This window comes from Coloeus monedula (assembly GCF_965178545.1).
Source record: "Coloeus monedula genome assembly, chromosome: 3".
NCBI classification, from domain to species: Eukaryota; Metazoa; Chordata; class Aves; order Passeriformes; family Corvidae; genus Coloeus; species Coloeus monedula.
Window position 1 is genome coordinate 46,388,452 of NC_138783.1, and position 118,289 is coordinate 46,506,740.

The 118,289-nt window shown below is 37.0% G+C and overlaps 1 protein-coding gene across 7 annotated transcripts; it reads left to right on the forward strand.

Annotated features, from left to right (window-relative positions):
• The first annotated feature begins 4,288 nt into the window (after window positions 1-4,288).
• On the forward strand, window positions 4,289-117,223 carry SGCG (sarcoglycan gamma). Of its 7 annotated transcripts, none has more exons than XM_082278598.1 (10): window positions 4,289-4,486; window positions 36,193-36,284; window positions 38,050-38,233; window positions 58,147-58,344; window positions 70,801-70,902; window positions 75,111-75,198; window positions 86,572-86,691; window positions 92,062-92,134; window positions 109,972-110,095; window positions 111,579-117,223. In XM_082278598.1, the coding sequence occupies exons 4-10, from the start codon at window positions 58,150-58,152 to the stop codon at window positions 111,750-111,752; spliced, it is 876 nt and encodes a 291-aa protein (XP_082134724.1). In that variant the 5' UTR covers window positions 4,289-4,486; window positions 36,193-36,284; window positions 38,050-38,233; window positions 58,147-58,149; the 3' UTR covers window positions 111,753-117,223. The 7 variants fall into 7 exon arrangements, with proteins under 7 accessions (XP_082134724.1, XP_082134727.1, XP_082134726.1 ...); XM_082278601.1 differs by having other exon boundaries at window positions 58,150-58,344; XM_082278600.1 differs by having other exon boundaries at window positions 38,105-38,233.
• Window positions 117,224-118,289: the final 1,066 nt, after the last annotated feature.

A 118,289-nucleotide genomic window follows, 5' to 3' on the forward strand; every position in this document is an offset into this window, starting at 1 on the left:
CCTTGGACTGAACCAATACCTACACTCTGGGGCCCCTCAATGGAGAAGGTGCCAGAAAAGGCTGCAGACCTCAGTTTACAAATGAATCCTGAAATCATTGTCCGAGTGCCTGTAGAGTCAACAGGAGTAGCCAGAAATCTTCAAAAGCAGTCTTCAGAATGCTCAGGATGCACTTAGCTTTTTTGTTGGCTGTATAAAGAGCGTAAACAACTTGGAGAGATAATCATGGATTCCAGATGCAGTGGGAGAAATAAAATGGGCAACAGAAAAACTGAAGAGGAGAATGTATGAATTTCTCAGGAGCTTGGGGTTATAAGCACAGTGTAATTCCCAACTAAAGGTTGCCCATGGGCTCCAGTCCTCTGGAGCTTATACCTAGCCTGGGCTCTTTCCATGGGCTCTAGGTCTGAATGTGAAGAAACACCTTGTCACTCTATCCTTAGATTTCAAGAGGGGAGCTATTACTGATACCTGACCTTGGAGCTCAGATAAAGCCCTGTCTTTCTTGAAGGAGATAATATGCTGTCAGAAGCTTGCTTTATGTTTTGTATAGGTCCTCACAGAAAAAGCAGGTCATATGGCACATAGCCACAGAACAGTTGTTGCATCCTTTAGCCCTGAGACAGATCAGCTTGCGTTTTTCAGACTTGAACTTACACAGTGTCCAAGGAGATGGCCTTATAGAACCACCTAAGACTTTTTTCTCAGAAGGAAGCTGATCACTGGGGCATAATCCTTGTAATCCTTGAAAACATTAAGAATTCTAGAGCATTATTTCGGTTTTGTTGTTAGGAGGTTTTTTGTTTGGTTGGGTTTTTGGTTTTTTTTTTTTGGGGGGGGGGTCATTGCTATTTTTTAAGTGCTCAAGGAACAGTATTGGATTTGTAGCATGAACCACAGATTTCCCAGAGACAACCTGGCTATTTCACAGTCCAGTATACAAATTTTGAAGGGTTGGCCCATGCTGGCAGATTAACAGTTACATGGCACACAACAGCACAGTGAGAAGTCATAGCACAACCCAAAGGCTACAACTTTGGAGAATGATGAGCAAGCTGCTATGATCCAGCTGAGTACAGGTGGATCTATGCTGTCAGTATGAGCTATTCCCAACTCTGACCTTGAGTTTCTTTATCAGGAAAGCTATTCAGCTTCTGTCACAGCTGAGTAGGAATCCAGAAAAAGACATAAGCAACATGGCCAATGAGGGGTGGATGGGTGGTGGGGACAGGTGAGGGAGGAGAAGGTGAACACAACTGTTTACATGATGGTATAGATGCCAAAAACCCAACCTGATCAACATGTTAGACAGTTCATTACAAATCCAAATATTTTTACATTTATCTCTCACTCCCTGTTTATTCCACTGTATATGCAATCTGTCTTCAAAAAGAAAATACAGAGTGACTCAGAATAAATGTGTTTTCTTCAGGGAGTTTATAGTTGGTATCCATAATACAATATTTCATTTTATATGGAACAGATTCTTATGCACAAGTTATTAATACCATTGAATCTAGGTGATCAACATATCAAATTCTAATGCTGTCCCAGTGACTAAAGCATGCTGTGAGCATTTTACCCATACCAAGAATTTTTAAAACATATTTTGGATTTACAAATCCATGTACATTATGGATTATGTTAACAAGTATAGATCATGTTAACAAGTACATATTTTTAAGAAAATGATTGAATTTTCCACTGATTTTGATTAAACCTGCTAGTGCATCCAGGACAATAATTTGCAGTTCATTATCTCAAATTCAGACACATAACAATTCAAGGAACCAAAAGAGGTTTGTTACACACAATACAAACTGGTAGCAAACAGCACCTCAGAGAGTGGCCTTTCACAATAGATTTTCTGGTGAGCTACAGATCTTCGTAACGATCACCAAAAAAATCAGGGATGACAAAGCTCAGAAATTACTTGAAAATGCTGATCTCACCTTGCTTCATATATACAAGATTTTCACCAGTCCTGAGCAGCAGCTCCACAGGTAACTGCCAGAGAACTTCCAATTCCTATGAACAACCAGCTAAACATTTATTTTTAACCATCATTATTTTCCCCAATACTACAACAGCAACTGGAAGTCCAGGCTGGCACATCATTTTTATGCAAGAGATTTTTATGCAAGTGTCATCCTCTATATCTCTGGCAACAACTCCTATACAAATTTCTATATACATACAAAATATGTAAAATTAGTTTTAGACATTAGAACAGTGGTGGATTGATGAGCCACAAGAAGAAGGAAGATTCTGCACAATAAAGGGCAGGAAGGAAAACACAGAGAGAAAACCAAAGGGAAAGATACAGATTACATAGCTCTACCCCAAAGCAGGCAAGGATACCTTTTTTTCTTTTTTCTTTTTTTTTTTTTTCCCCCCAATCCAATCTATACCCTGGCTAGCCTGTGCCTACAATACTCCATTTATTGTACATCACTCATACAGCACAAGCCTTGTGCCAGACACAAATTTACTACAGTTCATTACACCTGTCTCACAATAGCTGAGATGCAAGAGGTTAGAACAGACCAGAATAAAACTCTGACTTTAAAAAAAAAAAAAAAAAGAACAAAAAAACCCCATTTCAGAGTGTTGTAGGTCAAAAAGTTGCAGGAGGTCAATGGAGGAAGGGGTTATTCCAACAATAAATTATCATCTGGATGAAGAGATTAATTTGATGTTCAGCATTTTTCCCTCTCACTTCTGCAGTAAATACTTCAATTACACATTTCAGTGTAAACACAGTAATTTCCACTTCAGTTCCATGTATCCCAGTTTTTATGCCATCATATCTCAAGTCATTTTCCACATGAGGGATGGTAGACATTCCTGCGTAGTTCAATTCAGCAGCATGAACTTCGAATCAGTTAACGCTAAAAGCAATCAATCTACATGCCCATACATTCTTCAAACCGGGTTGGCTAAAAGCTAAAGCTCAATTCAGTTCTCCAGGGACTAGGATGATAGCAAGTCTGTAGTAAATACTGCTTTTACTGCTAGTCCTGGATGGTCAGGGTCCACTTTGCTACACTGGTTGTAAACGTGAGTTTAGTTTGGAGAGGTTGAATCCAACTCTCCACTACCCACATGGGAAGGCACAATTTGCCAGAAAATGGTAAGATATACTGCACAATTCTTACAGAAGAAGTTTCTGGATAGGGTGATTTCTATTCCATATAGAAGCAACACTTCCACTCCTTCCAACCAAGAACTTAGTGTGTTCTGCTCAGATGCACTAGCTCTTTCAAGCTGGGAGTTGTTCTTTTGATCTCAGAGCTCCTTCTTGTCCAGCAATTCCTGCAGTGCTTATCTCCTACTTTTCCAATGCTTCCACTTGTGCATATTTCCCCTGATTAAAATCCCCTCTAAGTTAAAATCACTTTCTCAGTGACTCATTTTTCTAACCTCTAAACTACTAGCTAAACTTCTTCTCCATGCCCATCACCTAAGTTTCACATGTATTTCCTGCCAAGCCCAGTAAAATTTTGGCTTCCTCCGAACCCTTATCCCCTTAGTCTCTTCCCCTTCCCTTTGCCGACTTTTACAGGATACATTTTCCCCTTTGCTGCCCGACAATCCTTTCCTACTCCTTTCTCCTCTTCAGTTATCCCATTGGTATTCACTCTTGCCTGCCTTTCTGACCACCCTTCCCGCAAAACTTATCAGGAAAAAAATGCATTTATCATTCATCTGCACGTCACCCTTCTCCTCTGTCTCGGTCAGTTTCCCTCTTCCCCTCCCCGATCCCTTTTTCTTCTTCTAAACTGCGCAAAGCCGTATTCTCACAATCTCCTCCGGCATCTGCCCTCTAGCTCCTTTTGTGCTCTCTACCACATCGGTCCTGCCCCGGCTCCTACCACACATCCCGAAGCCTCCACAGGCCGTCCCTCCCACCCTGAGGCCGGCCCCAAACTCCATCCCCGGCAGCGGGCGAGGCGCGGCGGTGCCAGCCCAGCCCGGCCCAGCCCGGCCCGGCCCGGCCGCCGGCGCTGGAGCCGGGGCGCTCCGCCAAAGCGCCGAGCTTTGGGATCGGGGCGCCCTCCAGAGGCGCCGCCGAGCCCTGCCCTGCCCTGCCCGCCAGAGCCGGGAACACCCGGGAGAGACTCGGTGCAGCCGCGGCCGGGGGAGCCCCTGCGCTCCCCGTGGCCGAGGAGCGGAGCCCGTCCGCAGCCGCTCTGTGTCCGCTCGGCGGCTGGGGCGGAGAGAGGGAAGGCGCAGCTCGTCTCCCGCCCCCTGCTCGGCTTCTCCGCCTCCTCCTCCTCCTGGCGCTCGTCCTCTGTTCCTCCTTCCCTCCCTGCCGCGCCGGCGAGACCGCGAGAGCGGCGCCTGCCCCGCCAGGGCGAGGGAAGGCGGCGCAGCCCGCGGGCAGGAAGCTGGATGAGGACGTGTGTGCGGGCAAGGCAGCCCCTCGGGCATGAAGGGGACCGCGGGGACGCTGCCCTGCCCTGCAGCCGAGCGGGGACATCAGGTAAGCGCCCCACACGCCTGCCCGGCCCGGCCCGACCCGGTCCGACCCGACCCGACCCGATCCGCCTCTAGTGCCGGGAGAGGGCAAGCCTCCCCTGGAAAGTTACCCTGCGGCCGCCGGCCGAGGGGCGAAAGGCAGGGGAGGCGGGCGGGAGGCGGCCCGCGGTGTAGGGTGGCACATCGGTGTGTTCGGCAGGACCCGCCTGGTGCTCCGGTACCTCAGTGCGGTGCCCGAGGCTGTGCCTCCCTCGCCGGGGCGAGGCGTGCGGTGCCGGCATCCCGCGGCCCCAGCGGCTCGGCACTGGTGCCAGCGGCCGTGCCGCGCCCCGCAGAAAGTTTCCAGCGGGGTGAGGGGCAGAGAGAAGCGGCAGAGAGAAGCGGCAGAGGATCACCGCGGGACGGGAGCGTGGCGAGGGAGAAGCAGCCTTTCTGTGTTGCCGTGGGCAGTGGGTGCCGCGGCTTCCCCCCGGGTGCCGGGAGCGGTGCTGCCAGCAGTTCGCTCAACTTGTTTCACTCCGGCGTTGTTTTCACTCTGGTTTGTTGCAGCGGAATAGGATCAAGTATCCCTAGAAGTGTAAGGTCGGCATCTTTAATGGCTACACCTTACTCTTCTGTGAAATTTACCTGTTTCCTTGTGTCGATTTAGTTATGTTTAGGAAAAACAAACTGCAGTCCTACGAGAAAGAGATGCACAGCAGTACGCCTGAGACTTCAGTGGGTTTGTTATGTTGTATGACGTAACAGTCAATGCAACTGCTGCTCTTTTTGAGTCACACTTCGTTGGGGCTTTTTAACTGAACATTTGTGGATTAAGCAGAAACTTTTAATAAAATGTGTGAATCATTATAACGCTGCTGGAGGTCAAATCCCAGTTTAAATGTTTTGCAATTATTTTCTTCCCCCTTTGCTCATAATTTATATAAAGGACAGACTCAAACAGTTTGCTTAGTTCTTCTGAAGTAACTTAAGGAATCAAAAGTGAACAGAGCTCCACACAGATCTTCTAGGTACCTCTGCTACAAAGCAAAACAACATTGAACCACTTTAAAAAATAACTAATCAAAAAATCTGTACCTTGGGAAACCTCCTTCTTTCCAAGACTGAACAAAGACATGTACATTGCAAACTGCACTGAAGGTGGAAAGATTCTGGTCATTTCAAATAAGGCAATTTCCCCTTACAGAGAATGTTCTGCACTAACTCGCTTGCTTAACTGGAGATGGTCTACCTTAACTATCAGCTGCAGTTCTGTTTTACTTACAAATTTTCAAATACCAAGGTAAACTCACAATATTTGTTGAAAAATCCAAAGGAAAAACTTAAATGCAATGAACCTAATTTCAATAGATCAAAAAAGTATGAGTAGGTTTTTGGTTTGGGGGTTTATTGTCTTGGTGTTGGGGGGTTTTTTGGTTGGTTGTTTTTTAATAGAACAAATTTGAACCAAATTTAGGGGAGCATTCAAAAGCAGACTTCATTTAGCTATGTACATCTGTTGCTGCAGGTAACACCTGGTTGTCAGACATTGATAAGGCACCGTACTTAAAGTGATTTTCAGGTTGGGACTTTTCTTAATAAGCACATGGATATATTCCTTAAGAGGGTCTATCACAGTTAATGACCCAATGCAGCTCTAAGACTGCTTTACATATGCTCGGGCTTTTAATAATGGACTTTTATATTGCATTAAGCTGAGAGAGGGCTGAGGAAATAGAAGGATAGGTATGTATAAAACTTGAAATGCTTCCCACTTTTGTGCGTTTTGTTCACTGGTTGGGTTTTTTTATTTTTTTTCTTTTTCATTGTCAGCTTCAAATACAACATCTCTCTGGGCTTTCATGCAAGCGGCAGGTTTTATTAAACATATGATACAATTTTCTATTGTAAAATGTTCTGTAGTTCTTACTTCCTTGAAAAGATAAGATATGACTAGGGAATTATCATTTTCCTTGACAGCATGACAGTTAGAACTTGGATTGCATAGGAGCGAGCATGTGTAATGTGTTAAAAGGAGATGTCATTCTGAACTGTCTGACTAACTTTTCAATGTGGTTTTTTTTAATGAAAGTGAATATATTGCTTGTAAAAGCACTGCTAGGATGTAACTAAGAGGTAAGGATGAATTAATGTAGTGATGCTGGGTCTAACTTAAGATTTTTTGTATAGTTTTAATATTTAGAAGCCTATGGATTTAGTGCCCAGTTCTGTAACCAGATATTTGAGTTAATTTTATTCATATCAGCATCTTAGTTAAATTCACAGTACTGGTACTTTAGCTATGCAGAGGTGGCATATGTTTTTTTCCTATTTAGAATGTACTGAAGCAAAATGCTTTGTTTGCTAATAAGGTAGCTGTTCTGATAATGTGTCCAAATTGTATATAGAGATTGCTATCAAAAGCTGATAGAAGCTCATGTTAGAAGTGAGAAGCTTAAATGTAGCTGTGTGTCCAACAAATATTCTTTTAGAACATGCAAAATCTTAGGCAATGAAAATGGCCAGGTGAAGCAATTGATGCATATAAAGTGCCATTAAGGTATGAAACTGTGAGAAGTTAGGCAAAGGGGAAAAGAAAGAGGAGGAATTTAGGAATGGAGGGTTTGGTGGTTTGTTTGGGGTTTTATTTGCTGTGGTGGTTTTTTGTTTGGTTGAGGGGGGCTTGTTTGGTTGGTTTTTGAACATGAACATTTGTTCTAAAACCAAAGTTGCCTGCTTTTGTAGGTAATGCAGACCTTGAGGATTTTGGGTAAAGGTGTATGTGAAGAAACAGGTGAGGTATTTGCTTTTACCTGAAAACTGTGGTTGCTTATACAGCTTTTTTTCTTATAGTTCTGTTTGCAGACCTTGTACTGCTATATTTAAAGACTTCTCTTAAATCATGATAGAAAACTTTTTACTTCATTGTTAAACCCATCTGGTGTAGTTGGAGTAGATAAAATCATTGTGGAACTAGTTAACTGTGTGTAGTGTTTTTACAGAAGCAAGAAACTGATATAAAGTGGAATATACTGGCTAAAGGAAATTGCATGTCAGTTACAAGTTCAGTTCCCAGACACTGAGAAGTACGTATGATAAATCTGTGAAAAGACAGGCCTAGATTTAGGGAAAGGATTCCTTCTGGTCACCACAAACAAGTAATATTCCTGCAGAATGAGCTTTCACTTTGCATGCACATTCTGGGTGTTTTTCCCTGTCATCTGTTACATTTCTACTTGTTTCTTCTCAACTGAAAGACTCCTCATTATTTAATTTTTGCTTTCTTAGTAACCTTTTTTAGACCTCTCATAGTTAATATTTCCTGCTGAATTCCTTTAATTTCTTCCTTTATTCCTTAGGTAGAGAATATTCTATAAGGAAATTACAGCTGTAGCCTTACCAACAAGTAAACTGTAAAGATTAGTTTCAGTTCAAGGTAGTGTGTTGTCTTTTATGCAAGAGTATTGTATTGCTGATCACTTTTACTCATGGTAACTCTAACCACCAAAATACCAGTGTAGCTACATGCTATGTGTCCTCATCTGGTATTTTCTCAGATGATTATTCTTAGTTAAACTATTTACCTTCTTTAATTGCATCTTAATTTTCTCCCAGATCATGTTTTCAGTTTAACATCGTTATTCTGAGTTGTAGTCCTGTATACCAAGATTTCTAGTTCTAGCTTCTAGATCTCCTTAGCCTTATGTCATGCTCAGATGTAAAAACTATACTCTGTCACTTCTCTTATTAATAAAGGAATAATATCTGTCAGGAAAGACTAGGGGAGCCTTCTCTTAATATGGCGATGTAACCTATTTTCTTAATTAACCGATGTAATGGGTTTCAGTCCATAGAGTGTATAAATATGGGTATTATTGTCTTTTAGAAACTACTATGAAGTCCAAAGCGGGAGTAGTATGTATTTGTTCAAGAAATGTTTTGTTGCAAAACATCACAGCTTTAAAGGAAAGAAAGTGTCTTTTAATTTAGAAACCCTTTTTAATACAAATAGTTTTACTGAGCAACCGAATACCTTTTCCTGAATTTCAGGTCAAAATACTCCTGGGCAGTGTCCCTTGCAATCATATCATGTGTACTATTTGTAATTAAAATGCTGTACACAAAACCTCATTAAAATTAACAAGGTAATATAAGTGCTAGTTTTACTTTTTCGTTTCTGACAATTATTTGTAGTAAGTGACTTTAGTCACCAAATAATGGGGAATAATATGTCAAATTATTGAGCAGTTTGGTTAACTGCTATGCTTTAGATAATTTCTAAGGCTCATTCAAGTTTCACATTTGTACGCATTTGCAAAAACATTAGAGGAAAACTACAAATAGTGTTAAGAAAACTGATTCTCTGTTAGAGGTGTATGGCATTGAAATCCTTAACAATCTATAGTCTTTTCTGAAATTGCCATTATATTAAATTTGATGTTATATTTACCTGTTTTCTACTAACATGTAGACTCTTAGATTTAATGGAGTGATTCTGAACATCTAATTATTTTTTTTTCCACTTCACTGAATTGACTCACTGTGATGTTCCAAATTAATATATTTGTCAATATTGCTGTCAAGTCACATTACATGTATCAGCCTCTGTAATTGAAGAATTGCTTTTGGAAACTACAACATATGTGAGTCATACAAAAGTACCCAAATAAATTCCTTACTTGTGGTTGTGCATTAAGCATTCAATACTTCTGAGGATGTATTTATTATAGATAATTCTGAAAACTTTGTAATATCATGTCTGTGTAAACCTGGAGAGATAGCTTCTATTTGTTTTATAAAAATTGCACTATGGAATTTGGATTTTGTATGTTGAACACCCTTGCTGTCTATTATCATCAAAAATATTGTAAAAACATTGGTTTTCCAAGTTGTAGAAAAGTAGATAGCTTTTAGAAGTTTTGAGAAAAAGGTTCCAAGATTCAAGAAATTGTATGGCGTACACTGAAAACCCCATTCATTAATCTAAAAATGACAAAATAACGTATAGAAGTTGATTCTAAACCAGCAATTCATTTGATTTCAGAAACAAGGAATTTTTGTCTGTAACTGTCAGTTTTCCCAAATTATTTATTTGCTAATGAGGAATTGTAAACGAATATGCAACATTATGTGAGAAAAATGCTGTATGTGAAAAATCATAGCATAATACTGGTTCCCTGACTTGATTTTCTTGGACGCAGCACTTCTTCAGGCTGTGAAGATTTTTGCTTGGAGTTTTGAAGACAGACCTAGTTTTTTACATACAGAGGTGCATATGCACATAAATAAAAAGGACTTTTCCTGGTGCTGATTTCAAAACTTGGAAGTACTTAAATCAAACAACCAAGGAAAGAGAAACAAAATGGAAAGATCTGGCTGATAAAATAAATTTCACTGGAATCTCTCAATCCGTTCTCAAAAACAAACTTCCCCAAATCATTTCAGAAAGAAGTCTGTAACCAGTCTTAAAGAGACTGCAATAGCAACCATTGTGGAAGTCCACAGACATCCTGCCTCCTCCTCCTCGTTATTGGAACCAACACTGAGTTCTGAAGCCTTCTATTCTTTAGAAAGAAGGTTCAGTTTTTAGTATACCATTTGCTGTGTCTTGGCAGTGGTCAGAGTTATTTATTTGGCTGAAGTGCAAGGTCATATTACTTCTCTCAGGACATTTCATTGTTGGATGAGCTGTGTTCTTCATGGATCTAGAAAGAAGTCAAGAGGTCTTCTCAGGATCTTTTAAGGAATGTGATGAGCTTAGTAAGCCTTTATACAATGGGATCTTCTTCCCTTAGTTCACTGGCTGGCTAATGCAAGGTCCTCTCAGAAGTCATAGAATCATAGAATGGCTTGGGTGGAAAGGGATCTCAAAGATCATCCAGTTCCAAACCCCGTGCCATGGGGAGGAACACCTCTTACTACACCAGGTTGTACAAAGCCCCCTCCAAGCAAATACCAGAATGTCCCAAAAGAGTTAGGGATCATACAGTAGTCTCTGTATTACTGGAGGTAATCATACTCGTAGTTAGGGATTGCGATCTGTGTGGGGGAACGCTCAGGAATGTACGCAGGAGTCTGAGTTTCAGCACCTAATGTGGAAATGGCTGTGACTGTGCTGCCAGTGTAATTGTCAGGTGCAGCAAGCACAGTGCTGCAGGAAGATGTGTATGCTGTCTTTACCTACTGTAAACAAATAGTTTTAGTGAGTGACACCAGGACAGATAGCCTTCAGAGAGCCTTGTACTGTAGTCTGATTAAATCATCTTGTCAATTATGGCATTTTAATTCAAGAACATTTAATGCTTTCTTCTTGTTCAGCCTGTGTAGAGAAAGCTGCAATATTAAATGTTGATGGTCTGAATCACTTACTACACCTTTGAACTTAATAGTCATGTTAAGCTGTGGTACTGCTTGGTTTAAATACCACCTAAAAAGGCAAAAAAGTAGCTGTGCTTTGGGGGTTAAGTACACTCACTCATCATGGCTTTTTTAAGGATGACATTTCAGTCAAGTTTTGCAACAATTTACCCAAGGTATCACTAAGGACTTCTCCGTTCCAAAAGATTTTCAGGTTAAGCATTGTAGACATTCTGCAGTTCTTGGTGCAACTGAATGTAGCTTTGAAAGCTACAGCAATATTACAGTGTTGCACAGGTCTTTATGCATTCTCTTACAAGGGTATACATTAAGAAATTGAAAATGCAACTAAAAATACTGCATTTTAAGGAGTACAGTTGGTTTCATGTTACTTTTGAGCATTGCGTTTGCACCAGACTTGAGGCTACTGAAATCTTGAATTCTAAATTCTCAAAGGAAAAGCGAAGTCAACTTTACTTAGATCAGCAGTGAAAATTGTGCCTGTCCTCCAACCAAATTAACAGGGCTTCAAGAAAACCATATGCATTTATGGGAAAAGGTATTTTTTTGTCTTCTTCAATAGTACCCTTTTGTTAGCATATGCTGTCTTCTTAACAGCACATTTGACTGATGGCTGAGAGCAATATAGCAGTCTCATCAGGCCTGCCTTTTTAGGGGAAGTTATTATGGTACTTCTGAAGTGTCTGAAGTAACCCATCAACATGGGTTATTGGGTTCTTAATACTGTATAAATAGGATATATGTATGATTCTGCTCTTTGTCCAGCTTGTATCTTTCCTTCCTAATCCCTATTTAGAGATTTTCCAAGAATAGAGATCGCTTTTATCTTTTTAAACACTAGCATTTGAGCAGTAAAGGAAGTATGCCTAGATTGTAAAGAAATTTTCACTGTCATTGCTTTCTTATTCCCATAAGTGAAGGTTAATCATTTCATTAGACAAATGAAATATCTGTGCTAAAAGGAAGCATCCCTCCCTCTCTTTAAGTATGGTGCTTTTATCTACTACTTTTATCTACTAATGATTGCCAAACTGTTCTCAGTTTTGGGAGTATTTTGTTGCAATCTCTCCAAGACGCGTCTTAATATTTTTTCTTGGGATTTTTAGTGTCGTACAACGTCTCGTACACTACACATACTGAATTCTTTGGAATATTTTGAAGTTATGTGTTAATTATGCAGTTTATGTCAGGAGCCATATTCAGATATTTTTGTGTTGTTTGTTTTTGTTTGCTTGGTGTCTAAAGGGTAGGTTAACTTGCAGCCAGTTGAATCAGTAACCCAAACTAAGCATCCATTGTTACTGTTTGCTCAGCTGAGTCCAAAAATATGCTAATAACAAATCCATTCAGTCCTCCGTTCCAACAAAAAATGCAAGCGTGCCCAAGCATGCCAGTGAATTCTTGTCTCAGGTTTCCAGTAGAGTTGGCACCTATATCTGCATGTATGTCTTTGAGCATGCCAGACCTTTCTCTGTGATGGATGCAAAACTGATTGAAGACATTACACTGACAGATAATAATTTTTGGACATGCATGCTGATTCATGTATTCTCTTTAGTCCTATCATTAAGCTGGTGAGTAAGTGCAGAAAATTTTGCCATTTTCCCAGCCCACATTTCCAGCAGATATTTACTGCATCCACTCTTGGCTGACAGGCTTACTTCAAGGTCCATGCCTATCAAGAAATCAGCACCTCATGCAAATATCCAAGAGTTGAGGCCATCTGTGAAATCTGCTCCTCATCTATCCATCATTAGGGTTTATTGATTGTACTGTTATTTTCAGGTATAATCTCTGATCAGGGTCAGTCTCTTTCCCATGAGTACTGCAGCTTTCAGCCCACTGTGTAAATGATGAGCATGGACTCGAGGCTTTTTGCAGAGTGTGCAAAAAGTCATAATTAACAGCAAAAGTGACTAGATGAAAATAATTTTTATGGCTGCCTGTAAAATCCTGTTTTTGTTTTAATTGCTGCTCCATAAGGTTTTGGAAAATTTTGTTGAGCTATGGGAATACTCTTTTGGTTGAGTTCTCTACAAGCTTACCTTACAGCTATGTCTGCAAGTCACTTATTTTTGCAGGCAATTTTTTTTAATTCATGTGGCAAAATATTCTAAAAAAGTTAATGTAGGTTTACCAGTTAGCACAAGATTACTTCTTGGCACTTGAATTTGTCTTGGCAGGTTGAACTATGTGATTTTTCCATCTCTTACTAATGAGTTGTGGCAGTATTCTCCAAATACAATGCCTTCATGAAAGCAGTAAGTTAACTAAAACAATCAGCAATCATATTTTTTCTACTTTATTGGCAATTGTGAAAAAAGAAGAAAATGCATACCTGACAATAAGTAGCTTGACTGAGGTTGGTTGTAGTCAACAAGCTGTCTCTGCAATTAGCTGCAACAGACATCATCTAGAAGTAGCCCAGTCCTGATACAAATCTCCTGATAGTTGACTTTGAGTAACTGGTAAATGAATTCATTCTTTCTGTTCATCCTTTTGAATAGCTTATTATTGCAGACCTTATTCTAAAGGAGATGCTGGCATGTCTTTTCTTCCTGTTAGTTTTAGATGTAAATTCGTTTGGTATTAAGTACATGAATTACGCTTTTTCCCAATCTAGGTCTTTGATGGGGCAAAAAAAAATCATGAGATAAAATTGACATGCTCCAGGCCTTTGTCACAAGAAACCAGTTGGTACTGCATGAAGAACAGGGCCAACTGGTGATATCTTCCACAGTTACAACAGATGGCAGCAACAGGGTGATTTGAATGGAAAACAAATACTATCTCCTTTTTCCCCCCTGTAAAACAGCCTTACCCTAGAACATTATTCTTTAGAATCAGTTGACAGGAACAAATGAGAATCTTTCACTGGAACTATGTGTCGATAATAGCATGAAAACAAATGTAAAGATGTCTGAAAGGTACTCGAAGCAGTTTCATTTATCTACTTATGATGGGTATTAAAATCATAATAATTTTCTGATAACAGTTCTGGGAAATGGTATACTCTTAAAGTATGTGAAGTAAGTCTCCTGCAACATGGAAGGAATGTCTTTATATCATAGAATAGAATCACAGAATGGTTTGGGTTGGAAGGGATCTTAAAGATTATCCAGTTCCAACCCCCTGCCACAGGCAGGGACACATTCTACTACATGACATTGCTCAAAGTCCCATCCAGCCTGGCTTTGGACACCAGTACATCCCAAAAGAGTTAGGGATCATACAGTAGTCTATTGCAGGTAATCATACTGTAGTTAGGGGTTGCTATCTACATAGGGATATGTGCAGATATAGGCAGTAATCTGAGTTTCAGTAACTAATGTGGAAATGGCTGTGACTGTGCTGCCCATGTAATCGTTAGAAGCAGCAAGCACAGTGCTGTGGGAAGACATGTGCACTGTCTTTACCTGTTACTAACATGGTTTTAGTGAGTGACACCAGAACACTTAACTCACATGACTTTACTTGAAGAGGAATCTTCAAAGAGTTTATGAAATCACAAGAACTTAACAACTGATACAAAATTCTCTATTTCAGAACATATTTATTTGGAAATATACTTTAAACTTTCATCTGATGTGTTCTCTATGCTGATAATTTATGTTCAAGAACTCCTTTGGGCTTAGAAATGCTTGCCTTATTGTGAAAAGTTTAGTAAGAGGTATTGAAACTAGATTTTGAATTGTTAGTAGAGCAGCTAAAAATGGAAAACTTTAATTTTCTTTTTCCTGCATTGTTTAGTATTTCATTTTAAGTAATATTTTAAAAAAAATCTATGAGGATCAAATGTTTAATTGAATTATTATGATTCTGTATGAAAATTACATTTATGATACTTATGAACATTACAATGCTCTCAGATGCTAATCCAACCGAAAATATTAAAGTAGGCATAGTTAAAATGCTTTTGTGTCCAGGGAATAGCAGGATTCCATTTCCTGTAGGTAGACACAAGTGAGTTCACTGCTACAAACTCAGCAAAATAATAACTTTTTTTTCACAGTAGTTGAATCTTAAAATATTCAGTATTCAGTTGAAAAATTAAGTAATTTTGGTGATACTGCAGGTTAACACTTAAGTGCTAAGTCTGACTTGTTATAAGCAAGACAATTTTCATTACTTTCCAGTTTTAAGTAGTACTATTGAGTTTTGCTAAGCAGTGTTGAAATTTCAGCAGCTGTGTCTACTCATCTTAAAATCATGTAAATGAGCTAGCTTCTGTTCCAAACCCCTTCAGTTCTTAAGGAAAGTGGAGACTTCTCTAAGCTTACAACCATTGGTAATAGCAAGTACTTTCAATCTATCCTCTGAAATATTGGACATCAGGCTATATTGTGATGGGACACTCCTGTTGCTCTCTGTTCTGTGCTTAACTCCTGCAGATTGTTTTCACTGTCTCCACTCTTTCTCAGTCCCTTTTTCTTGTTTGCTTCTGTCATCTTTTTCCTTGGTTTCTTTTTTGCATGTTGTTCCTATGTCTTCATGTCTCTTACCTCCTATAAAGCAATCTTATCACTTCTCTTTAGTATAGATGACACTTCCTTTCTTCCTGAGCATAATCCAGTTGAATTTTGAAAGTCCGGTGAAAAGCTGTCTGGCCTCATTTCATAGCAAAATTCCGTAGTGAGCTCCAGGAACTGGAAGGAGAAAGTACAGAGGAAGTTTTGATTAACTTAGCAAAAGATTTCTCATTAGGCAGTTCCAGGAGGTCATCACAGGTTAGTTTTAGGTAAAATACAGGGAAAACATCATTATTATTATGTGAGTTTTCTTGAGCTTCACCTTACTGATGAGTCTTTAGTGGTTTTAGTGTCTATAGGCTTTCTCATCACATTTGTCATAAGAAACCATGAGGTTCATTCTAATGAGTTTGATAGTTCTAATTTTTTTGTAAGTGTTCTCCATTGTCATTATTGAATGATTGTCTTTCCCACTAAAAGATCTTTGGACTTTTACCAGTACAGAAGTGTCTGTTCAAACGAGAGAACATTTTCCTCACTTGTGCTTCTTCACAGAATTAAACCAATATAATTAAAGCTGTGCTACTGGTGACTTTGTGTTCTTGAATAGCTCAGCTTTGTCTCTGGAAGTAGCAATGCGATTTTGTGCTATTAGGAATGCCTCTGGATATTTGCCTTACATTCTCATAGCAAATTTAATACATATTTTATGTAACTAGAGTAATGTCTTAGTGAGAAGTGGTACTCCAGTTATTCATCTAATTTTATAATAAAACCGTAATTATGGTTTTATACTTATTCTGTAAATAACAGACTAAATAGGGCCTAACTTTCCAAGTTAATAAATCTCATAGCTTCTTTAGTGACAGGAGACACATCCCATGCCAGGTAACCTTTTGTTCAGAGGCAGAAAGTATAGCCTTACTTAGACGTGTCAGACTATATTGCAATCATGTAAGAATCCAATTATCTTTTTTTAACTATTCCTACTTTTTTTTATTTTTTTTATGACCAGCCATGCTGAAATTGTAATGAGAATTCTCAGGCTTACCTCAGCAGATAGATGGCAGAATGAACATTTTTATAACGGGAATAAAAGCTGTTGTGTTTTATCACAAGGCCTTCCTATGATCTTATTTCACTTTTGTAAGGTAAGTAAACATTACCTCAGAAGAAACTTCAAGGAACACCCCTATTTTTGTTATGTGTGTACATAAAAATCCATATGTATAGCCTTTTTTTGTATTACATTTGCATATTTACTTCTCAGCTAGACTTGCTGATACATTCTGATTATGTAATATTTCCTGGCTACACAAATCGCTTTTTCACATTTTCATTAAACCTGAGTTCATAGCAATGTTGAGGTCATCATGTTTTTGTAACATAACCATGGGAGCACCTTATCAAAACTCCTTGTTGCTAAAGCAGCTTGACCTTGCATTTAATTTACTAATCAAAAATACCATATCTTTGTTTTCCTTTTTAAGTAACAAACAAGGTCACAGTAACTGGACAAGGGGAGCACACTTACCAAACTGCTTGGGCCTAAACTTCCCCCTAAGATTGCTGAAAATAAAATCTTTAGAGTAATTCTTAAAAACTCTTTTCTCCCACCCTAGAAATATTAGGCTTACTCTGTGTTCATTATAGACTTTCTACAGTGAATACAAAGTAATTTGGACTGTGCTACTCCAAATAGTTTGAAGTGAGCTGCTGCTCTCAAAAACAATTGATTAGCCCTACTCCTGAACTCTTCCTAAAGGTCTTCGTGGGCCAGTAGGGAAAGGCTGTGGATCATTCTGTGATGGCTGCCCAGTGCCAGTCACTATTTTTTTCTAAAGATTTATGGATTCTGCTTTGGCATGAGATTGTATTTGCCACTGTGACAGGAAGTAAGCTATCTGGTGCTTTGGAAATCAGCTCACTGAAAATGTGCCACCACCAGAAGGGCTTCATCCTGTATAGTCCTTGTTCCTTGGTTTCTGTCCCAAGGATCCTGAGAAATAAAGTACCAGAAGTGGATTGGCCTGCTATTGCTGTTAAAGTTAGTTAATCCTGGCCCTGAAAATTCTCTGCAAAAGGTGGTAGCTGAGAGAAGGCTAAATCTGAAGTGAATTGTTATGTGCTGCTAATGCACTCCACAAGAAATTTTAAAAGCAGGTATCTAACACGTGTTGCATAGGCAAAAAGACAAATTCTGTTTTGAAGTTCACTGAAAGTCAATCTTAGAACAAATCCTATGGATTTGTAAGTATTGGATGTTTGGATTATTACAATTCTTAAAATGTCACACCTATTTAAAGTACTGTGAGTACTTTACATAGGATACATATATAGGTAATAACGGAGATCATAAACATTAGCAGGTGTCAAGGACACGTTAAATGCTATGGAAGTTGTCCTTCTAAGAGGGGAATTTGTGATCACATGCCCAAGCTGTCATCCTGAAAAATTATAGACCACAACTAAATGAATGTAAATTTTTTCATACCTGATGTGTTTTGACAGACTGTGTTCAGGATTTTACGTTGAGAATTTACATTGTATGTCTGGGCTGTGTTTCTTAAAGTTCTTGAAAGATTTAAAAAGAATTACAATTTACCTGCTGCAAACTGAGTAAAAACAAGCTAAGTAAAATCTAATTCTTCTTAAATTATAAAGTAGGAAATATTCTTTGTAACATTGAACCTTATGTATACAAACTTATAAAATGCATAAGACCAAATACAGTCTACCTTTTCACAACAACTAGCAAGGTATCCCTTTTCTGAAGTGTACTTCTTATTGGGAATATTTTGGGAGGTGTTTACCTGTACTAAATATGACCTACTATGCAATAGGTCTTTAAAATAATTTATGACTTGCTGTATAGTGCATATACAGTTAATGTAAAATAGTGCAGTGGCTATAAATTTAACAAGTCCAAAATTCTTTCCCCAGAGCAGAAGCAAAGGAGTTGTCTTACACAGGAGAGTACTGAATTTTATTTAATGTAACTTGGAAAAAGCTATAGATGACCTAGCCACATTTTTGATTATAGACTAAAGAAAGGGACAGGGAAGTGGGAAACCAAATTCAGAAAGTTACTAGCTATGGAAGCATACTACTTCACCTTACAAGAGAATGCCTAAACAGCCAGACTGTAGATTAATATTAAATAGGTTCAGTCTCAAGCCAGTCTGTTCATGCTGGATTGTTGTGTAGCAAAGAATATTAGATTCAGATATAAGATGGAATACTAACAAAGGACATTGTAGTATAATCAGAAAAAGACTTCAGAGAGAAATATGTCCACTGACTATGTCTGTTCCTTGAGATGATTAGTGGGTACTGGCTCACGTCTGCTTTTCCCAAGCCTGATACTCTTCAGAAAGGTAAGTTGCATCCCAGCTGCATATAAGCAGGAGTATAGATGGTGTGGCAGCTACTTCAGAAGAGTTTAGATTTTCACAGCATAGTCTTCTTTATTCTTGAACTGCTTTATCTCTTGAATGTGTTGTGCTGTTTATACAAGCCATTGGTTTGTGGTAATTCCCTAGATGTGATGTTGCTGTAACTTCACCATTGGTGAAGCAGTGATCCCGGAGTGTTTATATAAGGTTATCCTGGTTTATGGAATACAACTTCATGAGCTAACATGAAATGTTGTAATTTGGCATCTGTGATCATATTATAGTACAAAGTTTGAAAGAAACTGCTGTCTTGTGAAGGATGATTCTCTCTGCGTGTTTGCTTTCATCAAGTGTTAGGCCTCACTACACAGAACGTTGGCTCAGAAAATTGAACTCAGTTGTCCTATTGAGTTCAGAAAAGGATTGAGTCTAGAATTTTTCTGATTAGCGCCTGGGATATCTGACGCCTGCTCTTCCATTTTCTGGGCACTTGTCCTTATTGAATAGGAGAATGATACTTCTCTTTAAAGTGTGCAAAGCCCCAGCTTATACCTGAGGAATGACTTCAGCCTGAGCAAAATCTGAGTCTTTTCATACTTGCAGAAAATGTAACTGAAAATCATCCATATTGAAAATAACCAAGTTTATAGGGAATATGTTCAAGGGGAGGTCCCATTTATCTTGGTGTAGTTTATGGGCTCTGTTTATATTGCTTTCCTCTACGTAATGTTTATAACTGGCAATTGCAGTGCATAACTGTCTACAGAGATTTGTGGACAGCCAAGGAACATTTTTGGATTCCTTGACTAGTTCTACCAGCTGAATGTATACTGTGTAGGTCAGACAGGTTCTGATGATGTCTGTAGTGTTCTTAACCTATCCTGAGATGCCATCTGTATCAGTCCCAGAGAGTTAGTCTGCACTGCGATGGTTCCACTCAAACCCTGCTCCCTACTACAAGTAACAACTATTCTTTTATAACAGAACCCAGTACGGGAACAACAGCTCAGTCTTGAACTCTTAGGTAGAAGAGGCAGGTAGAAATGAATTATGTGTTTGCTCCCCTTAACATAAAAAAGAAGACTCAGAGAGGTGTTTGAGGTGCTGATATCTCCAGTGCTGTATTTATGATAAATTTTGGAAATACCTCAGCTCCATCTTGCCTAAAAGTCTGTCTTGGACAGTAGCTCACAACAAATGCCTAGGAAAGAATGTAAGGACAGGAAACATCATCTTTTAGTGATATTTCCCAGAATATTCTCCTACTCTCTGCGTATTTCAAGAATTATCAGAGTCACTTGCCATGCCTTTGTATATGAGTTTTAGACAGATTTCCAGGAATCTATCTGCTTTACTTTTCCAATCTGGCAAAGTTCTTAGCATGTGGACTGTCTAGAGGCATCATTCCACTTGATCTGTTTACTCTTTGCCCTGAAATAATTCTGTACTGTGACATGTTTTTAGTAATTTTGTATTTTAGGAAGTCCTTATGGAAACAGTGAAGGAAGTCAGGGCCAGTCCTTTTCTCCCTCCTTCCCCTGGGCCTAGAATTAAGTCAAAGAATCCTTAGGCCTGGTAAATTTCCTACCATCCCTTGGAAGTCAAGCTGTAATTCAGTCTGAAGTCATTTACCAAGTATCTTCCTGTTAGATGGACTAGCATATGGACACTGGACACTGTCCAGCCATGGTCTGAAATGTGATCAGAATCGGTGGAGGCAATAATACCAAATATTTTGGTAGCTGGACTGTTTCCCAGGCTTGACATCTTGAAGCACATGTAGTGAAAGAAAAATGCTGCAGTTTTCTGTGTGGATATTTAGGCTGGAGTCTTTCCGTTGCAGATCGCGCATAAAAATAAGATAACCTGCATACCAACTGGTGGTAAATGATTGTCTCTATTCCTGATAGTGATGGCAGGAGCCAGATTTGGGTGGTTGGGAGGAGAGGGTTTGGGATTGGGTTTTTGTTTTCATTGGATTTTTTTGTTGGTTTTTTCCCTGAAACTCTGCGTGTGAAGGAAGAAAAGAGAATTAAAGAATTGGCTGCTGTCTTCTGCGTAAGAGGTACTGGTCTAAAAGCTGTTTTCGTTGTTTACTTTGAGTAAATCAAAAATTTTGTTGTTGTAGATGGTGGATCTAGAAGGTACCTAAAAGAAAGAAATGGAGAGAACACCTCTATATGTATGTATTACTTAAATGGATATAATGGATATTCACTAGTCTTTTCTTTACTTCTGCTAAAGAATTGCTTCTTATAGAAGATGTGTGGGTTTAGAAGGAATTGAGAATATGATGAAAATCACTGTCTCTTTTTTCCCCCCTTTTTTTTGGTGCCTAAATCACCATGCATAGGTTGCCAGAACAGATTTCAGAATTCCTTGCACTGGTTCATTAAATAGGTAAATTAACCTTACCTGAATTAAGTAGCATGCTCCTTTACATTAATAATTCTAATTACATGTTTTTTCAATTCTATGAAATTTTGTTTGGTCTGGCAGCCTCTTCTACCTTTCTGTAAGCTGCAAGCTGCTTTTTCTTTGTATACTCTCTTTGTATTTTAGTGTGCATCTATCGCATGTAAACCTGAACATTTAAGCTCTTATTTGACTTAGAAATATCTGACTAGTTTCTAACGCTTTAAAAGTAATCTTTCTATCAAAAGTTGACAGTTTTCAACTTCCATTTTAATACTGCTACCCCTTTGATAGTTGTACTTTAATTTTTAGAAGATTGGATGCTAAACTAAAAGCTTCTTTGCATTCTGTCAGTCTTTAGCATTGTGGCTTGTAATTTTGGTTCTTTGATGCATCTGAAAGTTTTAGATGCAGCTTTTTTGACATTGATTTTGTTGTTCTTGTTTCTGAGAAGTTAAAAAATTAGATGAATTTTTAAGCTTCCGAAGTATGTGTCACGAAGGCAAAGCACGTGTGAAAAGAACCGGGTAAAGCAAATTATGGTATACTTTTGACTTGGAATATGGCTAGATATTTTTGTTTTCAAACTTTAGATCGGTCTTTTGAGCAATTCCAGTTTTAAATTTCATTCTATCTGCATGACATCATGTGTTCCTGCACATGGAGAATTACATCAGTAAAATTCTCTCATTGATTCCTCAGATATCCTCAGGATGCTTTCAAGATATTCCCTAACCAGAAATTTAAGAAACTAAGCAGCTGTGGCACAAGCAGTAGGGTTGTGAAGGGATAAACAGATGGCTAAAACTTGGAAAACAGAGAGTAAAAATACGTGCTAAATTTTTGCAGTGGAGAAACATTGTCTCTGTAGATCTGCAACAGTTCTGTGCTGAGACCCATCCACATAACACGGATCTTGCACAATGCATATCACGTGTCTTTTCTGTGATAGCACGTGTCAAAAGGGCTGTGTTTGGGTTTGGAGCTTTGATATTTGAAAAGAAGTTAGAAATAGGATCAATTGAAAAGCTTCAGAAGGACCTTCTGATTCTGAGTGATGAGACAGTAGAATGGCAAATCCAGGTCATGGAAATGTAAGGTATGTCAGAATAGACTAGAACAGAATACTTCAGTCAGAAGGGACCTTCTTCGATCATCTAGTCCACCTGCCATGTTGTCCTGTTGAAAGATGGAAAGTCCCTCAGTGTGTTTCCTTGTTGCTTTCCTTATTGCATCAAAATACCATTAAAGTTACTCTAGGGAGAGTCACCCCTTGGTGTTCTTTGTTGGCCTTAAGCTTCTGAAGCTAGCTCTGTATTGTTATGTGCTCAACATAAAAAAAGGATGTTCTTTCTTTGCCTTTGCATGTGTAAGCCTTACAAAAAGTGTCCCAAACTCTTCATTTTCACAGTGGCAAGTGGGTTCTGTTGTAGTAATTTGTCCTCACCTGTCATATGTGGTGGTACTTTTAGAACCAGTTCTGATACTAGCATATGGTACCAGCCCATGGCGGGAACTAGATGATCGTTAAGGTCCTTTCCAACCCAAGCCAACCCTTTGTAGGATTTTACTGGTACTTAGTGACCTGAATACCTTTAACATCTCACCTCAGTCATCTTGCTGTAAAGCCACATATCAAGCACAGCACCATTTTCAAAGTCTACAGCTGTGTTTTCAGTTCACCATTGTTTATTTGGAGGTTGGGTGGTGCCATGCCATCAGCTGTTGTTAGAATACTTATGTGAGCCCATCAAAGAGTGTGGGATAGAAAAGGCAAGTTTTTTCTATGCATTCTCTGCATCTAAGGAACTGATCGAAAGTGTCAGTGGTACAAAAATGGCAAGTGGGTATGTTCTGTCTTGTGCAATGTTAGTGGGGCAGGGATTGGAGCATTTCTCCTATGGACACTGGAAGGGAAAACTTCATTTTTTTGTCATTAGGATAAATTCGCACTTTGTTAAAGTGTACTTGTGAATTATCCAAGGAAGGAGCACCATTGCTGGTTAGGATAATTTTCCCCCTTGGTTTTGAAAGCTGCATTCAGGAAAAGGGGCTTCAAAATGCAGCTAAGCAAGAATATCAGGATAAATAAGGGATTGGAGATAAAACAGCTCTTTCAGTTGAGAAGCTATGGAAGATGTTGGATGGCGTTAACAACAACATCAGAGGCAAGCTTTGTTTCTCTTCCTAGCTACAATGTGTGGTGTTTATGATTGCTGATAGGAGAATTCCCATATGTAATCTGAATTAGAGTTTCGCAGACAGGAGCTTGATGAAAAGAGAGTTTATTTTTGTGGCTTGAATTAAGTCCCGTGGTAAAAAGCTGTACAGTCATCCACTTTAGTGACAGGTGCAGAGTAGATAGTGAATATTTTGGTTTTATGCAACACTTTTTGCATTTTTTTGTAAATTAGTTGAAGCAGCTGGAGAGTAAATAGACATGAGAAAATTTTATCTCAAATGGAGTTCAACAGCTACTCATCAAATCAAGTTCTAACATGGAAAGTAAAATATTTATAGACAGTGGAAGACAACTTATTATTTATAATCTGGGAAATTTTGATGCACTCACTTTTTAGAAAAAGCTTTTCTAGGAAATTAAATACCTTCCCAAGGGGACTGTTTGTTTTCTGGTTATTAAAAAAAATAATGTCATATTGTAGCTGTGTATGGTCCTCATGTTTCTTTAATTGTTCTTATATTGGGACTTAGATTCTAGCCCCGTGCTGAGTGGCTGTTAAGGCAGTAAGAGAACTCCGGCAAGGGGATTGATACGATACACCAGGACTTCATTTTTTTTCCCTTAAGCTTTTCTGGAACTTCTAGAGATACCTTCTTCTACTTTATAGGTTGACTGCAGTTTGTTTTTCCAGGCACATTCACAGTTTTCTCTGTTTGGGGCCTCTTTAAGTATGTGGGTGTGAGATTCTATGATTGTCTCACAGCCATAAAATCCTTTTCTGCTTTCACCTTGATTTCATATTGCTAAAGAAAACGGAAAATGCAGCAAATATTCTATAGCTGCTGAATTCTCTGCATTGCTATAGTTTTAGTTATTTATGAAAAAATTTAGTTTTTGTAAATGTTTCAAAGCATCTAATTTGTAAAACTTACTTTTGGAGACTATTTTAGTGTAAATTTTCAGTGTCTCTATAAACATACCTCTTTATAAAATCAATATCCTCCTTTTAAATACTATGTAATTTATTAAGCAAAACACTGAGATTTTCATGTAGTTTATACAAAAAAATCTATTATTCCTGATCATTAGCCCAGATTAACACAAATACACCAGGCAGACTTTTGTTAATTTCATTCTCAAAATTATACTTTACATTTTCGTTATTAGAGTTACTCTTGATAAGAATTATTGCAACAGTTCTGTAGAAGTCAGGATTTTCTAATGACTGCAAGCATTGTTCCTTAAATTCTATCTGCCTTTCCTCTTAAGATTGAATCTTTGTTTCACAGTGCTTAAAAAGAAGCAAGACAAAGGCATCCATCTTCAATCGAAGTTACAGCTATCTCCAAAGGCACATCACTGGGTCTAGCTGGGGTGGAGTCAACTCCCTGAAAAAGTTACACTATTCATACTCTGAAAAGCATTGGTTTGTGGAATTGTATGTTTTCTCACAAGGATGCTTGCTGTTTATGGATCCTTGCTAAAGCAGGTGAAATCAAGAGCTGTAATGAATTGCATGGGATTGGCTTAGGAATGAGGAGTGAGAATTGTTAGTACTTGACATCATTACAGATGCTGCATTGCAATCTGCTGAAAACTGGGAAGCATCCTTCAGAGATAGCCAGTTATCAATAGTGCTGCTTCTGCACCAAGCACATTAAATACGTATCTCAAAGTTTGAAACTGTTAGTGGTTCTGAGAGAGTGACACAGAACCTTCACTGCATTGCTAATTGATAATTACTCTTTCAATAAGAAAAAAAAATAAAACCTCATATCTCGTTTATGCTTAGTTATCTTTTGGGAATGCAAAGTACATATAAGGTCACTTTAGTTGATAAGAAATTGACACTCCATTAGTTACCATGGATCCATCTGTTTGGCTTGCTATTTTTTACCTTATCTTGCTAATTGGGGCCTTTGCCCTCCTCTGGATCTGCTCCCTGGGCCTACACAGAACAAACAGTTGATTTTATGTGGTATTTCTAGTAAAAACTTTTGAAAAAAGATACTTTAAGGTATTTATGTTTTTCATAGAGGAATATAAGTAAGCATGTAAATTTTACTGTTTACTAAGCATGGAAGAGGGACTATGAATCTGTCTTTTCTTGTCATACTTAATTTCGTAATTTCGGAATATGCCATTTAAAATTTATATAGCCCAAAATATTTTCAATTAGTGATGTTGGGGATTTTTTAATTATAAATGAGTGTACAACACTCATATAAATATGAATTAGGTTGACATATTTTCTCCATTTTTTTGTAACCATAAAATAATTAACAAATGCAAATTACCTGATTATCTGTACTGCTGTAAGAAGATTTAAAGTGGAGGTATTGGACAGTATATAGACCATGTACAAGTTGTTGTTTCAAATGTTGATGATTGCTGGAAAAGAAAGCAAGCTACCTAAGGTATAGACTTACTACAAGAATATGCTTCAGGTAGAAATAATGGTACAAAACAAAGCCCAATCTATTCTTTTGCAGTGAAAGACAAGTGAAGACTTCTCTTGCAGTGAAGACAAGAGACTTGCAATACATGAGGCTATAAAATGCTACTTGAGCAAAGAGATAGAATTTAATGTAGAAGAATCTCTTCATCTCTTGGCTTGTTCTGCAGACGTTACATTGTATGATTAGAAGGGTGTACTAATTTCCTATCATCTTGGGGAGGGTGCTGCTGGAAAATGTTCAGTGAGTACAGTTTTGTTGCTCACAGAGGTAGTCTTTTATATTTTAAGGGCCATTCTCCTTAACCTGTATGTAGCTTGCACATTAAGCATCAAGAGCAGAAATGGTATCTTCCTACAGCAGATTGACTACTAAACCAGCAGCCTGGAAATGCTCCTTCTTTGTTCAGGGTCTGTCCTTTGTGGGTTTTCCTCCATTAGTTTCTCCCAGAGTAAGGTCACACTTTCCTACAGTACTTCACGAGCTGCTCATCCTGGTCTCTCAATGCATGGCCTTTACATGAAGCATTGTTACAATCTGCCTGTAGGATTGAACAACTTCCCTAGCAACAGTGCAAACGCATTTTCATTCATCTCCTTCCAGTTTCTGAATGTGTAACCTGAAGGTGAGTCATTGTCTTTTTCACAGTCACTTGGGTATCCATATCACTGCAGGAGGAGTATTTCTATGTGCTGTTGGATGCTAAATATCACAAATGCAACACTCAGTGTCTATCTTCCCTGACTTTCCAGTCTTCAGCTAACAAGATACCCAGGAAAGCTGTCATGAAAATCAGTATGGCTAGAGGCAACTTCTCTTCTAGCCTCAGGTGTCAAAAGTGCCAATCCCTCCTTGATTCAGTCTTAAAAATGTAAGGAGAACACAAATATCCAAAAATATCGCTTCTCTTCCTGTGCCATTCTCAGGAGAAAATCTGAATATAGTCTTGACCAGACCTTTACTCCCCAGACTATTTCAGTAGCAAACAAAACTGCCATCCTTTTCCACTTGCTCGGTCCTGTGGCAAGCAGTAGAGAATTGTGGGGGAATTCACATGCACCCGCAAATGTATTGGACTATATGTCTGTTTTTAAAATGCAGCTTCATTAATTTTTTTCATCTTTTGGGGATATGTTATAGGAGACAGACAAGGAGTATTAAATGGTATAAGAAATAAGAACTACTAGCTATTGATAGCAAAGCAAGATGCCCTTGACTTAAGAAAAATCTTAAAATCTAAGCATGTCAAGCAAAGTTAATGAGGAAAGAGAAGTACATCAAGTGTCTACTAGAACTTGCTTGAGAATATAAAAATAAAGTGGTCTGGTATTGATGGCTTTGCCAAGCCCAGAATCAGATTTTAAGGTTCCAATGAGGCAGGTAAAATCAGTTAATTATAAAGTCTAACAATGACGATTAAAGAGAAAGAGCCCCAAAGATACGTGCACATTCTGAGAATCTGAAAGGCTTGGCACTGACTACTTGTATGTTGCTGGTTATTCTTTAAGGCCTCTTCCTATCGATATTCTTGGAAATATCAAGGATGCTTCCGTAGAAAATGCTAGAAAAAGTACAGATAGCTCTAAGTCATGGTTAAACTGGATATGCAGCTAGTTATACTGTGCATAAAAGGGTCCATTCAGTTTTGTGCAATAGCTGACTAGAGCAATGCACTTTTAGCCTGGTTTTGGTGCTTATCTGCTGGATTAATGCACCGTAACAGAGTAGGTGTGATGACCCACCCTTAAGGGGAAGTGTGGGTCATCACAGTAGGTTGGAGATGGTCAGACACCTCTTCCTTAGGAAATGGACAGTGAATTTCTGGAAGTTGTTTTCTGCTGGAGGGGCTGATCTGTGCCTTGGCTTTGTGTTTAGCCCTGCAGCCGTTTTCTAGCAGTCGATGGACTGGGTGTTTGACTGCACAGCTGAAAATTGTGTAGTTTATTCAGACAGTAAATTAGGTGATCATACCAACTAGGATGCAGCTGTTGTCACTTCAGCTGATGCAAAGCCAATGGAGTGTGAGAAGTAAAGATGTGACATTAAATGTTGTGAGTAAATAACAGGGAAAAAGGCTTTTAACCATACCTTCTGGTTATGGTTAAAATGAACGTATTCCCTACTAGTCAATTACTTTGACTAGTAATTACGAAACTACTATGAATCACAAGTTCACTAGAGGGAAAACTTGGGCATTTGTTGATAATGTTTCTTACTAAAATCAAACAAGTTGTCTCCTATTTTGCACAACTAGAGCAGCTGAGTAGAGCCTACTTCAGTTTGTTGTCCATTTCCATACTACTTGGTTATTCTTTGTTATTTTTCATATTTGTCAGAATGGGATGTCAAATTATAATAAACATTGCTCCAGATAGCACTACTATTATTTCTTGTTTAAACTGATACAATTATTTATTTTACAAGTTATAGTCAAACTTTGCTTAATAAGTTGGAATGTCATATTCTTAAAGACTGCCAAAATTTATCAATTTACATCTGTCGATTTTAAGTCAACACTTTTACTGTGGTTACTCTGCTTGCTGTGGTTGCCTACAGCTCAGCCTCGAGGATAACCCTTCAAAATACTAGATAATACACTATTCCCATAGTTAATTTGCTCATTTCAATCTAACAGGAAATAGCTTATAGTCTGTTCCCTGGTTGATTATTGTTTCTTCTGTATTGAAAGGGCGCCACTTAACATTTGCCAGCCTATGCCAGATGGCAAGTTCCTAATTAAATTCACTTCTCATGTGCCTAATTTTTCTACTTGCATTTTGGCAAAGCAAAAATCTCAGTAGGGTCAACAAATAGTTGGGGTATACTAACAATATTATTATTGTTATTTTTCAGTCTTTCTTATTAATAGTAGTTCAAAAAAGATCTTACGGATCAAGAGCTGTGACTTCACCTTTGGTGCCAAGGCTCTGCTTCAGTACAAGTTCAGAATGTCAAACCAGATTCTTAAAAACTATTTTCTCTACACTTGTACTGTTGCTCTTTAGAGGCTGTTTGATTTTTTCTACAGAAAGCAGGAGTACAAATGGCTGTTTCGTTATTGTGGTTGATAAGAAAAATAACTTGTCCTTTTTTTTCCTTCCTTTCCACTGGCCTTCTTTTTGTCTTCTTAAAACATTAGAAGAGGTAAAATCTCCTGAGCTGAATGTTAAGCTTGCTTTTTCTGCCCGATGAGGACAATCACCTTGATCCAGAAAAGTGACTGAATTAAGTACTTCAGTCTTGCACTCTGAAATATGGTTCAGTACAGATTCTTCATGGAGAGATCTTGGGAAATCATCAATTGAATTGTATTTTTTAATGTGTAGAGGGTTCACGCTGGCTGGATGCCCAGCACCTACAAGACGCACTCTATCACTCCTCTTCCCAGCTGGACAGAGGAGAGGAAATACGGTGAAGGTTTCGTGGGTTGAGATAAGGACCAAGAAAGATCACTCACCAAGTATTGTCATGGGGAAAACAGACTTGATTTGGGGATATTAATTGAATTTATTACTAACAAAATCAGAGCAGGATAATGAGAAGTAAAAACAAATTTTAAAAACACCTTCCCCTACCTCTCCCTCTTCCTCATCTCTGCCTCCTCCTCCCTAGCAGTGCAGGGAGATGGGAATGAGGGTTACAGTCATTTCATCACACATTGTTATTGTTATTATTCTCAGCCAGAAGAGTCTCTCCTGCTCCAGTGTGGGGTCCCTCCCACAGGAGATGGTTCTCCCTGAACTTCTCCAGCATGAGTCCATCCCATGGGCAACAGTTCTTCGCAAGCTGCTGTAATGTGGGTCGCTCTTCCACAGGGTGCAGCCCTTCAGGCACAGCCTGCTCCAGCAAGGGTCCCCCACAGAGTCACAAGTCCTACCAGGAAACCTGCTCCAGTGTGGGCTCATTCACTCCATGGGTCTGCAGGTCCCTGCCAGGAGCCTGCTCAAGCATGGGCTTCCCATGGGGTCACAGCCTCCTCTCAGGCCTCCACCTGCTCCAGTGTGGGCTCCTCCATGGGCTGCAGGTGGATCTCTGCACCCCTGTGGATCTCCTGGGGCTGCAGGGGCACAGCTGCTTCATCGGTCTGCACCAGGGGCTGCAGAGGAATCTCAGCTCTGGCGCCTGGAGCACCTCCTCTGCCACCTTCTCCATTAACCTTGGGATCTGCAGCGCTGTCCGTCTCACATGTTCTCACCCTGCTCTTCTCTGGCTGCAATTATATCTTTTAAAAATTCTTCTTAAATATGTTATCTCAGAGGCATTACCACCATTTCTGATCAGCCCAGCCTTGACCAGCGGTGTGTCCACCTTTGGAACTGACAGGGATTGGCTCTGCTGGACATGGGGGAAGCTTCTGGAAGCTTCTCACAGAAGCCACCCCTGTAGCCCCCTACTATCAAAATGTGGCCATGTAAACCCAATATGTAACTGTGTTTCATTAACCAAAGATTACTCATGGCTTCAAGGTGAGAAGTTCTCTCTGTGAGCTGTTTTGCAGGGTTGACTCTGTACCTGTCAATGTGTTAACTATTTCTTGGGAATTTAAAAGTGAGGGACTCAGTTCCACAGTCAAAAATAGAAATCCTATAAAATACTGTATACTTCTAGTTTCTAGAATAATAGCTAATATATCTATAGTCCAGGCTGTTTTACTCTGTAGCACTAAAAATGCTTTTTATTGTGCCTTTTCTCATCCTCCACCCCATTTTTGGCATTTTAAAATGCTAGGGTGCTTTTTTCCCTGGCATTCTTTTAGTGAGTCATAGGGTGTAGTATGATTTTGATTGCAAAATTAATAGTAATCTACTTCAGAACAGCTTTACAATGGGAACTTGTAAAAGGAAAAATCATCAATCATTCAGCGATTTGTAGCATAGTTTTAAAGGAAAAGTAAAGTACTTTGGGAGCGTTGCCTTTCCTTGGCTACCAAAAAAACCACAGGAGATAATCAGTATTGGATAAAAGCTTTTCCTATACTGACTACAAGACATTAATTCATTCAGCTGATTTCAGAGAGCACGTAATGGTTGTATTATGTTGTATTATGGTGTATGTGCAAATTATGGAAGAACAGTGTTTCCCTTTGTCCATTAGCAAGTTCATTCTACAACATAGGAGGGTATGGCCTAACCTGGGGGCTCTTAGTTCTTCCTACTTGATGTGTTCTATTTATAAGACTGACTGTATCAGGTAAGACCTCTGAAGGAATTAAAGAAGATTGTCATTCCTTAGAGGCATATAAAAATACTCTAAAAAAGACAATTTTAGAAACCACAAAATTATCAAGGAGTAAAAAAGCAGGAAGAAGCACAATGAGGGTCTAAGAGCCTGCAGCTCCAGAGGAACAGTTAAGAGGAGAAATTGCTCCTTTGACTTGCAGAGCTGCAAGTCAAATTTCACAGGCGATAAAATGGCAACCTCCTTGATACTGGAGGGAACTTCAGAGTTTTTGAAATAAAATTACTGAGGAGGGAACAGACATCAGGTCTGAAAGAAAGGGTTTTTTGAGCAAAGAAAAACGGACAGGCAATTACTTGTTCATAAGCTTTCTTCTATTTACATTCTGTCTTACCTGTCTGCTTCTAGGTTCTCTATTTAATTTTTTTTTTTTTTTTTTTAAATTATATTATAATCTTGAGACTTATTGTGAGGAGCTCACCGTAAAGGAAACTTTTAAGCAAATTCACTTCAAAGTTCTGTTTTATATGTGTAAATATAAACATAAATTGTCTAGAAATAGATCATGTAAATTCATAACTTTCTTATACAGCTGAAGCCTTCATTATTCCTGATTCCTTTTTACATTGACTATTCATCAGAATGTGTGAACAGAAGTCATGTAAAATGAAAAAAATTCCAACTTATTTTGTCTAGATTAGTGCTAAATAAAATTTAGGATATAAATTATGCATATACTAGTTTTGCTCATACACTGATTTATACTAACACCCTCATTTCACTTGTATCAAGATTTAATTAGGTAAATGACTGCATATTAGCTAAAACATACCTTTGAATTAACTCCCTTTTCAATGTATTTTCTTCTGTTAGCTTTCAAGTGTTAGTTTTATAGGGTTGTTTTTTGCAAGTACTTTTGGTATTTTGTAAGCTGAACCTATGCAACAAAAGAATTTAAAGAAGTTCTCTTCAGGTCTCATAACAAATTGTTAAGAATGTATTCACTTACTTATACTTAACAGCCAGTCTTAGTTAATCTCTTTGAGCATAAATGCTGGTCTGTAGTATGACCATCCTACAATAACTTTCCCCTCTTGTTTAACAGGGAAGAAGCACTGTTTTAATACTGTAGCTTTACATTATTAAATAGTTTTCCATCTTTTTATCACTTTTATTGAAGATTGGAGTTTTAAGAAAATTAAACTAATGCATATTCCCTCTATGGAATTAATTTAATAGTCAGTTGCTCCAAATAGAAAATTATGATCCAGTAAATTCTGGGGATTGGGTCTGTCAGGGCATGAGTTCTGGGACAATGGTTCCTGTTATAGTGTCCAGGCCAGAGCACTGTAATTTTCATATTTTCACTTCTCTTCTTCTAAATCTTTTGAAACTGGAAATATTTTTCTTGTGTGCCTTAACTTTCTTTTTTTTCTTTCAGGAAAGGTGCATGGTGGTACTGAATGAGAAAACTATTCTAGCTAATTAAGTAGACACGGAATAACTGGATTTAAACAGAATTTTATATGCTTTATATGCTTTTGTTTCAAATGCAAATTAGATAAATGCTTAATTTCTCAGAATTAAATATATACTATATTACTGAAATACAGCATTTAATAATAAAATAGAATGGTGGACTTTTATATCTCTCGATCACCAGTACTTCTGCTCTGTCAGTGAGTAGGGAAGGAAGCAAGAAGAATGAAAGTAGATAAAAGAAATAGGAAGAAAGCAAAGGAGAGTGTTAAGCTCATCGTACTCTTTAGGGTTTGTCTCCGTACAAGCCATTATGCAATATGAGAATATGGGTACAGAGGCAGTGCTTTCAAGATCTAATGAACCTGTTCTACCATGGAGGGACAGTCATTGAGTTTTATGTTTCATACAGCCACCCGTACTGGGTGACACCCATGTGTTTGCTTGAATCCTCAGAATTCAGATATCCCAAGGCATAATAGACCATCGTGCTCTGGACATTTAATGCATTTGAGGTTTTGCTTTTGTTTTTAGTAAAGGCCAGATGATGTAAGAGGAGATGTTATGACCAGAGAACATGAAATGTGGTTCTCTGTTGATTGTCAGTACTGTTGGCACGTGTTGTAGAAGTGATAGAGTAAATACTCTATTCTGCCTGTCACAGAGGGCTTGCAGATGGAGCTCTGAGTAGGTCCACAATGAATCATATCCTAAAATAAAAATCTCAATGCGCAAAATAGCACACCTATTAAAAAGTGCTTTGCTCCACCCTCCTGTCCAGAATATTAGAGAATTTCATATAAACAAAAGTATGGATTTCTGTATGCTTTGTTAAGTATACCAAAGAAAAAAACTTTTATGGTACTCTTCTTGAGAAAAAACTAATAATTAACTTCCTCAAGCTAACAGTATTTGCATTTCATGCCTAGGAGAATGCTTGAATTATACCAACAATGCAACAGGACAAGATCATTACAAATCTGCTTGGACATTTAGTGTTTGGTGGGGTTTTTTGCTCCTTCATACTAAGTTAGGCAACATTTTCTGCTTTTAAGGTAGTGCTATATAGCAAGGTCCCTCCCTTGTGTCTTCCAGTCTGCATAAGCTGCAGACTCCAAATTAATCTTTTCAGCTGGACTCGTTGAAAGGGTCTACAAACATAAGCTTTCCTGTTTGCTCTTAGAAGATAAATTTCTCCTGACTTACCTATATTCCAGGGCAGCTGTCAGGCTCATCTTTGCACAGAGTGCAGTGTTGAGCACAGAGTACACATGCAGCTTGTCACTTGTTTCACTTCTTAATTTCTTTAAAGGTTCATGCAGAATTAAACTCACAGAAATTAAATTGTTTTAAATCAGATTGTGTGAAGATGCAATCCAAGCAGAAGATATAATTTAACACATCCTCCCCCCCCTAAAAAACCTTAGCTAGCCCTCTGTGAAACAGTTGTTTCAACTCTGTGAACAGTTTGAAACTGTTCTATGTAAATTAATTTTGTGTCTACATTAACTAGAAAAGAGATTGAGTAGAGCTGGTGAACAATAAGTGAAAAAGATTCCTTTTCTGGAGCCACTGAGTGTGTTGGGGAGGAAAGGTGACAGAATGTGTCAAAAAGTGGGATAGAGAAAAGGCGTGTGGCAGCAAGGAACAAAAGCCTAGCAGCTGAAGCAGGGATTGAGATACTGTTAGGATGATCAGGCAATAGACCCACAGCCAGCTGTTCGTGCTCACAGGTGAAAAAGTTCCTAGAAACCAGACCTGCTGTGCACTGACACACAGGGCAGTTGGATACTTACAAGTTCCTTTGTTTTTGTATTGTCTCGCATAGTAATTTTCAGGTTTTTCTCTTTTGGTTTATTATTTTTCCTTCTCTAACAAAACATAAATATTCTGAGTTTCAAAGCTGTTTTGAGCCTCCTTATAGATCTCATGTAATTAAATGGTCTAAGCAGATCTCCCTAAAAGCCTTATGTTTGTGAGTCACGTGTTTATTTTAAAAGGTTCCTATTGGAGCCTTTTCCACTTTGTAACTCCTTAAAACACCTGCATATTTATAGCTTTAACTGGTGTAAGAGTAACTTTCAAATGTTTCTCTCTATTTATATGGGAAAGTTATAACCCTCTTTTGGCTCACTGTTTTGCTCAGGTTTAGAAGATTACATCCCATTTTAATATTCACCACAGCCCTATTCTTAGGAAGAGGTAAGGTCTCAATCTATCAATAAATGACCAGCTGTCCTATCTCTTACAAATTTAAAAAGCACATCAAACATAGCCAATTCAAAATGCTCTGGAGGGAAATACTAAAAAAATTATTTTCACCAGTTCTTGCTTAATATCACATTGGAACCTCTAACACGGTGGGAAGTCAAGAGAACTGGAAAAATCGGTTTTGAAAAGCTGATTTTTCTGTGGCATCTTTATTCAAGCTCATGGGTAACTAAAATGCCCAAGAACAAGAACAGAGGATACTTGGACATTTCCCCTCTGTTATTGGGAGTCCAGAGATGTCTAGTAAATAATTACTTTTTATATTTTCTAACCATTTTTAAAAGTATCCTGCACTGTAGTTGTTTTGAGAATTTGGTTACTTTCTGATTTTGCATTCATACTTTATTCCCCGAAGTTTCTGCCATTTTATACTTAAATTTGCTTTTGCTACACTACTCCACCTTTCTGAACCTTTACCAAGGTATCTTTTAATATTTCATATGTCAAAATTCCTGTTTCATAGAATCTTTTAGGTTTAAAAAGATCTCTGATATCATCTGGAGTTACACATCTGTACAACCTACTTTTAGTTATTTTTACTGTTTTCCACATAATCACAGTATTTCAGATAAATTCCACTTCCTATACAGGCTAGAATATTCTTGCTTCCTAAATACCCTTCGCTTACCAAATCCTTATCACCACTTAAATAGCCTTTGCTTTCTGCTGCTTATCACAGTGTTTAAGCATCTCACAGACTTGAAAAATAACTGACATGACAAAACGTCTTCTATGTCCTTTCTATTTAGATGAATTACGTAAACTGATACCTGATAGTGTCTTCTCCAAAACTGTGTTGGTTTGTACTTTGAGGAATACACATTTTTGAAATCTTATAGGGATACAGCAAACTTCTGTTAAAAAAAGTAGAATTGGTTAAAATAGCAGAATATTAAAACCATAATTTCTGTATTTTTTACCATTGTTTTTTCCTGATGTAAGTTTGCAAGTGCTTCTAGTTAGGTGCTGGAATGGGTGGACTCTGAAAATGCAAAAGATAAATATGTTTGCTCAGTTACCTTTTCAGGACTAAGTCTTCAGCCACTGACTTCCAAAATCCACTTGAAAAGGAGGTTGGCAGTTTTGGGGTGAGGAATGGATATCAGCATTCTTGAACTGTGAAGAAAATTACTTGAGGGAAAGAAAGATTAAGATTTTGTACAAATGCAGTGTAAGCCCATAATTGAAGTTATTGTTAATTATACTAATGGATTCTAATCTTATAGTTGCAACAGAAGTATTTTTATTATTTTGCATGTAGATTTTTGACTGATGTTTATTTCTCATGTACTGTAAACTCTGCTGTCATGAGCATTTGCAGTCCAAACAGCTGTTGGGTGTCCAGTGTTTCCATTGTGTTCTGCAGTCTTAAGCTCAGTGAATTTTGGTCTGTCACTTGTACAATGTTGTCAGTTAAAGTAGGGAAGGCTATTCATGAATATATCTTATTTTTTCTCCATGCTCAAGGAAAATTTTGCTTTCTCTTTCCCTTCTTTGCATTTAAATAGGAGGACAGCTGCCTTCAGATGGTACAGAACTCACTGACAGTTGCTCTTGCTTCAGTCCTACTTCATGAGAACTTCAGAAGTTACTAACTGAGGTATTTATTTGTTCTTTTCGTTTTTTCAAGTTTTTATTTTGCAGAAATCAGTTATGTAGAAGAGCAAGACCAAGCATATCATGCATGTAGAGCAGTGAAGAGAAATCGTATATGGAAAATAGTGCAAAGTTCTGTCATAAGGAGAGATACTGGGTGATAGGATCTAATCTTTCAGTAGCTAGGCACTATGTTAGTCAGTCTTTTCTATCTGTTGAGAAATCAAATAACTACAAATATGTCAAAAGAAAACCTGTTAAAATACAGTTAAAAACATTGGGGTTTTGAAGGTCATGTACCCAGTTTTATCTGATCCTCTGACTTTCTCCAAGAATGGGGAAAAGATTTTCCAGAAACTCCCTAGGCACGAATACCCAATTACCTAAATAATGACTAAATAATGAACCTTTCAAAACTGTCCATCATTTATAGATTTCTTCCTCTAATACTTAAAAGGAATTTCAATTGAGGAAAAGCTTTGGTCTTAACACAACATACAAATGCTTTCCTCACACTTTATCTTTCATACAACCCTGAGATTAAATATAAAATCTGTTTTAAAGGTATTGATAAATATTTTGTTATTGGACATATTTGTCATTTTTGGCAGATACCAGTGAATTAATTTCTTTGCATAGAAAAGAACTCCGTTTGTATAAGTAAACAGAATCTGATGATCGAAGGATTAATGGCCACAGAATTCATGAAGGGAAAAAAGCGTCTTGTAAGCCTGTGATCAGCTGGATTTGTGTCAGTCCTAAATTTATGATCTGCAGCTGTTAAATGTCTGATAGGCGCTTCGTCTTCTAAAGCGTGATGACAGTGTGAGCACATGGCTGAAAACAAGGAAACGTGCTTTGAGAAATGAAATTGTCCAAACAAGGATGATGATTGCAGTGCTTCACATAGCACAAACTTTTGTTCTGGAAATCTTGCAAATGTATGCTGTAATGCTTTTTAAATTGTGGAAAGCTACTAGCACAGATTCTCACATATCTCAGGTTGAACAGGAAGTCTGCTGGTCGATGTTTGTGCAGGCAGTCTAATGTATGGAGTTCCAGGCTGGAATTCTTTTTCTGCATTTGAGAACTCAAAGCTTTAATGGTACTGGGGGGAAAAAAAAAAAAAAAAAAAAAAAAAAAAAAGATGTCTTATAACTTCTACAATGTCATCTGAAAGTATGTAATACATGCAATTTTTTTTTTTTTATATAGCTCTTAGTATTTACATGCATCTATGCATATATATGCATCTGTGTTTTAAATACAAGGATAGGCTTAGCTTTTTGGAAAGATTGGTAATTGTTAGTATAGTTCTTGTATAAAATTTTTATGTGCTATTATAGGTATATTACAATATCTGTATTTCCTTGTTTAAAGAGACTTTTTATATGCAACCCAGTATAGCTAGAATAATGTTAGCATTAAAATGAAAAGTTTTCAGAAAATGGACTCTTAAAATTCAGTCGGGATGTTACATATGGATTCAGAAAAGAAAGCAGAAGGCTTTTTGTTTCTAATTTTGCATTTCATGCTGCTAGCAGCTAACTCTGGTAATAGTTTATGTGCAGGTTCTATGGAGTGCTCACATTCTCAGATTTTAATAAAGGACTTGGCATTATGTGACATGTTGGATGTTTTAGTGCACGTTATGGACTGGTTGTGTCTTACAGTGGGGCAGTTCATTTCTGGAGTCAGTGCACAACCATTTTAGCAGTAGAATTAACCGCTTATGTCACAGATTATAATTAGCTGTGTCTGTGTGCCAGAGCAACAGGATGGAATGCAAAGCACAGCCAAACATGTGAACGAATTTTCTTCCAGTGATATTTGGCCAGGCCTAAAATATCTTCCACTCCAGATCTGAAAGTAGTGGAAAAGTTAGACAATTCTCTCTTGGAAAGAGACTGGTTGTAGTTTATTCAGAAGTCCACATTGTTTCAAATCTCCAAGGTGAGTAACAATTTTTAAAATTTATTTTTATATCTTTATTAAAACGTTAGCGTGTTAACAATTGAGTTCTTTTTGTTTGTTCTTTACTTAATACATGGTTGTATTGAGCTTCTCCCCTGTCTAAGTTTCTGTGCAACATTTCAGACTGATTTTGTCCTTATTTAAGGATCGTTTTGATGCTTGTGTGATTTGTTTTAGGGCCTAAATTATGTGTTCATTTTTAATTGCAAGTTTAATTTTAGATTCAGATAGTTTATTTATACTTGTTTTTACAATTAAATGTAGTATTAAGTTACATAGTTTAAACCTGCACTTCTGTAGTATTAAGAAGCTAACTTGGTAATTTTTAAGTCTTTTACAGTATCATCTTACTGTTCTTGCATAAATATCTGATTTGGAGTAGTAAACCTCTGATGCTTGTAGCTATAGATTTCTCTCAGTTTACTTATCACATACCAACTTTTAACAAAAGTTAAATTTAGTCAAGAATGGATCCACAGTTCTGCTGAACACTTCTCTTTGGCTTGATTGTGTGATAAAAACCTCCCACCTGAGGAATTGTCACCAAAATTGTTTCTAACTTCTGTGAAGCATACTTGAATTAATACGGGGCATATAATTATGTGTGTACAGAGCTCCTTTTGAAAGTTTGTAACCCCCTTGAATTCAAATACATTTTCTCTTGGATAATTTCACTTCCTGAAAGAAAATTACAAACTAGGTATCAGTGGATTACTGACTCATTATCAAATGACTTATTGGATGATACTTGGTGTCTCGCCACCAGCGGGGGCTTGCACTGCATACTTAATCACGGATCTGAATGAGCACATAAGTGCCTAAAACAGGATATTGCCAAAGTGTAGGAATGTGATTTTAGTGCATCGACACCAGTCAACTGGGCTCCTTTTACAGAGATATGGGTGTTTTTACTATATCTGTCTTAAATCTCCTCCTGCTTGAGGAGGAGGTGAATCATATCCTAGAAGTGTCTGTCTATCTCTATTTTCTGTGGAGGGGGCCTAGGTAAGTATGGCTGATGTTATCTGTGTTTGGAGAGATGAATTTTGCCCTGCACAGCCACTTCCAAATGAGTAATCCATTTGTGTGAACTGCAGGAACTTTGTGCCATAATGTTCTGAAAGTTAGCTGTAAGTTAAGATTTTGGAAGTTTTGTCTGTGATACAGAGTCACAAATGATGCCACTTTGGCTGAGATGGACTGCTATTTATCTTCTAAACAAATGTGCTGTTAGATACACCCCTCCTTTCCATTATGTAATGAAGAAAAATGGTCCTAGAATACCACCAAAGGATAAGAACAACTGCGTGGAGTTAAATTAAATATAAAAGAGTCTAAATTAAGCCTACTGTTAGAGGGAACCACTTAAAATCTCTTTTCTAAATCTCTATACTTTTGCTGACAGCATGCAGCTCTTTCCTGGTTGAAAGCTCAGTGGTTTAAAGCATGTTATATTTTGAGTTTTATTCATAAACATAAGGCTTCAGTAACAATATGAAGATACAATATTCATGCTTACTGTAATAGGTTTGTAATTATACATATAATATATGTAATAGATAAGTGTGATTATATTTAGTATTGAGAAGGCGGATGCAGAATGTTTTAAGTGAAGGAGTTGTGAAGGAACAGCTGAAGGAATGATACACCATAGCCATTTCTTACAAACCCAAGCCTCTGTCAACAGGCACATAAAGCTGGGTGTACAGAGGTCCTCTTGCTTGAATAGCCTTGTGAGATTTTTTTCCTTCCTGTGGAAAGTAATGCCTTGTACATGAGATACAAATCCCAGGTCCTAACCTCTTGCTGTTTTTAATTATTTTCATGACTTGGAATTAAGTAAGCTGGATTTCCTGTGGACTCATTTCTCAGAGTTGATTGTCTTACATGTTCAACAAGCAGTGACTGAAGGATTTTTGTAGCAGAGACATTTACAAGGTCTTTCTCTCACATCAGTCTTCTGATATTTAATAAGGTCTTCATGCCCATTGGGGTCCTGTAGTAAAGACATAAATGGTTCTTATTTTCTCTGTTATTTTCAGAAAGTTTGTAGGAATGTAGTATTGGAGGCCTCTGCTTGTCTGCTGAATTTGCTTGAAATTGGCAAAGAAACTCAAAAGCTATTGAAGGAGGTAGGCAAAATGAATGGGAGACAGATGTTTTAGACATTGACATACAGTTTGGTTGCTTTTTTATTTATTAAACAAGGCTAAAAGCATCATGCCAGTTTGGATAACAGGTTAATTCAATATCCTGGTCAAATTTTCAGCTTGGGTAATAGTATTCTCACTATTTAATTCATCTTAGCTTTGGCTACCTGGGCCAGTCTTCTCATTAAACCTTTCTGTATATCTGCCAAAAGCTGTCAAACAGCTGCTGCATTTCATGCCATGGTTGGTTATATTTCTATGGTGGATGAAGTCTGTATAAGACTGTGAAGAGAAATATAAACTAAAATACATACATTTTTTTTAAAATGGAGTGTGGTATGTACTGGAGTGTTGGATAATGCTGGTGGCAGCCATAAAACACGCAGTTTTCAATAAGATAGATGTTTATTTGTGTTTGTGGATATGTATATCCTGAAGGTTGCTTGTAAGAATCACGTCTATATGTATTTTCAATAAAGGGATGTAGAGATGGAATCATGTAGTAATGACTGTTAAGTTCCTCCTTGTTTATTTGCTGTGCTGTCAGTGCTCTGAGGAACAGAAGTTTAGTACCTTTGCTTCACCTTACCTTTTCCCAGTCTTGCAAGTGCCAGATAGTAAATTTTATGCAGACTTTTTGCATCATTGCCTTATTAGTTGTGGATACTAGCAGCTTTCAGAAAAGGCTGACTCTGTAGAGTATAACAGCCTCTGTTTCATGGTACTGTTTCACATAGGTCCTACTTTGAATTTCCAAGCTGTTAGACCTTTCTGTGAGAAGCATACAGGTTCCTGATGGAAGCAGACGTGTCTGCAAAGTTCCACTGCACCCAATTTCCTCGGTTTTAAGGAAAAGGATTTTAAGTGAGAGGCAGTAATAATAAATTTTCTGGTAAGTCCAGACTGCTGAAAGCAGAATAAAATGGAAGAGTTTCTTAAAAATTAAATGCTCTGGAATGAAGCTGAGTCAGCAGAGCACTGCTATGGTAATGGACTGTAACCAGAGACTAGGCCACATTAGCAACGCTGGAGAGATCAAGCTCCTTCCAAAGGCCTGTTCCAGTCCAGCTTTGAACCTGAAATAGATGGTCTTCATTGAAGCCTAATTTTTCCTAGGATTCTCAGAATTTGTTCAGATTTTCCTGACTATTCCCTTTATTGTTATTATTAATTACCTACTAGTTCTGCTTTAGTCACCTGGTTGTCTTACTAGCTGGTCCAATCTGCAGTGTTTCATAGTTCACGGAAGAGGAAGGCATTAGATAGAGTTTAATAAACATGTGAGATTGGTAGCCAGCAGTATTCTCAAGCCACATAAAATTCCTGTAAATCAAAGAGAATTAACTGTAATATTTGACTTTAATTTTACTTGGAAATACAAGGAAGGAAATAGATGGATTCAGAACTTAAAGCTAAAAAACTAACAGTGGTATTACTTTAATATCAGCATTTCCTATGAGCTGAAAAGTCACGGGAGGATATTTGTGTAACTGGCAGAAAAGGTTGCTGTTATTGGTTGCCTGAGTGAAAGTTTTCACAGTAGGGATAATAAAATAATAAGACAGATTTCAGTATGTGACAGAAGAAGAGGTTGATTTGAGTTTGGCCTGGGTGCCAAACAAGAAAGTGAGCATGGTGAACAATCCCAAAAGCCAGCATGGTTGGGGCAGAGAAAGAACTGTCAGGTTTGGTTCCCTCCACACTCGTGTAACAGTGTCCTGATACACATTGTGCCTTTGTAGTACACCCCAAAGACTTCTGGCATATAAAAGACAGTCGTATTTGAGGGCTGAAGTGGTCAAATTATGTAGTATGGATGGGTGTGGCATAGAATTTTATGGAGGTGGAGCCAAACTTTTTGTAGAATGGGCAGCAAGACCAAGGTAAGAGCTGGTAGCCAGTCCTGTGCTGCCCATGCTGCTTTTCAGGCTATTTTTCTAGTTTCAGATGCTCAAACAGACCAGATGAAGGGCCTGTACACCAAAAAACTTGCCTAATTTTTAGCCCTACTGTGTAGTATAAGAAAAGAGTTTTCTTTTAGCCCCAACTCTTTTCTTCCCTTCTTTACTTCTAGTTTCATTCTGTTATGGTAGGTATTTCTCATTTAATGAAAATACTGATGACATCTGCTGAAAACTGTTATCTTGCTTAAACACGGAACTGCAGTACAAAATATTTTATTTAATTTTGAATGATTTGATGAGTCATTTAATAATTATGTTCAATGCATGTATGTAGATAATGCTTCCAAAAACAGAAATGCAGTTCTTATATTCACAAAGTTGTATAAGACTATTAATGTATTGTCATAACAGAGAAAAAAGCATTTCTAAGCTATATTTGATAAAACCACTGTATTTATCTGAGTACCCTCTGTTCTTTCTGAATTGAATATTTTGTTGAAATTCTGTTAGTAACAACTTTCACAATCTGTTCAGACTTTCACAGACTTGCTTTGTAAATATATATTCTTACTCTATTAATTTTGCTTTTAGTTAAACATCTATTGCTGGTAGTATTGTGATTCACACCTGGTGATTTGTTTTAACTGATTGTAATCACATTTCTGGAAGAAAAAAGCTGTATCCCTTTAGTCATATTGAAAACATCTAAAATACTATTTAAATTAAAAACATTACTATGACTGTCTTCCTGTATCAGAAATCCTAAGGTACCTAGTAACAAATGGCTTTAACTCAAGAAAAAATTCAAAGCTAGCATTCAAAAAATTATGTAGAAATGAGGTTTGATTTAGGATTGTTTAGTAAGTAAAGCATATAAACGGCTTGAATGCAAAATGAGAAAAACAAAGGCAGCAGAAGGCAAAATTCATCTATATTCCTTTGCATTATCAAAAGATTCCATCTTCTGGTACCATTTTTGTTCTCCTTTTTTTTTTTTTTTTTTTACTTTCTTCAGCATCCCTAGGTACTTCCTCTTTCTCCTCATATTTTGCAATTTCCACTTTTACATCTCATGTTCATTTCCTGAGTGTACTCACTACTTAACCTTTTTCTCTTATCCCCAAGTGTCTAGTCACAGTATTTATTTTACTGTAAGTAAATGAAAACGTGGATTTTTTTTTTTTTTGCATGTCTGATTTCATGTTAATTTACAGCTAAAAAGAAATAAAAACATTCATAAGACAATTTTCCTCTACCAAAAGAGTTACGAACCTTGTGGTAGATGATTTTAAATTTCAGCTGAATTTAACAAGCATTTTCTTTAAATTGAAATAATAGATTCTAAAGCTTTGAGGACACCCTGCTTTTGTACACCAGAGGCTGACAAAAATCTCTCTGTTGTCTTTATGCTGAACTTTTATGTAAAGCTTTTCTGAAAAGTGATTACCTTCCAGAAATGTGTGTGACATTGTTCTTCTACTGCCAGGTAGGGAATCAAAATCTATCCTAGGCAAAGTTTAGTTGCCCAGATGGTAGAGAACAGTCCAAATCACCTGCAAACCTGGACTAGGTGAACCCGCAGACACTAAGATATGGCATCATTTATCTTTATTTTGCCATTAGAAATTTGCATACTTTTCCAGAATTTGAGTTTAAGAAAGCCTAATTTGCAGCTCTTGGTTCTCTGATAATATATCAGGCTCCAAAAACTGATTGATGGGTCAGGCACTACTGTCTAAATATGAGGAATAAACAACATTTAATTGAAGTTTAAAAAGACAAGTTATACTTGTGCTCTGTGGATCTTCTCCTATGTATGCCTAAAGAGTAACTTTAGAAACTGTGGATATACTTTCTGGAGAAGGTAATATGTTTGTTATTTGATCCAAAAAGGGTTTGTTTTCCAATTACTCAAAAAAGAATCTTTAAAATTTAAGGGTATCTTTAAAATCTTTAAAATAAAAGGGTATGCCAAAAAATTATTCCTACATTTCAGATTACATTATTTGATTTACATCAGTAAATCAACTTTCAACTAAAGTTAAGGATTTTAGTAATATCTGCTGTTTTCCATTTTGGAGTAAATACTTTGTATGAAAAATTCTTCTTTGAAATACAAGGAGTATATATGTTATGTCAAATAAGATATTTTCCTTTTAGTTTATCTTGGAATGCACACATACTTAACGTGTAGTTTGGATTTTGTTGATGCTTCATTTGTTTTCACATCTAACTGAAAGATCAGCTATGTCTTTCTTATAGGTTTTAATCCAAGAAGTGGTATACTGATCAAAACCAGTATTTATACATTTTTCCATGTTCTTCATACTCTCTGTTTCTAGCACTGCATTATTGCTTTGTCACCGTTGCTTAGAAAGAAACTTAGAGATGGTTGCTGCCTAAACAGTTGGAGTCAACATCACCAAAAAAGGCTTCTGCAGTACAAGTCTTTTGATGATTTCCTTATGTGTCTAATATGCATTTAAATTAATTGGGTTTTCCCCTGTGTCTGTAAAAATGTGAGTAATAAAGTTGTTATGACCAGGACTGCAAAGCAACAGGAGCACATCATTTTGAAGTCATTGACATTTACAATTCCTCAGAAAAGGGCAGAGGTTTAAAGTATGAAATGAGTCACAGTATACATAGAAAAGCATTTTGCTTCCCCTGTTACTGAAAACTGAATTTTGAATCTTTAGTTTAGCTACATGTGACTTGTCAAAAAGGGTACAGTTGTTACTTTCCAGATGCAAGGTCAAATGATTCTATCATATTTTTTAAAGTATATATGTGATGAGTTGCTTGAATTAGGGAGGGAACACTCGAGGGTTAGTTTTCACCTCCAGGCTCTATATCTAGTTCTGTTCCTTGTTTCATGTATTTTTATTTCACTATTCCCAAAAAAACCCAAACAAAACAAAACCAAAAAAAAAGCTTCACAGAATAGCAGTATAACTCCATTCACTATGTGAAATCATTTATCAAGGCTAAATAAGCTGCTTTTCAAAGTCCACAACCAACACAGGAAAGCACCACAAAAGGGAGTTATTTTGTAATTGTGCTGAAGTCTACTATGTGAACTGGAAGTATACCTCTCAAGAGGTAACAGCATTCTACCTGGAAGCAGCACTTTCATAAAAGCAGTAGCAAGGCAAGGAAAAAGAGGGAAAAGTTATGCTGATGTGTATGTCTTTATGCACTTATATAGAGCTATTTCTTTTTGCTCTCACTTCTTCCCAGCTCTGATGACATGAAATATTTTTCCTGCAAACAACATTGAGGATAATGTTAAAGGGCTTTTACTAAAAGCTCTCTCAAAGCAGGACTTGCTTTAGGAACACTATTTCTACAAGATACACTTTGGCCTTGCTGCTGGTAATCATTGTGGTATGATAGGAAATCTCTTCTATCACACACATAGAAAATAAAAATAATTTTTTTTTTTTTTAAGTATTTTTTGACAGAAAAATGTGCAATTGCCTTTTAAAAAAGTATCTAAATTTATTCTTTGTCTGGTAAGCATACATGCAAGATTATGACAGCAGAGATTCTTTCATGACTTGCCTCCATCAGAGAAATTGCTTTAATTTTCTTCACATTTATAAGGAATTTCAAGTCTTTTGATGTGTTTTCAGTGACCCCAATGAAGATTATTTTCCCATTCCTTCCCCTGAGTCAGCTCTGCAATTCTGGTCTCTGTGTCACACTTCTAAGTGCAACAAATAACCAGAAAAAGCATCACAAATGACAACAAAATTTTAAAAAATTTATGCATACAAGTGTTTTGAGATTTCTGGTGTTATATCCAGTGAAGGAAAATTGAAGGCCCCAAAACAATTCTTATTTGTATTTAATGAAATGAAGAATTTATGAAATGAAAGAAATGAAATTTTGTACACAGAAGTCTTAATTTTTGCTGCAACTCAAGCCGACTAGCTGCCAGATCCTGTCTGCAAAGTTCAGCTTCAGTGTGTGTTAAAGTAAAACTTTGTGGTTCTTTCTTTTATTATGGTACTGTACACTGATAATAAAGGAGGAATTAAAAGTAATTGAGAGCATCCAAGTTGTACAGTAACAATAAAGAGCAGAAAAACCTAATTGAGAGCAACAATTTGAATGGTAATACAAAGAACATGGGATGTATCCATTTTGTCAGATACTCAAATAAACTTCTTCTCTTAATGTCCACAACACCCAGAGACATAAAAAACACTTTAAAGTAGCCAGAATTCTGTTTAATCACCCAGGTTAAGAGTAGTACTGCTGACATGATATAATAAAAGATTGAATGTCATGACTTACAGGGAATTCTTAGATGTTATTTCCAAATAAGTCATATGCTAAATTAGTACTATTTATTTTTGCAGGATTTTTTTTTTTTTGTTTTAAAATAGGATCTGTTTGTAAAAGCTATGTAAAATATTACTCTACAAATTGTTGCTGTTGGTTGATATTTCGTTCTGGTTGAGTTTTCTTTTTTTTTTTAATTAAACACAGAATTCAACTTACTCTTGTTCACCTCCAAGTAACTGCCCATCCCACTCTCCCGTCTGTCTTTTTTGACTTTGCAGTCAAATTTGAGTATGATAAAATAAAGGCATAGAGGTTTTCAAGGTTATGAAGTTTTTTCAAGTTTAGTGAAAGTTTGTTGTGAGATAATGCCCTCATTAGAGTAAAACTCTGTCCTGGTGTACATTCTGTTGGCATGTGAATAATATCTACTGGGTCAGAATACGCAGCTGAAGCTAGCTAATACTGATGGGTGTTATATTTGGCTGAGGAAATTTTTATAGAGCACATGGATAGAGCAAAAGTAACAAGATTACTGCGTTGATATGGGTACTTGACCAAACATACAAATCTGTACAGAACTAGGTCTCATCACTACTTCTGGTTATAGTGCAAATTATTAATTAAGCTTTCACTGTTTCTTTGCTTTTTTTAAAGGATTTTTTAGAGACAATTGAAAGCAACAGCAAACATACACAGGCCCTGTACCCTGGTCTCTTCTTATTCTGTACTGTATTGCTAATTTTAGTTTCATCTTTGCTGCTGATTTAAGTGATGAGCATAAACTGGGCTTTGAGTTTGCTCTTTCTCAGCACTCCTCCCGTATGAAACACCTCCCAACACAAATCCTGAATTTGTTTCAGAATATTATTACTGTGTTCATAAAAGATGTCCTATATGTTCAAGTACCATGTCTGACCTGCTCCTTGGTCAGAGGTAGTGAGGACCAATCCCTCATGTCTTGTGGCTTTTTGTAACATCTAAGAATTCCTGGGACACTCTGAGGAATCACAAGTCAGCTCTGGTAGGTTAGTATTTAGACCATGGAGACAGAAGCTCTGCTTTGTGTATACTTCCTGAATGACTTTGTATGTACCTAGACATACCTGAATCACTGTCTTGATAGTGATTCTACTTTCTTTTTTCTCCATGCATTTTAGCAAAATGGCTAGAGAAGGTGGACATGAGTATCTTCCTCAGCAGATGTGCAGAGTTGGATGACTTCTAACAATCATTTACAATTTGTGTTAAAAATTATTAAGTACTGCAAACAATATTTTTGGTGATTGATGCTGCAAGTATCTACCATGGTACTTTATAAGAGTATTGGGAGGTGTGTTCATCCAGTCAACAGTATTCATTCAGTTCCTTTGTGGGTTACGGGGTTTTTTTATTGACTTGTATTTGCTTTTGAGTATTAATACTGTACATTTAAGTACTGGATATATATTGAAGATTTATATTTTGTGTGCCTGAACAGAGATACCAAAAAGAAAATACTAATGGAATTAACATCAGTTCCCCAATGAGGAGGTCTGGGATATTTCTCTATGTGCCCTTTCATTCTGGAGGCTGGCTCTGAAGAAATGACCCAAGTTAAAAAAAAAAAAAACCAAACCAGTAGAAGATATTTTGGGACAAATCAATAAAATTGATAATAATGATTTCTGTCATCAGGACCAGATGTTACTGACTCATGTTCAGAAGGCAAGAAGTTCTTTGTGTGCCTTTCTGGTAAAAAAAAGCAAGATAGCACTAAACATGGCTTCATCCTGATTTTCTGCCCCAAGAATTTCTGATATATTTAGTATTACTAACTGCATGATTTTCACTTTACAATATATCCCCACTGTCCCTTCTTCCAAGAGCTTGAGTACAGAGTAGAATAGTGATGAGAAACACACATAAATCTTCAAATATTATGCAATTCCTATCAATTTTTATATGCAAGCAGGAAGAATTTTCTCATTGTCAGAGAATACCCCCAGGCAGATTTTCCCTATCTTGATAATTTGAATAAACAAAAGAGCAGTAATGTCATTTTAAGCCAAAATGTAACCTTTGTTGTGTTTAGAAATAGCTATAAAGGGATTTTAAAGGAAGAGTCTCTTATGAACAAGTAAAATGTAGAGTAAGCAAACAGAGACTATCAGATGTTTGCAAGCAATTGGGGAAGAATGTTTTAAGTTACAGCCATTGAACAGAATAATTTCTGATAAGCTTGGAACTTCCAAAGGTGGACATCTTCCTAGTCCATTGTAATGCAATGTGAAAAACAGTTTTTCTTAAAGAACAAAGGCCGTGTCTTAAAGATACATGTTTTCTGTAGCTGTCTCCAGTGCTGTAATTTTCTGGACTTGCCAATGATACTGTAAATCTAAGTGAAAGAGTTTTTCACTGAAGGAGAGTAGAAAGTTTAATGTACAATTGAGAATACAGGAGTACTTCTGTAGAGCAGTCCTGGAAATGAACAGCAGACTCGCATGTCATTTTCTATCCAGCACTTTCTAACCAGTCTGGTTGTATTGGTTTTGCAGGCACAACAGCTTGTGGTGTAAAAATATGGTATCAAGAGTAAAAATTTTGATTTCATTAAGTGTCTGAAATGTCAAATTATTTGCCAGTCTCCAACTTTCTAATACAAAACAGAAATATATTTCTAAAGAGCCCAGTATGTTTTATCTTTGCTAGAAATTTCAGAAAATTTACCATTTGGAGTTGTTATTGAAAAGGCTGTAGCAGGGAATTAAGAATTATTTATAAAGGTCAGAGCATATGCCAGATTTTTTTTTCGGTTAGAATGACATCTTTTGTGCCCTACATGCAAATCTAAGTAAAAACATAAATTTTAGTTATGTAGCCCTATGGAGCTACCATGTGATGCAAAACAGTTCACTTCTTTTGTACAAGTTGATGAAATAGTTTACACTTCAAATGAGGAATTATTCCCTTTTATAAAAGCAATAACATTTTTCTTAGAAGAAGATTTGAAATTGTGTAACACACGACATTCTTGTTCGCCACACAGGGATTTTGTAATCTTGGTAATTTCCTAAGTATTACTGACTTACTTGGGTAGCTAGATACACAGCAAGATGTTGCTAAGTCTTGGTCTGACTAAATATGTGGTTTTAATTGTCATGTTTAACTTCTGATTTCAACTGACTTTTGTCTTGCCTGTTGTAATTAAATTTTTGTTATAAAACCATAAAATTGGGTGTCTGGGATCGATCACATAAAATAACACGATTTATATACTGTAGTCTGTAGCTACACATCCTTGTTTGGTATTGGATTTTGCGTATCTGAAATTTTACAAAATTCTGTAGTGTGATGTTTCATTGAGAATTTTGGTCATCAAGTTACTTGCTGATGACCTTAAGAATTCGATGCCAGACTTTTGCTGTAAATAACTATAATAAGGACTGAACAGAAAGGCTTTATCTGCATACAGTGTAATGTGCAGGTCTCTTCTGAATAAGGAAATCATTTAGCTGTCACTGAATGAAAGAACTAAAATGCTACTGAACAAAAACTACCTCTGATAGATTATAGCAAAAGTTCTGTAAATTTGACAGCCACCTTCTCTTCATTTCTCTCCTTGAAATGTCAGATAATACGTGGATTGCTTTGTAAACCTTTATTTCTTGCAAGGAATGACAACCCCAAGGGAAACTTTCCACATTCACCTGAAGAAAAGCCCTTTGACACCTGGAAGAATCAGATGATCAGAATAAGAGAGGATGTGGTGTTAAGTAAATTTATAATTATTTTCAAACTATCATTTTATAAATTAGCGTTGGAAAACTTATTAAATCCTCAAGATGTCCCTGTGTGTTTAATTTTATTTTGTCCTTCTTAATGAGAAAGCCCTTTATACAGGAGACTAAATGCACACTGTTCTTACTTTTCATAAAGACAGGATTTTTATTAAACTATAAGGAGACAAAGGGTGATTCTCCTAGCCTTTCCAAAAGAACAAGATGGCTCTCAGCATTCCTTGCACATTAATATTTTCCTTTCTTTCACCTGTTCGAGACAGGGGCTGCAGGTCTCATGCTAGTTGTTTTAAGACTTGCCCATACAAACACAGGCAGTTAAAGTTCATACTTAGCTTAATTATAAACACTTTCTTAAATGCACAATTAAAGAAAAAGAGGGATCTAGAGGAATTAGTCTGCTCTGGCTTCTGTTTCAGAGAGAGAAACCTCACAGTCAGAAGACTACAACAATTTCTGTTCTGATGTTCACTGCAGTACCTTATGTATCTGGTGTACTTGCAGTCCTTCAAGGAAAAAAATAAATCATGTTGAAGGGCAACTACGGTGGGGGGAAAATGTATTGGACTTTAGAGGGCAAAATTTATTTCACAATTAGGTTCATTAAAGCGAATTGTTCACTATCACATTTTTGTCATCTACTCAAGGCCCATGAGATATCTTCTTCTCAAAGGGATTGGAGAATAATAACTCTACTAGAAGAAAGATTAGTTACCTGTTGCAGGTTTAATGTTTTAAAATGCCTTTGTAGTAATAAACCCTGTTGAAAAATACCGAAAAACATTTAACAGGACAAGACAATATTTTGCAGATGGAAAATGTGGAAATTCATTACACAAAGAACTGTAAGTAAGGAAACACTTAAATAATCTTGACACCATTAATGGATCTCAGTCTTTAATTGTTAAGTGAAAACAATGGTTGTACCGACTTCTCTTTTCTCCTTCTTAAAGGATTATTTCTAAAATCTGTGATAGTAATGAGAGCTCCATGGGGGTTAAACAGTAACCTCACCTGCATCACCATTCAATCATTTCTACACCAGTTATTCTAAGTTCTTTGTGGTTTTGTTTGTCTACCAAGACAGAGTAACATATATGTTGAAAAACTCAGAAAAGTAGTAATTGTGAGATTTTAATTTTCCTTTCACATTATGGTACTCAAGGTCACTTAACTGTAATGGTGACTGAATTTCAGAGAGAAAAGGTTCACTTTTTTTTTTTTTTTTAATTTAAAACACTTTCAGGCATTTCACCTAAAAAGACATAGGATTTCTCATACCACAGATAAGCTACTTCTTCAGATGCTCATAAAGTATGCAAAAATTTAAAATAATTTACGAAAAGTCTATGTAATAATTCTGCTTGGTCTTTTAATTCTGGTGGGAGTACCATGAAATTTTTTTTAAAGGAGGAAAATAAATCAAATTGAAAGATAGAAAACAGAGTTTAAAAAAAATTTTTACTGTGAGATTCAAGAGTAGATGTATATTAGACATATCTTATATAGCATATTATATTAATATTATTAATATTATATTCTAATAGCAATACGACATCTATTTTTATAGTATTAATTATCATGTTATTAATTTTATATAATCCTGTGCTGTCAATGACTGCCTTTCAGCTCTACTTAAAATGTGCAAAGCTGTTAATTGTGACCATGTCATAGTTATTATGCAAATGTGCACTGCAGGGTATGCAAACAGTTAACTAGGCCCTATGAATTTCTTCACTGGTTTCCACAAATTACACTGCAGGGATCCAGCTCCTTTCAGCTGATGGCACTAGTTTACAATTCAAACTGTAATGTGCTATACAACAAAAATTTCAACAAAGCAAGGCTGGGCAAGATTAAAAACAATATGATGGAAGGGTTGAAAGTAACTATAAAATTTTCATCTAATCATGAGAGTTTGATTTTTCCCTGCCTTTCTGGTTTTGTCTTGAAAGCTTTTCCATATGGATTCCAAAGGTTTCCCATCTTTTTCTCTGAACAACAGGATTGCCTTAAATGTTTTTCATCTTTCAGGAAAATACTCCAACTGCACCCCTTTCCTGTTGGTTAATCAGTGGACTGCTTCTGTTTTTACAAAGACAAAAGTGTGCGTGCCTGAATGCACTAGAGTGTGAAGTGTTGGTGTACTTCTGATGTTCACATTATATAATAATACCCATCTAGCCCAATGCAACATACATTAAGAAAATTAATGAGTATAATATTCCATGAAGATACCGTATGCAGATCGTAAAAGTAGTTCTCACTTGCCTCAGCTGACAGGTTAATTTCAGTTCACAGTTTGCATACAATGGCACAAGAATTTCGTTTAGGAGGTTAAAATGGGCTTTTCACTGTACTGTTTTCATTTAGCACTATCACCTCTTTTCATCCCCACACATACTGTGAAGTAGTTTGCACGTGAATTAATATATTTCATGTAAAGAGGTGTCATGGTTTAGGAATGCTGTTCTCCAGTTCAATACTCCAGCTAAAACCATGCTGCCACTTGCTCCCCCTCCCCTCCAACTGGAAGCACAAAAGGTAAGGGTTGTGGGTTGAGATAAGAGCAGTTTGCTGGAAACAGCAATGAGATAAGAAAATGAACAGTAACAGCAACAATATTAATAAGAGAAGGTATAGCACAAAGAAATTATTTGCACGGAAAACCTGCAAGAGTAAGCAAATACCGACTGCTTCTTCCCAACCATGTTTTCTTACACTGAAAGGAATGCCCTTTTCCTCAGAAGGCAGACTCCCTTCTCCCCCACCCCTGCCAATGACCTGCTGGGGTATAGAAAAACATCAGGGTCCTGGACACACCCCCTCAACCATGTTCCCTTCCATCTGCTGCAAAAAATTAACCTTGCCTAGCCAAAAGCAGAACAAGAGGGAAGAGTAGATGCACTAATGGCTGTTCATGAAGAAGAACGTGTATAGTACAAACACCAGTGGTGCAAATTTCATCATGAAACCTCACAGCTCTTCTTAACTCAGATTTGAAGGGGTTTTGTTGAGTGCTAAGCTTTTGGTCTCTTTGCTGAGAATATAAAATGCTAATAATTACATAATTATTAATGGAATTACAGCTGGTTGTTAGTATTAACCAACTAAGCAGTTCTATATTTAAATTATGTTTTCCAATTGTATGTTATTATCAGTTGCTTTATGACAACATGACAAAGTACTTGAGTAACACAGTTCTGAACTGTGCATTAAGGGGAATTTTATTTACGTGAAAATAATGGCCATTTATGAACAAAAACAATGAAAACATTTTTACAGTTGAAGTACACTGAAATTACTTATTTTAATGGAAATAGTAGTATTTCCTACAGATAAGTCATTCCAATAATATGATTAACAAGCTTTTACTCAGGCTTGCTTTCCTAAGCAGGCTAACAGATAAGTTTACAAATTCCTTTTTAAAAACACGGCTGTCTTAAATGAATATTTCAGAGCTGTCAGAATAGCTTTTTTTACTCGATGCCCAAACCAACCTCAGTCCAAAAGTAACATTACTGATAGAGAGTCTTTCAGTGTCTTTCATTAATCAATATTAATATAAAAATCTTCTGGACCTCAGAATCACTCGAATGACAGAGACCAGTTTCTAAGTTTTGTGTGGAAAAAGGTGGACTAGAGCTAGAGAAATGTTCTGTCATGGCTATATATTTTTAGAGGGCAGCTATAGTAACACAGTGTGAAGAACATACAGCTCTTTCATGGGCAGCTCATATGTATTACTACAGGCATGAATTTCATGCCTTACATGCAACACATACAATGCCTCAACGCATGGGAAATCTCACAATGTCAAAAATCTGCAGTGTTACTGATTGTTCACAAGTTTCATCTATCACTTAAAATCTGTGAAAAATCTTTTGGCAGCTGGTTAGCATTCAGTATCTGGTTTAAATCAGCAAAGAGGCAGGAATTAATTGGATTTAAATGAATCCCAGTAAAATAGATGATGACAATTAGAAAATACTTCTAAATAACAAGCTATCATGATGGAGCTCAATCCCGTGAATTATGGCCAAATCTACAAAAATCCATAAGAAATGTGCTGATTGTGTTGGTCTTTGAATAGGAACACCAAGAAATTCCACTTCCAATTAAATAGTTTATTTGTAGTAATTTATTTTATGGTACTGCTGACCTGATGCAAGTAAGATTTTTTCATGGCCCATTTGAAAGATATAAGAATTTTCATTCTGAAGCTCAATTGCTATTTTATCTGTGCTGTAAGTTGCCAGTACTTCTTAGTCAGTATGTGCTGCTTCGTTGTAAAATAATACAAAGATAACATTTACCACAGTCATTGTGCATTCCGCACATTTCTTGCTTCTCCAACTAACTTGTGTACATCCAAGTGTCTATGTCACCACTTCCTTCTTGGTGCCTGTTTAGTATGCTCCTATACAACCAGTTTCATGGTTTTTCCATTTACAAATCACATTTTTCATCACAGTACTAAATATGTGTTGTTTTTCTTCTAACCATCTACCTTGATTCTTGGCAGACTTCACAACAGAACTATGAGGTCTGCCTATCCAAGGTTTTCCTTTCCAACCCTCTTTCTAAAGCATCCTAAACTTATAAAAAGATTTCTCTCTGACTTCTCCAGAGAGGTCTAAGGTTATTTTCCTGTGTGATTTCATCTCACGAACATATAAGTCAGTAATATGGAAAGTTGATTCTCCCAAAAGAAACAGCCCAACAGTATCAGTTCTGAAAGGATTTGCACTGTAATTACTTGGTACTAGGACACTAATTCTCTTAAAAATCATGAAATATTATGTTAGGGAGAAAAACTTAATCCTTCTCAAAGCATTCAGTTGTCTAGGCCAGCACTGCCTGTTTACTATGACCAAAGCAATTTTTGGCAGTATTAATAATGCTCAGGAACAACAGAACTGTTTTCTGTCAGGAAAAAATAATTCATGCAGGGAACGATGCTGTGCTGGGAGATGTCCCCTGTGGAATTTCTGAAGGGCTGAAAACAATCACAAAACTTAAAGGCTTTTTGCTGAAATGCATAATGGATTTTGACCTCACCTCATTAAACAGCAGTACATAATACATAATGTATAAAACCCTCAACTCACACAATAAACATTTTACAACAGGGTATAAATGGAACAGAGAAGAATAGGAATCAGAAAAAGCCTATCTTATTGTTAAATTCACATGCTTTTGGAAATAATTCTGGTTGAAATGTCTAAAACATACAGGCATACACATATGAGAAAGTCATCCCAGGCTCTCTTTCTTTCTCTTTTGATGGAGAGAAGTCAAACACATCTAAGGCGCAGTTCATTGGATGGCTAAAATTCTCATCTAACTTAAGTCAGATAAATAATTCTCAGCAGGGAGTCCTATCTCCATTAACCATAAAGGGAGTCCAGGTTGACTGGCTCAGATATTCAGGGCTAAATTGTTCATATCTAACATTGCGAGATGAATTCCAGCCTCAGAGACCACTGTAATGAGGCTGCATAAGGACTCGAAGATGGGAGAATTAATTAACTCTTTGACAAATGATCTTTCTACTGCAAAATTTACCTTGCAGACCTAGGGAACAGCACAAGGAACAGGCAAAGCAGTCTGCCTTGTGAAGGGGGCGTAGAAGAGATTGCAAGCAAATTCAGGCGCGAGTGCTCACCACACGGAAACCGGCAGCACCCTGACCACTCACCCGTGTCCAGCGGGACCGGAAGGGATCCCTTCTCCCCCACCAGCCCCTGCACATGGCCACACAAGGCTGGGTAGGATAACCTTGGAGTCCTAGCCATGCCCCTCCTGGCTACTGCAAATATTAACCGTGTCTTGGCCAGAACCAGGACATAGTTGCACTACACATCAGCAAGAACTGCACAGCTTATTTCTCAAAGTGTATTTCTGGGCGTTACCAGATAAGAGGTACTGCATCCTGTAAGTTATGTGTTGAGAAGAAATCTGTGTGGCAGTCAGGGTAAAGGTTTGTCTAAGCATCTTCCGGAACCCATTGTATGTATAATATCCCAACGGCATGACAGAGCACAGTAACAGAGATTTCAGATTAGGGGCAACTTCTGTGTGAGTAATATGGTTTACTATACAAGAATTAGGTAGAAAACAGAAAAAAAATGAGTATTGACTCATATATAAACAGTATTCTGTAACCAGTACAATGTGCTTGAGTAATTCACTGAACTGAAATGCATAATCTGATATTTTTAAACAAACATAGTTCATGTGGTGAATATTTAATAACATCTTGTAAATCTACAATGTTTTGCACTAATATTAAGGCAAGTTATTTCAGAGTCTATAATTCTTAAGGAATAAATTGTTATACTATTTTCAGCTATGAAAAGATTTACATACATAGTCTATGAGCAACTGAGACTGATAGCAGAAAAAATAATAAATATAATATTATACCATAATGTCTGTAGCAAAATTAATCTTATGAACTGCTGATAATTTGGTCTAATTTTTGAATATAAATAAACAACAAATAAGGGTTTTTTGTGGATGTGCAGAAATAAGATGACCACTGCACATATACAAAGGGATAATGCATAGACTTCTGTTCAGCTGTAAACTTATATTTCATTCTCTGTCTTGCTAGGAAGCCACAGGAACAAAAGATGGCATCCTTCTAAAGATGAGGGTTAGAAGTGAGAGCCACAAGTGTGTTACAGACACAGGATGGCTCTGCAGGAAACTTGAACAGAGGCAAGGATGTCACTTGATCATGTTTTGAAAGCTGTGTGAGCAGAGCATGGTGATCTCACTGATAGGAGGAAATTGAGAATTGAGAGCAGACCTTGTGTGAAACCTTTCTGAAGGCACTTTCATTTGGGAGCATCGTACTGTTAGGAAAGTGGAGCATTTTTTGGATGTGAGATGCCTGTGGACATACCTGGCTCATGGAAGGGCTTGAACTTAAAATACCTTTTTTGTTTCTGACATCCATGATTGGATTGGGGGTTTTTTTGCTTTATCTCAGTGTAAATGAGACAGATTTTGCCCACTGTTATTCTTGATAAGTAGCTTCAGCTGCTGAGTTTTTATTATTTTGGCCAAAACTGTAAGCTTTAATGAATGGTTTGAAGTGTTGATGGTCACTGTGCTGTGAAAGTGGAAGTTAGTGAATATTCTCATGTTTTAAGGAAGTGCAACCTTGTAAGATTCCTTTAAATTCAAACAATGTTTCTTTAAGAACTATAGTATAAAGTGAAGTTGTTTAAACCCAGTAGGCAATGTTTTTAATGCTGATATATCTTTAAATATGAATATCTGAGATGAATTGAGAAATCATTATTTCCTGTACATCATAAAGAATAATATATTTTCTTTAAATACATATTCTGAAACCTAAAATATATTAGAAAATATATTTTTTTTTCCAACTGATATGCAGTTGTGAGCTGTAGATTATTATATGATCCCATGAAATATTTTATGATGGGAGAATTAGAATATTATGACAAATAGGAGGAAAGTGTTGCCATTCTTTATAGGATAAAATAAATTTAAGCCTCCTGAAAACAGCAGTTAATGCAGTTCATATATTAAAACATCACGTTGCATGTATCAAAATCTAAGATGTAAGTTGAACAGGGCACGATGAAAATGTTTTCCAGGTAAAACTTCATAAGAGTTTCTGGTTTCTAGCTATTACAAATATATCTTCATCTTTTCTTTGGAGTTTTGTATAAATATTGTCACTTAAATTAAGCAACTAAGCAGTTCCCTTTCTTTTTTCCTTTACATAGCAGATGGTACGTGAACAATACACGACAACAACACCAGGCACAAGCCTAGAGAGGCCGAAGAATGAATATATCTACAAAATTGGAATTTATGGCTGGAGAAAGCGTTGCCTCTACCTGTTTGTTCTCCTTCTGCTTATCATCCTAGTTGTGAATTTTTCTTTGACAATTTGGATTCTTAAAGTGATGTGGTTTTCCCCAGTAAGTGTCCTCTTTAATTTACATTCTTGTCTTCTCTTTCCTGCCTCACCACTTCACTTATTTTGTATGTACACCAGCTTCTCTGTAGGTAACGGATGGTTCTATTTTCTTTCTTCTCAATTGTGATTTGTATTTTGGTTGATAGTATGTTAGAAAAATCTATCTTTGAACATACTTCCTCGTATGTAATTTCTATATTGGCAATAATTTTTGGAAGACTGAGGTTGTTGATGCTTTACATTGCAGTGAATTCTAACCATTCTATGAGAACGTATTTTACTGTTGTCTCATAGTCTCTGTTCGGCTGATATTTTTTAAATGTGTTTGCTGTAATTTTATCTCATACAGAATTCCTTAGTTAAAATATTGCTGACCTTTGCTGTGGTTTTTTAGCTTCCTTCTTCTATTTATCAGCATCTAAAATTTAACAATTTATTTGCCCAATTAATTACAGCTCGGAGGTAATTATCACTACTTCATGCTTGAGGCTAAGCAGCTATATCATTCAGAAATAAATTTAATAAGTTTCCACTGTCATATATATTTTAATATTTATAATGTAATTTTGCATGTAGTAGATTAAAGGGTAAGTTTCAGAAGTCTGCAAGATATGATTTTAGTCAGAATGCAATAAAATGTATCAGTGAATATCTAAGCTAAGCTAATTTGCTCCTAACATGCAGTTGTGATACACAGATGATTTGAATAGACTTGTTACAAGAAAAACAATAATAATAAATTTCTACAGCTCTGCCCTGGCTACTGAAGAAAGTCTTTGTTATTAAACCTCTGTCACTAAGTGAAGACCACTTTATCTTATTATAAATATTTCTATACTTGCTAAAACGAAAGTATGTTAACTTTAAGTCCTACTTACTAATACAGTTTTTAGTGCTTGAATTCCCATGAAGGGTTTTCCCCCAGATAAATTCTTTGCAGTACTGTTACTGTCATACAGATTACAGTGCTGAACATCTTAGATCACATAATTTTTCTCTTATGCAGCTCACATGGAAGATGTGCTTTTAGTGCCTGCATGTCATAAATCACAGAGAACATGAGAAACTTGTAATTGTTTTCTGTGTGGCTCAGGGTTCTATTTTTAAGGAGTTTTAAAAATTACTTTATGTTGGTTTGATTTCTACGTATGAGCCTGGGCATTTCTCTTCTGATACCAGTGAGGACTTAGAAAAAATAGCATTAGAGAGTCTACTTCTAGGAATGCCAATCTCCTCATAGTTGCCTGTGAGGAAGGCACCAAATGCCGTGATCTGCTGAGGGACAGTGTCCTTCTGCTTTTGCAACAAGAGCAGTGGAGTAACAGCTGTAGCAAAGCAGGTTTACATTCTTGCACAGAGTGGGCTATGAATGCCTTGATTACAAGGAATTTCCTAATTCTGTGTTAAAGAATCTGTATGCCTGACACACCCAACTGGGTAGTGATTTAACCATAATGCCTTCATTAATTTGGGATAGTTTTAGGGAAATACTGCAATTCAGCTAAATATCAATTGTAAATACACTTGTGCAAAGTGCACATGTATGTCACAGTCCTCACAAAAGTACATGTGGCGTTGTTAAGAATGGAGAACGTTTTTTACTGGGTATGGTTTTAATAGACTACATCTCTCGAGACAAGAAGTAACTCTGAGGATAACCAGAAATACCACCCAGAGAATCACAAGAGAAGCACTGATAGCCACTGAGTGTAAAAAAGATGTTTACTGCTTATTCAAAGTCTACAAGTATAATTGGAAGCATCACAGTCCTTTCCTGTGTCTAAGGAAACACCGTGAAGAATTTGTGTAACAGTCACAGAAATTGCCAATACTACCATAAAACCCTTTTCCTGATGCAACTAAGCATTTATGGCTCCAAGTTTTTTGTTACTGTTTGAAAAGTGAGGTATCAATATAGAGTCAGAATTAGATTTTTATGATTCTTGAGTTCCAAGCTTGACAAATATTTGCTGTTTAGGAAATGAGTTGATTCATGTATATCACACTTATTAAGCATTCCCATGATGGGAAGAGTTTAAAAGTAATTGTGAAATATTATCCTATGCAATCATCAGTTATTTGGGAAATATTAATCTGTCAACTGTGATAACACATTTATTAATTATGTTTTAGGTCTATTGTGTAGAGATTATAGGACTTATTATGCTTAATAGTCACAGTAAATATTGTCTTTTTAGCTAATACTTTAAAAACATTTGGTCCTAGTTTTAAAAAAATACATTAAGATCACTCTTAACAATATCACTCTTAACAATATTGAAATATTGATAGCTAATAAGATATTAACAGCTTTTTTGTCTGTGAAATAATACAAAAAACAAGTTGTATCCTCACTAAGGTTGATAAACATATTTAGAAAAAACACAACAAACATTTTTAAATACATTTTTTAATAGTAGAGTCCTGAAGAGAGTTTATGCTCAAAGAAAACTTTAAACATACCATGACTGCAGTATGTAATTTTATTAGGAAAACAGTTTTTCAGTAATAGGGGCGTTGGTGCTTTAGTGGTTGATCGACATGGTTCTGTAGCACAGCCCGTTCATAAGCCCACTCAGAGCTGACAAACGTGTTATTTAGACATCAGAGTTTGTTTTGTTGTATAAAAAGTGTTCTCTTTTTCTATAAAGCATCCCTGACTCTTTCATTAAGTAATAACTTGCAGTATACAAAAATCACATGCTATGTCTATTCAGAGATCCAGATTAAAATAATTATGAAATTATGAACAGAGCTTGAAGAAGCTCTGGCACTGAATTAATCCATGCACAGATGTCCTGCCTTAACCCCCATAAAACCAGACAGTGTGATAAATACCAGCAAAGAAGCTAAGCTGATAAAGGAGAACATGAACCAGACATAGATATACTGCAGGATGAATAGATTTTGACCTCCTTGTGAGAATTTGGAATGATGAAAGACAGAAACTTTTCTAAGCTCTATTGTTTGAGTGGCTTTCAGCATTAAATGTAGATGGCTAAATTGAACAGAATTTCATTGTTTCATTTCATTTCATTTCATTTCATTTCATTTCATTTCATAAAAGCTAGACTAAAAGAGAACAACCTGAACAGAGAATATATTCCTGTTCTCATGCTGCCCCAATTAAAAAACATACGAGCATCTCCAAATTGTGCACATCTCCAAATTGTGCACATTAATTCACAGGTATCAGATGTGTCTCATTCATTTTTTCCTTTTCTCTCTTGGAGTTCAGAGGGACAGGGTCTCAAGTTTTTTTGTGGGGATGAGAGAAGAAACCTGTGAATTCATTATATTCAGCTGTTTCAGAGAAGACATTCAAATAATTATACCTCGAGCTTGTTGGATAAGGTGAAATAGAGTAATTTAAAAACTAGCATTATTTTTGCACGAAAATCAGTTTGAAAAAAGATTGGTTTTTTCCCCCTGGGTGACATATCACCTTTTGCATATAATGGAAATTTCAGATTCTGTTTTTAACATAATGAGACTTTCTGAGCACTAAAGGGGACTGCTAATTTTAAGAGTTTAGAAACTAAGAATCTTAAGGGTTTTAGGGCTGCAAGGATGTTAGATGTCCTGTGGACAATTCTGAAGGATCCAGTAGGTCTGAAGGAGGGGAACTTCAATGTCTCTGATATCTGCTGAAAGACATGCGTGGCAGGATAGAAGCAATGAAGATTTCTAGAGGGTGTCAGCAATAACTTCTGGATAGGACAATTAAAGGTGGCACACAGCTGGATCTGCTACTCAAAGGATCCCATGGAAGCCAGATCTGAAAAGTAAAGTTACCCCAAAAAGCTTGATCAAGTTTAAGGACTGTATCCTCCAAATGTAGGAATGATCAGTCCTGATACTCAGAAAGATAAATATTCTGGCTTAGCTAGGCAGGTTACTTGTGATGGAGCTTCAATGCAAAAAGCAGTATAGAAGAGTTGGAAGCGGACACAGGCTACAAAGAAGAAATTTGGAAACGTTGTCTGGGCCAGGAAATGTGTCAGGCTTTCTGTGTCAGGAGTGCCAAAGCTCAGCTTCAGTTAAGAATTACAAAGGGCAAATGGCAACAAGATGGTCTGCATCCATTGGTGCAGAGAGAACTGATTCTCTTGCAAAGCCACCCTCTGCAATGTTTGAACAGTTTTGGAGACTGGGCAGATCCTCGCTGACTGGGGGAATGTAAGTATTGCACTTGTCTTTAAAAAAAGAGGCCATGGGTTTACCAAGGGTGAGTGATGCCTGACCAATCTGATTGCCATTTTATGATAAAATGTCTGGAATTACAGATGTTGGGAGGACACAAAATAGCATTTGCCTTGACTTTAGCAAGGCTTTTGACTCCCTCTCAAAATATTCCTGTACCCTAGTTGGAACATTACAGCCATGAGGAGTGGACAAACGAGTAAGTATAAAAAAAACGAACTGCCTGGGTAGTTGGGCTTGGAAGGTAGATGCTAATGTGTTGTGGTCTGCATGGAGGGCAGTAGTAAGCATTGCAGTTGTCTTGTCCTTTTCAAAAACTTTATCAGCGACTTGAAAGAGGTGACAGAATGCTTGCACACTAAATTAGCAGGTTATACCAGTTTGGGGGTACCCATTCAATCCTTCCAAGGCTCAGGCTGGAGGTCATGCTAGCCCTAGTCCAGGATTGTCATGCTAGTGCTCTAAAACTCAGGTGTGAAAGATGTGCCTGATCAGATGATTACCATTCCTGATGATCTAGCAAATCTTCTTCAGAAACCCCTCATTAATTCAGTTACTGTGTTGTTTAGGTTCTGCTACATTATCATAACACCAGGAAGAGTTGTGTGCCAAAGATTATTTCTAACTTTTTTTAGCCTCTGATGGAGAAACCCATGTTTTCCATGGATTTTAGTGGATGCCCCAGCTATCGTGGTCTCCTGGAATAAGAAAGGAAATTGCACTGTATTTCATGTTGATATAGACAGATAGTAATGCAACTACAGTGTTCACCAGAATAACTAGTTGCCTTTCTTCAGTGTGGAGTTTCCTCTGACAAAAATTTTAAGCACAGTGTAAGAGGAGTAGACAGGTCTTTATAGTTTTAGATGCACTGTTAGTCAAGCATAATTCAAATCTGCACTCAATCTCAAGTTCTCCTGCCATCCGTATCAAGTTCTCCTGCCATCCATAATCAAACCTTACTTGGGTTTGAGTCTAACAAGAAGAAAGTCAAGTCCTAATACTAAGCCTTAGAATAACCCCTGAGTCACAGGGAGTAACTTGCTCTGTGGAGGGCCAAGCACACAATGTCCAGTCCAACAATGCATATCCTAAGCACGGTTATTCCTAAGAACAGGACAAATATTTAGCCTGCACTTCATCTGGACATAGAGACAAAGGCAATGAGAACTGGGAGGGTTTCTGTGCATTTAAGGTAGATTGTGGGCTTTTAGTTTCTCTGTTATGCACATAAATTTCTGGCACTGGAATAAATAGGGCGATTGCCACAGTTATACAAAAAACATACAGGGTTTTCCAAATATTGACATTTGGCTTAATTAGTGAGTACTCTACCTGTGTAGCCGTTCCCAGAAACTTCTATCACAGACATAACACCTTTCTAAACTTTTAGGGTTCTCATTAAAAATCAATATTGACAAAGTAATAAAAATTCTTTTTAAATTATTTTTTGAAGTTTTCTGTATGACAATAGTAATTTGTTGGTAGTTCATTTAATAAGACATGTTGAAAAGCAAACTATAGTTAATCTTACTATATATACATATTAGTTGGCTGATAATGATACTGGTCTAAATCTATAAATGCTACATGTATTTTGAAATTAAAAAACCTGATTTTGCAATAAAATACTTGTGTAAACAACTATTTAAGCACTTGGTAAATTCAGGCACTGAAGATGGAGGGAATTACTTAAGGAAATATAAAAATTTGAAACTAGGAATGTGACGAATTGAGAAAGCAAAATTTTAACTGAAAATCAGGTAACACTTTCTGACAGCGAGACTCAGTAGACTGTGTAATAGTATGTCTTACTAAATTGTAGATGCTCAATCATTTGGAACACCTAAAACTAGACCAGACAACGATGAAAATGTACAGTAAAGAACACTTACAGCAGGAGTTCTTCTTCACTAAAGACATACATTAGTGGACTTGTACAGCCTTTCCGTGCATTTTATGATTAACAGTGGGTGCTCCATAGAGTTAGTTGCCATTTTGAGGAGGTTGCATTACCTTAATACTCAAATGAAATAAATTATTTAATTTTTCAGAAATTCTCATCCAAATTTTCATGTCAGAACATGAACATTCCATAGTTTCTATTCTGAATAACCCTCAACAGCTGTATTTTGCTACTTTTGTATTAAGCTAAATACAACTCGCCTCCAATCAGGCTACAGTCATTCCCATTGTCTCTATCAGACAGTGAATATTTAAATATTTTATCCAAAGAGTAATAGTTGAATAGAAAGATATTGAGATGCTGCAGAAGCTGTTGCCAAAGAAAGTAAGACTTTTCAGTAGTGTTACATATTTTCATATAAATTTAATGTATTTTCTTAAAGCATTTGGTTAATCTGAATTATATTATGAATCAAATCGTATGTTAAATGGTGTGGAGGAACACTTGTTTAAAGTGTACTGTTGGAATAATTTATGATACTGATCAAGAGTTACAAAAACTCTGAGTAGTGAGATTAGAGTGTACATGCAAGTTTAAGAACTGGATTTAAGAAAATCCTTTTGCCAACCTTTACAAATCAAAGGAAACTATTCAATTTCTTTAGCTAAGTTGCATAATTACAAATGTTAATATAATAAAATTATTTACCCAACTTATAAAAACTTAATTCCTGAATAAGTACATGTAGCAGTGGGAGTAGCAGTCTTTTTTTCTAACACAGAAGATGTAATGCCAGATGTAATGGTGTTTTTAAATATCTGTGCAGATATTTAAATTATTTAATTAAATTTATTTATTTATTTATTTATTTATTGATAAATTATTTATTATTTATTTAATTATTTTATACAGAACCAAAGACAGAATTTGGTCCTTGCTGAACAAGGAAATGAAGCTAGAACTGAATCTGTTTTAAGAATATATTTTTTCCTCTTGAGTAACACCTGTTTTAATTAATACTTTAAGTAAGGAAGTTTGTTATTCTGTATATCAGGATAAAGATAAAAGAGGATCTGAAAATATCTTGAAAGTATGCATCTTAAATATGAATCCTATTTTATGAAAGAAATGTTATAAAAATAGGCAAACATCAGTGGTTTGATAATTTGCATAATTCATAGCTGTTTTCTTAAAAATCTGTTGAATTCAAAGTGGCCATCTACTTTTCTAAATCATGAAATATTACCTACCCACTTTTTAGTCTTGTCAGCAAATGGTGTTTTAGTTTGTATCTAGCCCTAAGCCAGGTGAGACTTAACTTCTATACCAGGAGTGCTTGCTGTTGCCAAGGGCTCTGATTTGACAAATGTCTTTCAGTGAAATGACTCCACTGTCATCGAAGCAGATGAGTCAGATAACCTCTGTCTGAGCCCAGCAAATAGAGTCCTCACAACTGAAAATGAGATGAGGCATCAGTAATGTTATTATACCAAGCACGTACTTAGCTCCAAAATTGATATTGTAAGTCAAACAGAGAGTTTCATCAGATTCATTACCAATCCTGTTTTGCTGATTGCTCTTTAACAATCTCTACCCACAGTCCCATTATCTCAATGAAACAGTACACTCTTGTTTGCAAAGCAAGTTCTCTAAATAAGTAATTGCTACAAGAAGTACTGCAGTGCAAGCTGGATCTACAAAGCCATTAATTGAACTAGCTTTGGGGCACAACAAGCAATGTCTTGGCCTGAACTTGCCAAGGTCTTTCACTGAACTGGCCCAGAAGGAGGATGTAAGGATCCTACAAGAAAGAAAAGAATTTAACTGGATGGAAATGCTGCATCCTCTCTGTTCTGAAGTTAATGTCATTAGCAGTTTCATTCAGCCACTACAGCGTATGTGGGCTTTTAATATATGGAGAAGTTGAATATTCAGGGTGCAGATACTGCAAGTCAAACATGCTTTTACCTTCTGAGCCAAAAGCTACTTGATTTGAATTTAATGTGTGTTAAAACTAACATTTGAATCAACTTTGAGAGTTTTATTGGTGTAACCGTGCCAATATATGGGTCGGCCTGTCTTTCCAGTATTTGGTCTCTCCCCAAAAGGAGAAAATATGCATCCCATGCTGCTGTTAGCTGATACACAGACCAGAAGTTCAATTTCTCTTATTCAGAGAAGTCTGAGGACTGCATTTGAGTCTAATGCTGAGAAGGTGCAGAAACAGTCATGATGTGATGTGATATGGTATGATATATGATATGACGAGTGATTGACCAAATATAGTGAGCCCACATGTGTATCAGTTTCAATGTTGGTAGGAAAGTACAAGCTATAGTTATTGATTGAGTTTAGGTGACTAGACATACTCATTGTAAACTGAATGAATGTTCCCCATGCCTCATGCTTGTTTCTAAGGGCCACATGCCTACAGAATCAGTCCTGCATTGTCATATTATTGGGAGATAAATCCCAAATAAATCACCTGATGCTCCTTTGGTTCCATATGCCATAGGCAACATGAGGCTCAGCTACCTGAAAGCAAGTCACTGTGAGTGCAAGAGCCCTAGAGCTACTTCTGCTTGTTTTCCACTCCTAGTCATCTACAATCTGTGTTTAGAGTCCAAGAGAATGATAACACATCCAATATGGTCCTCCCATCCAGATACTCCACAACACAGTGCATCTTACCTAGGGTTCTGCAGTGGTGGCTACTCATTTCAGCTGGTTTGGAGTATCCCTGGGTAGATAATTCACTGAGAAGCTAGATGTCAAATGTCTTTTAGACTAGGACATCTCAATCAAGGAGTCTTTTGTTGAGCTTTTATGAGGATTCAGAGATGGAATTTTTTTGTAGAAGGCCTTGTCTCTGTTTCTTCAAGCACTTACCTGCTTGGGGGCATTCTCAAATGATGAAAAAATGCTTCTGCAGTTGAAGACATCCTGTTGCTCCAGTTAGAATCAGTCAAGCAGTTCTGAAATGAAAACTGGTCACACCTTTGTGAACCCTAAAGCTAAGCTGTGTCTTTGGTGCATAAGGGTTTGGCAGCTGCCAGCAGTTTCCATGCTAGTCAACTCCTTGCAGCAATAAAACCTGATTGCTGTCTACAGAGATGCCATTTCATCCTTGCCTTCTGTACAGCTGCATCCCTGCCTCGCTGAGGGCTTTGAGTAATTACAAAATGTGAGTCTCAGCTATATCTGTATGTGCAACAATGTGTTACAGCTCAGGGCCAGCAAATGCAAGCAGTGACAGTCACCAGCATTAGAATAACCAGAATCCAGACCTGCCATACATCTCCTATGTTTAATGAAGCACTCTTTTTACCCCCACCCTAAGCAATAGCTTGTTGTATAACTGCATCAAAGCCCACACCTAACTGATACTTGGTCCCTTTCCTCAAGTCAATAGAAATATTTTTATTCAATTATTTGAATAGGAACAGAATCAAATCCCTGAAACAGAAAGCATCAAGTTTGTTCATCACTGAGGAAGTTGCAATACTCAGTAAATAGTAATTGGTAACGTAAGAAGTCGAGTGGTTTTTGAGAGAATGTTATGTGTATTATGCTCTGCCTTTTGATGGAACTTAGCATTGGATCTCAGTGCATTAGAGTAGTTGTTTATTCTAAATCTCTCTCTTTTATATTCCATGTATATTCCATATTCCATTTGCCAGTTATAAAAGGGGCTTAATAGAATTCCACTATCTCACAATACTGCATAACTCAGTACTTTTACAATCTTAAGATGCTCAAATATTGTGGTACTAAGAACATAATAATTGTTTACAGTCACAAAGGTAATAGAAGTGAGAATCATTATATGAAATCCACATTTTTATTGTTTGCATGCATTTTACAAAGTTTGTGTTAGTCCTCACAGATAGTCATTTATGCACATAACCCAAATCTAAATTTCTCTGGGTTTGCACTTCCCAAGTGGTCAATGAGAGTGGGTAATGAGGCAGTTAGGCAAATATGTGAGAATGTGAGCTTTGTGTCAATGCTTAAATTAAATATCTGATGAAAAAAATAGGGCATACTGGAGGACATACTTGCACGAAGTAATCCTGAGTGATATGATTGGATTTACTGAAAAAATAAGAACTTTTAGATAAGTTAAAAGTGCTAAGTTTTGTCATATGACATATTATTCTTTATGTCAAAGCCATTTCTTTGTCTATATAGCATTTTCACAATAATCATTGCTGGGAAACCTGAATCGACTAGAAAGAGTGTGCTGAGTAAATTGCGTGATTTTTTTTTTTTTTTTTTTTTTTTTTTTTTTTTTTTTTTTTTTTTGTCTGTACTAAAAATTTTCCACTCAGGAGTTTGTTAATTTTCCCCAGTCTGCTTCAGAGCAAGAATTAATTGCTACTTCTTGCTCTGCCTTCTTAGATTTCAAATTTGTCGATGTCATATTTTTGTACTTATTCTATAATATACTGCTTATTTAGTTCTTTATATTCCATAAAAATATGCAAACTCTGTTTAAACCTGATAGCTAATATAACCTACTTTCACCTGATGGGAAAAGGCATGAGGTCAGAGCAAATAACCAAACTCTAAATTTGGTTAATAAAAGAGGAGATACTTCCTGGTGATATTTCTCTAGAATATCCTGGTATTTCACATCATACTTTTCAAAAGTGTTTGTCTTAAAACCTGTGTGTCTTTATAACATTGGAGTGTTGCAGGTTAGAAAAAGCTGTCCATAGTGTTCACTAGAAAGACATATTTCTAAATCAGTCAGTGCTGGCTAGGAATTGTCATTATAAAAGCTCGTCATAGGTATTATTTTAGTTTTGTCTTATGGGATGTCTCAGTATATACTGGGTACTTTTTAAAAGCTTTGCAATGATCTAGAATTTGGAAACTGTATCTGTTTCCACTGAGAAAAGTCAGTACATTATATATTTCAAAACAGTAAAATATTTGGCACTGAAAAACCCTGATTCCATAAATAGCTGTTCTAAAAGCCTCTTTCCTGAAGCAAATCTTGCTGAGGAAGAATCATAGTTGTACTCTGCAGTGGAGTGAATGAATATTCCTTACCTTATGGAATTTAAGCAAAACTTGTTTCTCTCCTTGTCTCCTTTCAGGCCTGCTAAAAAAATAGCTGTGATTTTCCATTGAAGGCTGGTTTGATATGTTACATAGCATTGCATGTATACATATATAATCTGATTAGTCAGAACATATATTTGAAAGCAATTACCATCTCTTCAGTTATAACTTTTATCAGCGCTAAGCATAATTCATTAGATGAACAATTTATTGGTGTATAGTCAGAGGCCTGTTATGTATCTTTTCTGCTTACATGGAGAACAACCTGAAAACTATTTGGAGTGGAAATATTTTTGGGGGTTTATTGGTTTTTATTTAGCCCTTCCACCTCCTCCTTGTAGTTTGCAGCAGTTGTCCTGAAATATTTGCACGTGGCTAAGCTGGAAGACTGGTATTTTTGGTTTGGGGGGGTTTTTTTGCAAGTTTTCTGTCACTCTTTGTGTCAGGGGAGGGGTGAATCCTTTACAAATTAGCTCAATACCTATGAAATACCTTGCAGCTGAAGCCTGCAAGCCTTCAGATGTACTTACTAAAGTAATTCCTCACTCATTTTTCAATTATAAATTCTATGATAATGATGAAAGAAAGTAAAAAGAAAGAAAGAAGGTATCAGCTGGAAGGAATAATTGGCCTAAAAGCAGGAGGAAATGATGAAGAAAGGATGAGGAAATTAAAAAAACTGAGAAGCAGGTAATAGAAAAAAAAGGTAATGATGAGATATAGAGCCTTGACCTACAATTAGAGGAGAAAAAAACTAAACCAATTAATTAAAACCTAATTTAAAAGAAGTAATTGCTGAAAATGGAAGCAAATAAAAATCCTTCTTTGCCTGTTCTGTAGGCTTATATTACTGATAGTATGAACCCTGAGATGTTAATATAAGGTCTGTTTTATGTGAGTACTCGTATGTGAGAGTTTATTGTTCATTACATTTTTAGAAGGCAAGTACAAAAGCGATTTCAGCACAGCCAATACAAATGCACTTCTTTTTAATTTAATGCCTGTAATACTGTATTTCCACTCCACTCCCCCCCCCCAAAAAAAAAAAAAAAACAACCAAGCACCAAGTTTAATAACTTTATGAAACTTGCAACTTCTTACAGAAAACTACTCCTGGAAAAAATAAGGAATTCTCAAAATTTTAAATGCATTACTATTTGTATATTTATCAGTAGACTCAAGGCAGGCAGCTCTGAAAATGTTCAATTCATGAAAAGAACACAAAATAAATACAGCAACAATAATAAAATGTGCATAATTCTCACATCTTCTCCTCAGACTGGAATGGGACACCTGCGTGTTACAAAGGAAGGCCTTCGACTGGAAGGGGAATCTGAATTCTTATTCCCTCTTTATGCCAAAGAAATCCATTCAAGAGTGGTAAGTGGGTAATCTTCCAATAATGCTAAATAAAATCAATGCACTTCTGAAAAATTGAACTTAAGCAAAGTCTGGGCATCTGTCATGGAACCGTAAAGATATATGGGTGTTACTATATTGGTATACACACATATTTCTGTGCACTTTACAAGGTCAGTGTTATGATGCTTTTTCAGAATTAACATTTATCTCTTAGACATGTGATAAGCAGCTCAAACAGGAATTATAAATGTTATCATATATAATTCATGCTAAAACTTCAAGAGTGTATAGAAAGCTTTTCATTATTTTTACTGAGATTATTTTTTAGTATAGGCTTCCCTGGGAAACTGCTTGTTTTGTTTATTAATGCACTACAGAATAGTTTCAATATCTCTAAAATTAGAGGATCCCAATGGAAAAATTATGATTTCTCTAAAATATATTGGTTTTGTTATTTCAAGGACAGTGCAATATATGGTATGTTTATATATTTATGTATATAATATCTAGAAGTCTAAATGGAAGGACTTAGTATTTAATCTAGTTTACCTAGACAAAAAAGTTTGTTGTTGTTACTACTAGTGAGGTAAAAAAGGAATACCATACTTGATAAAATATTTATCAAAATTATTAACTTTAAAATGTCCCTGGGAATGGGAATGGTATGGAAGTAGTGGGTTTAGAAAAAGGAAGAGAGAATCTGATTTGAATTTTAATTATCCAGAGGAACTCTGAAACTTATTCCAGTGAATTTTTATAGAGAGATATCTGCTTCTGGCCAATAAAAGAAATATTTTTCAGAACTATTGTCCATAGTCTAACGTCTCACAAAATAAAGTTGTAAACATTATCATCAACGAGAAGAAATAGCCAGCTGTGAGACTTTTCTGAACCTAGGGAAAAAGTTAGTGTTTTATTGCTGTAGCAAGAGAAAATATAAGTAAATTTATCAGAATGATGTTAACATGCTTGATTACTAAAATTTAAGCAATGCCAACATATTTTACTTATATTAAGCTTTTCTTTTTCTCTCTTTCTGCAACAAGTATTTCCAGTTTCGGGAACAGCTCTTAATTAAGACAGTGAAATTCCATTACTATATCTGTACTTTCATTTAGTTTCTTATGCTGTATTCTTTTCTGCCTCACAGGCAGTGGGAAAACGATTTATGTGCTTAGATGTATTTCTCCTGAGGTTGTTTATCCAGTAAGACATGTAACTTTTTAAGACCAGCACAGCTAATACTAAAGAACTCCCTCTGCTCCCGATGATCATTATGCAGTGTTAAGCTACCATTTGTGCTCTCTTAATATTCTTTTCAGCTCTTAATGCATTTAGTACAATATAGGAAAAAGAGGTGTGGCAGCATCTAATATAAGCTTAGCTGTCTAATGACCCGTCATGATCATTAGTTGCATGCATTAATTATAGCCTTCAGGCTACTGCTTCTCTCTCCCTACTGACAATTCATCAGAGGTTTTTTTGTTTGTATCCTTGCTTTTTTAAATATTTGAACTCTCTAAAGGCTTAATTGCCTGTAGCTCGATCTCCTGAGTTGTCATTTATGTGTTTATTCTCATAATGTTACTTATTTGTTATGCTTTCTTTTTCTAAGTTTGTCTTGGAGAACTGGGCCTCTCCCAGCTATCAAAGCAGCTTTCTCCCTTGCCTTAATAGTTTTCCCCTTGCAGTCTCCTAACAGATTTTCTCACCTAATGAGGTCTCCAAAGTGCTAAGAAAATATGTAGCAGAAAATCTACTTGCTGTGCATTGTCTCTCTGGAGCCTATTGCAAGTTTATGCCTTCATTATGAGTCCAACACAGAGCTGTGGGCAAGACCATTGCATCTTTGCTAATACATTTTCATGGAAAGATAAAAGATAAGCGTTTTAAAATATGTTTCTAGATTTTAATTAGTCTAAACCATGTATGTGGCAGCAGCAGGTCTAGAGTACAGTTTATTCACGCTTTCATTTGATATCACAAATTACTAACTTATTTTTTAAATCAACCAATGGCAGTCAAATAAATGTAATAAGGATGCCCAGATTTGGGACATTGGGGGCATTTAGCACATTTACTTAAATGTACTATATTTACCCAATCCCCAATCTTTGTTGGCATTCCTATACCACTTCATACTAACTTACTACCATTAATGTTCATTCTAATACATGGTTTACTTTTTTCCTAAGACTTTTCATTATTTGTGTTAATTCTGTGAGCTTTCATATTTTCCTGCTAAAATTTACAAAATGAGATTCATTTATTTTGCTCACTTAATTACTTCGTTTGAGATAGCCTCTCTACCTGCTTGTAAGGTACCATTTGTTGTCTTTAAAAAAAACAGTGTAAGTTTGACTCCAAATTGTGTGTTATTTCTATGTATTTTACTACTTTTTAATCAGGTTGCAGTGGTTTGAGGTTCTGTTACTAAATAAGTGTTTGTAGTAAAATTCATCATGTAAAAAGTGTTTAAAATTCCCAGGTTATCTCATACTCTAAGCATTAAATTGAGATGAGAATATGCCTTGGGGTTATTTTCAGAGTTTAGTCCTTCAAGGTACTGCATATTCTCTGTCGAGTTCTGAAAAAGTACCAGAAGCCATAGCTGTGAAAGAGACTGATCTTTTAACAATATTCCAGTAGTTGGAAACTCATTTATCTAGGAATGAGTATCTCCACTGAGGTCACAAGCAGGCGGCTTGCTAATACCCTCTTAATATCATGTTACCTGATACTTTGGCAACTGAGATCTGCTTAGGCACTTCTTATCACTTACTAAGTTCTTGTCCTTTAGACACAAAGTATGCTTTAGTATGAAAGCACTTGTACTGCAAAAAACTTCCTCCCCTTTTTTTAAGTCTGCCAGTGTATTTACAGTTTGCTGATGCAAATGAGCATGGTAAGATTTTGTGTCCCCAGATAATTTTCTGATACTTAATGTCAAGTAAAGACAGTGGCCACTATGATATCCCTGAAAATCAGCCACGTTTAAAGACAATTCAGGTGGTAAGCTAACTAAAAACATTAGAAGAAACCACTCTGCCTTCCTCACAAATTTTTAGGACACTTCCAAATGCCCCCTTCCAGGTCTCTTGCCATTTATTACCAGATTCATTACTGTCTGTATATGTAGTCTGATGGGGCACAGTGAACAGCTGGGTCTATCAACACATCTTCTCTTCAAGACAAGGAGTAGCTTGTGGAGGGTCCAATAGACCTAAAGTAGAGAGTTCAGTGCAGGTCTAGAAATAAGTAATGGAAATGGTGCATCACTGGGGAGCATGCTTGGTCGACAAGCCCAACAAGAAGCCATGAGTTAACACAATGGGATGTTTTGGTGTTGGTGAAGTAATTCCATGCAGGCTGCAGTCTAAAAATAACATGAAATTTTGAATTGCCTGTTGTAGCTAGTCTAGATTGTGGTGAGGTGTGATTGGGATGAACAAAGATACCAATTACACCTGCTTGGCGTGCCCTGAAGTAGCACAGAATGGTGGGTAGGCGTGAGGCTCTGATTGCTCAGCAAGTATCCCAGCTCAAGTCATGATTCAGGGATGTGGACAAGCAGGTGCTGCTTGTTCATTCCACTGATACACGTCTTTCTGTCATCCTTCAGAGCAGCAGGCTGGGAGACAATTTGATTTAGACTAACATACTTATTTGTACTGTCATCTGTTAAAGTCAGCATTGCTCTATCAGCCTGCCACTTTCTCCATCACTCACTGTTGCAGCTTCCTTGCCAGGAGAGTCAGTGCCAAGTGCCAAAACTAAGCCACAGACTGTGAGGACCATTGGGGAAGCAGAATGCACATGCATGTTTCTCACCAAGTTAATACAATAGTACGAATTCTCAAAGTGGAGTGCTCACACTCAATTAAATGACTCTCTTCTAGGAGTCTCAGTTATGTATTGGAAGGTAGTAAATCTAGTACTAAAGCATTTTTTCCAAAAGATAAAATGTTAGCATCCATGTTCATTGGTCCAGTGACACTGATTTTGTTCACCTGAAGTATTCCCTATAATTATTTTTCTTATGATAAATCTGGTGTAGTAATCAGAATCATCTGCCCACATTATTTGATGACATCTGTGGGTAGTTTTGTAGGTGCAAAGATCTTTCGGTGACTGAATTGATACCAACAATAGACTAAATTTTGAAAAATGTTCATAATTCTAATTGTCCTGCCTAACATACTTTTTTTTTTTTCTCCATACTTCAGGACTCATCACTGCTTCTCCAGTCTACTCACAATGTGACTGTGAATGCTCGCAATTCAAATGGGGAAGTCACAGGCAGATTAAATGTGGGTAAGTCTGAGGGATTATTCCTTGTCCACTGTTTTGGAAACATTGTAATGAATATTTGTATAGAGATTTGAGCATATAGAGCACTAAACACATGATTATTTATTACTGTTATGGTCATATTTGAGTAGTCCAGCTGCCACTTGGTAAACAGCAGCAGTGTATTTTCAATTTCTCAGGTAAGCATTAATTCTTTAAATATTTGAAGCGTTTCTTTATTGCAGAGGTATGCAAGAATGGTCTCTGCAGAAGTTACCCTTTTTCCTTATGTAAATATCTATCGGTATTTTTCTTGTGTAAATATCTATTGGTAGTTGCAAATCGGTTTCTGAGAAAATGCAACAGGAAAACATGGCTAGAGTCTCTCTTTATTTCCTAGTATTCCGGAGACTAATACATTTAAGCAGACATCCTTAAAATATTCAAGTTCAAAACTCGGACATTTATATCTTTTACTATGTATGGTGGCAGTAAAATACATTGGTTTACTCAGTGAAATCAATAGATCTAGACAGTTGTAAGTGAGAGATCCTGGCAGCAAGAATAAGCAGACCCTACTCCTTAATCATATTTTTAAAGCAAGAATGGCAACAACATGTGTCAGCTACAACAGAATTTTTCTTAGCCTTGTTATTATTTTTCAACTTTATTTGACTCTGGAGAAAAATGTAACAATTTATTAACTCATTTCTTCTAAGATCCTCAGGCAGCAAAGCATAAATTCCTGCTTATTTAACTGCAGACTGACCTGATATGTTTGAGTCGGTTACTTAATTAGGACCCAGCTGAGCACTGATGAGCAACTTTTCCATGCTGTTGAGACTATGTAACTTCTGTGACAGTTCCTGTTTGAAGAGTTACCATTTCAATTCATAGAACGTTTTGCAAGCTTCACTGTTTCCAAACAAACTCTTTTAAACAAAAGGAAAAAAAAAATTATAAAGGAGCCTGCTATTCCCCTTAAAAATGTACAGTTATACAATTAATCACAATTTAACCTTTAAATGTTTTCAAATTCCTTTTTTTTTTAATTCAGTCGATCACAAAGATCTGAATGACTTGTCTTAAGAAAATGTCCCTAAATATTTATCAAAACCTGGCACTCATATCTCATTTTGATCATAATCAAGACTATGAAATGTACAGCTTCATATTATTAATAAAGTTATTAAATCAGTTTGCAGCAATTAACAATTCAGTGACCATATGACAAAATGCAAACACATCCATGGTTAAAATTTCTCTGACATTATACATGTACTAATGATTTCTGTCTGCTGAGTACTGTTTGTGGTGGCCCATCATGGGGTCACATGTGTACCATCACAGTAGTCATGTGCCCATCCTGTCTGCTGAACTCAATTCAGTCACTGTATTTTAACATACCCACGATGCACTTAGGAGACCTTGTCCCAGTGCAAATAAGGCAAGCAGGAAACATGAGATACCTTTGTCAGGTGGAAGGCAAATTGTTTATCTGGCAATGTTTCCCCATGACCAGTTAGGAAACTTTGTTGGGGAAAGAAATGTCAGCACTTCAGAGTGGTATAGATCATTGGGCTTTCGGACTTCAGCAGATGCAATGTAACTGAGGCCCATAAATGAGCAGTCTGAGATACTCACTCATAGTGTATCTTTCCTGTTAACAAAGAGAGCTTCAGTGCTGCAAACAGTGAATTTTACTGAAAGAAACCAGCAGTGACTGGAGGGACAGTCTGTTAAAGTAAATACACAGCTTGACATTTTCAGCCGTTGTCCTTAGCCAGTCATAAAACGCATGCATGTAAGTTGATGGTCCTTTATAAGGAGTGTGACAAATAGGTGTGTGGCTTATTTACTTTATATGCACTAGCCTTTGCTAAAGAGTTAATATCTTCCACAATTGACAACATGCTGGAATTATGTCTTAAAACTCTAGTCATCTTATAAATAGGACAAGTTGCAGTTGTGAAGGGGCCGTATAGATAAGCTTGGAATTGTTCCATAGATGACTTTATAGCATAGCATCTCTCATAAGATTATAACAAAAATACCTTTTAACTCATAGAAATTGTGATTCAAATGATCTGTTAAAATAATGTAGTAAGTTACTAAGAATGATTTAAATACCCAGTCTTCAACGTAAGTAATTTACAAGAGAGATATGAAACAAATCTTTACTTGAGGAGTTTCTGTGAAATTCCCCATATGAAGATAACAGGCACATATTATGCATTCCCTCATGAATCACTGATATACTGAAAAGACATAAAATGTGAGCAACTTCCAACATGATCACTCTTGCTCTAAAGCTTCTCCGTGCCCCTCAGTTCATCTGCATGAACTACCTCTTGCAGGAGTTGTCTGGACATTGTAGTTTTTTTAAAACAATATACTGTAGATGTTGAGTTTTGTACTGTGATCCATAATTACACTGCTTCCAGAAGCATCACTAAATGCAAATATTTTAAAAACAGCTTGCCAAGAAAAGAATGCTTTCAAAATAATAAGGATCATAATAAAAAAAAAAAAAAACAAAACATGTTCCTTATTCTTTTTTGACTTCAGTGTCCCTCTGGATGACAAAAATACCCATTTTGCTTGAATTACTTTATACAAATAAACAAACAAGAACAAAACGGCATGGCAAAAAAAAGGAAATAAGACCTTTATTTAAAGGAAGTGATTGCTTTGGTAATATTCTAGGAGAAATGGGACTTCAAAGGATGTTGGCTAACAGATAGCAAGGAAGGAATCTAAGCAAGACATAGTTCTGGGAGTGTACAGGCTTGATAGTCATAGGGAATTAAGAAAGTTGTGGAGAGAGTTGCTTATAGGCAAGGCAAGGATGTCTACAGAACAGGTGGTAACTATTTTCATTAGAATAGCTCCTCTCTTTAAAATCATGAATAAGATTCAGGTGTCACTATTACAGCTTATCAACTTTCAAAACTGAAATATCTAGAACCAAGAAAGCTGCTCATTATCATCTCCAAGGCTGCTGTTCTTAACCACTTCAAAGCCTTATTCAATCCTAGAATAAAACAGCAATGCAGCCCTTTCATTTGTATCCTGAGCTATAATAAATCAACTTAGTGCAAAAAACTTGTCACACTTTTTCAATAATGAGTGATGATAAATATATTATGTATAAAAGAAACATATAGTCAATTATCAAATGCTTAAGAGCAACATTGGTAACAAACAGTAAATGATGCTTTACCTAAGTAAACGTAGGCTTCTATGTACAGCTTATCAGCAGATGAAAATAATCCAGTCAGCTTTTGCAGTTGTGCTCCAGTCATGGATAATAAGTGAATGAAGAGCAGCATGTTTCCAACTGTCACTGCTGAAAAGTAGGACTAGATTTTTAAGATATCTGTCTTTCAAGGATCTTGTAAGATTTCAACCTACAGAAGACCCTAAATTCTCCTTGTGGTAGGACTTTTTTAGGAGAAAATTTTTTAAAAATTGAAAAACTTAAAAAAAAAAAAAAAGGAGGTTTACAGAGTCATGAAAGGTCTGTGAGAGCAGATTACAGTAGAATGGATTGCTGATCCTCTTCCTAGTTCAGTCATTTACACCAAGGAATAGTAACACCAGTAGCTTCAGGTCAGGGGTTCAGTTTAAAGTGTTTAAATCTTGAAGGAATTTATTTAGATAGCTGGATTATGAAGCTGTTCTGCATTGTTAAGCATGAAATCAGCTTCACTCAGAAAGCATGGGAATATGGTGAAAGACAAAATGGTTTATGCAGTGTGAAAACAGAATTACAGTCAAAATTCTGCTTGGAGACTATTTTCATGTCTGTAACATTAATCTGAACAGTTGGTACAGTGAGAGTATTTGTGCTATCCCACCCCTCTTTTTTCAGACTGGAACAACATTCTGAGGAAACAGATCACTGTCAGTACCTCATATATTGCTTTAGCAGTAATAATTGCCATTTAGAAAACTACTGCTTTCCAAAGTCAAATCATGTATGGCTTTCTTATCAGTGCTTTAATATTTCATTTTCAAGTGATGGTATTTTTTCATCAGAGGCATAAGAGGAAGAAAACAGTGCTAAGGAAACATGATGACTCTAAGAAGGGTTTGATCTTGTTTTCACAGAGAAAACCCTGAAGCCAGTTTCATAAACTTAGTGACATTGTAAAATCATTTAGCTTTTCCTTCTTTATTTTTCCCAGAAGTCTTTCATTAAAAACCCCATTTTTGTCCAAATAACTTCTTTCTTATCTTTAAGATAAAAGGCAGAACATATTTCTTGAAGATCTTTGTCTGCAAGAAGATGATTATTTATTTGCACAACTTTAATTGCTGTCCCGCTAGGTTATAAGAAAGGAAGATACAACACAGGAGCAATTACTAGAAAGATAAATCTGAAAATTCATTGAAGTATTTTTGAGGTGATTAAATCTTCCTATGATCAAGAATTTACAGTATTTATTCCAAGGGGATTAAAGTAGGAGTGTTTACTTCCTAAAGTATAGAAATTTTAGCAATCAGTGAATCTGATCATATCAAGACGTACATGCTAGTTTTATTCAAAAGTAAAATTTGGTTAGATAGGCAAGATTTAGAGAATGGCAGGTAGCTGCTAAAACATCCTACAGACGTTTTAACCAATTCTTTTTTTTAAGAGAATATGCATTAAATGCATATGCTTTTAGTCCTTTGTGAGACCATTGTGTATTTAAATGTATACCATGTTGAAAAGAATTAAAACAAATAGCAGAAAACAGTAAGAAATATTCGAGATACATTTAAATGAGAGCTACCTAAGCATATCAAACTGCAGTTTAATATTTAGACGGAAATGAAAAGTATCCTCTTCTGAAAAGAAATAGCATTGATGGTCTATGCACCATGTAGAATAGGGTGCTTACCACAGCAAGATATGCACACCCTGTCCCCCAGTATGATAATTTTTATGAAGAAATACATGATAATGTTTCCAGACAGGCTGACTTAAGCCAGAATTAAAACATCCTCTAGAAGTTAATCAAATAATTATTGTGAGGGTAGAGAGGCACTGTAACAGGGTGCCCAGAGAAATTGTAGCTGCTTCATCGCTGGAAATGTTCTAGACCAGAATGGATGGAGCTTTGAGAAACCTGGTCTAGTGGAAGGTGCCCCTGCCCATTTCAGGGGTTGAAACTAGGCATACTTTAATGTCCCTTCCAACCCAAACCAGTCTATGATTCTATGATAATGTGTATTGCCAGCCTGTTAAATATGACAGCATCACATTAAGGGGAAATTTAACCTGGCCCAGGGGATATGAATCCTATGCTGTCACTTTTCTTCTCACTGAGTCTAAATGAGAACATGAGTCTACAGAGTTTGGCTCTGAAAAAAAACCCCACTAATGTTTGGGAAACCATTTTTCTATTTGGAAAATAACCATTTGGGGGATACCTGTCTCTCATCAGATAGCAATTACTCAGTAGCTTCATTGTCTCTTTATTCCAATGGGAGAAAATAATTCAAAATAAGTGAAAAAGGGGGAATTATTAAAGATTTTATAACCTGCTCAGCTTTCACAGTTTCAGTAATTGCAATCCCAAATATATTTTGGTTTCAATGGTACAGTAATCATTAACGTAAGTAATTGGATGGTAATCAGAAGATAATAGCTAATGCTAAAGGTGAGGATGGTTCCTGCACGAAAAATATTGAATTATTAACATTGGTTGATGCTAGACGAATTTGTAAAGGTTAGCTTAAAGTAGCTCAAATTTATTGTGACTGTAAGATAGAATTTAGGTAATTAAGTACGTCTAAAATCCTAGTCACTTCACATACAACAGTACTTTGGAATCCTGAGGGCAGCTACTGCCCAAAAAAGGAGCTACACCCCTATCTTTGTGCAGCAGGTCTGCTGAAGACACCCCCAATCCTGATGGACTACTTGAACATGTACCTGCAGTGTAGCCTTGTGGCAGTGAGCACTAACAGCACACTGGGCTGTGTCATCCCACACCCGGGAGGCTGTGGCTGGAATACTGTGGAGCCCTCTCCACTGTGACAGAGCTGTCACAGTGCCAGCGGAGGAGGCACCCACAGGGAGCTGTTCAGCTGGTCAGGGAGTGGAAGCACATGAAGTATGAGTCTGAAGAGGTTGTGTTTCTTTAACGTGCAAGAAAAGAAAGCTTGAGGAGAGCTTCTAACTTACGCCTGATACTAGGAGGGCTAGAGACAAAATAAATCATAGAATCATTAAGGCTGAAAAAAGACCTCCAAGGTCAAGTCCAACCTTTGACCAAATACCACCATGCCAACTAAAGCATATCACAAAGTGCCACATCGACTTATTTTCTGAACGCTTTTGAACCCACTTCCCTGGGGACCCTGTTCCAATGCTAAACCACTATTTTAGTGGAGAAATCTTTCCTAATATCAAACCTGAACCTCCCTTGGTGCAACTTGAGGCCATTTCCCCTTGTCCTATCACTAGCATGAATCCAGACTCGAGGTGCACAGCAAGAGGGCAAAAGGCAATGGTCATAGGATGCAGAGAGGCAAAATGCAACTGGATAGAAGGGGCAGGGGAGAATTACCACTGTTAGCATAGTTAACCATGGGAACAGATTGCTCAGGGAGGCTGTTAAATCCCCTTCCTCAGAGGTATTAAAATTACACTTGGACAAGACCCTGAGCACCTTTATCTAACTTCCAACCGAGCTGAGCCTGATGTGGTTAGGAGGTAGGACTTCCAGAGATGACCTCTGGCTCACATTCTTCTGTGATTCCATCTTGCCCAGTCTTCAGCTGACATGCTGGAAGGGCTCACGTTGCTTACAGACCCCATGTCAGAATTTCTGGTCTGATATGGAAGTCCTAGATGCTCTAGGACATCTGAAATAAGCTGAAGGCTGGGCGGAGAACACGAAAGAATGTATAATTGTACTAGACAGTGATGTTGTGAACTGAGTCATGCCCCATCTGTTTGGCTGATCCTCTCACACTGTCCTCTGCCCAGATCCAGTAGGAATGCTTAGAATACTGCTGAAACACAGTGCAGGAATTGACCTCATGAAAGTACACTCATGGCTTTCTTTTTTAAAAAAAAAGAGAAGGGGAAGAAGAATATCCATTATACAGATGATAAAGTAGTTAAAGTATTCGCTTAGGAATGAGAGACTCAGATCAGCTATCCCCTCTGCATACAGGGTTTCAAATTATCATGCCTCATCTCCTTTAGTATTTTCCTTTTCACCTTATCTGTCTGAGGTGTGTTTCACCTTTTTCTGTTGGAAGTTATTCATCATGCAACAAAATCTGGATTCATTAAGCCTGTGAGAAAAAGGGACGCCATAGCCTTTTTGTCAAGTCACTGTGAGAAACACAATCTCCTGTTCCTGCCATGGTTTCTACATGCAATAATGCATTGTACAGTGCAATATTTCATGGGTTTATTGCTTCTGTATTTAGAGTATTTTATAAGACTAATGCCTAGATGGATGAAGACATTGAGTTAGCTAACTCACTGTGAGAGTGGAAATTACTGTCACCTAAATACCTAGCACTGGTTGGGTTGTCACTGTATGATCAGTGTCTGCAACCATCTTTCAGAACCAATTTTTTAAGATCTCTAGATTTGTGTTCGATCACAGATGACAACAAAGTACAAACAGTGGTGACAGTAAAGCACTCTTACTTTGATCTGAGGGGACATCATTGTTTCATCCATTGCATAAAAGGAGAACTGAGAGAAAAAGAGGAAACAGGAGCAGCAAGTGCTCTATTAATGTATTAGTGTTGTTCAAAGTTATGAGAGATGTATGATATGGACATAAAACGTGTATATGCAATGTGATGCCTATTCTCTGTAGTAATGCCTTTGTTCTAATGAAATACCATACCATTCCATATGAAAATATGACTAATTTTATATTTCTGAAAGTAATGACTTTACATTTATTGGTATTGTATTCTATCTCTCTTGGAACGAGAACCGAATCTGTAGGAGTATTACATTTTTAATACACTTTTAATGAGATCTTATTTTAAGTAAGGTGCTTTAGCTTAATAAAAATTAACTAAAAAAGGAAATTGCATAGGAATACCCCAAAGCACTCAGGATTTTGGTTTATACCGAATACTTCAATGATTCTGGGTGGTAGGAGAAGAGCAAAGCATACAGAGTAGCTGACAGCCATAGGTTAATCGGAAATGACGGATAAGAAAAAAGAGTAAGAAAGTAAAAGATATTAAATTACTTAATGATAGACATAAATTCAGTGTTGGAAAGCCTTTTCTTCTGAAAGATCTAAAGACACACTAAAAATGCTTAGTATTTGGCAGAACTAACTATTTGAAGAATCTGCCTGTTCTTAACATTTAGGCAGACTCTTCGAATTTCAGACTCCCCAAATTTCATTGGCATTAAGCATTTGTGGATATTTATTTTATGGCAGGCGCTGTTTTTGACAGAGGATCCTTTGCTGTCTGGTACATCTATATTTGTATTGGCCTGTAATTCAAAGGCTGGGTAGCAGAAGGCAGTTTATTAAAATGCTTTTCAACTGAAATGGAGTCACTGAACAGAAGACCTTTCTTCCCTGGAAAAACTCTAGGGAAGTAAAGAGTGAGGAGGACAAATTGAAAGGAAGACTGTTTACCAGTATGTCAGTTCTTTTTGGAAAAAAGCCCTCATCATTTAGAGCAACATCCTCAGTGTCAAGAGGTGAACGCGATGTGAAGATCACTTACGAGGTCTGCTTCAGGGCTGCACCTTAAAGGAGGAAACGTACAGAAACAGTGGGCAGGAATCAGCCTGATTAGCAAGAATAACCCATTGACGTGGAAATTTGTGTGACACATCTGGCAGCAAGCAGAAAACAAACACTTTCTATAACCTGCATTCAGTCAGCTTGCATTTTTAATCATAGGATTTTATCAGCAAATGTGATTATATAGTATTAGTTGACTTACATGTGGTTAATATACTAGGGTGGTAAACAAAACACATTTAGGCATTAGGAGATGAAACTTTCAGATATTAAGTTTGGCTGCTGTTTGTGAGTTGAAAATTAATCTCACTGGGTTTACATTACAATTAGTGTTATTGCAATATAGCTCATTTATGTGTATTGTGGAATACAATTAAGAGAAATTAATGGCTACTTTTCATTGCATAAACTTAGTTCCATTTATGAAAAAGCCTATTATTCCTTTTTGAAGCTTGTTCCACATATACTAGATGTCTCATCTCTAGCATGAATAACACATGTGCTTGAATTTTGTTTACCCTAGCATTCCCTCTTAAGATTTAAAATACATCAATTATTTTCCATACCATTCTCTGATAATGAAGATTATCTATAAGACGATCCTCTTCCCACGTTACTGGGGCACTTTTGTTAAGGAAACTGTGGACCTAAAGATTTTTGTTAAAGATTTATTTAAGTGTGCAAGGCCCAGGATCTAACAATCTGGATGCAAACCCAGCGTGGGCAAGGCCATGAGTTGTACTTTCAGAGAGAGACAAGTTAAAGTACCTTTGGAAAGTGTAAAATGTTCAGTGAGTGCTCTCACAGTGCTTGCACAGTATTTCCTTAATTAAGCTAGCTTTTAAATTCATGGGGTTGGATGAATGGGAAGGATGAGGGGGACCAGCCCCTGCAGCACGAGTAAAGTTGATAACATCCATTTGACTCAGGCCTTTGATTTGTTTGAATACACAAGGATCTAGCTACACTACATAAATGGCCAGTTTCATTACTGCTGCTGGGCACAAACAGGAGCAATCAATCACTGAACCATAAAAAGGCCCAGGTTGGAAGGGACCTTAAATAAAACCTTAACCGAGATTTTCTAGGAAACCATTGACAGGGATCCATCCTTGCCTCACTTACCCAGAAGTGTTTCTTTTGCTGTAAAAAATAAAACAAAAAAATACAACCAAAAAAGAAAACCCAAACAAAAAAAATACTGTTTAAGAGCTTTTCACTTGATGAAGATATTTTCTGATCTCACTTTTTACAGCATACTTCTCAGAAATAAGGTTGTGGGCTTCAGAATAGCTTTAGAGAAGAGCCAAACTGGGATCCATAAGGCTGTGCTTGGGTGCACATGTGCAGCAGACCATAACATAATGCAGAGCTCAGCCCTCTATCCGGACCATTTTTGGGTACAATCAATATTGGGGCTTATGCCTTAAAATTGTTGCACTAGTTTAGGACATTATGGCTTCTCTAAGTCTTTCTGTGTTCAGTGGGTAGTTAAAAGCAATGCTTTGCATCTGCTGAGTGAAGAAATAAGCGATTTGGATGGAGCCTTATGGTGTGCTTATCTCGTACCAGCTACCAACCAGACTTTGTGAAATACCTGCATGTATTTCTTAGGAGTCTCAGTGTCACCTAATGCCCCTTTAACATAAGATCTAAAAAAAAAATAAAAATCACTATTTCTTTTGAGAATTACTGTCTGGAATATATTTAACATTTATGGGAGCAGACATGGTAAAACAGGTTCTTAATGGGAAGGAAGCAGTTCAGTGCCTCTCGGTCCCATGGATAGTCTGTGAAATACATTTATTAAAAATTGCTGAAAAGGAGTCTTAAGTGCTTTGACCATTCTCTGTAATTTTAATTCTGAATATAGATTTATGGTGACAACTCTGTGTAATAGATATTCAGGCTAGATGTGGTATGAATTTTAATTGATCAGGTTGTTAGAGAGGGAATATTAACGGTTTGATTTTTATCTACTTACCAAGCCAATACCGTAAAACTGGATGTTTAGTGAATTTAGGATCTGGAAGTATGGAAGTATGCAAAGATTCTCTTGCTCACAATTAGTTTTCATTTTTGGAGTACCAGAATCAGTTGCAAATATTCTTGTAGCTTCCTGAAACCCTTATGAACATGATCAGTAACTTTTGTTAGATATGTGGAGCCAAACTGGCATCTGTTATGAAGAGCTGAGGTCCTGCTTTTACATGGGAGGTTTGTAATTTTAAAGCATTTGAGCCTCCCTAATGAAAAGGGATGACGCTGCAAAGATTTTGATAATTAGTTTCTGTTTCAAAAAATAAAAAAGGAAAAGATTGATTCATTCTGATCAAAGCAGTTTCAACACCAAGAACATGAATGTCATGAATGTTTGTCTGGATCAATTTGTGTGGGATTTCCTAGATTTCCTGGAAACCCAACTATAAAGGAAGACTCCAGGCACAGTTTTGAACAACAAATTAGATCATGTAAATAGACTTACCAATTTCAGTACTTACAGAGCCACTATCCTTAGAATATCTGGGTACTTCATGACCTTTAATGGATGTAAATGAATCACTGCATTATTAAGACACCAATTAAAATTATTAATAATTTATATAGAAAATTGAAGAAAGATGATGTAATTATTCCATTATTCTACTGTGCTTTGCAGGTCCCAAAATGGTAGAATTCCACAGTCAGCAATTTCAGATCAACTCAAAGGATGGAAAGCCACTTTTTACAGTGGATGAAAATGAAGTTGTAATTGGCACAGATAAGCTTCGAGTCACAGGTTTGTAATGGTTTAAGAAATGTTCAAATAATACCCATATGAAAAGCACAATAAAAATGGCATTTTTAAATATGTTATTATGTGTGAATGCAAGTTCTGGTTTTACCTCATTAGGAAACAGAAATATGAAGGTAATCTGACCTTTTTGAATAAATAATCAGTAAGAACTTCTAACACAAAATAATATTTTTTTATATATATATATAAATATATATATTTAAAATCTAAATATTTCTATATATGTGTGTTTTATTTTAAAGCTATTAGTAACTGGAACTGTACTGGTGCATCCTTTTCTGAATTATTCAGTGTTACCAGTGCACACTGTCTGAGGCTGAAAAAATTCTAGATATTCCATTCTGAGTAATGAGTCTGATTTGTGAAAACTTCAGGCTCTCTGATATTTTTATATGGTTTTATCTTTCAAAGTGAAAGCTACTGTATTTCTGTTCTGTGAGTAGCACATATGTCACAGGATGATATTTGTAGTATATTTTAAATGTCGTCTGTCAAGATACAAGTTCGTCTTAGGCTATTTCTGCAAATCACTGAAGTACTCATTTACAAAATAATACATCAGAATTATCACATGAAAAGCTACTTCCTTCCATGTGACCCGATAAAGTCAGCCTTCATTTTCTAGGTGTAAGGTTGCATTAAAATAGATACATACAGGGCATGATTTCTCTTTGAGCAGAAGAATCCATCAAAGGAAATACTGAAATTATTTTGTAACTTGTTTTCAATTAATTTTTAAATACCTTTTACCTGATTGCAACTGTCATGTTTGACCTTTGCTAATTAGCGGTCCTCTGAAATCTTGAGGTCTTCATTTTAATGAATAGATTCATATTATTTCACTGTCAAAGCTATAAATGTGGTAGTAACTATACAATTAGTATTTCAAATCCAGAGTTAAATTATAAAAATTGTGTTGATACATTTTGTTTACACCTGAGGGTCTTGTCTTAAGGTTTTTTTTACTTTTTAACCTAATTGAAATTACAACTTTGTTTAACCAGGAAACCATATCAAATAATTATTGTTTGCCCAAGGGATGCTAAACTTTAATAGAAAAGCATGTTTAACAAAGATATGAAAAACTGCCTAATTGTTAACTGATTTGGAAAAGGTCTATCTCTGCTCAAAGTAAGTAAAAATCATTCATACACGAGTTGAAATTGTTATGCTAATATTAATGACTCACTCATCCAATATTAATCTTTACAGTGCATTGATAATTATTTACTTCAGCAGATACTGTAGTAAGACACATTGTCTGTTTCTTTTCTAACACTGTAGTAAAATTCAAAAGCAAATACATTAAAGTCAGTGAGGTTATTTCAGTGTAAAATTAATGTGAGAGAGATTCATGCCTACTTTGCTTCAAATTAATTTATTAAAACTGTGATTTAAATGATACTATTAGCATGAAGGATAAATTATTGTGATTTAAATGATACTATTAGCATGAAGGATAAATGAGTAATACTTTGCATACTGAGATTATTTCTAAACATTTTAGATAGAAAACAAGATCAACGTGAAATAAATTTTTTAAAGTTCATACCATAAAAAACATGATCCTGGGCTTAAAATACACAAAGAACATTTTGCAGTTTTTTATGTACAGTGTAGCGAACTATTTGATTTTACTTCTCCTTATTTATGTGGATTATGAAAAGCTCAGTAATGATTTTTAAGAAAACCTGACGGTTTTCAAATAAAATATAATACAGCAGAGAGCAAATGTCTATGATTTAGGATATTTCAGGACAAAGGAAAAAGTCTAAGGGTAATGTAATCCAATCCAACACCTTAAGAATCGCCATTTTCCTACAATTAATATGTTTCAACTGATGCTATTTCAGTCAGACCTTCTCTGGCCCACGTGTAGAATAGAACAGTGCAAATGAAGGAAGAGCAAATGCCTGGGGAAAGCCTCCGCCAGGAACGTGCCTCCGATACCCCGCTGAGTCACTGACAGGTCTGGGTGCCAACACTGCCCTGAAGCACGGGGAGACACCGGCACCTGCCCTGGGCAGAGCTCTTGTGCCCACAAATGCTGTTCTCTGCTTTGGGGAGAGCTCCAGGGCTTGTCATCTCCCTTGGATAGAGTGGATAGCAGCTGAGCTGGCGTGCTCAGACATTAACATCCAGCTGTTTGTGAAACACCTTGGGGTGTATGAGACACCTCATGATATCACTTTATCTCCAAGAGATGCTTCCTGTGATCGTGACAGCTGGAGGCCAGGCAGGATGCACAAGGGTATTCCAGATGACAGTAAGTACAGATGATTAGGCAACAAAACACTGGCTCATCTGAGCCATCTACATCACAGAATCATTTAAGTGTATGAAACTAAAGCTTGGCTTAACCCTTTGTGACAATTACTGCTCCTGAAGGATCATGGGCTCCAACTACATCCTCTAATATTATTTCAGTAAGGACCTGCATTTTGCAGACATTTATTATGTTGCTGTGGATGTACTGAACATCCGTGTTTTGTTCTGGGAGGGTTTTGTACATTCAGCTGGCACTGGGGACAGTGAAACCACCTTGTAACTGTATTGGCTGTCAAAGAGCCAATTGCTTTATAACATCGTCATGGCAGGCTCACAGAAACATGGAATTGTAAAGGTTAGAGAAGATCTCTTAAGATCAAGTCCAACCATTAACCTAACCCTATGTTCACCACTAAACCACATCCCCAAGTGCCACATCTACACCTTCTTTTACCTTAAAGAAAAGCTGGCAGGGCAGAAAGGATCAGTATTTTTATGGAGAAGCGTATTTGTATCACCCTTTATCCAGTTTACTACTTGTCCTTCTGCTTGTTTGTCTTCTATAAAAATCCCCTGAAGTATTTGCTGAGTATTGTCTGTGATTTTCTAGTGCTCTGTTCCGTGCAAAGGTGTTCAGTTTGCGTAGCTAATGCTGAAGCACAGTGTGACAGTGTGTGTTTAAACACTTCTGCTCAGAAGGCAGGTTAAGTAGGAGGCAGTTTGAGGGTATGAGTAAACATTCTGTTAGACTCTGAGGAGGCAAATGCTCCTTGCCTGATAGGGTGTGTGAGGTGTTAATGAATCTTGCTGACTTCAATCCTCTCATTAAGAAAATTAGTGTCTTGTTCTTGTGTATTTTAGGATTAGATTACAATATCTTAATAAACAGTAGCCTAAAAAATAGTAAATATAGTAATAGTCATATCACAGTTAAAAAGATAAAGTAGGAAATGAAGACAAGAAATCAATTTAGGGCCATTTTCCAAAAAAAAAGTTGCCCTGAGAGTTTTTTTCTATGAGTGGCATACTGTTATTAACACTGTTTGATGAAGAAGTTTTCCTCACATAAAGGCAAGGTTTTACTCTTGCTTAGAGGTGAGAGCTCTAGAATATGGAAATAAGCCTTTTCATTCCATTTTACACCACCTGCCCACTGCTGCCCAGAACATTAACACTGATGTTTCCTGTTTTCTTCCTTCCATTAGCCCCTATTTCCATGAAACTGATACATTCTCTGTTATCACTTACTTGTATTTATGGAATCATGGAATCATAAAATCATTTAGGTTGGAAAAGACCTCTAAGATCACCAAGCTGAACCATTAACGCAGCACTGCCAACTCCACCACTAAAACATGTCCCAAAGTGCCACATCTGCACTTTTGACATATCAGGATATCCCTGCAAAATATCTTAGTTGTACCAAATCAGCATTTTCTGATAAACATTTTTAATTCCTTAAGGTACAGAATAATCTTAATGTTAATGAAAATGAACTTAAAATTAAATGTTAATGCAGCAGGGTTAAAGCTCTGTCTGAATTAATAAATTTTAAATTTTCCAGTATTATATTCATGCCAGTTTATAATTTACAGAAAGATTAATTAATTTTAATTGACGGGGAGGGTATCAACAGCTAAATAAAATTTAAATACAAGCTTAGTAAATCAATGATTCCTTACAGTGCTGAAGTGGTTTAATATGGTAATTCTTACATCTTGTGTACTTCTCTTCCATCTAAGACAAGGAGATTTCATTCTAAAGAATCATGATTTCAGCTAAAACTCTTCTGAAAAATCAGCACATTTCATACTTTCTCAGGACATCCTGAGAATTTTCCTGCAGCCCTCATGAAATGGCAGTCTTTCTTTCAGTTTTCTCAGCAATGTATTCATTTTTAATGTTTTTTCTTTATTTCACGCTTTTTTTTACCGTGTTCTCTGAGGCTGCTCCAACCAATCTTTTATTCTCTTTTTCCTTTTGTACCATATTTAATATTCTAGTACCACATCTATACTATCTATACCATGCTTTCTAATCATCCATTGCCATTCTCTGTCTAGACAGAGCCAAAATCCCTAACTTAGGGCTTTTTACAACCTAGAATTCTTTTCAGAGGGTAACAGCATAAAGAGCAGCCAGACAAGCCACCTTGACTAATATCCTAACTATTAAAATATATTGCCTTGCTACATATGCACCAGGAAAGTGCTCGCATATGTGAATTCTCAAAGCCAGAGAAGACCTCTCAACCTAAGACCTCTGTGTTTTTTGATGAGTACATTCATAAAGCCAAGGAACAGAAGTTGAGAGGCCCCACCCTTGCTGTAGATGGTGGTGTTCAGCTGCTTTTTTGAGCCGTCTCTGTTGCTGAGGGGCTTTTGTCCTATATCAGCCAATTTCCTGATCCTAGTGGAGCTTAGGTGGGAGGTGGTCACTGGACTGGTGATACTGCAATAATGCTGATATTCAGGAGAGCAGAAATGGAGGTCCTTGGAAGATCTTCCAACAGGGAGGCTCCTGGTGAGGCTGGGTGCCCACTGTTTCTTCCTCTTTGGAATGAAACTACTCGTATTTCAAGAGGTAAACTGTCTGATCCCATATTCAGCAAGTCTGCCTATAAATAGGGGAAAATCTTTGATAAAGCTATATGACAGAAGTTGTGATATGCATGGAACTGTCTAAAATAAATATAATTATTTAGGACTAGTATTTGCAAAGGTTTTGTGGAATTTCAATTAGCTCTATTAACTGTAATGAAAGTTACATTGTATAAATCTTATTGACATATTTTTTTTGTCCCAAATAGTTTAAAATTTCTCTGTCTTCGGGCTTTTTAAATTTAGTTTTAAGAATTTACAGCTGTCATTACTTCTGCATTGTATTGTTCCAATCAATACCATAATGGTGATAATGTAACTATATTTCAAGTGTCTTATAATTCTTAACATATGTTTTCTTATCTTGATTTCTAATATCAAAGTGGCCATATTAAACAAAAAAACCCTCTTGCTATTTTCTTGTTATATTTGAACTATTACAGTATTTTTCTTCTGGGTTTTTTTTGTTGTTGTTTTTTTGCAGGGCCTGAAGGAGCACTTTTTGAACATTCTGTAGAAACACCACTTGTGAAAGCAGAAGCTTTTAAACAGCTTAGGTAAGAATTTCTGCATAAATCTAATAAGTAAATGTTAATAAATACTCACATTTTTCAAACACATGATTTTTATCACAGAGTTACTGATACCTTTTTTTTCTGGTTTATGTGACAAGTTACTATTTTGAAGGACAATCATATATATTGTTCTGCAATTCTGAAATACATTATCAATTATTTATTGCTGATGGTGAATGTATTTAAAACCACTGTGGAAAGATATTCTGTAAACTTCTATTTTTGGGTTTTTAAACACTTTGAAATATGACTTTTTCTACTGTGTTACAAGTTGCTTGTCTGCAGTAGGTCATCAATGTGTAATTAGTCAAGATTTTTGAAAACTAGTATCAATCTGAGGAAGCAGACTAAAAAGGAAAACACGGGAATGTATGAAGCTCTGTAATATGACTAAAAAGCAGTTTGGGCTGAGAAAATCATTATTATGTACTTTGTATTCAGAGCTCCTTAATTCTGGGATTGCATTTTTTTGTGCATTATTCTGTTTAATTTCGAGTATCCCAAATTAGTTTATAATGTGCTGGTTATGGTGAGGTGATAAACTCAAATTATATTCTCTTCATGGACATGTTATCTTTGATTTTATAAGCCAGTTCAAAGAAAGACTTGAAATGAAAGAGGGTCTCTCTAACCATTGTATTTCTGTCCTTTCATACCTTGGCAGTTTGCTACTTTCTGTCATAATTTCTTTTCTTAGTTTTTCTCTCCAATAGGGATAGCTACTAGAGAGTAGTGGAAGATGATGAAAGCTTTCAAAAACACTCTCTACCTTTCTGACTGAATTTTCAAATTGAGGATGACAAATGAGAGGGAGACTGTTAGGATAATTATTTTGATTTTCTTGTTTATATTTAAGATTCACTTGCAGTAAAATACCTTGTGCTTGCATTTGAAGACAGTGTGAGCTCAAGGCATTATTTTTTACATGTAGATTCCACTTTCAAAAATGTGTTTCTTCTGTTATGGTAGAATTTGAATGTGACAGACTTTGACCAATATTCTGCATTATAAGTGTACATTGTCTGGTTTTGTAGGGAGTGGATTCATTATGTTGGAAATTTGTCATTTTCTGTGATTATCTCGACTTTAGTGAAGTAGGAAATCTAATTTCTTAATTGCAAATTTCTCTGCAAATTTTGATTGGATACATATCTATTATTTTCTATGGTTGTTACTTTGCTTCAAATGCATAATCAATTAATATTTTAATAGGCTTAAATCTGATAGTTTTATTCTACATCTGTTATGCTCTGTTACATTTTAAGTTCTTATTTGCACTTCCGTTTAACAAGTTATGATGTTTCTGACTACATACAACTATTGTTAGTACAATTTTTCTACCTGTTTTTGAAATAGGATAACATTGGAAGGAAAACACTGAGCTTAATTCAAAGTGTTCATAGAGTTCTCCTCCATGGATGAGTTTACCTCACAGCTTACCTCTTTAGTGATTTTTACCATGTCAACTATAAACACACGTTTTGATCTAGAATGTTGCTATGTGTTAGCAGAGCTCAAATGTAATACATAAAATCCCACTCAGTTCTGTCTTCAATTAACTTAAAATAGCGGGAAACACAAACTTTTCCAGAACTAACAGAAGTTTGCTAGTAATTATTGTAAAGTCGGGGAAGTAGCTACCCGGCCACCGACACACTTGTGTCTGTTGTTAGTATTTGACATGAATCCAGCTGCTAAACACCTGTGCTAGAAAATGAGTTAGCTTAATCCTAAGAAAACTGATTGTCAGCGCACTAGGCTATGCAATGTACACACCACTCACTTGTGCCATCATAGAATAGCTTGGGCTGGAAGGGACCTTAAGGATCATCTGGTTACAACCCTCCCTGCCATGGGCACCTCCCCTTAGAGCAGGTTGCTCAGAGCCCCACCCAGCCTGGCCTTGGACACCTCCACCATCCACAGCTTCTCTGGGCATCCTGTTCCAGTGCCTCACTGTCCTCACAGTAAAGAATTTCTTCCCAATATCTAATCTGAATCTTTCCTCCCTGTTCTATCACTACAGGCCCTTGTAAAACGTCCCTCTCCTCTCTCCTGTCCTGGCAGGCCTTTACCAGAGCAGTTCAGAATGCCTCAGTCCTTTAATTTTTTTTTTTTTTCTGTTATAATCAGTGTCAAGTTTGAAAGCAGAGATAGCAACGATTTAATTTTTCATTAAGGGCTTCTGGGGAAGGTTAAGACGGAAATGCAGTGGTCTACAGTGCAGATGGCAAGTGTAGTTGTAGGCAGACAAGACCATTTTGTCAAGCTGGAAAAAGGTTACTTTCAAGGGTAATCTTAAATTTCAGCGTAAACAAAATTCATGCACTCTGTTGTGGAAAAGCTTGCACAAGTTTACCAAAAAACTGATATTTTGTAATGCTTCATAAATACTCTGTTTCATTCCACACTGTTAAATACAGGAACCTGCCCACTGGAAAGCACTTCAGTATGAAAATTTAAAATGCAGTTTTAGAAGCCTTTCCAGATGAGGGTAGTGAGTATAGAGTTATAGGTGATGTAACATATTTGCTTACCTTGAGCCTTATCTCCACACTTTACTATTAATCTTCTCCTGGTTTTCCTCTGTTTTTCCTTCAGTGGTTTGTGCTGTGCCATGTGGATGTGATATGCTGGGTAACTGTGTTATAAAGTGCCATGGTCTGCAGCATTAAATGTGGGGAATAGTATTTCAAGAAACCCCATCCACTGCGAATGGAGTTGCAGGTTTCAAGGAGCTGACTGGAAAGCTGTTAATGATTGTAACTTTTCAGCTTGTTTCATGTGAAGGGGGCCACATTCCTTCTCTGTCATTCAGATTTAGGGCAGGATTTCAAACAAAGCTGACACAAATGGCCTCTGAATTGCACATTCTGCTGGCTTTCTTGTCCAAATGCCGAACTTTCAGAGAGACTGCTTTTCTGGAAACAAAGAGATATGTGTGTTGGAACGTGTCTTTTTATAGCTAAGTTATGGAGACAGAGCAATGGAATTATACTGTGGTCAGTAACTGTCTTTTCATTTGTAATTTGAAGGAAAATTATAGTCCTTTTCAGTCTAAAAGATCAAATTTATGACTCACTCATAAAGAAAAGGAGATGTGCTTGCACTTAGCTAGGAAGAATTAAAACAACAAAATCTGTATTTCATTATTGTAGCTTTCCTAAGCTTAAAATAATATTGCCTATTTTTTAATTCCCTTAATGGAGTTCTTATATCTACATAAGATACTTAGTTTTCATTTACAAAATTTTTTAAGACTTTAGGACTCAGTGGACACCGAAAAACAGGGCCTTGCATGTTACAAGTGTCCAACAAACATCTCAAACACTTGTTTACACTCAACAGGGAGATTTGGATATATCCAGGAAATACCCTTCTCAGACAAATATCACTGGAGGAGGCACTTGGTTGAAACAGCCAATTGTCATTAATGAGAACAGACATATGTCAGTGATTGCCACAATCCAGGTCTTCATTCCTGCCAAGCTATTTTGTAGCCTTTTCCATAGCTCTTCATGAGGCCTTGTACTTCCATGTGTATTTGGCACCTTGAGAACTTGCATCAGTCAGGTCTCCTGGGGCTTCCCAAGAATTTGTTTAGCTGACACCTATAACTAGATCACAGCAAAGTTTTAATGGAAAACAGGTATCTTTATTCCTAGAAAAACTTGAATTTAAACAGAATTAGGAAAGCTCATGTTCAGACACATACCTTGTGATCCAAAATGTAGGTCAAAAATCTGTAACAGCAACTACTGGAACTATATGACGTAGACAGAGACATTTATAACAATTTCCTAAAAGCCATCTTTTCCCCAGGTTCCTGTTAGGTAATGGAAGTAGCCTCTTCTGATGTTATCCAGAGTTTCATGCTGGCACACGTACCTTTTTATACGCCCTGTTATCAAATAGCATTCCCTATGAAAACTGGTGTCTAAGTTAAGACTTTTTTCCGGTCTGTTGCTAACATATTTTTCTGACAACTTACTTAAGGTTAGAATATCATTTAGCCTATTCCTCTATTCCTTCTAAATTTTGTATCCTTGAATAATGTGGAGTTCATACATAGTTTTGTCATTTTGATACTGTTCGCTTCTTGTGATCTACATGGCTTGTGGTTTTCTAAGGGAAAACAGTGGATCAGCAAAATTCTTTAAATCTCAAAACGATGTTTCTGAGCTCAGCATTTGCATTTCCAAAACTTACAGAAATGTGCTTTACAAGTATGGCATTTTTCCATTTATCAACTGACTGTGTGCTATGAATAATGAATATAATACTTATGAATTAGTACTATCTTTGTTCTCATATTTGCCATGTATGGCTGTCTGACAGCCAGCAACTGTGCCTTCTGAGCACAGGTCCTGTGGGAAATCACTTTTAGTACAGACAGCTTGTGGTATTCTGACAGTCCTTCAGCTGAGGGTTTGCATCCAAGTTCAAAATGATCCACATCATTCTACAACTCTTGATTTTGGAAAGCACTATAGCAGGAATGATATCACTGCTCCAGAGAGTCAACTTTTGCCAGAGTATGATTATATAGAGAGATATATGTTACCAGGATATGGGCATATTTAATGGTTTGTGGGTATATGCTGAAAGTATTTCAGTATTCCCCAGGGAAACAGATGTATTCTAAACAAATGTATAATATTGGTATTAATTAAAACTTTAAATGTGTAATTAAAGAAGCATTGCTTTATATTTAAGTGAAATACCTGTCCAACACTTAAAAGCATAATAAAAGCTTAATAAAAATATTTATTAAAGTATTTACTGGTATGTGACTAACATATTACAGAATATTGATAATTTGAAGGCCAATTATATGTTTTTCTAGGTATCTGGTTAGGGTAAATTACTGTACTGATGGTAGGCCTTTCCCTGTCTATATATTCATAATTAACATACACCCTTTAATTTTATGTCTGTTCTGTGGCATCCAATAACTCCTTATGGAGTTATGGCTTCTACTTCTCTCTGATTCTTTCTGAAGTCTTATTTTTATCCTTTCCATTCCCCGTTGATAGTATTTTTTTCCTTTTGCAATTGAAGCATTTGCTATGGTTAAACTATGTAATAAGACAGAAAGCTGGAAACTGAAGTGGGGTTTTATGGCTGTATGAGTAAGAATTATGAAGGAAATCTAGAAAAATGTATAGAAGCCAACCAGGGTAAAAACATTTGCCAAATAATTGTTTAATCATATTTGTAATGCTAATGCTTACATGCTAATTGCCTAAAAATGCCATCTGACTAATTGAAGTACAGTCATTTTGATTTGAATTCATTATGTAAATCAAAGGCCCAGTCAGTCAGAAGAGAATGAATTACATAATGGAAAGTAAGACTATGGTTATGATTCAGTGTTTGCAAGCACCTCTGCTCCCTGACTAGTGCGATATTTCTACTGCTGTGTAATTTTATGAGCCCTGGCCTTAATTTGCTAGATATAAATTTGCCTTCATGCACTTTACTGCAATCAGGTTAACAAGGAACACCATCAAATACTGCTTTTGGAAGCTTTAAAGAATTTCTTTCCATTTATCTGATGGACTCAAATGTGTAAAAAGGTGTCGTTTAGAAGGACTGGATAGTACAGGGCATTGTGTTTATCATCTTTTCAGAAGTATTTCTGACTTGAATATTTTAAAAAACTCTATTAGCAAAGTCTTGTGTATGACAACACATCTGGTTGTCTTTTAAGCAGTGATTTTATCCGTAAATATTAATCCTGAAGTGAAAAGAATTTTGCAAGCACTCTCATAAATGACTTTCATTTGCTGCAGTCATGTGGCTGATGTTCTTCCTAAAGCCTCAACTTTTCAGAGATGTCACTTAACACATTAAAACCAACAAAAGTTGTTTCTGCTGCTTGTATGGGACAGTCATTTAAGTGTTTTCCATGGCTGCTTATGTCAGTAGCACAAAGAGCAAAGTTGTATTGATTAATGCACCTGTTGAACTGGGTCCCTGACAATGTCAGACTGCTCAGTGAGCTTGCTAAAGTGAAATTGTCATCAGTGACTACAGCATATTCCACCAGAGCACAAGCCACTGTGAAAACTTCGTTAGTGATTGTCACAGTTTTAGGCACCTTGCAGATGGGCACATGGAGCCCTGTTTGTAAGCCTGATTGTGCTGTCACTGATACAAGTTGTAATACTGAGTTGAGCTGATCATCCCTTACATTATCTTTAGCCTACATACTTATCTGCACATGTATCAAGAGAATTGGGGAGGAGGCATGAAACAGGAGACACCCACCATAAGGATGTGGGTGTGGCAAACACTGGAAAAAGAAAAGGAAGCATTTCCTGATAAAGAGTAACTTTTCCAAGATGCATTGCACATGTACATCATCACTACTCACTCTTTCCCCTCTTCCTCAGACTGTGTGCACAGTTATGGTACTTCAGCTGTGAGGACTCTGATGACAGTGTGGCACATTCAGCCACATTGTACAGTGTTAGTACAGATTTGTACTAACAAATCACAAGAAGGAAAGGGTATGGCCTGCTTTTTGGCAAAGCCTCTTCACTTGAGTGTTTATTTTCGTGGAGAACATGTGAACGCTGTGAACACTGTGAACACTGTGAACAGCGTGCACTGAAGAACTCCACTTACTTGAAATCTTTCTATGCTTCAGCATATTAAATAAAAATTTGGTTAGATACATATAGAAGAAAAGCATGGCAAATTTCAGCCTGGAAGAGAATTTTACGATATTTCTCATAAGGAAAATGCTTAGCTCATTTTTTACAACAGTGATGCAAGTGCTGTTATTATATGAGATTAAAATTTTATCATATAAGATGTTATTTTATAATATTACTAAAGTAATTTGAAAAAGATAGTCATGCTGGAAACATCTGTGATGTGCCAGATTTAATCACATTCACTGGGGCCTTGGTCATTTTTAATTACCTGGAGAATCAGCACATCATAAAATTGAGGTCATCACAGAGACCTCTTTTGAATTAGCTCTTACCACTCTTCATCACAACTGTCACTCTTGAGAGAAGCTTCTGTTTTAATCATATCTCAGTCTTATCTTTAGTCTTCATTCCTTCAACAACTCTGCATTGAGTGACAGTGGGCAAACAGGAAAAAACACCTCAATATATAAAATGGATGGAGAATTAGTAAACAAATAAATACTCTGTGATAATCATATCTGTGGGGGTATACTTACAGCTTTTACCGGCTAGGCTAGTAATTTAATGCCTTAGAAAGCCTCGAGCAGCCTAGAGGGCCAGCACAGGCAATCCAGCATTTCAGTAGCTCTAAAAGTGGCAAAATGGTAGCTGCAAATCCAATACCACCAGCAGAAGCAAAGAGGGAGAAATACAGCTCTTAGCTTGCTTAATTTCCCACAATTAGAAGCTTTCAAAGAAACAGAAGCACACAGATGTTCGCAGAAAGAGTTGCAAAGCCAAAAGAGCGCGGGCCCCGCCTTGGTCCTCTCTTTTATTCGGAGAAGGGGAAAGGGGAGGACTGGGGGCAGACCCGGGGTGACCGGCCAGTCAGACACTGCTAAAGAGTTTGAGTTACATTTGGTTTTGCCCGCGCTTGGAACAAAGGGGTTCAGCTTGGGGAGGGGGAGGGGAAGCTCGGAGCAGGCAGCAACACATATCTGCTATGTTTTTTAATACGTTATAAATGTTGTTTTAAATTGCTTTTAGAGCCTTTTCAAAGTGCCATTAAAACTGGGAACTGTTTTATTCTCTTTTTAAGAGAACATATAACTGCATTTGTCCTAGAACTTTGAACGCTTCTTTTATGTTGCTTGCATTAAAAAAAAAATCTGTTAACCAAAACCTTGGGAGCTGGAAACATCTGTTATTCAAATCTGGCTTTGTAATTGTGCTTGTGCACAGAGATCCCCCCTAAGCCATAAGCAGTGTTAGTGCCTGCTGTGCTTATGCCAAACAATTCCCTTGAATCCAGAATCTCAGAACTGAGCTTTACTAGAATCATCTGCTGCCACGTATTTCAGATTTACAGCATAAATACAGAACTAACGTGGAACACAGGCTATTTCAAGAAATAAAACTATGATAAGAATTTTTTGATTTAAATTAAAGAAAAATGTGCTGAAGAAAACACCAGCTGACATCTTCAAGAGCAGCAGATACTCCCAACATTTAAGAATGGCACCCAAAAGGAATGGAGTGCCTTGGGGTTCTGCCCTTGATCATTATCCTTGATCATTTTTAGCATAAGACAAAATGAGCTTTAAAAAACCCAATAGATTTATTTATTTAAAAATCAACTGTGCTTCCTATGCATATGGAGTAGGGCTGAAAACTGAAAACATACAAAAACCTCTTCAGCTGCATGTGCCTAACATTTTTTCTGATTCTTCATTTTTCATGCATGTGATTTAGCTGATGGTTCAGCACACACTCCTGGTTACCATTCAGATCTTGCATATTTAGGCTGCATTCATACACCTGAGTCCAAATCTAGAGGACCTGTGCGTGCCCAGAAAAAGCAGATGCATCTCAGATGCCCATCCAGGTTTAGAATACTTCTCTCTATGCGAGCAAAACCATTCATTCATTCATTTGTTCATGCGTTCATTCACTGAAGTGGAAAGGGATCCTCCCACAAGCCACCTGCACAGAGACTAATATCCCTGGAGCATGCTCCCAGGGGTTTACAACTGTTTGGGCAGATGTTCAGGTGGAATTGATTCAATTCATTTGGACATCTAGGTGCAGATACCTGTACCACATCTCATCACCTTTTGGTGGAAGGCAACAGATACTGTGAGGGCATTTTACAGAGATATCTAAAATAGAGCAGATTAATTATGCTCTAGCAGTACCTATTTCTTTATATTAATTTTGAAGGATGCACAGGGGATCAACTGCATTTCTTTAGAGGAACTGTGCACTTGCCAACTACTCCATGTTTGGTTAAGGTCTGAAGGAATGAAAATTCATCATAAGAAACAAAGCACTGGGAAGCAAGTGCTGGGAAATGTTCAAATTGCAGAATAAAGCTTTTCCACGTGTAACCCAGTATTTCATAAATTCATCTAAATTCCTAATCATAGTTTGTATAACCGTGCAACTAGGATTAGAAAATGCTGCTAATTACTGGCTCTTGTTTGATACCACACATGAGGTAATGAGTCCTTCCACGCTAATAATTAGCTTGGAGGCCCTGGCAGTGCTATGACTTTTTCTTTTCAGAAAAGTCATGACACCATCATATTTACCTAAAAGAAGTATCCTTTCTTAGTTGGTAAAAATCCATGGTTGTTGTTATACTCACTAAAGACTTGGAGAATTTCAAATACAGTCTAAATGTTTTCATTGCTATTAAGTTTCTGGATCTCTTCTTCCTTCAAAACCTTCTTCGTATCTTCTGCATCAAATTCAGTCTTCTTTTTTATAATAGTCCTGATAATTGTGCATCTGCCTGCCATGTATTTACATTTATATTTATTATCTTCTACAGTTGTTCCCTTGGCTCCTGTGATTCTTGTTTTGAGCATTTTTCTGGTTTTCTATTCTACTCTGCACACTCATCTCCTATGTCTTCCTGTAACTGACTTACTCCTTAAAGCTTATGAATATTCAAATATGTATCAGGAAAATAGCACAATCTCTCTTTTCTTCTAATCTTGGATCATCAGATTGCCCACAGCCTGAAACACAACAAAGGATGAAAATCTTATATTGTTAGTGCTTTTCTTTCATAGAGTCCTTAACACAGACATCGAGAAACACAATCCAGTTTGGTTTCCTGGGTCCTGCATCTCTAATGTTGGAATACGTAAAAGTTAGACACCCTGATGCAGCAGTAAGGCAAGTAACAGACTTGACTCCATATCCAAGATCTTTGAGCTATAAGATTTGTAATAAATCCATGGATAAAATCATTTAAATATAGGAATAAATAAGGATAAATGGATTCATTTATCTATGGGAAATTCAACTTACAATAGGATCTGATTAATTATGATTTCATTTTCATACAATTATTGTCTTAATGTAAAAAGCACAGAGTCTGTGATCCATTACTGCAGTGGCTCAATATTCTAAAAGGTCACTATGAGATTGGTTTAACTTTAGAAAATGCATTTCCTATAGGTTGCTTATTTGAGCCTAGTGAGTATTTGTGATCTGATTTCTTGGTTTCTCCATTCCACAATTTTGTCATTTCACTGTGACTCCCCCTCATTCCAGCCAAGCTCAGTAAGCCCAGCTGTGCCGTGTATGATGAAAACCCCTTCCCAAGAGTTGGAAGAAAGGGAAGTATGAAAGTGGTTCAGTGAGGTTTTTTCCCCTCCAGATACAAGAACTCAACCCTGAAATGGTTGAGTAATGAAGTGCTCCTAGGCCTTACCAACACAGCCTTGTGGGAGGGGAGTCTAATAAACATGAAAGAAGGGATCCTGCTGCAGTATTACACATGCCATACAGAAGTCCTGTACTGCTGTAAGTAATGACTTGCTTGTGCTTCACACGTTAGGACTGACTGTCCATGTGCATGAACCCGATTGTCTGGAGAAAGAAGACCAGCAGAAAAAGCAGAGCCTACTACAGCATTGTGTAGTTATTTCAGGGTAGTTCTCCTGTTATTAAAGTATTTGGGATGTTTCAGTGCATTACAAGGTACATTTCTGTCTATTTTCAGAGGTCAGAGATGTTACAAGGTGTCAGCAAAGCACAGCACATTTTGAGACTTCCCCGAGTGATTGGAGACAAAAGATGGACCTTCCAAAATGACATTTTCATTAATGCATTTAAGCAGTAAGCAGAAGAATCAAGAAAAAAAATCTTTAAAAATCTTTAAAAATTACTTTAAAAGTCAAATTAGAACAAAATGCTGTATCATGTTATAGTCTTTGAGTTACAACACAGGATCACTGAAGATTTTTTTTAAAAAGCTTCAGAATTCCTGGAAAAATTATGTGCTTTGTGAACAGCTGCTTATATTCCAGCCAAATAGTTTTTCTCTAATGGAGTTCCTGTGTACATACAGTTGCCTCTAAACAGACATTTTCTTAGTATGTTTATCTGAATTCAGTTGTATCCTGTGGGTTTTCTTAAAATGTTATCAGACAACTTTTCTGTATTTTCACAAGAGACTGGTGATCTTTTTTATTACTGGCACAAAAACTTTATTTGACTTAATAATTTTGTCATAGTTAAGTTGAAAGTACAGTTTTAATATTAAGCTGCATCTCATGCTACTCTAAATTTTCCTGTAAGTTTTTCTGCAATGAAAGAGCCAGATTACTTGGTAGAAAATTAATAAATGTTCTTTTTTTTAAATGTAAGATAATCACTGTTAAATTTTGATTCATCAAAAACATACTGGTTTGCATATTACATTTTATTGTGGCATAAATAATAAATTAACTTAGTGTTCAGTGTAAAGGAGCTGTGGATATTTACATTAGTCTTACTGAAACAGAATATGTGTCCTAGTGCAGGCAACTCTCAAAGGCAATAACGCTTGGAAAATTATTTTTTTTTAACTAAGCTACAAAAATTGGGAGATATATTATAGCCATTGACCAACTGATGGACTTGAGAAGGAAAAATGGATGCAGCTTTTCAGCCAATTTTTCTCATTATGTTTCATTTAGTTTAACTCAGTGAAGTTCATATTTAGAATATCAAAGTGAACGAAGGAAGTATGGAAGACAATATCATCCAGGTGGGAAGCGATTATTCCACCTCAAAATGAAGGAAATCAGTATATGTGATGCAAAATCGGTCATTTTAGAAAGAAAAATCAGTCAGCATTTGAAAGATGCATAGAAGTTACGTCAAATCAGAATTTTGTGCTAAGGCTTGACTAAGTAACTGCTATATTTTCATTATGATGCTGAAACTGATTGGGGAAGAAGATTTAATGAGTCATTAGTATTTTCTATTCTTTGACACTCAATAAGAGCTGTCACAGTTTACTGCTGAATACTGATACTTCCATGTCCTTAAGATAGACACAGTTGCTGGAATATGCTGTGAAACTCATTTTGCCTCTTTGCAAGGAGATGTAATTTTAGGAGCCATTCCAAAGAAAATACTTTTACAAAATATAGAAATGAGGCATGTACTGAGACTGAGATCTCAGTCCTGTTGTTTCGTCCTTCTTTGCCTTTGGACTTCCTGGCAAGCAACCAAAAGCCACAAGGCAGAACACCAAGATCCTCAGCTTTGGGTGATCATATTCTTCTTGCTACATCCTGATCGTCCTCCCCACTCGCCTGACCTCAAAATAGCAAGCTGCTGGGAGATAAGTGGATATGGGTGAGGATTGGCAGTTGGCATTCTCTGTGCCTGCTCCTCACTCTCCACCTCTAGAACTCCAGCCCAGTTTTGCTCAGCTCATGTCAACAGGAATCCAGCTTCCTCATAAAGAAGGGATATGGTTTGAAATTGCGTATACTGCACCATAAATAAATGCTGACAGTCTCTTTTTCCTGTGTGACTAGTGCATGCTCTGCTTATGGTTTACTCTCTTACAATGTCTAGCTGCATGGCTGAGGAATTAGACTGCCTTCCAGACTAATCAAAAAGTCAATATACTCCTATTGCCTTTTAAAGGTTAACGTGCATTCACAAAGCAGGCCTCAAAGCAGACATCTACAGAGAGTCAAGGCCAATTAAGCCCACAAAATCCTCTAGGTTGCTTTTTTGCCTTTCAGAACATTAGTTCCTAGACAGGTTAGAGATTTTCCTTTTTCCCCTTTTTTCCTCATGTGTTTTTTTTTTTTCCTCTTCATTTCTTGCCTTTTCTATTCATCCTCTGCTCCATGACCTCTAGTCACTGCATAATTTAATTTCTGTTCCCCTTTAACCTTTACAAAGTCAGATAAACTCTGTGGCAGGTGTTCATGGCAGGATTTCTTTTTCCATGCCAAAGGTAAGCGAGGGTTTCTTCCTTACTTAACAATGTGAAAAAGATGTTTGATTATAGAATCACAAAATGGTTTGGATTGGAAGGGTCCTTAAAGGTCATCCAGTTCCAGCTCCCCATCATGACCCAGTACACCTTCCACTAGACCAGGTTGCTCGGGACCCTATCCAGCCTGACCTTGGACACTTCCAGGGATGGGGCATCCACAGTTGTTGGGTGCACTACAATATTAGAGGTAGTGCCTATCCTGGACCTGTTCAGTCCAGTTACAGTAACCCTGACCTTCCTTAGGTGGATGCTGGGAAGAATGCCTACAGATGGGCAACTTCTATCTAAGGTCATACCGAGGAATTCTCTTCCCATTGAATTCAGGAGAGATGATGACTCATGAGCTGGAAAAGTCCAAAAGGGGTCAGAAGGAAAGAATTAACAATTACCCAAGAGCAAGCTGGTTCCTCTGTCCTGCTCTAAGGGTCAAGCAACCCCAAACTTCAGTAGGAAACTTGTGGTACTCTTTCTGCAATGCTAGAAACAGCTTTCTAATGCCTTGTGGTACTTAAAAGATCTGTAAGGCATCCTTCTTACTCCAGCCAGACCAGGATGAAAAAAGAGATCAGTATTCCTGCAGCATGCACAGGCAGTGTCAGCTGCTTCTTTACCAGGACTGCTGTGGGCTGTCACTGCCCTCACATCCTCCCTAACAGCCAACTGAGCAATTTCTGGTGATCTGGCATCTCCACAAGTTAGCAACATGCTTATAGGAAAAGGGGAATCTCCAGGCCTTTAGGTTGTCGGGATGGTTTCAGATCCAGACCCTGGATGCTGTCGAGGTTCCCTCAGAATATTTTTCACACAGTCCTTCATTAATTATTTAGCACACCTCAGCACCAAATTTCCTTGGCAGCCAGACAAGACAGTATAGTTGACTCCTGGAACTGTCTTACCAACTAGTAAGACAGCAATGAAAATACTACCTTTGCTGTAATCAATTGCTTTAGTTGCAATGGACTATGGAGAACCAATATCCAGCAAATGACAGAGCTGTAAAATATTAACAGGGGTCACCTATTCCCTCACCCTTCCCTGCCTTTCATAAGATGACGTGGTACAGTTTCCCTGGCTGCAGGGATTGGCGTGAAGGGGAGCGAGGCAAAATATCTATTCTGCAGGTGGGCCCAGGTATGGCTTGCATTGCCTTACAATCCATGGATAGGTCTACTTGAGTGTCTAAAGTTGAAGTAGAAACATGCTTTTGAGGGAGATCTCCCAATGGCCTGAGCTCTCCACATCTTGATTTTCATTGTGGAACTGTTTTGGGTACGTGGACAGGGTGACATTTGGGTTAAACTAATCTGAAAGTTGTGATCTCTTGGAGAGCACCCAATGTGCTCCAACCTTTCTGGGCATCCAGTAGGCAATGGCTAGTCCAGAGTACTCCTCAGGATGCATATAATGGGCTGTCAGGTCCTTGGCATCAAATGTTGTGGTGTCCAGATCAATTTCTCTTGCACCACACTCCTTGCTAATTGACCGTGGCAGCTACCGCAGTACCAGAACTACTCATGAGTACAGAATCCATCTTCCCAAGTGAGATAGAGGCTGTGACAGATGTCACATTTAGGACAGCACATTACATAGATTAATTCCCCTAGATAGTAAAGATCATTCACTTCATCCTCTTAAATGTAATTTATGTGTCTGTAATTTTTAAAAAATGATAAAGCGACTGGTAACAAAATATTCCCTCATCATTCTAATGCACAAATTCAAACACTATAAAATGACCAAAAACTCTAAGACAATTAATTTCTGCCCTCTTACTCTCCAAGCACCCTCCGGCATTTGCAAGCAAACTGAATTCCTGTTTTGCCAGGACACCCGAGGGTTGCATATCAGTGTGTGGTCTGAGAAGGGACATTCAAACTCAAGGTTCAACTCAGGCTGTTTCTACACTAGGTGGCTGGACTTCAGACGCGGAACCTTTGAATGCTGTACAGAGAAATGCGTCAGTAGTGTTAGTGACTCTTGCCTTTGCTGGAATCTCACACGGTATAGTTCACATCACTGATTCACAACAGTTTGCATTGCCAGGAAGCTTCAATGACGTGCTTTGTTACAATGTGGATACTTCAACACGTGTATTAGACAACGACGCTCGTGGAAAAGAAATATCTATGGACGGATTCGTGGTAGATGTTTCAGAGATGTTTATTTCTCCAGCCGCATGGCCGGGGCTCTGCCAAGGAATTGCTCAATCACGGGACCCGAGGGTCCTTGGCCACACAGGGAAACACAAACCAACCAATGGGGAACGAGGCTGACCAGGGGATAGGGAAACCCCATGTCTCCCCCCCAGGGCCCATCTCCCAGGACCCCACGGCAGGGGGGACGGGACCCCAACAGTGCTTAATTAGGCAAATCCACCCTGAGCTAATCTGGAAATAGGACCTTCATAAACAGCAGAAATTTAGGTTTGTGATTAATATAGCAAATGTAATTCTGCAATGTAATTTAAATTATATGTATGTCATATCATAAATCTAAGTGCTTCCAAAGTCTGTAGGCTTCTTGCCAGCACTAATTTTGGTAGGAAGTAATAAATATTTCTCTCATGTTTGATCGCTTTTCAAAGGTCTGATACACTCTCAGAAATTTGTCCCAGTCTGCAGTCTTGTGATATTCAATAGAGCTTAAAAATAAAAATTTATGCCTATGTATAGATTGCTTACATAGGTGAAATACTTTACAAAAGAACATGAGCTATTTCAATGTTTAAAGCTTTTCGTTAAGACAAACTAAGACAAGCTATATTCAAGTACCTTGACACTAACTTAAGAAAATATATTAGATTTTAAAGACTGAAAATAGAAACTTTGTTTAATTTTTCAGTATATAATGCGTACAAATGTGCACTGAAAAGTATTCCCATGAAGCAGACCTCCCATATTAATCACTCAGGGAAGAACTGATTTTCCATTTCATAGAAGTATAAATCTAGAGATCTAAGGCAAAAATTCATACCAAAGTTGTTAAATCCCAGACACTGCACAATAAAGATTACTAATACTATATTAGTTGTCTGATGCAGAACAGACTCGTACTCATGCCCTTGTACACAGCATGATCATGACAAAAGTTTGTGCCATCTCAGATTTATGGGATAAGGCATCAAATTATTTTATGGATATGGTCTCAATATGGGACCATGATGCATTCACCCACTGTTAGTATTTTATTTATTTATCAATCTGGAGTTTAAGCTAATTGAGGGTGATGAACCCAGGAGGTGTCAGGGAGAGGCAGATCATAGAAACAAAGTCGTAGAATGATTTGGATTGGAAGGGACCTTTGAGGATCAGAGAAGATAGAATCTTCTGCTAACTCTGGTCAGCAATGATAAGCCAATATTGCTTGAGCTATTTTCAGATTTGAGGATAAAAAATGAAGTTTCAGTGACTGTGCTTAGATATCATGGATTTAGGATTTAAGCTATCAGCTGGATTTAGCTTCTTCAGAATTCAAAGACAAAACTGAACTTTCTCACAAGCACAAACTGTCTTCTTTTAAGTTCTGATTTTAATGAAGCAACAGGAAAACAAAAAGAAAAGGAAGAACTGAAATAAATTAGTAAATTAGACAGATGCATCAAGATTGTGTGTAAAATTTAATTCCTGCCAATGATTGGCAGTCAGAGTCTGGACTCACTACGCAATGCATTCCCAGTAAAGGATCTGCTGGGGCACAGCTTCCACTCGCCCGGACTGGCAGTTGTGGAGCACCTGTGGAACCAGCACAGGATCTTCTGGGAGTGCATGCACACACACACAACCCTCTACATTTCTAAAAACACAGTGGGTGAGAACATGCAGACTTGGGAACAGGGATGTGAGAATGTGTTCTGCAATGTGGGTGCAACCCACATTCCACATTTTTTGATACGTCCAGGGAATAGGAAAGCTAACACAGATGCAAACAGGGACCACCAGTTGTCTCACTTTCTCTAGCCTTCATACTCACCTGTTTAGTGTTGGCTGGTGTCATCAGGAAGGGTAAGTGAATATTCATGATCAGAACCTAATAGGTATCAATTCTGATCCTGCAGTGCCTCCAGATGAAGCAGTTCTAGGTGATGGTCAAAAGAAGCAACATAATCACTAGCTTCTTGCTAAGATTGGGCTTTTTCTTTCCTTCTCATGATTTTTAATTAGTACTTCTATCCCTGTTACTTAGCACGGAAATGATACCAAAATTCTGAAGAAACAAAGCCTTATCTCTTTAAAAAGTAAAAATCATTAATCCTGTACAGCTGATCCAATGAGGTGATTACTCAGATAATACAGTGCCTTCCTGCCATCTTGTGGCACTGCAGGGTTTGCAACTCCCTGTTTGTTACATTGTATAATTTTTATTTCAAATTAAGTTAACAGTTTTTAAGTTTCCGTTGTCATCTAGTTAAACAACACACACACACACACACGCACACACTCTCTGAGTGAAATCTTGGTCCAACTAATAGCAGTGTCAAAACTCTTGTTGATAGAAAGAATTTCCGGGCTGTATTACTTGTATTAATTTCAATGTCTTATTATGTCAAAAATGAAAACAAATTGAAACTAAATAATGTAAAACTGGGTTTCAGTTTAACAGATTAAATTACTGTTATACTGAAATAATCTGTAGTTGTGTATTAAATAATACCTTGCATTTGTATTATGAATTAATCTATATTTTTCATTTGGGATGCTTTGTTGGTTTTTGAAATAGCTGCCTCCTTTTTCAAGTCTACCTGAAGAAAAGGGAAGCTGCATCTTTTATATGACTCCAGGCAAGAGCCTGCCAGGGCTTGTTCAATGTTTACTTATTTTTCTAAAATAAAGGAGTGTATGAGATTGTGCTACTGTCTGATTTCCTGCTCCTGCCTTTAGGCTGGAATCACCAACTCGGTCTTTGAGCATGGATGCACCACGAGGAATTAATATCAAAGCACAAGCTGGGAATATTGAAGCTCTTTCCCAGATGGATATCAAACTACACAGCAGTGATGGTGTGGTGAGTACAAGCCCTTCTTTTCCATAACTGCAGTTGATCTTCTGTGTGACTATACTCCAGTTCTTTATTTTCAAGTCCTGTTAATTCCTCAGGTTTTAGGTGGCAGGATATTAAAATTATTAGTGCCAATAATAAAACTTCTATTTATGTAAAAATAGTACCAACAGACATAATGTTATATTAGCTTAGAGAGGTGCTTTCTAATAAATTTTGGATAGCGCTTAGCTCCCCACTAGCACAGTGACCCCAGGCACCCCAGTGGGGAATCTTGGCTCAGCAGCAGACACAGCTCCAGGGTGGCAAAATTAAGGAGTGAAGCTCTGCAGACATCATTAGCAGCAGGCAACATGCAGCAGCCTATTTATCCCCTCTGCAAGGCTGTACTGTGCCAGTTCTTCTGCAAAGGAACTGCAGACCAACCCATGCCCATCCTAAACAGCTGGCTCAGAGGTGAGGCCTCAGCACTCAGGCCAGGACAGACCAGGGCCCAGCAGCAGCGCTTTGTCCTGCTGTTCTGTGCAAGGGCAGGGACCCTGTCACTATCTCATATCCTAGAGTGAGTTGTGCTGGAAGGAACCTTAAAGATCATCCAGGTCCAAATTCCCTGCCATGGACAGGGGCACCTTCAACTAGACCAGGCTACTCAGAGCTCAATACAACCTGGCCTTGAACACTTCCAGGGATGGGGCATCCACAGCTTCACTGGGCAACCTGTCCTGTGCCTCACCACTAGAAGAATTTTATTTTTGTATATATTTAATCTAAATCTATCTTTTTTCAGTGTAAAACCAGTATCCCTGATAAGGAGTCCCTCCCCAGCTTTCTTGTAGGCCCCCTTTAAATGCTAGAAGGCTGCAGTGAGGTCTCCCCAGAGCCTTTTCTTCTCCATGCTGAACAATTCCAATTCTCTCAGCCTTTCCTCATGGGAGAGTTGCTCCATCCCTCTAAACATCTTCATGGCCTTCCTCTGGACTCACTTCAGCAGGTCCATGTCTTTCTTATGTTGGTGGCCCCAGAGCTGGATGCAGAGGGGCAGAATCCCCTCCCTCGCCCTGCTGCCCACGCTGCTCCTGTTGCAGCCCAGGGTGTGATTGATTTTTTGGGCTGCGAGCGCACATTGCTGGCTCATACATAATTTTTTATCCATCAATACCCCCACATCTTTCTCCTCAGAGCTTCTCTCAATCCATTTATTACCCTGCTTGTATGCATTTTTGGGATTGCCCCAACACGGGTGCAGGACATTGCACTTGGCCTTGTTGAACTTCAGGAGTTCTCTGCTAATGAAGAGGGTGGGCACCAGCTTATCCCTATCCTGTTTATGTCTGCCAAGAGCCTAGGGCACAGAGAAACTTTGTATATAACAAGTCCTGGAGAGAAGGCCATTCTTGAGCCTCTGCCTAGCCAAATTCAACTTGTCTCATGGCACTTTACTGCTTTATCATCTCTAACAAGCCCATTTGTCCTGCTTTTTCCCACACAGCTTTTGCTCGATGCTGAAACTGTGCGACTGCCCAAGTTGCCTGAGGGTGCAAGGGGTGGATCTGGGATTTCTCAGGGGCTCTATGAAATCTGCGTGTGTCCAGATGGAAAGCTCTACTTGTCAGTGGCCGGCGTGGGCTCCACTTGCCAAGAATACAGCCGGGTCTGCCAGTGAGGCACCCGAAAAGGCCACACACCCCCTTGCGCATCTGCGTTTTGTATTACTGCTGAAGAGCATTACTGAAAGCTTATTTTTCAGCATTTTAAAAACAGAGTACTTCAATTTAGGAAACAAATCTGCATCTACGATTCTGGAATACAGGGTGTAAGGGGAAGAAGAGCACAAATGACATTTCCACTTCAGAAGAATGACTTGAATCAAATTACATGTTTTGTCAGTAACACTTGGAAAACAGCCTTACAGAGAGCATAAAAAAATAAAACAAATATGTTTCCTTGCTGAACTATTATTCAGTCAGATGATTATGTCATTGTTCATACTTTTGAGATCCGTGGGTTTTTTCTCTCACTACATGTAAACACTTACTGTATTAGTGGGTGACATTGATTTGAGGGAACTACTTGAATTATTTGTAAGACAAAGCATTATTTGGAGAATTCAGAAAGTGCCAGCAAATGGTCTATGCAATTTTGTTCTTGCAATAACACAAGATAGAAAAATGCGATATCTGTATAAGTTCTGTGCAAAAGGTGTGAATTTGCTAGTAGCTTTGTATTTTTATTTGGCAACATATATGCTGATTTGCTTATTACTGAGATTCATATAAAAATAACTAATGCAAAAAGCTCCAGAAGTCATTAAGGCCTCACTGTGTCTCAAATCCATTCACTATACAACAGAGAAATATGTTAGTATATTTTATAATAGCAATTGTTTGTTCTACTGCCTGTACCGTCATATTCATTTATATCCTTTCTTATTTTAGGACATGCTAATTCAACAAGGCAATCTGTTGTGCCAGCTGGAGTAGTAAAAAGAAAAAAAAAGTATCTTCAGATTGTCTGACACAAGGAACTACTTGGGCAGTGGGAAAAAAATCCTTTCATGCAGCCCACAGATTTCAATTAAGAGGAATATTTCATTTCCATCTGCACTTGTTGACTGGTATTTCTGATTCTGTCAGAGTGGCACTCCATCACAAACAGAGAGAGTAAAACTGCTCTTTATTATTTTTTACATTAGGACTTTGGATACAAAAGAAATGCTCACCAGAGCTGACGAAACCATTTATTGGCCTTGTAGAGAAACACAGCTGCAGACCCGTTCCCCTGTATGGTGTTGCACTGAACACAAATAAATTGTTTGCACACCTCTGGGTAGCAAGATTTGTATTTAGTAGTCTGTTGTTTAAATCTCATGGGTTTTTAATTCCTTTGATGCTGTTTTGTATGTACTTGATGATCTTATTATCCAGGAAGTAGCTATCACATAGTGCCTTGGTGTCTATTTACAAAAGGATTTTAACCCATGGTGTTGGTAAACCACGAATATCCAACTTTTGGAAAAAAATAGTCATCATCCTTAAAACAGGAGAATCAGAACAAAATTATTACTAACTTTTTTAAAGCTTGCTCCTTCAGCTCTGGTGAACAAGGGAAGAAAACCAACACTCGGATGAGATCCCAGATACACACAAAAGCCTGAGTTGAGAAAGAGTCCTCATTTAACATTTTCCACTATTATTGTGGTAAAGCCCAGGGCAGTCCCTGCTTCAAGGGCTGCCTTTGCAATTTCTCCAGGAGTCTGATGTACAGAACTGAAATTGCCCTTCAGCAGCAGAGTGGAGCCCTCAGCAGTTAGTGCAAACTCAAAGAGCTCCCATATAGCAAGTAGGATGCACTAAAGGTGAGCTTAAGCGAGTGAACCAAGGTTTCAGTGTTATCTGGAGGGTGCTCCAGTTGCTTTTACACTGCCTAAAGGAGAAGCAGGAAGCCACACATCTTCCATAGCTGAAATTCCCTTTTATTGGGCTTAGACTCACTCACTCCTGTCTTCAGGAGTGAGTCCAAGGCTGTTGGCCATAAGGAGAGAAATGTTTACCTCCACAACTGTATCTCTTGACTATATCTGTCTCTACAACTAAGCCAGCAGCGGAGGCACACTGTAACAGAAACCTGTCTTCAGTATTCCTTTAAAGTCAGTTTAGGTGGTTTCAGCTCCATGCACAAGATTTTACAAACCAAAACACGAGCAGCCTTCACTTATTCATCGGATAGAAGACATGAATATTAAAATAAAGGTCAGCAAATACCCTTGCCTGTACCAGATACCTAAAAACTGCTGCTACAACTTGGAGGACTGTCATGTCACCAGTCTCTTATAGGTGTCGTACTAACAACAGAACTGGGACTTGAGTCCTTAATTTCAGCCATTGTTCTGACATCAAGGAACATACGTCCACTTCCATGGGGTATCAAACAAATCATTCACCTAATCTAATCCATAAATGTTAGCCAGATACTGCAAGATAGTTACCATCTTGCTTGTTCTGCTGGCAATGGAAGCACAGCATTTTAAGTTACACATTTTAAGCTTTTGTTTTGGAGGCACATTTTCAAATGTGATTTGCCATTTAATTCAGAGCCAGGGAGTGAACTGCAGCTTTCCAGGCCAGAATCACCTGACCCCTGAAGAGCTAGGAAAGTCAGGGTGCAGTCCCCTGGCTGGTAACACTACTAAGCATTATGGCACCTCATTTAGATACTGCAATAACTACCACCTTTCTTGTGGAGATAAACCTTCTGGATGTGCTTCAGTTCACAGGTGGATTCTGAGTAGTACCGAAAACTAAATACGTCTGCTGTACCCTCAGCACTGACCCTTTACATTGCTTAAATTTCAGTCTTCTTTTCATTATGCTACAACATTGACATCAGAAGTATTGTTGCAGTATAGAAGTTGTGCACATTTTTTAAAGCATGAATGGCAACATCTTGTCACTGAATGTTTTTTTTCTTTTTGGTGTGGTTAGTAGAGAAACAAAATTTATGCTAAAATTACCAGAGTGTAATCAGCTGATGCTACAATCTGAATTGCTGTTAATCTCAATATAGCTCATACATCACTAGATTATCATTTCTGATATCTTCATGTGGATGTCTATACCTCTCTAATACTTCAAAATTACTGTTTCTACTTGAATCAAACTTCAGTAAATAGTTACAGATTAACAGAAAATTATGGCACAGGGAAGTGAGAGTATGCAGTTCTCTAGTTTATTTCCAAAAGTATTATCCAAATGGAGAAGAGGAAAAAAATCACTACCAGCATAGTGAACTGATTTGATTGCATATTTACTCCCTCAAAAAGAATTATTTACAGCAGTTCTTGTAATTGGTTGCAATTGTTACACAGTGGAAAAATGATAGTAAAACTTCACTGGTGATTGCCCAAACATGAGCCTTTTTGTTTCCATATCACAGTCCTTTAGTATTTACATTTGTCTGTCTTTATATAGCTTTACACAAAAGGAAATTGCAAGAATTGGGAACTGAGTTCTTGAATAAACTTTATACATTTTGAAAAGTCTGTTTCTCCTTCTGTATCCAAATGAAACACAGCTTAAATGAATGTTTTCATTTTTAAAACAAAATTATTTTTCCAAGACTAAGAATGTGAAATGTACGTTATTTAAAAATACAAACAAAAGTCTTGGTCCCAACAAAAAATGTACCTTGCAGAATTTAGAAAATGCTTTAGAATTAGTTTCACTGGACATCTAGAATTCCGTTGTCTTAATCAGTAGTAGGTGAAAGGAAACAAAGAAATTATGCCAGTGCTACTGAATTAATCATCCAGAAAACAATCCAAAGAAAAGATAAACAGTTTTGATTAAAAATTCATTGACAAATCCCTTCATGTGACAAAAATGTGTGTCTTCTTCAAATGAAAACATTTACTTTGGCTGCCAAGTTTAATTATTTTTGAACTACTAGTTCTGACTTTGTTCCCCAAGACCAATCCAGCCTTTCTCAAAGAGTTTAGATACAGCAACAGAAAATCTCAAAGGTGGCACTACCCTCCTCAACTTTAACTGGAGAAATTACAATAGATTTAATTACAGCTTTATTTAAAGCAATCCAAGTATACCGGTACCAAGTGAATGCAATCCTTACACCAAGTTTTAAATCCTGTTTCACAAATCATTATAATAACTTTACTGATAATGATCTGAGTACAAATCTGGCAAAACTGCATTTTTTACACAATAAACCATTTATTTTTCCTCTGGTAGTCAGCTACACAAAAATCCATTTCCTTAACAAAAAAAGAACAAAAAAACCCTCAAACCTTTTTCTTGTCACTAATTGCTGAGGCAAGCATCCCGTGCTTTTTAGAATAGTTGTGTATGCCATTGTTTGAGAGGAAAGCTTTTAAAGCACAAGAAGACAGTAACAAGCCTATTGAGGCTTATTCCAACTGCAGTTCCCTAGATTTAAGCTGCCCAACATATAGTTAAATCAGCTTCCTGTACCACTGACTTCTTGTTAAACTCCTCAACTGTAATCTTGGGAGACAAGACTACTGAAGCTGCTTTTCCTAGATGAACTCCTGCTACCTTGGAAGGCAGGAGAAAGACCTGAATGAAAAGACATTTTCTCAATTGAGAACTCATTTAATGTGCAGAATTGCCTGTTAAATGTATTTTTCTGGAACCTACATGCTAACATTTACTTCTACAGACCCTTATTACAGAACCATCACATCCTAACTGTTCTAAGCTTCCATACCTAACTTAGACACATTGCCAAGTCTCCCAGCTGAGCCAAAAGGAAGAATCAATTAAGCATTTCATTTATTTTTATTTTTAATCAGGAATTAAATGGCACTTACAAAATCCTGTTCTATCAGGTCTTTCCTAGTCTCACAAAGCCTCTTTATTTAGGCTAGCTGTTACAGTGAGTTAAGCCAATAAGAAACTAAGAGACTTCCAACTGAGAGACCACTCTTGCCTGCCCGTCTGCCATGTGTAAATTTTATTGTTAGTTTCAGTTCAGGAGTAACAGAATAAATTAGTTTTTCTGTGTCATTCAAGTTTTCTTTCTCAGGTTGGTTCAGTATTTAAAATTGCTTCAGGCCATTAGCTTCCTAAGAACTGGGACCATTTTCTTTCTCACAGTGTCAGCGCTCAACAATACATACAAAATAAACAAAGTAATTATAACAGAATAGTTCAGTGGTTCTGCACAGCCATTTTAACAGTTCATAATAATAATACTGGCAAGGCAATATAGGTTGCTTATAAAACACAGTTACACACTTAGAAGATTTTCTTTCTCAAGAGCTCACGTGAAAACAGAAAAGTGTTCGTGGTGCTCCTGTTACACGTTTGCATGCTGCCGTGATACCTCATGTTTTAGCTCCATTTAAAATGAAAAGCATGAGAACTGTTTCCTTTTCAAGTATTTTGCTTACCCTGAATACTATCCATCTGACTTAATGCACAAAGCAAGAACCACAAAGGAATCTATTTTAAAAACATAGGGAATTAACTAAACTGATTTATTTCATGGCACACTGGGATTTGTGTTTTACTTACATGCCATTTATTGCAAAAAATCAGCAAAATGTACAATTTCTTTGAGAAAACTGCAAACATTTGTCATTGCAAGAAAAAAGCATGTTTCCTTTTCAATAGTATTTTAATATTTGTACAATTTTTTAGAATTAATCAAAAAAAGATTGTGTATTTACCTATATAAAAGCTTCAAATAATAGGTAAAGTTAGCCTACATAATAAAACCAAAACACATCAGACTGAAATATATGTTTGCATTTTTCTTTACTACATTTATGGCACTTAATTTAATAGCAGAAATAATAATAGGGCTCCACAATCAGAAGCAGTATCATTTTTCAAACATCACATTTCTTTGAGAACAAGGCCTTTATAATTTACTCAAAACTGAAGCAGACCTCACTGTGATTTTTTATTTTTGTATTACAACACTATCACAGCTGTGCAAGCTTGCTGTTGGTTTATTTTCCTTTGTATTCTGTAAGTTAAATTGCAGTTTCACTGTGCTGTCAAGTAGACAATTGTAACAGCATACCACCAGAAAACGTTTAACATTTATGTTTAATGTGGCTGATCCCGCTAAGAAAAATCCTTCCATTTAGCATTATCCTTCCTTTTTTTTTTTTTTACATTTTTTTTTACAAAAAGCTAACATTGAACATACTGCATGACATTACCAAAAGTATTACAAACTATAAAAGAAAGTGTGAACTAATAATCAGATTTCTCAAGGGCTGTAGTGAATAACAAAATAAAACCAGCGTTACATTTCAGCACCTTTAAACATGTAACAAAAACCAGTGCTCTGTGTACACCAAAAATGAGTTACTGGATTGTACTACTACCAATGTTTGTGGAAAAAAATATATATATGTACATACACAAAGGCACACACGCATGGGAAAAAAAAGAAACTCAAGCATTTAGACATCTGAAAACAGTTTTGGTGTTCAAAAAGAAATCATAAAACACCATATAATAATGTTCACAGATTTTATATCATCCACAAGCATTTTTCATTAAACAAAAGATGAGAGGCTCTAAAAAAAAAGTAAATTAAATATTTCATTCTTCTATAATAAAGTAAATGCAATCAATGCATGACATGACATGGCATGTTAAATCAAGTATCATTATTCAGCATTAAAATAACTGCACCAGTTTACAGGTAC

What these genes read in the sequence shown, in the direction of transcription:
- SGCG (XM_082278598.1), top strand. Translation starts at nt 58,150, where the DNA reads ATGGTACGTGAACAATACACGACAACAACACCAGGCACAAGCCTAGAG. An exon ending in GAAGCTTTTAAACAGCTTAG is followed by an intron (nt 92,135 to 109,971) that starts GTAAGAATTTCT and finishes TCCTGCCTTTAG; the next exon opens with GCTGGAATCACCAACTCGGT. An exon ending in TACACAGCAGTGATGGTGTG is followed by an intron (nt 110,096 to 111,578) that starts GTGAGTACAAGC and finishes TTTCCCACACAG; the next exon opens with CTTTTGCTCGATGCTGAAAC.